Source organism: Zootoca vivipara, chromosome 16, assembly GCF_963506605.1.
Source record: "Zootoca vivipara chromosome 16, rZooViv1.1, whole genome shotgun sequence".
Classification (NCBI taxonomy): Eukaryota; Metazoa; Chordata; class Lepidosauria; order Squamata; family Lacertidae; genus Zootoca; species Zootoca vivipara.
In genome coordinates this window covers 30,600,608-30,743,257 of record NC_083291.1, presented here as the reverse complement: position 1 = coordinate 30,743,257, position 142,650 = coordinate 30,600,608, and the positions used below count along the sequence as shown (strand labels likewise).

The following is a 142,650-nucleotide window of genomic DNA, read 5'->3' as shown; positions in this document are numbered from 1 at the left end:
GGAGCTCCTTTTCAGCTGATAAAAATTAAAAACATAATATATCATTTAAAAAGAAAAATGATTTTTTTAACGAATTCAAAATTAAGACCTGATTGGTCTTAAATTATAGGTCTTCCAGTCCACCTTGTGAGTGTGCACTTGTCCTTAGATGCACAATTAAGAATCTCAGAATATGTCATATTTATATTATTCGTAAAACACTCCTCCTTGGTTATGGAGGATCATAACGTGTATCGAGTTGTATTGTAGCATAACTTATATTAACTTGTACTGAGTACCTCCTCCTCCTCTGTTTCATTTCTTTAAATTAGATGTGAGTTAGCTACTTTAGGAGTATGTCCACAGCAACCACAAAGAGTCTCTCATTTTGTGCCGCCTGCCGCTGAAAATGGTGCAAGATACTATTTGAGTTTTCACCTCACCCTGCGATCTGCCTCTAGTTTCTCAGCTCCCTCTCACCCTTACCTCAGGATTACCCCAGCAAAGGGTTGAAAATTTCCCTGGGTTAATCTGGGCAAATGGGAAAGCTAATAATTCATTAAAGAATTAGAAGACTTTATGAGATTCATCTGGAAAAAAATGTCTCATGGCATGCTTTTCCCTACCCCACTTTGGAGTACTGTAGTTTGTGAACTCCCATTTCCAGAAGAGTGGAAACTTTGGGGGACATGACAGCCAAATATAAGCCCTTTCAAGCCCCCATTTATTATAGCAACTAATACACATGTGCTTAAGTCTTGCCCCTTGGATTCAGACGGGTGTGAAAGTGCTTATTAACCTTGGGCTGCCACAAGTCCCCGGTTTCTGTTCTGGAAATCAGAGGTTGCAATCTACTTCTGTTGAGGCAGTGGGGTGCAGTGGGAAGAGCACTGCTTGGGAATTGAAGCCCATGTTCAAATCTTTTCTTGGCAGTGAGACTCACAGGGTGCACTTGGGCAATTCATTATTTCTTCACCCTAACCTACTTCACAGGGTTGCCATGATGCAAGAAAGGCCGGTGCTGATAAGACAGGATTATAGATGCAAGGAACTCTTGCCTGCCTCTCAAAGCCCCTTTAACCATTTTAACATGCAATCTGCTTTTGAACCGCTACACCAGGATTGGCTTTTCACACATAGCTATTTCTTATTCTGGGACCAGATTTTTTCAATGGGGCACTAGGACTTGGAAGCAGTCCAAGTTCTTCTGCATACTACCAGACTGAGAGATCCAAATTGTTTTTAGGATGTGCACATATATAATGGGTCAACAAATGCAATGGGTGTGCATGTACAGTATTTAAAAAAGAAACTGCGCTCAGCAATTTTTCTTATTCTTAAGTGGGAGCCTGCTTTTCCTCTCTGCTGTGCACAATGTGATTGCCACATGTTCAGCTATCAGCTTTCCATCTCTTCCCCCACCCCATGCTTCAGGGGGACTCTCAGCCATTTTCATTTGTAAAGTTTTTATGCACATTTATTCAATTAAATGTACACTTGCCAATGCTTTAAAATGTTGGAAATCTGCCTAGGGAAGGGGAATGGAGGTTGGTTCATTTGATCATACAAATTGCAGCTTATCTGTGCGATGCACAGCCAATCTCTGTTGCAAATACACAGAAATTCCATCTTGAAGGGAAATTTGTATGTTGGGGGGGCATAGCTGTCAAGTTCTCCCTTTTTAAAAGGGAAATTCCCTTATGCTGGATAGGCTTCCTCGCGAGAAAATGGAAAACTTGATAGCTATTGGGGGAGGGGAGAAGGTGTGTGCTTTGACAGTGGGGACCACTATTCAAATGTTGCACATTCTTATGCACCCTTAGAGTGTTTACAAGTAAGAATTACTCAGAAGAGGAGTCCGTCATAGGAATCCACCCCCCTGTGTTTCTGCATGAGCAAATATTCTGCGCATGCCTTCTGGTGCAAAGAAACAAGCCCAGAACAGTGACTCATACAGAAACATAACAGGAAGCCCCTTCTTAGGGTAGATATTTTATTCTTTGCATCAGAAGTGACTAGATGATTCAATCACACTTGATGTAGCAAGCTTGATGTGCCTGAATCTAATGAAGGTTGTTTGGAAGAAGGCTAGGCCAGAATTAAAGTACATAGAGGTCTCCTCTATGGGAAGCTGCTTTGGTTCCACAGGGACGTTTAATCAGTGAATGAGTTTCTCATGGCAAACTAGCTGTTATGTCAGAGCACTCTAGCCTGCTTTAGCCTGGAGCAGAGGCTTGAGGAGGAAAGTGATGGCACCAATGGAAGTCTGGATGACCCCTGGAAATGGACAGAGCTGAGATGGATGGAGGGATGCAAAGAGGAGCCTTCTGCAAGTGAATGGTTCTAAGCTGTGTAAATGGATGGGGGGAAATGGGGCAGGGGAAGCTGAAATGGACAGAGCAAAGAGGAGTGGGGGGGGGGGGAGGTAAGCAACCCTGAAATATTTCAAAGTCCCTCCAACTTTTGATTTGAGCCCCATCCACCATGGGCTGGCAGATTATTCCCAATAAAATGTGGCCCATGAGAGAAAATAAAGGTTACCCACTCCTGACCTATAATCTGCTGGAAATTACAACTGCAGCAAATAATGGATATAAATTAGCACAGGTGCTGTTTCCTATGGCCCAAACATGTCACTCCATATATGCATCTTCCCACTGTAGCCCTGGGAATATAAGGCCAGATTCAACTACCTGGTTCCAATGTGGACACGGGTGGCGCTGTGGTCTAAACCACTGAGCCTTTCAGGTGTGCCAATTGGAAGGTTGGTGGTTCGAATCTACGTGACGGGGTGAGCTCCCCTTGTTCTGTCCCAGCTTCTGCCAACCTAGCAGTTCAAAAGCACGCCAGTGCAAGTAGATCAATAGGTACCGCTCCGGCGGGAAGGTAAACGGCATTTCCGTGCGCTCTGGTACTCGTCATGGTGTCCTGCTGCACCAGAAGTGGTTTAGTCATGCTGGCCACATGACCCCGAAAGCTGTCTGCGTTCAAGCACCGGCTCCCTCAGCCTGAAGCGAGATGAGTGCCGCACCCCATAGTCGCCTTTGACTGGACGTAACCGTCTAGGGGTCCTTTACCTTTTACCTTACCTTACCCAGTTCCAGTAGTGGAAGCCAACACTTCTGCTAGTGCAACAGGGCTTCACTCACAACTGCCCCCCCCCAACACCTCCGGAGTATTGGGAAACCCCTCAGAACAATGCACGGGCTTGGGGACACAGGAAGAGGGGAGGTCTTCGGAACATTCGCCTTAGTATGACATTGACTCTCACCCATAGAACTGAAACCATCTGAAAGCACCTATAAACTTCATGGGCTTATGAAGTTGTCAATATAGCCCAGGGAGCTTGCCATGCTACAGTAAAAACTAGTTTGCTTTGAAGGTGAGATAGGACCCAGCCTTTCTGTTGGCATCGGGTCATTATATTGGGCTTGTGTGAGTGCTTGAACTGATAAAGCCTGTGTTTCAGTCCACCCTCAGATCATCCATGCGTGGAAACTAAAGTAGCTGGCTGAGCCCATACTGAGAGTGCAGAGAAAGGAGGTGATGGTGCGCTGGGATTATTTTTAACCCATTCGCTTCTGTTTTGCATTGCCTTTGGGGGAGTGAATGTTTCGCTTTGGTGAACAGAGTTTTTCACACTCCTGCTCTGTACTTTGCACACTTGCTCCCACCCTGCTTTACAGACATTATATAGAAAGGAGCCTGTGGCAGACATCATGGCATTTTATGTATTCTTATTCTTAAACTTAGTGGGGAATGATGGTGATAATAGCCTTTGTTCACCCTTAGTCTACCCGAGAAGCTCAGCATGCAAAGAGGTTTCAGCATGGGTTTCACGAGCCACACTTGAGTTCCTATAATAATCTAGAAATTTTTACCACTTTGTAACTGAGCTCGGGTTTACTGCCTGTTCAACTTTTCCAAAGCACATGAACCTGACCTTTGAAGAGTTTGTATGTAAACCATTTGTAACTTGCCAAATGTGTGGTCTTTTTCCTGTGCTGGGAGAACTGGAAAACCTTGGAAGGAACTTTTTAAAGGGCACACATTAAGGTTTTACAGCCTATATTACCACGCTTTAGATTGCTGCAAATTTTGTGACTTTAAATCTCTGCTGGGGTTCTCTCACCAAAGAGAACTTGCCCCAAACTTGAATCCTGGCATCCAGGAATTCTCATTTCTATATATTTTTCCCTGAACCAATGGACTCCACTAAAGTTGCTCTCTGTTCAGATCACAGCTGTCCCCATTCATACTTGAATACACACGACTTCAATGTCTGTTTCCCTCCGCAGTGTCCTTCTGAAACAAAAGAAATTCCTCTACAACTTCAAGAACTTGCGCTGGGCCAAAGGCCGTCACGAAACGTACCTTTGCTATGTGGTCAAACGGCGGAACAGTGCAACATCCTGCTCCCTGGACTTTGGATATCTGCGCAATAAGGTACAAAAAGATGAGTGAAGCTCATATCCATAAATACATCCTTCTGCACTAATGAGCACTGGAATGCTCAGCACCTTATCCATAATTTTAGCAATCCATTTCACTCTCAGGTTAGAATCATTTCACCCAGCAGTGCAATTGCCATTTCTGCATATTCCCACACTGGTTCAGTACTGCTGGATTTTGAGAGATCACATTGGATGGCCTGACAATATGATTGCTTCCTATGCCAATGTTGCCCAGCCTTCAAGAGGAGTGGGTGCGGAATTAGCAGTAACCATGTTGTGGCATCTCAGTTCCAACATGACTAGAGTGACATAGGAACTGATGACACGGAAACAGCAATGGCACCACTAATAGAATACAAGGTCTATAGCTAATCCCCAGACTTTGGCCCTCCAGATGTTTTGGACTACAATTCCCATCTTCCCCGACCACTGGTCCTGTTAGCTAGGGATCATGGGAGTTGTAGGCCAAAACATCTGGAGGGCCGCAGTGTGGGGCTGCCTGGCTAAGACCCTCAGAAATCCATACAGCATTCTATTTGAACCAACATATGGATTTGCCCCCGCCTAAGAGCAAGCACCTCCACTCCCCATTCTTCCATTTCCCCTCCAATCACCCCTATACCTTCTAAACATCTTAATCTAATGGCCAGATAATACAAACAGCAGAACCAAATGGCAAAACTTTACCACCCCCATCGTTCTGCGCGGACACTGAGATCCAGTACCGAGGGCCTTCTGGTGGTTCCCTTGTTGCGAGAAGCCAAGTTGCAGGGAACCAGGCAGAGGGCCTTCTCGGTGGTGGCGCCCGCCCTGTGGAACGCCCTCCCATCAGATGTCAAAGAGAAAAACAGCTACCAGATTTTTAGAAGACATCTGAAGGCAGCCCTGTTTAGGGTGGCTTTTAATGTTTAATAGATTATTTTATTTCATTTTTCTGTTGGAAGCCGCCCAGAGTAGCTGGGGAAACCCAGCCAGATGGGCAGGGTATAAATAATATTTTATTAATGTATTAATTATATTATAAATATTAATATATTATATTATATTATAATATATTATATATTATATAATAATATATTTATATATTATTATTATTATTATTATTATTAGCTATTATTACCTTTGAAGGCGACCTGGAAACTACAACTAATCCAGAATGCGGCAGCTAGACTGGTAACTGGGAGCGGCCGCCGAGACCACATAACACCGGTCTTGAAAGATCTACATTGGCTCCCAGTACATTTCCGAGCACAGTTCAAAGTGTTTGTGCTGACCTTTAAAGCCCTAAATGGCCTCGGTCCAGTATACCTGAAGGAGCGTCTCCACCTCCATCGTTCTGCCCGGACACTGAGGTCCAGCACCGAGGGCCTTCTGGCAGTTCCCTCGTTGCGAGAAGCCAAGTTGCAGGGAACCAGGCAGAGGGCCTTCTCGGTGGTGGCGCCCGCCCTGTGGAACGCCCTCCCAACAGATGTCAAAGAGGAAAACAACTACCAGACTTTTAGAAGACATCTGAAGGCAGCCCTGTTTAGGGTGGCTTTTAATGTTTAATATATTATTTTATTTCATTTTTCTGTTGGAAGCCGCCCAGAGTGGCTGGGGAAACCCAGCCAGATGGGCGGGGTATATATAATAAATTATTTATTATTATTATTATTATTATTATTATTATTATTATTATTATTTATTATTATTATTGCTATGCACTTTGAGACAGAGAGACACTAGAGAGCGGCTTGCTTGCATGCTCCCCACAACCACCCTCCCTTCACATTGTAATCTGGGTCCTTTAGAGGTGTCTGCATGTAAAATAAAGACTTGAGGCTGGAGAACAAACAGGGTGGTGGTGGAGCTCGCGTACTGATCCCCACTGGCTCCCCATGTGTTCATTTTACACACATACAGAACGTCTGACAAGGCAACCCTGTTTAGGGAAGTTTTAATGTTTGATACTTTATCGCTTTATGATGATGATGATGATGTTGGGAGCCGCCCAGAGTGGCAGAAACCCAGCCAGATGGGCGGGGTATAAATAAATACATTATTTATTTATTATTATTATTATACAGTGGTACCTTGGTGTTCGAATGTCTCTGTTGACAAACATTTTGGTTTTCGAATGCTGTAAACCCAGAAGTAAATGCTTCGGTTTTCGAACACGCCTCGGAAGTCGAACATGCCAAGTGGCTTCCGCATGCAATCAATCTGTGTTCAGCTAAAATCTCAGGAGCTCTCTTGCAACCAATTTGTTTTCGTGACTGTCTGCGCCTCGGTTTTTGAATGCTTCAGAACTCAAATGGTCTTCCGGAATGCATTACGCTCGAAAACCGAGGTACCACTATAGGCATAAAGCTCATCTAATCTTCTCTTTGGTGTGCTTTTTACTTGTGTACTTTTGAGTTTCTGGGCAGGGTTTCTGGAAGGTATCACTCAAATACACAGGCAAATTGGTATCCTTGAGGGAAAACGTTGGATTCTGCTAATTGTACAAACTAGTCCAAGCATTTACTTGTAGACTAACCAACTCAGTCCTGGAAACAGGGAACCTTCAGACTTGTCTTATGTTCTCTCACACCTTCACTTCTTGTGCCTCGGCACAAATGCTTTGTTTGGCCATTCATTGTTTATCGGTATTATCTTGGTCCTGCTCCACCCCCACCCCCCAACATCCTTCTGTGTTGCTACTTCAGTCAGGTTGCCATGTTGAAGTTCTCTTCCTGCGTTACATCGCCACCTGGGACCTGGACCCGAGGCACTGCTATCGGATCACCTGGTTCACCTCATGGAGTCCGTGCTATGACTGCGCCCGGCACGTGGCCGACTTCTTGTACGCCTACCCTAACCTAACTCTGCGCATCTTTGCTGCCCGCCTGTACTTCTGTGAGGAACGGAATGCCGAACCCGAGGGGCTGCGTCGCCTCCACCGGGCAGGAGCTCAGATTGCCATCATGACCTTCAAAGGTGAAGCCGGGTGGAGGGATGGGTTTAGGAGGTGGCGAAAGATCTGGAGGGGAAGTCGAGCAATGGAAGGTGAACACCACGTCTCTCTTTTGTCAGATTACTTTTACTGCTGGAACACCTTTGTAGAGAACCGCAAGAAGACCTTCAAAGCTTGGGAAGGGCTTCATGAAAATTCTGTGCGTCTAACCAGGAGGCTCCGCCGTATCCTTTTGGTGAGAAGTATTTCCTTCCACCCTGGAGCAAGGTTTTCTAGCCCTTTTCTTGTACCTCTTCCCCCTCCTTCCTTTGTTTTTTCTCACCTGCCATTCTCTGCTTCCTTTAACTTGATTTTTCAGGATCACTAGCCTCCATCTTTTTCTGCCCCGATCTTTTCTTCAGTTCTCTTAAGCCAGGGGTCCCCAAACTACGGCCCCCGGGCCGGATGCGGCCCAATCGGCCTTCCAATCCGGCCCGCGACGACCCCCGCCGCCGCCGCCCGCTCTCGCGGCGCGCGGCGCAGCGACGATCTAAAAAATCGGCAAAAAATCGCCGAAAATCCTTTGTGCGCATGCGTACGGGCCTCTCCCGACCCGGAAGAGGTCATTTCTGGTGCACTTCCGGGTCGGGGGAGGCCCATACGCATGCGCACAAGCGATTTTCGGCGATTTTTTTCCCGCCCGTGTGCGTGTGCGCATGCGCACGGGCGCGCACTCCCCCGCCCTCCGGCCCGCTGCGCGCGCACTCCCCTACCGTCCGGCCCACCGCGCGGTCGGCGCGGCGGGCACCGGCCCGCCGCTCGGTAAGTCTGGGGACCCCTGTCTTAAGCTTTACCTCTAACCTTTTGTTGTCCTCCTTCTTGTGCCTCCTGCAAACCTGACCATTCTCTTCTTTCTTTCACAGCCACTTTATGAGGTTGATGACTTGCGAGATGCCTTCCGAATCCTTGGACTTTGAAATGCAATGGGGAGGGAAACCGGCAGGTCAGCAACATTCTAGGAAGAATAGTCTTGAAATATTCAACTCCATGTCCCAGCTTTCCCTTCTCTGCTGTCATGAACATCTGCATCCTGAGAAAATGAGGAAGACATTCTGAGGCTCCCGTCATGTGCGCACTGCGGCTGTGCTCTGTTCTTTGTTGGGAGAAGCCAGAGATAGACTCGCCAAGCCACAAGACCCTATTGATTGTTGCTCTTACTGGGGACAGCTAGACAAATGAACATCTTACAGAGGTGGCACTTAGAGCTCGAGAGGCTTCAGCCGAACCACTTAGCAACTTCATCAGTTTGGAGTTCAAAACCTTAGACCCAGCTTAAATTGTGGCATCTACAGAAAGGACTGACGTCATTTGGAACAAAAGATAACATATGAACCATAATGCCTCATACTGAGCAGCACAGAACCTGTTAAGCATCTTGCCACACATGTTTTCAGCAGACACGCACTGGCACAGAATGGACTTGGAAACTATGATGCGGTCACTATACCCCACAAGCACTGTGTCGATATGCAATCAATTCATTATGAGGATAAGTGATATGTAAATATATTTAGTATTTAACAATATTTGATCAGTTGCCTGCTATGGTATTACTATTTAATAATTGATTTTGCTTACCTGTAGTTTCAAGAAGATCAATTCTTCTTTTCTTCCAAAGTGTTCTTCAGTATTTCATTACTGCAGATCCAGAGAAGGAAGTCCAGAATCTTGGCAACTGTGAAATTTATTTGCTAAGCATTAATTCCTTTCAATGTAGCAGAGTAGCATGCTTATTCATGGATGTAAATAAAGACATTTTTATGTACACAAACCAGCCTTTTTTTTTTGCTATGGTAATTGTGCGAGAGAACAGGACAGGAGTTAAAATATTGGAACCAAATCTAGATCTTATGAGAGAACAATCTTCAGCTCCTGGAAAGGGTGTTTGAGGAGCTGTTGGATTCTCTATCTCCCTCTCCACGCAGGTCCACCACCAGAGATGCTTCACTGTGGCAGTGAAGCTATTTTGAGGACAGAAACATGGTCTATGGTGACGGCCAAAAAGGGTGTTCCAAAAAGGGGTGGGGGAGAGGTTATAGATTGAGTGACAGCTGGTGACTGCATTGGGGCCAAGGAAGACCTGTTTCCTCACCATCCTCTTCCCTTGAAGCAGTAGTCATCTAAGCACTGAAGTTGTAGAAATGCTTTTTAATTTTTTTGTCAACAGTATGAATGAGAGGTAACTTAATCTGTTATACTATAAGCACCTACCTATAAGCACCCACTTCTGAATAGACCCGTATGTAGGATTGCACTGTCAGATAGATGAAAACACACATAATAAAAGCAAACCACCATAATAGTTTACCCTCTCTCCTTCAACTTGAAATAGAGTCTCTCATTTCTATATGTTGCAAAAAAGGAAAAGAATAAAAATTACTTATGGAACCTTAGAGACTATTAATTTGCAGAATCTTAGATTAACATATAACACCCACATGCCTTTCCATAAGGACGAAGAAAGAGCTTATAATACTGCAATCCTACAATAGTCTCATTGAATTCAGTAGGGCGATAGCAGGCAGGAAAAATGTATTTAGTCAATGATTTTTTAGAAGATATATTTGATTCCCCCCCAAAAGATCCTATTGATTCATTGGCAAGTATCCAATTTCTTCCCTCCCACACATTGGTTGGGGTCAATGCATCTGAATCCCAACCCATAGCCTCCCCTGTACCATTATTTGCCAAGTTTTTATATGCAACAACAAATGCCTCATAATATCCTTTTACAACTGCCTGCAATTGTTGAGATATGCCACCCTGCCCACAATGCTACAGAAATATAAAATTGGTGGCTATATAAATTCTATTAATATTAAATTTAAAACGATACTGCAGCAGCACTGAGCAGCTAAAAACGAATAGAAATGGGTACACAACAAGCAGAAATTTAGCGTAACGTGAACCCTCCCACAAGAAGAGTAAGACTGCAATCCTATACACATTACCTCCTTGAACACAGGACTTCGCTGAGTAAACATGCATTGGACTGGGCTACAGTATTGAGAAATTTGACCTGATCATTTTTTCCTGAAGGCCCAAGAGCTGGGATTTTGGTGGAGGGGGAGAAAAGAGGGAGGCAAAGGAGAAGCCAAATGAGTTAAGACTTCATTACTAGGAACTCTGCAACATAAGCCAGAATTCATTCATTCCTGCTAGATGCGGAGAGTGGACTCAAACCATAATCCTCCAGCAGATGGCAGTGCATTTGATTTGACCTAAACAGAGGGCCACCCCAAACACAAAATAGGAAAGTATTAATTGGAGAAAGTGACTCGCACTACATCTCATCCATCAACAACAAAAAGATAAGTGGAAAATTAAGATCCAAACACCTGCATAAATAGAAATGTTTTTTACCTGGTGCCTAAAGCCAGATAGTGATTGCACCATGCATGCCTCCCCTTGGGAACAGCATTCCATAAATGGGGAGCCACCACTGAAAAGGTCTCTTTCTGTGCCACCACCCTCAGTCTACACCTCCCTCGGATGCAGTGTGTGGAGCAGGGCCCCAGGTGAAAAATGCAGAGCCTCCGTTTGTTGTGTTTGGTTTTATGATGCGTTAAAAAAAAATTGTCTTATTTTCTACAGATTATTTTTATCTGCACCACCTAGAAATGCGAAGAATTAAGCAGCACAGAAATGCTGTAAATAGAAACAGTAAATAGGTGTGTGACTATGGACATAGCAAGCTCCTACAAAGTCTTTTTTATTATTATTTATTTAAATCACGGACTATTTCGAGCGCCGCGAAAAGGCAAAAAGATTCAACTTTCCCACTAGAGCTTCACCGGCTGAATTCCTGCCTGCGTGCGCTTGGAGCGAACCCTGCAAGCAATGCATCGGCCTCGAGTCCGCGGTGCCCCGCTAGATGCGGCGGAATCTACCACTCTCCGGGCCGAGCTAAGACGAGCCACACCTGCCCAGGTGGCAAAGTACTGGAGGGCCGGCTCGGCCCGCTAAAATAGGCGAGGGCGGGGCTCGCTAGGCCCCTCTAGGCCCTATTTTTCGTCCCCATGGCAACCGCAAAACCTGCGCGAGGCGGAGTCGGAGGCAGGGGCGGTCACGTGGCCCGGAAAAGCGCCTCTTTGGCGCCCCCTCTGGCAGGAAGTGGAGAGGCTGAGGGAGAGGGAGAGAGACAGAGGAGGGGGGAGCCCAGCAGCCAGAGGAATTAAATTCCTCAGAGGCAGCGGCGTCTTCGCGTCTGGGAAGTCGCAGAGCGGCGCTAGTCCTCAGGGAGGTCGGCGCACCCGCCGAAGGGGGCGCGGTTCCTCAGCCCGCCGGCCCCTCCCCCCTGCTCCCCGCTGGGCCCCGGCTCCGCCCCCACTCTGCCTCCCCGCCTCCCGTGAAGGCTGGGGGCCCACTTGGCCCTCTGCCGGCCCCTCATGAGGCGCAGCCGCCCTCCGGGCACGTACCTGGCCTAGGCGGAACCGAAGGTAAGCAAGCGCCGGCGGCCCCCGGTTGTTCCCGCTGCTGCGGCCAGCGCCGCCCTCCCCGCTCCACGCCCCCTTCGCGAGCAGCCGCTGCCCGTTATTAGCTCGTTATCGGGCCTCCCCGGAGCCGCCTTTCCGAGGCCGCTTCGCCCCACTCCCCCCATATCGCCTCCCGTGCTCTTCGTTCCAAAACACCCCACAGGGCTGATTCACACGTTACGGTGACCTGTAGATCTGGGTTGTGCATGCTCTGCAGGCAAGCTACAGGTAACCCCGGTACCTGTGTCCGCAAACACGTGTTTGTCCTGGTCCTGCTCTAGGCTGTGGAGCATCTTCAGGGTTTTAGTCAGTTGGGAGGCTTTGCAAAAGAAAAAAGAGGCTTTTATCTCTAGAGTGCTTTCCTCTTGCTCTGGGATCTCCCATCATTACTTTGTCTTTCACATGGTTTGCTGCTTCTGCTGTTTGATTTATTATTACTTATTTATCATTGCTTTTTAGATTTGTGTACTGCCCTTACCCGTAGATATCAGGGTGGTTCGGAGCATTAAAAAATACAATATAAAAACAATGCTTCCACCGTGCATGCAAGTGGCTTTGATAATAATACTTTATGATCAAGGTTTCCTTCATGCCCCACCCCCACCTTTTGCAATAGGAGGACAATAATATAAACCTGCCTTGCATTTTGTGAGATTATGTGTGTTAGTTTGAGCACTTGAGAAATGTGTTAAATAATAGGTTTCTAGACACCAAGAGTTTGGAAAGTTATTCAGCCCAAGGGCTGCAGTTGCTTCTGGGCATTTTTTAAATAAAAACATATGAACAAAACAATCTCAGCATGTCCTTTGTGCACTGATATACAGTATACAGTAAGATGCATCAGTGTTACTTTAATAGCGTCTCTTCATAGGTCTCTGTCTGCTGATGGCAGTCTCGTTTAGTAGACTGATACGTTAACATGCATAATGAAGCAATGCCAGACTGTATTCAAGTTCTCTTGTCTGATTATTTTCTTTCACTTACAGTATTTGTAAGTTTTTTGGCCAAGGCTATTTGCTGTACATTTGTATACCATTTGGCTACAATCTTCTAGGACCCGCAAGCCAGTGGTGGGTAGGGGCAGAGGCAAAAGTGGGTGGAGTAGTTAGTGTATTTTTCTACCCTTCTACATGGGTGGCGCTGTGGGTTAAACCACAGAGCCTAGGGCTTGCCAATCAGAAGGTCGGCGGTTCGAATCCCCGCGATGGGGTGAGCTTCCGTTCCTTGGTCCCAGCTCCTGCCAACCTAGCAGTTTGAAAGCACGTCAAAGTGCAAGTAGATAAATAGGTACTGCTCCAAGCAGGAAGGTAAACGTGTGCTGATCTGGTTTGCCAGAAGTGGCTTTGTCATGCTGGCCACATGACCTGGAAGCTGTACGCCAGCTCCCTCGGCCAATAACGCGAGATGAGCGCCGCAACCCCAGAGTCGGTCACGACTCGACCAAATGGTCAGGGGTCCCTTTACCTTTACCTTACACTAGGCTAGTTTCTACACACATTTGTGTATCTCTCTTTATCCTCCATTCAGGGGAATGAGAGTTCAAAAACATCCAAGGAGGGTGTGTGGCCTGGAAGAGAGTCCTGGGGGCCAGAAAGGGATGCATTGAGGGCTGCACTTGACCCCCAGGCTTTACTATATGCTTTTATATGGTAACTGTGTTTGCTGTGGGTAAATGTAACTTAGAAATATTTGATGCTTATATGTAAACATGGAGTGGATTTGCACCAGGAGCTGCTGCTATTTGGGAAGAGTTGTGCAAGACTGATTAACGTCTCCATTAATCAGGGTGCTATGAACACATTAGCTTTAAGGTATGAAGCAGCCTTTGCACAACATATTTCACATGTGGAAAGGTCTTCAGTAACCTTAACAGCAGCTGTGAAAAGTGGACTAGTATTTATTATTACTGTATATGTTAAGGCTGGTAGAACAGTGCCTTGTGGAGACCACTTAGTACATGCCTAGTTGAGGCAAGATTTGAAACAGGCCTGATACTCGTAGCAACTCGTTACACCAAATCTAACATGAATAAATTACGTTGTTTGTTTCAACTGCTGGCCAGGAGGGAACTGGTTATCATGGCTGCTTATATGGCCTTTCCCCACTCACATTTTCATCCCATGTGGCTTGTAATCCTTTGAGTGGGCGTCAGGTGAACCATGAGAGCTGGCCACAAAGTTTGTAAGAAGTCTCCAAAGCGATTTGCTCATATGGTTTAACTGAGCCCAGGGATAAGCAGAGCTCTTATGTAGATTCAAGTGGAATATGTCTAATCCAGGACATCTGGGAATCAACTAACAGCCCCTTCTGTAGCATGGACAGAAGTAAACAATGAGCAACCTAACACATCAGAAGCTTATGTTTGTGGTTATTTGTGACTAAATGCTGCCTTTTTCTATACAGATGAAGGAATGTATATTGACAGCATATAATAGTGTGGAAACTAAATGAGAGATGAGTTTTTTGTGGCGATACATACTGGGAAGCACTCTGCATTGAAATATGTATAATTAGGATAAAAGAGATAATGTGTGGTTTCTTTGCTTGCAACAGTGTAGTTGCTTTTTAAACGAAAATATTTGGAAGTTTTCTCTGGTGATGGAAAATGGTTGGGCAGAGCAGTCTTGATGTTTGAAGATTAGGAGAATTCTAGAAGGGCAATCATTACTTTTTTTCTCTGGTGAGAAGTCAATAATACAAATACTTCCTATTTCAGATGGGATTGACTTGTGAGAGGACCAGCCGTGTCCATCTTAGTGTCTTCAGTTTGAGGGTTGATTTTCACATTTGAAACTTAGATCAGATTTTCATTTTACTCCAAAATTATGCTCCTTATTTATGTATTATTAATGGGAAATGCCTGGCACTGTCCAGGAACTTGAAGAAACCTCAAAATATTTTTAAGTGGCTAGTGCATTATTTTTTTTAGTTTTAGGACTGTGCATACAAACACACACACTAACCCTTGGGTCTGCCTGGCCCCAAATCAATTTCTCTCTCTGTGAACTAAAGTTTAATTAGGGCTAATTTGACCTGCAATGTTGATTAAAAACTGCCTCTGGTGTCCAAATGTAGATGAATATCCGTTCATCCACCTCAGGCCCTCTCATGTCAAGTTAGGTGACAGTATCACCAGAAGCATCTAAATTGGCACAGGTTGGAACCATCGTGACAGATTTGACAAAGACCTGCCAAATAGCTTCCAAATGGCTGTAGTTTGGACCCTTCATGCCCCAAAATGTGCGATCACACAAAAATCATGTTTGGGCTCACAATCTTGATTCAGAATGGTGACCAGGAGTCCAGCATTGATGAAAACTAACACCCTCACCTTGGGAAACCTTGTGCCGAGTTATATTGCCAACGGCAATATAACAAGAAGCATCCAAACTCACAGAGAACAGAAGGAAAGACAAACCACTTCCTCAAAAATATACTAAATCAAGGTAGAATTTAGCGTGCAGATCTTTTGTGTCCCCGTAGAATTTAGCGTGCAGATCTTTTGTGTCTACTCTCTAGTGTGCCCTTTTGTATTTACTTTCACTATGCAAAATTCAGCCTGTCCTAAATTGTAAAAAATCCAGGCTTAGTAAATATCTTTTTAAAAATAAATAATGTAAGTAAATATGTTATAGTACCTTTCAATCAACTGATTCAAGGCACAGGTGTAGCTAAAGTGTCTTAGTTTTTCTGCTGTATACCAGTATAAGACGAAATGTGTTGATCAGTATGAAAAATGGCATTGATAATCTACCTTGTGTATTGCAATAATCTGGCCAACTTTCAGAAATGGGCACTGAAAAGTGACTGTTACGGTAATTACTTATTTTTGCAATGAGGTAAGAGGGTTACACACTCAACAATGTTTGTGGCCTTCCAAACATATCTTCAGCCCAAATTTTGGGTATGTTGTTTTTGCTGCTTTGGTGAAAATGTATTTATTCCTAAGAATGATGTTTGGAAGTTCCTATTTTCAATCAATGGGACATTAAGTCGGTGCCAGTTATGCAGGAGCTGCATTTGTGGAGCTTCCCTTCCAAGAGATAAAATATAGGTGGTGGCAGAAGCAAAAATCCATCCTGTAAACCTCATAGGTTATGCCTGCTGCTGTTATATGTTTATATGTAGGAAATTTAATCATCCAGAAAATCATCTGTCTTTACCTTCCCATAAAATGTATCAAATGTTTTCCACATGCTTACAGTGAGGGGGAAAAGTATTTGAGCCCCTGCTAAATTTGCCCATTTGCCCTCTGATGAAGAAATGACCAGTCCATAATTTGAATGTCTTCTGGGTTTCTGGGGTTTTTCCTGTTGTTATTCTGTCTCTCACAGCTACAATAAACCTGCCATTAAAAAACCCACCATTAAAATTATGGACTGGTCATTTCTTCGTCAGAGGGCAAACAGGCAAATTTAGCAGGGGATCAAATACTCCCCCCCCCTCACTGTAACTCTTTGACTGTACAGTATTATCTGTATTATGACTTCAGTTTAGAGATTTAATGGCTTCACTTGATCTCAGTCTGTGACAGTAGTTAACGTTCCAGGATTGTCATTCTATACCATTTTTACTTTCCTGGATCTTGGAGCAATATGAGCATAACAACAGTGGGCTGTATTTTATGCCTTGTAGAGTTATTAAACTATTGACCAAATGAAGAAGAAGATGGCTTAGACTGAAAGGTAGGAGAAACTTCCTTAACAGTAAGAGGAGTTTTGACAGTGGAACAGACTTCCTTGGTAGGTGGTGGGCTCTCTTTTGCTGGAGGTACCGTGTTTCCCCGAAAATAAGACACTGTCTTATATGTATTTTTCCTTAAGAAGACACACTATGGCTTATTTTCAGGGGATGTCTTATTTTTTATTACACGTCCAGCCTCTCCTCTTCCTTGGCACCCTCCAGAACTGCACCTATCACTATGTCTTATTTTCGGGGTATGGCTTATATTGCACAAATGCTTAGAAATCCTGCTATGGCTTATTTTATGGCTATGTCTTATTTTCGGGGAAACGGTAACAGAAAGTGGTTGGCCATTAGTCAGGGTCACTGTATTTACATCCTACATTGCAGATCCCTCATGAGTAGGAGAACTACTGTAGATAGATTAAATGACCTAGTTGTGGTCCAACTTTATCCTTATATTATGACGGAATAATAATTTACTACTTTACAGAGTTAACATAAAGATTACTTAGGTAGTATAAAGTCATGGGGAAAAGGAAGTACACACTCTGTGGTTTTACATATGAGGTCTTAAAATTAGGTAAATACAACCCCAGATGAACAGCAACACATTGCATACTACACTGTGTCATTATTTATTTAGCAGAAATAAAGTCAAAGTGGAAAAGCTATGTGTGAAAAACTAAGTACACCTCATGAATAAGTCACCTCAGCAATAAGTCATCATTTTCTGTATGACTTCATCAGTCTCCAGGGGCATCTTACCCATAGAGGCTAGTGGTGCGGGGAACCACGGCGCCAAGTTCTGGAGGGCGCCACGGAAGAGGTGGAGGCCGGACGTGTCGCCTCCCCACATCAGCTCGCTGCCCTCGCTCGCCTCCGCCATGCCGAGCGGCGCCTGGAGCCTCCGTCCCATTGGAGCGCTGCCCACCCGGAGGGCTGCCTCTTGCCTTTCCTATCTCCCCCTTGGCGAAGGGGCCCTCAGGGCATGGCGGCGGGAGCTGCCGAAGCGCCATAGCCCACCACGACGCGCGCTTCGCCAAACCCTTGCAGACCGTGAGGGCTGCCAGGAGGCGGCCGAGGGCGAGCCCCGGAGCCTCCGCCTCTTCCCCGTTGTAAAAAGGTGAAATGGGGTGGTGGTGCTGGAGGAATTTTTGAATGTGGGGGAGGGGGGCGGGCGCCGGAGGGATCTTTGAACCACGGCGCCAGATATCCTTGAGACGACCCTGTCAGTCTCTCCCATCCTTGTGGAGGAATTTTGGCCCACTCTTCTTTACAAGGTTGCTTCAGTTCATTGAGGTTTGCTAGCATTTGTTTATGCACTGCTCCCTTAAAGTCCCGTCATCAGAGGATGTAAAACAAGTACAGATCACACAGCTGGTTCAGTGGAGGATCCTGGTGAAATACTGGATCCTAGAGCTACTGATGGCTTACTGTCAGGGTGGATAAAAATCAATGATTTTTTTAAATGGATTTTTAAAATTCAAATCATTTTTTTTATTTGAATTGAATTTTTAAAATAAAATGCTTTTGGAGGAAAAAAATATTTCTAAAGATAGTTTTCTATTTAATTTACATTATAGTCCAAAGGCTATAATCAGGAAATAAGGATTTGGGTTTTTTTTTTTTTTGAAGAATAAGGATTTGTTTTAAATTTTTCATGAGTGCTGAAACTCAGTCTAAGTTGGTTTTTTTTTTAACTTAAACTTAAACCATGTTTGTTAACAAACATGGATACATATGCTATAATGTTACTGTTTTAGTTAAATAAATTGTTTAAATTGTTATTAAGGAAATGATTCTTTTTCTTCTTCCAGTAAAGTACAGTCATACCTCGGGTTACGGCCACCTCGGGTTACGAACAACTTGGGTTACGAACTCCGCAAACCCGGAAGTATTTTCGCCGCACGCACGTTCTGTGCATGCGCAGAAGCGGTGCACATGGTTTGCGACCATTTTGGGTTACAAACTGCGACCCGGAACGGATCATGTTCGTAACCCGAGGTACCACTGTACAGCAGATTTATGGGCCACATTTGGACCAATCATACCTTGGATTATAAAGTTGTGATATACCCAAGCCTTTTGCCTGCATAGGTTGTCTCTGTGTTTTTCCCTTTGCTGTAAGCTTTGATTAAATCAGGAAACTTCTAATTAACCATACTGGGCTAATATGCTGGCTTCAAACTTTGGTGTAATATCCTGGCTTGTTCCAAAGATGATAACATTTCCTAGTTTGGATGAAGTGGGAAAGTATGGTTAATTGGAAGCTTCCTGGTTTAATTGCAGCATGTACAATAGAGCTTTGTGTGTGACAAAAGCTCATGCATATTGTCTTAATAGTCTGAGATAGGATTGTCTGAACAAGCTTAAAGCATATGTAATACTTAACCTCAAAACAGAGATTTCCCTCCCTTTGTTTTTTTCTGTTGAAGCTGAAAAACAACTTTATTTCAGTGTGTCTGATATAGTCATGATTCGGTTTCAAGTGGGGTAGATTTTAACATATCTGTTTGCATTAACTTAAGATTTCCTTTAAAACAAAAAAGTAGTGATTACTGTAATTTCTACTAAAAATAATTGAATTAAAATTTGGTTTAATTTAAATTTATTTTTAATCACTCTCTGCTGCAACCAGTGTAGTCCTCTAATGATATTTATTTGGCACATTTATATCCCACCTTTATCCCACTATGGATCTCATAGCACTCTTGAATATACAGTTTTGTATCTATTATTTCAGGCAACAAATAATTACATTAAATGTGTACTCCACAACTGGGGAGACAAAGTTCACAGCTTTGAAAATCAGGATATTAATGAACCTGTATTTGAAGCTGCAGTGACGATGCATGTGCTATCTTGGGAAATTATTTGGTTTTCTGATAAATACAGCATAGCTAGTTCTAGGAAATTGCAATATCCCTGCAATAGAATGTCTGTAAGAAACAAGTTGCAACTACAATTTGATAATCTTGAAAGAGCCACTGCTGTATGGATAGATATCAGCTTAAATAATGCTCCATGCTTTGGGCACATCTTCTGAATTTAGAGAGGATGTGCATTGGCACTTAATACCGTGTTTCTCATATTTTAAGTCATCCCTACAAAATAAGCCATGGCAGGATTTTCCTGAGTTGAAGAAATATAAGACATACCCCAAAAATAAGCCGTAGTGGTGGGAGCAGGTCTGGATGGCGCCATGGAAGAGGAAGATGCCTGTCAGCGCCTGGAACCGGCTGCTGCTGCCCCTCCAAAATGTCCAGCAGCATGCACCGCGCCAAGCGCTGACCCGGCGGCGGGACTGGCAAGAGCCGCAGCGCGCGCTGCTCCAAGCCCCGACCCGGCGGCGGGACGCAGCAAGAGCCGCAGCGCGCGCTGCTCCGAGCCCCGACCCGGCGGCAAGACCCGGCAAGAGCCTCAGCGCGCGCCGCGTGGAGCTCCGACCCGGCGGGACCCAGCAGCGTGCCCTGCTGAAGCGCCGACAACGCGCGCAGCAGCAGCCAGTTCCGGGCGCCGAGCCGCGACAGGAAGAGGAGGGACGCAGCGGGACGCAGCTACAACGACAAAAACCACCCGGCCGAGCCTTCATTGGCCGCCGCGGCTGCCACTCGCTGGTCCCTCCTCTTCCTGTCGCGCGCGCTGCAGGTCCCGCCGGTCCCGCTGCTGGGTTGGCGCTTGGCGCTGGCGCTGCTCCAAGCCCCAACCCGGCGGCGGGACGCAGCAAGAGCCGCAGCGCGCGCTGCTCCGAGCCGGGATCCGGCAAGAGCCTCAGCGCGCGCCGCGTGAAGCCCCGACCCGGCGGGACCCAGCAGCGTGCCCTGCTGAAGCGCCGACAATGCGCCCAGCAGCGCAGCAGCCGCCAGTTCCGGGCGCCGGACAGGGGAGGTACCATACTGTAATTTTTTTTAAAAAATAATAAGACACCCCCCGAAAATAAGCCACAGGCTTATTTTCTTGAGGAAAAAAAGATTATAAGACATGACTTATAATATGAGAAACACGGTATTGAGCTATAAAAGCCAGAGGTGCTGAGGTTTTCAGTCAGATCTGTACAGGTAGACTTATTAACAAAAGCTGGTGACAGCAGTCATGAAATTAAAAGACGCCTGCTTCTTGGGAGAAAAGCAATGACAAACCTAGACAGCATCTTAAAAAGCAGAGACATCACCTTGCCGACAAAGGTCCGTATAGTTAAAGCTATGGTTTTCCCAGGAGTGATGTATGGGAGTGAGAGCTGGACCATAAAGAAGGCTGATCGCCGAAGAATTGATGCTTTTGAATTATGGTGCTGGAGGAGACTCTTGAGAGTCCCATGGACTGCAAGAAGATCAAACCCAGAGGTCCCCAAACTAAGGCCCCGGGGCCGGATGCGGCCCGCACGAGCCAATTGTGCGGCCCCCGCCAACCCCCCCACCCGCTCTTACCGGCGTGCCACAGTGCGGATGCCCATCTCTGGGTCAGCACGGCGCAGAAGCTATTTCCGGTGCCGTGCCGAACCGGAAGTGCACCAGAAATTATGTCTGCACATGCGCAGAAGCCATTTCCGGCACCACCCCGCACCAGAAAAAGCGAGTGCGTGTGTGTATGGGAGCATGTTCCCCTGCCCTCCGGCCCGTCGTGTGGCTGGCGCCGGAGGAACCGGCCCGAAGCCGGGTAAGTTTGGGGACCCCTGATCAAACCTATCCATTCTGAAGGAAATCAGCCCTAAGTGCTCACTGGAAGGACAGATCCTGAAGCTGAGGCTCCAATACTTTGGCCACCTCATGAGAAGAGAAGACTCCCTGGAAAAGACCCTGATGTTGGGAAAGATTGAGGGCACTAGGAGAAGGGGACGTCAGAGGACGAGATGGTTGGACAGTGTTCTCGAAGCTACGAACATGAGTTTGACCAAACTGTGGGAGACAGTGCAAGACAGGAGTGCCTGGCGTGCTCTGGTCCATGGGGTCACGAAGAGTCGCACACGACTAAACGACTAAACAACAACAAGTGGCTGTATGATTTGGTAAAATTACGGAAGGAATTTGAGAGTTGCACAGGCTGATGTCTCATCAGTTACTCATACCCTGCTTTCTGCCACAATCAGGGTGGATAAAAATCAATGATTTTTTTTAAAAAATATTTTAAAAAATCGAATTTTTTTATTTAAATCGGATTAAGATTAGTTTTTTAATTATGTAGAATAAGGTTGTATATGTTTAATTTTTTTGGTAAATAAATTACATTAATCCATTCACAATGTCATGCTCTTCCAGAGGTTTTTGTAAGATTATTGGGCAGTTTCTCTGCCTGCAAGATATTATCACAGATGCTTGGTTTACTTTTGCATTTCTCAAAACTGAATTTGACTCAGCAGAGATCACATGCCTCTTCTTCACAGCAAAAATGTTATAACATGAACAGAGTTGAGAAAAAGACCTTAATCCTATTGTTCTACAAACCTATGAATACAGAATCAACCCCTTCAGTGCTAAGTTTCAAGAAGTTCAGTGAATAGAATAGAAACAATATTTTTCTGATTGTTTGGAGTGGACAGTATTTAAGTTTTTCATGTGTAGGCTGGGCTGACAGTCTAAGTTTCTTAAAATATATATATATTGTTTTTGTTTAGCCAAATTACTTAACAAACATGGATGTTTGTTTAAGCAAATAACATATGCTGTAATGTTATTGTTTCAGTTGAATGAATCTACTTAAATTGTTATTATTAAGGTAATGATTATTTTTCTCCTTCCTAAGTACATAAGAAAAGTTGTCCAGATACAGTATGAATGATTAACCTATTAAACTGGGGATAAAAAAAACTAATATGAAAAGTTGTTATTCTAAAAATCTTCATCTACCAGCATATTAAAGTTATACCAGCAAGAATTAGTCTTTATGTAGAAAACTATGATTTAAATCAAGCCTTACTGACTAGTGATTTAAATCGTGATTTAAATCAGTTTGATTTAAATCAAATCCACCCTGGCCACAATGCTCGTAATTAAAAACAAGTTATAAAAACAAATATTCCACCCTCAGATATGGTAAGTGTATAAATAGGACCTGCAAATGTGTAAATGAGTTATATAATGAATGCAATACTGGGAAGGTAACATTTGAATTCATTTGGTGGAGTATGTTGCTTTTCTTCCAACATTCCATGCTTCCTCACACAAATAATGAATCTTACTTGTGATGCAGGTCTCTTTGCAATGCTATGTATTAAGGCTGTAATGCTGTTAATAAGAAGATTTAATGTAATGCCAAGCTGGAAAAATCATAGCTGTTAAAACATTTGATCTTTATACTTAAGAAGGTGAATCACTTTGCAAGCCCAGTTGTAGTGACTGCCTTAAATATTTGTATCTCCTCTTTGTTCTACATCCTCTTTTATTTTAAATTTTCTTTTTTAAATAGCTAAGCACAGTTCAGAATGATGTACAATTAGCAAAATGACTAATATATGTATTACTTGGTTATACATATTGTATAAACGGTGACCATTTTGCACAGGGGTTCCATTCCTGGGCCCCCTGCACATGTTGGCGGAACGCGCATAAGGATGCCCTGCCCTGTTCCGCCCCTGTTCTGCCCTCTTCCAGGTCTAAAAGGACCCATGTGTTGTGCATCAATTGGGCACACCTAAAACGGTCACCAGGGACCCAGGTGGCGCTGTGGGTTAAACCACAGAGTCTAGGGCTTGCTGATCAGAAGGTCGGCAGTTCGAATCCCTGCAACGGGGTGAGCTCCCGTTGCTCGGTCCCAGCTCCTGCCCACCTAGCAGTTTGAAAGCATATCAAAGTGCAAGTAGATAAATAGGGACCGCTCCGGCGGGAAGGTAAACGGCATTTCCGTGTGCTGCTATGGTTCGCCAGAAGCAGCTTTGTCATGCTGGCCACATGACCTGGAAGCTGTCTGCGTACAAACGCCAGCTCCCTCGGCCTATAGAACGAGATGAGTGCCGCAACCCCAGAGTCGGACACGACTGGACCTGATGGTCAGGGGCCCCTTTACCCTTTAAAACGGTCACCAACTTTATGTGGTTTGAGACTATTCGGATCCTGGTAGTTTGAGCTGCTACAGAGAATGGGCCAAAAATACTTTTGGTATGTTTTCCTTAAAATCCAAACAATGCAAGTAAAGTGTATGCCCTTGAGTTATTCTGCCTTAAAATATTTTAAAGTATTGCAATAAACACATTTTCCATGTAAAGCTTTGAATTGTTTGGACATAGCGTTACAAGTAACTCACAATTTATGCACATTTAACTTGTGCACATTCAGCTTAACATGCTTGGCAAATCTTTTTTAAAAAAAAATATTGGAAAGGGGGTGGGTGTCTGGCGAAAAAAAGACTTTGACAATCCCACTTGCCATTGAACCAAATGTATTTTCACCATTCACAATTTTGGCTTTAAGCGCTATCGCCAGAACGAAACCCCCACGTAAGTTGAGAGTCATCTCTATACTAGGGTGGAATCTTGCAGTCCCAAGGACAGCATCCCAGGGCCATTGGATAACTATATATTTCTCACAGGGCTTCAGTGTGGGACAGTCATTCTCTCTCTGATTCCACCCTTTCCCAATCAACATCTCCAAGGGATGTGTGTTGGGGGGATTCTAGGAAGTTTATTGCATCTAAATGATACAAAACCATTCCAGTGCCCTGATACATCCCCAAAGAAGTTGAGGCATATTTCTGAGCGTGGTGCTAGAGAAAACTTCTTGGTACTTAATCCATTAGGCGGTTTTTTATGAAACTTCCTATTTGTTACATGCATAAGCCCGTATGTTGTATAAGCCCCTCAGATATTCCTAGCCCACCTTATGCTCCCTGGTGAAAAACAAAACTATGATGAACCCGTGATGAATCTGCATTGTTCTTGACTTCCATGTCTTTAAACCTTCACAGGTAACCTAAGCTGTGTGACGATGAGCTTAGGAAGGAAACGTTCCATAAGTTTATAAAGCAGGGGGAGATAAATGTTGTAATTTCTGTGACATGAGCTAACCTCCAGTTTTCTTCATCTAGGGCTTGAGACAAAGCTTCAGGCAAGGCTCTTGGGGACCTGACACTATGGAGACAGAAAGCGAGCAAAACTCAAATTCTGCTAGTGGCAGCTCAAGCTCTGGAGGAAGCACTCGCCCTCAGATCTCTCAGATGACTCTATATGAGCGGCAGGCGGTGCAGGTGGGGTACCATCTTTGTTCTTGGGATGGTTGTTTTTGGTGAAAAACTGCCCTGGAAGGTATCACCATCAGACTAGCAGTACATCGCTTTAAACTGCCGCTTAGCCAGTAGGTGCCCCGTTTATGAGCACAGGGGAAATGCTTCAGAGGCTTATCCAATGCAGTGAACCTGTAGGAGACTAGCACTGAATTGGTTATGTTCCTCACATAGAAGAGGCTAATGTGGAGAAGTGAATACCTCTCCTTATCCCAAGGGTGGTGAACCTCCAAATCACAGGCCTTATTATTTATTCAATTTCTGTTTTGCTCTTCTTCTTGAAGAAGCCCAGAACAGGAAGCAGCAAAGCAGTTGTTAAGTTCAGCATAGCTCCCAGATCAGTCTGCAAGGCGGTACCCTCCTAAGTAATCCCACCATACCTGATGTCAGGTTTGGGGCAGGTAAGTAGGTAGCTCCAAAGGAGCTATTGGGAGCTTCCAAGTGAGGGTTTGCTTGATTGGCACTGATAGCAAGCCCCACTGGATCAGCTGCACTAAGGTGTGTATGTGTTGTGGTCAGTGGCTATCTGCGTGTCCCTTTGAAGGTATGCTTTCAGCATCAGTGATGCGATTGAAACTGGCAGTGTGCCTTCACGAAGGCTCATTGCAAGCCCCACTTTGTCCAATTGCACCTGAAAATGGATATTGTCCCTCTGCAGACAGCTGAAAAGTTTGTACGTACAGTTTGAATCCAATCTGCCAGCAAATGTACTTCAAAGGGGCTCATTGTAACTGTCAGTCAGCTGATCAGTCCCTTTGAAGTTGTCAAAGTTTGTCCCCAGGAGTGGGGTGGTAAGGATCAAATCCTTTGACCAATTCCAGTTCTCCACTCCTTCCTTATCCAGTGGCCCAGGAAAATCAGTGTGGGGCATCAAACACGCCCCATGCATTGCTAGGTCCTGCTTAATATCTAATAAACCTAAGGATTATTGTGTTCCTGGCCATTCTAATTAAGTTGGAGGAACCTTTTTTAGTGTAATGTTCTGCTGTTCTACTGTTAATAAATATGTGGTGGTCCAGATCTGCTGCGATTCTACAGTGGTGCCTCGCTAGATGAATTTAATTCGTTCCACGGGTCTATTCTTATAACGAAAAATTCGTCTAGCGAATCCCATAGGAATGCATTGAAATTTTTTTTTTGCCCATAGGAACGCATTACAGTGGTGCCTCGCTTAACGAATGCCCTGCTTAACGAAATTTCCGCTTAACGAAAGCTTTTTTCTAGCGGTTGCCTCGCTAGACGAATTCATTTTACGAAAAATTCGTCTAGCGAATCGCGGTTTCCCATAGGAATGCATTGAAATTCAATTAATGCGTTCCTATGGGCAAAAAAAAAATTCAAAAAAAATCCAATGCATTCCTATGGGATTCGCTAGACGAATTTTTCGTTATAAGAAAAGACCCATGGAACGAATTAAATTCGTCTAGCGAGGCACCACTGTAATTGAATTTCAATGCATTCCTATGGGAAACCGTGATTCGCTAGACGAATTTTTTGTAAAACGAATTAGTCTAGCGAGGCAACCTCCGCTAGAAAAATCATTTCTTTAAGCGATAATTTCGTCTTTCAGGGCGTTCGTTAAGCGAGGCACCACTGTATATGCTTTCACTTATTTTGTCCTGGGAGACCTTGGGCATGTTAGGTTGTGTTCTGCTTTGTATTCTGAATTTTTTTTTTTTAATTGCAGGCGCTTCAAGCACTACAGAGGCAGCCCAATGCAGCCCAGTATTTCCACCAGTTTATGCTCCAACAGCAGCTCAACAGTGCTCAGTTACACAGTCTGGCTGCAGTCCAGCAGGTGAGACAGACTGTTCAAAAAGACAGGCGTTACCTAAAACTGGGAAGAGTGAAACAACTAGTTTGGAACAAACAAATGAGGTTTTGGATGGATAGTGCCCAAGGAGGGGATATCAAAGGACGGGAAAAGAACGTTGTACTTTCACAGTAATGGGTTTAGTGGACACTGATTATTCTGCTCTGGGAGAAAAAATGCTTATTAACTCTTGCCTCTTTAAGAGCTTATTGATGCAAGTTTTCCAATACAGGCAACTCCCCATTTGCGTGGGGATTGCATTCTGGGTCATCACATGTGTTGGCGGCGTGCATGTAAGCGTGCCCCGCCCACTTCTGGGGCTGAAAATGATGTGTGTGTGTGTGTGTGTGCAGTCATGTGTGCCTTGGTCATGCACAGAATGGTCATTGCCTGTATACGATTTTACATGCATTTTGAACTTTTCTATCTACCAGCTAGTTCACTACAAGCTGTAGCACTCCAGGTTAGTTCTGGGACACAGTTGCAGTTAAAGACAAAACTTCGCTTTTACCCCTAACATTTGGTGGCATGGCTCTTGCCGGCAGAGATCCTGCAGGAAGGTGCAGTGTGGAAAGGGATGTACCCAGTGGCTGCAGACCTTCCTTATAATTTACAAACTACCTTTCCATTCATACTCTACACATGAGTCACGAAGCAGGGCATCCCCCGCTTAAAAACAAACTTGAATTTAAAACAGTCCTCCTTTAGATTCTCATTTTCCTTTCCCTCCCTTTTATATTGTAAACGGTTCTGTTCCTGACAGGTAAGAGTTGGGGAAGGTGATAATAATTTAAATTACATGTGTTGAAAATGATCTTAAGTCTGTTCAGCATTTCCCTGAGAGGTTTTGAAACAACTTGACTCAGTGTTGTAGATATGAGCCTGAGTAGGTGTTACTTCTATGACTGATAAATGCCTATTCTGACAGAGCAGGTGTAGCTGTCAGTTGTAGCTTCTGATTAAAATACTTCCCTTCTGCTACGGGCCCATGTAACAGGTCTTGCCCAGCGCCTGCCATTGTCTTAGCAATGGCTACATTGCTTTCAAAATGCTTTTATAACAAAGTAAAGGTCTTGTCTTGCACATCACAAACTGTACTCCCAACTCCCTCACTTCGAGAAATACCAACGATTTGCTCAAACTATCTAAATAAATGGTAGCTTCAGCCTACACTGATGAAACAGAATTAGGATCTCTGGTTATTTGTCTGATTGAAGAGAGAGTATGTATTGATGGTAGGTTAATTCCTCACTACTTTTGCTCTTTGTTAAGGGTGCATTGTGGAGGGGCAAGTTTAATTACATTAATTGAAGGGTCGAGGTGGCTTACCATTGGCCCTGCGGATGCAGTACAATTCCCATAAGCTCCAAGCAATATGAGCAATAACCAGAGATGATGGGAATTGTAGTCCAGCAACATGGCGAGGCAAAGGTTAGCCACCCGTGGTATAGAGGCTGCATGTCAACTAAGCTGGAGAAATAAACATGAGGAAGATGTTAATGACCATTTTGTTGTGCTTTACCTTTTGAGGACCAGAAAACATGGGAATAATGGGGCCCTTGGCTAAATCTTGGTTTTGGAAGAATATATAATGTTTCTTACAGGCTACAATTGCAGCGAGCCGTCAGGCAAGCTCTCCAAACACAAGCACTTCTCAACAGACAGCTACTACACAGGCTTCGGTAAGCAACTAACCTGCCCTCAAATGAGTGGCCATTCCATGTCTGTGTTCTTGGAGAATTAGTTGGCTATGGATGGGTAACTTCAGTGTTGAGTTTGGCAATTTGGAACCAAGAGAGAATGTTTGCTAGTATTGGTGGAGGAGAGTAGATAGTATTGTAAGGGGGGGGGGGGGGGAGAGAACGGGAGTTCCTTATTTGCAAGTGAGAAGACTGAGCAGCATCCCTAGAGGGGATATTCCTTCCTAATGATAAGGCAACTGAATGAAAGGGGAACATTAGCATCTGCAGAAGAGGGCTGTGTCTAGCACTTGTCACCTGTTGATAATAAAACTGCATATGCTGCTTTTATTTAGTGCATAAATCATAATTGAATGGTCATTGTTTGCAAGTCCATTGTTATGTTCTTCCAGTTGCTGAGGTTTTGAGAATAATTTGAGCAAAGAGGTTTTGGAGAGCAGCTGCTACACTCCCCTCCCCTGCTCCTTTTCACATAGCCTGGTAGGGCTGCTGAAAAGGGTGGGTTGTGTTCCCCACACACTTTTCTTTCAGATAATTTCTGGGCTCTTAACAAGGTGGGTTTGGGAGGGGAGCATGAAATCAGGAGTTAAAAGTGGCTGGTGGGCCTTGTTCCAGTCGTATTGCTGGAGTTCAGCCACACTTTCTTTGAAATTGTTTCTAGCTTAGATTCTGTTAATATTACTTTTCATCTACTCCCCCCCCCACAACCTTTCACTTTACAGATTAATTTGGCTACCACATCAGCTGCACAGTTAATCAGCCGTTCGCAGAGTGTGAGTTCACCTAGTGCCACAACCTTGACACAATCGGTGCTCCTTGGTAACACCACATCACCACCTCTTAACCAGTCACAAGCTCAGATGTACCTTCGGGTAAGAGTTGTACACGTGTTGCTTTCACACATCATAAATATCTCGCAGCCCCTTGATGAATCTCCAGCTTTCATACACTCTGCTATTTTGTGCTCAGACAAAAGTTAGCAATCTCTGTTCCCTTGAACAGTTGGTTGATTCTCAATTAAGCAGATGTACTACAGGGACAGAGGCTATTTAGTGTCATTTGCAGTTTTATTTTCCATGAATCTTAAAGACCTCATGGCACTTGGTACGGTTTTATGTAATGCATTACAAAACAGATCTCTTTTAAACCAGCCTTGATAAAGTGCTCATCTGAAATACGACTCCATTTCATCCGTTTAAAATACCCTGACTTTTAATGCTTTCTCTTCTGTTCTTTAAAGAGTTTCTGGAAAGCCATCTTCTTAATTAGGCTAAATGAGAAACACACTTCTTGTTTGTACTCTCCCCTCCTCACATTTCCATCCTTGACTTGGTTGCATATCTGTGAAATAGCAAACTCCTTTTGATCTGTTTGGCCTCAGATTATATTTAGTTATCTTGGTTACAACTTTTCAGTATGGAAAAAAATAAGTTTTGCAGTTGATCTAAGCTAGCAGGGGTCCCTCATTCATTCCACGCTTAACATCTGCCACACAAACCTATAGGTAACCTATGCTGCTGGCCCAGTATGGAGAAGTGGAGGTGATTTGGCTTTTGGAAATAATTAACCTGCTTTCCATTGCCTGCAAAGTGGCCATGATGGAGGAAAATGCTAAGACAGAATGACTGTCTTATCGGAGACCCTAGGCCCCATGCACCATGATAACCTATTTGCTTGTGGTTCGCTTTCTTTCCTCCTTTTTCTCCCTTCTGCTGTTCCCATCTCCACACCACCTAACCCTCCCTCAACAGCCGCAGCTGGGGAACCTGTTGCAGGTGAACCGGACCTTGGGCCGCAATGTACCTCTTACCTCCCAGCTCATCCTGATGCCTAACGGGGCCGTGGCTGCTGTTCAGCAGGAGGCACCACCCACTCATTCTCCTGGGGTCCACACAGACACAGACCAGGTCAGTGACACCCTCTTCTGGGGTTCCCATGACCAGCCTGGCCTGCCCCAGTCTCGGGTGTGTCCCTCTGGCTCAAACATCCCATGAGAAGAACATCCCCATTCCATTCAGTCCCTGCACACTTCAGCCAGTGGCCTTCCGGTTCTTAAAACCTGGGTTCATGCTTGCAGCTGACTGAAGCTAGCTAGTCAGCTGCACTTTTTGCATTGATTGGTTATCCCCCATTGATTGGTTATGCCCTTGTATTCTCGTCCGGATGTGAAGAACACGTGCTGTTTGCCGCTTGACAAGTACTCCAGACTTAACAATCAGACTTGATGGGGCTCCAGAAACTTGAGGTGCCTGTTTCTGCATGATGAGGGTTTTTCCATGTAAAGCCGGGGTGTGCGTGTGTGTAATTTGACAAGACAGGGGAAATGCCCTCTGTGGACCTTCAGTGTTGCTTGAGCTTTGACTGTGGCTTGCCGCTTGTTACAAATCTTGCCTTCTCCTCCTCCTCTTCCTCCCCAGCATTTCTTGGAGCCTTTAGAGACATTTTGGAACTAACTTTTCTGCATCTATTTTCTATCTCAATTAGAGGCTTTTAGGTAAAAGTAATCTTTTATCCCAAAAGTACAGTAGGAGAAAGTGTATCCAAACACAGGCAATAATATACGTTAGGCCCTAGTGTGCACCAAGGGGTTGCAGAGAGAAAAGGTTCAGTTTCTTTTCTTTTCTTTTAATTTTTATTTATTTGAAAATGTGTATTTAAATCTAGATTTTTCAAGATAGCTTACAAAAGAGAACCATAAAACAAATATAAAAGGTTCAGTTTGAGGGAGCAGCCTTTCAACACAATGAGGGTGACTGCACAGGGTTGAGTTAAATGGGTATTCTTTAAGCTCCTTACAGAAAGTGCCATGAGATCTTTAATTTTTACTGAAAATGAGGAAGAAAGGAGCTGCGATTTTAAAGGACTGATCCCTTTAAAATACTAAAAAGGCTTGATTCCTCACTCCCTGTAGTACCTTGTGACACTTATTTTTGGGTGCAAGACAAAGGGTGCAGCACCAAAATAAAAGTGAACAGAGCTTTCTAACTGCTGTTCAGCATGCTCAGTTTTTTTACTGCTGGTTAAGCCAGAGTAGATACCATGGGTCTCTGCCTCTTGTAACCTGAAGCTAATGAGTCATTTATTTCTCTCTCTCTCTCCCTCTTTTTTTCTTTCTGTCTCTCTGCATTTTTTCCCAGGTGCAGAATTTGGCTGTCAGAAGTCAGCAGACCTCAGCAGCTAATGCACAGCTCCAGGCTTCTGCGCCAAAGGCTGTTTTATCCGGGAATTCCCAGTCTTCAGTACTACCCCAGGCCACCCATGCTGGCCAGACCTTGACAGTGACTCAAGCCACTTCTGGCAATGTTGGCCAGTCACTTAATCTCAGTCAAGGGGCAGCAGGAAGCAATGGCATCTCTGGGGTTGTGGCATCCTCAGTGGGGAGCCACGCTACTTCCGGGCTGAGCCAAGCAGCCTCATCCAGCCCAGGGGGCAGTTGCCAGAGGAAGGGTACTGGTGTAGTTCAGCCTTTACCGGTGGCTTCTGCTGCCCAGGCAGTGACTGTGAGCCAGGGAAGTCAGACGGAAGGAGAAAATGCAGCAGCAAAGAAGGCTGAAGCAGATGGCAATGGTCAACAGACTGTAGGCATGAACTTGACCAGGACAGCAACACCAGCCCCAAGCCAGACCTTGATCAGTTCTGGTAGGTGACGGTTCATGCTTTCCTTACTGGTGACCCTTCCAGTGACTTGACTGAAAGCTTCATCTATGTACCCCTTAACCAGGCTCACTATCTCCACAATTATACAGCCCTGTGCTGGAGGCCACAGGGCAGATTGGCTGTAATTTATTTTAGCCCATTGGTTACTTCTCGTTGGGCAGTTGGCTGTGCTCTGGAGAGGAGAAATGTACTCTCATTCACTTCCTTCATTTTGCGCTGGTGGCTTATTACTGAGATGTGAAGCATATAAAGCTGCCTTCTGCTTGTCCTTCTAGTCTGTATTGATGGGGATGCCAGCCCTTTTGGGCTTCTGGGCATATTTCCAGAGAAACTGTCATGGGCACCACACATGCCTCACAACTGTGTGCTTCCTCCCAAACCCCTAGGCCAGGCATCCCCAAACTGCGGCCCTCCAGATGTTTTGGCCTACAACTCCCATGATCCCTAGCTAAGAGGACCAGTGGTCAGGGATGATGGGAATTGTAGTCCAAAACATCTGGAGGGCCGAAGTTTGGGGGCGCCTGCCCTAGGCACCAGTTGGCTTTGGAAAAAAATGTTTTGTTTTGTTTTCTTCTTCTTCCTTTCCCCATCAAGCCTAATTGTGGGGGCAGGAGGGGCAGTTGTCTTCCTTGAGAGTGCATCTGGGGATGCAAGAATTAACCTTCCCAACTGCAATTTCCAGAAAGATCAGCCCCCCCTCCCTTTGCAACAATTAGGCTTGGAAAAAGACTCCTCTGTTCGCTACATCATACGTTTTCCTTCAAATCCAGTTGCAGAGGGATTTGTGATGCATGCGGTAGCTCTGCAAGGTCTTGGGCAGAGGTCCTGTTCAACTCTACTACATTAGTTCCTTTCCTGGAAATGCCAGAGTTTGGGCCAGGGACTTTCTGCATGCCCTCTGCCCCTAAGCAACCATCCCTCCCCACTCTGAAGTGTATGCAGCTGCTTTTGCTCGCCTGCTACCCTTGTGCTCCTGGCCTTGCCCAAGATTGCAGTTTTCTTGGGGGTTGGTAGGTACCTGACCTCTTTTGCCTAAATTACTTTATAAAGCGGCGTGCACCCCGATGGCGTGTCATAATACTGTCTTTTTAAATATGTTACAGCCACATATACCCAAATCCAGCCTCACTCGCTGATCCAGCAGCAGCAACAGATTCACCTCCAGAAGCAAGTAGTGATCCAGCAGCAAATCGCCATCCATCACCAGCAGCAGTTCCAGCACCGCCAGTCCCAGCTCTTGCACACTGCCACACACCTCCAGCTGGCGCAGCAGCAGCAACAGCAAGCTCCGCCCCTGGCCCAGCAGCAGCAGGGGCCAGCGCAGGCTCAGCAGCAGGCCCCGTCCCTCCAGGGCCAACAGCAAGCCCAGACCCTTGTCGTCCAGCCCATGCTGCAGTCGCAACCTCAGCCGGTGCAGCTCCAGCAGGAGAACCTCTGCCAGGCAGCTACTAAGACGCCTGTCCCCATTCAGTCGAAGCCGCCCATAGCCCCCCTCAAGCCTCAGCAGCTCGGGGCCGCCAAAATGTCGGCGTCCCAGCAGCCCCCGCCTCATATCCCAGTGCAGGTTGTTGGCAGCCGCCAGCAAGGTTCAGCCCAGGCTCAGGCACTGGGTCTTCCACAGATGAACACAGCAGTGCAGGCCCCCCGGGGTCTGCCAGCCGTAGTCCAGCCGGTGTCCCAGGCCCACACGGCATCCTCATTGTCCCAGACCTCTTCTGCCTCCTTTTCTTCTTGTTCTCCTCCTCCTCTACAAGAAGCCCCTCCACTGCTCACTTCGGGAGTCAATGTGGCCCAAGTGCAGGGCACGACCCAGGTGAAGAATACGGTTTCCTCTCCCGTCATGGCTCAGGCACAAACATCCGCCTACTATGTGCAGCCTGTCCAGTTACCTGTAAGTTGCCTCGCAAGTACAGGGTCAGGAATGTTGTTGGGGGAGGGGGGGGCAAAATCCGCACTTGCTCACACATGTGGCTTTGGGGTATGACATAGCCTAGCTAGCCAGTATCAGAGTCATTCCCTTTACCATGTACGGTCAGGCCTGCAAAGCGTATGATCTATCTGCCATGTTTGGTGGGTGGTCTTTTTGCTTGCTGTTTTACAGTCCTCTCGTATTTGGAGACCTAGGCAAGCAGCTAAGCAGGAAGGTTATTTAGCTTTTTGTGTGCTGTTTTATGTGACTGGTGGACTGCATTTGTCTTAGTATGTTGCCTATTTCACAGACTCCCTAGTAGCCTTCGTTACCAGGAATGGACTGTAGACCCTGGTGTCCAGGTAGCATTTCCCAATCTTTTTTACAAGACAAAGGGTGAGCTGTGAAATGCCATCATCTGGATAGGGATCTTTCAAAGGTGGTAAAGCAATTGGGAAGGTTTTCTTATGGCACTTCTTGGGAGATCATAATTTGCAGCTCACCCAGTGGTTCCATCTATTATCAGGCCTTTCTCCCCAAATGACTGCATCACCTGTCTCCCCTTGGACCTTTCCCTTGGTGTTTGCAATGCCCTTTCTTTCCTGACATTGTTCAGGGTAATGGCCATTTCAGGAAGCAGATTTGGGACTGAGATAATGATGGATAGGAGCCATTATGGGCACAATTCACTAAGTTACTGCACTCGAACAACACTGCAGCTCTTGTTTAATTTAATGAAGGCACCGTAGGAAAATTTCCTGGCAGATTGTACTCACTGTAGTGCAGTTCCATTTCATATTTTCTGCCTTCAGTCACTTGAATTCTCAAAACTATTACCATGCTGTTCTAGGCCTTCAGGAATGGCTTTTGGGGGTGGGGGTGCAAGGAAATGCAGCATGAAGAAGCAGCAGATCCCTGTGGTGTGATGTCCACTTGCACCTGTTTGCATGCAGCCTATGGAGGTTAGCAGCATTTCTCTGCTTATTTAGTGTCTTGGATAGAATTCTTTCCTTCCATCTCTTGGATCTGCGTGTCCCTTCCCATCTTCCCACACAGAGCAAACCACAGACTTTGGCAGTCAAGCGCAAAGCAGAATCTGAAGAGGAGAGGGATGACTCCAGTGCACCACCTTCTCTCCTGCCTGCTAAGTCGTCTCCTGTGGCAGAGAGTCCCAAAGGCACAGAAGATAAGGGGGGCCTTGGAGGTGAAGGGAACAGGGGTAAGTTCTGTCTGCTCCCTGTAGAGTAGATGAGTAGTTAGGCCTGGTGGCAGATTCAGGGTGGAATGTATAAATGGACAAGGATGTCCCTGTACACAGAGCAGAATCTGGGTGATGGTGTATAACTTTAAAAGACACACATAAACCAGAGGTGAAGCTTCTGAATCTTGGGGGGAAAGATTTGGACCAGGACTTGTTTTATGGCTTAACTTTCTTCCTTACACGGCTCACAAATGCAGTCCTGTGAATGCCTTTGTTCAACATGTGATCATCTCATGTGTTTGGCATCTGTGACTCAAAGTTGACAATGAGCAGGAGCTATCCTGCCATAGTGGACACCTGCAGCTTTCTCTGCCCAGCTCTGCATGCCCTATGCAAGCCATACTGATACAGTAATGCTTGCAGTCCACAGATGTCGCAAACCAAACCAATTCCGCCTATTTTTTTAATGTATGCAAATACATAATTTGCATAGTTGCATACAGAATTCAGATGGGTCCAATTTGTTAATGCTGATTCTGTTATTTCAGATAAATCTGAGTCCCTCCCCAGTGCCTCCCCCAATGCACCTCCAAGTGGCTCCAGCTCTGTCACTCCTACAACTGCTCCTATGCCTACCTTAGCCATGTTGTCACGCCAAACGGGAGATTCCAAACCTCCGCAAGCCATTGTCAAGCCTCAGATTCTTACGCACGTCATAGAGGGCTTTGTTATCCAGGAAGGGGCAGAACCTTTTCCGGTAAGAGGGTTCAGCCTGGGGTATTTAGGGCAGGGATTGCTCTCTTGCTTCTTTCTCTCTTTGTTCTGCCAGCATGATCCGTTTGCTAACTTGGCTTATGTTAGCTAAAGCCAGGAACGAAATTCTACTAGTCCTGTAGTTGAAGCATGCTTAGCATCAGACAATGAATACTGTTGCCCAAAGTTGCTTTCTGACTCGGGTTTTCCCCTTCCACTGTCTTGAATGCAGGTGGGCTGCTCTCAGCTCCTAAAAGAATTTGAAAAGCCCCTTCAGGGAGGTGTTCCCTCTAGACAAACTGAGAACCAGCCTAGCAACTCCCCAGGAGGGGAAAGTATTGCTGCAGGTGAGTCCCCTCTAGGGACTGTAGTCAATGAGAAGGAAAAGGGTGGGGTTAGGGTTTTTCAAGTTTTTTGTTCACATTTTTCACCTTTGTCAAACATGTAGGTTACTGAGAGCCAAGCCAAATATTACTCTTTCTTGAAAGGGTGCCCAGGGGAAAGGGGAAGGAGTGGAGGTGCTGTATTGGATCACATGGTTTATACTGAAGTACTACCCATTTTATCTGTGGAATAAGGAAGAGCACCACTTCACACACTCAAAATAAGCATAGGTGAACAAGGGATGTGCTTTTGTTACACACAGCTTTGCAGAGCGAGCGGCTATTGGGGTTTCCAGTTCTTTCTCTCCGGGGAGTCTCCCATACTTGGCTTTCAACAGAGAGTTGAAACGGCTTGCTATCAAACAGACAATCTTAAACTTGCATTCTGATGTTGCTGGTTAATGAAGCTAGTTGTTTTACTAACTATTAAGTGTCTGCTTCTCTTGCTTCCTCAGAGCAAGACAAGAAAGGGAATCTGCTGAAATGCGAGTTCTGTGGAAAATATGGCCCAGCCAATCAATTCCGTGGTTCCAAAAGGTTCTGTTCTGTAACATGTGCCAAGAGGTAATGGTGCTTGGAAACTCCTCCTTGAGACTTGCTAATGAAGCAGCCATGTGTGTTTCCCTGGGGATGCCATTCCACAGATGGGAGCCACCCCTGTAAAGTCATTTTATTGCTGTCAGTGACCAGTATCAGGATAAAATCACAGAAAGGGCCTGTTGTCGCGTAGTTACATCCTGCACCTCCTTTGAGTGTGAGCACTTGTAGAAGGGCCCCAATGGACTGCAGAGGCCAGGCTGGTAGAGGCACTTGTTGAGCTACTCTGGTCTTGAAGCTTTATAGGTCAAAACCAGCACTTTGAATAGAGACTGGAAACTAATCAGTAGCCATTGCAGTTGGGCCAGAACCGATGTAATATTTTCAGATCTTCTGGTCCCGGTCTCACCACCGAATTCTGCACCAGAAGTATTTTCCAAAGCATCTTCAGAGTCAGCTGCGCTTGCAAAGCATTGAAGTATCCTAAACTAGAGCCTACCAGAGCATAAACAACTGAAGGTTATCCCTGTCCAGATAGGGTTACAGTTGGGCCACCAGCCAAAGCTGATGGAAGGCACTTTGTGCCACCAAGGCCACCATATATCGCTCTTAATTCTTCTCCTCTGTTAGAAGGAAGTCTTTATCTCCTAGGATCACTCCACTAATTGGACAGGACAGGGACATTATACAAAAGTAGTCATGTGGTTCCTTGCCTCTCCCAGCCCCCTTGGGACTTATCCCATTAGTGGACGGATGCCTCCTTCCACCCTCTTGAGAGGAAGTACCTTTTCAATAAGTACCCATTCTGAATAGCACCTAGAATGTTTCAGGCACCTTTATAATGAATTGTTTCCCTGGAAAGCAAGTCTGAAAGTTGAGGTTAAACCTGTACAGACAGTGTTACCTGGGTATTACAGTTGCCTTTCCCATTGGATTCCTCAAGCCCAGATTTAGATGGTAATATTTTAGAGGCTGTATGTTGCTTCTACCTCCTGATGGAAAGATCTCAATAAGCCTGGTTTGATGGCTGATGCAGGAACGCCTCTTCATGTAGGGCTTGAGCACCCCCATACTCAAAACGGTTTTGCTGGAAAAGGACTAGCACGTTAGAATTTTCAGCTTGCAGAGGAATTCTCAGATGAGCCTTGCTTCATTTATTCTTCCTTCTTTCTCGTGCCAGGTATAATGTGGGCTGCAGTCACCAACTTCGGCTGCAAAGGAAAAAAATGAAGGAGCTCCAGGAAGCGAACTATGCCCGACGGCGACGGGGGCCTCGGCGCAGCAGCTCAGAGATTGCCCGAGCCAAGATACAGGGCAAGCGTCACCGGGTAAGGGTATACTTCCATCCCTCATTCCTCCCTGCCTAGGACAGCAGAGTTTCACCTGCTCTGGTGCTGTGAGGGGCTTATCTGGCAGGGACTGGAAGTCTTTTAAGTCTCTTGCTTAAAATATTTATGGCCTGCCGGTCTTATATAAATAACAGCATACAGCACTGTAAAAACGAGAATAAAAGAAACCTCAGTTGAAGCCATCAATAAAATATTTCAAAAGGAGATCAGGGCAATATTTGCTAAGTAGTACTGGAATTGTACTTTAAGACCCCACAGAACCTGTCTAAAGCCTAGTGAAAACAGGGAAATCTTTCCAAAAGATAAAGATTAGATTATTGCCTTCTTTGAAGCTTTTGAGACTCCTTTGAGAGAACAGTGGCCTAATTTTTGACCCTCCAGAACTGTAGTTGTTGAGTAAAAACACACCTTTAACTTGCTGAAGGAATGTATGGTCCTCTATAAGCTCCTATACTAGATGCCCAAGTGGCTCTGGTGTGGCTATGTTTGTTGAATGGGGATTAATTATTAGGGAATGCATGACAGAAAGTTAGCTACCGACCCACAAATTACACATGACTTGTCTCCAGTCGTGTTGACCACAGACTCCCAACTCAAATAAGGGCTAGAAAATATTGCCTTTACAGCATATGCCATCCTGACTGTTATACAGTTGTCCATCAGTGAAGTAAGTTCCAAGCAAAATCTTATATTTAAAAACCCGGAACTGGAGACTTAAAACCCAGATTAAATCTGGACAGTTTTGCCTTATGGCACACTTGGGTTTATATGCACTCCACCATGAGAAAAAATTCCCAGACAGGTGGAAACTCCAAGTTACTGGACTTTGGTGAAGAGAATCTTGTACTTCAGTGGAGGAGAGTGCACATTTGTTACTTAATTCATAATAAGTACAGTGGTCCCTCGACTTACGAATTACTCAACATCCGATGTTTTCGACTTACGAACGGGACAAATGGCCGCATGCTTACGAATTTTTCTACATCCGAATGGAAACCGTTGGCGGTTTTAAATGCGGTTTCCTCGACTTACGAATTTTAAATGCGGTTTCCTCAACTTATGAATTTTTCCGAATATTTTTTTCCCTATGGGAAACCACTTTTCGACTCATGAACTTTTTGACCTATGAATGTGCATTTGGAACGTATTAAGTCCGTAAGTCGAGGGACCACTGTAAACTGCTGTTCTCTAATGCCACCACTAGAGGTCAGGTGGGATCTTCTGGATAAGCCCCTCTGATGCCCAGTATTTCTTACTTAGAGACTACTGGCTTCTACCTTACACACATCCTTGGGTCAGAGTTAAAGGCCAGGTGTTTTTGTTTCTATTCCTTAGTAAATGAGGAACACGGACATGTTTTTATTCTGGCCTATGGGACCCAGGTGGCGCTGTGGTTAAACCACTGAGCCTAGGGCTTGCTGATCAGAAGGTCGGTGGTTCGAATCCCTGTGATGGAGTGAGCTCCCGTTGCTTGGTCCCAGCTCCTGCCAACCTAGCAGTTCGAAAGCACATCAAAAATGCAAGTAGATAAATAGGAACCGCTACAGCGGGAAGGTAAACAGCGTTTCCATGTGCTGCTCTGGTTTGCCAGAAGCGGCTTTGTCATGCTGGCCACATGACCTGGAAGCTATACGCCGGCTCCCTCGGCCAATAATGCGAGATGAGCGCGCAACCCCAGAGTCGGTCACGACTGGACCTAATGGTCAGGGGTCCCTTTACCTTTTTATGGCCATAATAGAGATTCTTTTTCATGTTAGGAATCCTTTTTTTTCCTTTTAAGACATACGCTTTGAGGTGGATTGTGTGCTTATGAAGAATTCTTACTCCAGTGAAAGATCCAAGGAAGTTACATAGCAACAACTATCTCCTTGCAAAACAAAGGGGATGGTCCCCTCCTTATATCTTTGCATATCTTTCTCTGTGCTTACTAGGAGGATGGCAATTTTCTGTGGACTCTTAAAATGTTACTGGACTTGGTCTCTGCTCCCTCAGTACATACATAATCTCAGCACTTCTTTCTTCTACATAACTACTAAATAAGCAAAAAGAATCTACCTATCAGCAGGTGCCTGAACTCCCCCTCCTTGTAAACTAGGACTGTACCGTTCGTTCATGGGAATATGGGTAGGGGTTGTATAAGAATAAGTACCGTAGGTTGAGCTGATTTTAGAACAGTAGTCCAACCTAGAGAGGCTGGCCTGAGTTAACCCAGATTTGTGCTGTTCTGTCCCTTGTGTTTTGTTTCTAATCAATCATCTCTGAGAGTATCCAAACAATATGTCACATCTGATTAAAGGTGTGATCTGACGTAAGAAAAAATTAATATCCTATGTCTGGTGTATGCCTATGCTCAGACATAGGATATTGCATTTTCCGTACATCAGATGAGACCTTTAATCCCGGGTGATATACTATTTGGATACTCTCAAAGATGTCTAATTAGAAACAATTCCATCCTTATGTAAAAGGAAGGACAGAAGAGCACCAAGCCAGGTAAATGGTCAGTATTGCCAAATCTTGTTCACTGTTCCAGAACTGTACTTCTTTTTTCAATCTCTGAGATGAAGCTACACAGTTAAAAGGTCTTGAGCTCTAGAATATTTAGTAGCTTGGGCCCAGTAAGTACATGATGACTTCATTCTCCCCACATTCATTACCATGATCAATTAAAGAGTGTCCAACCAGACAATGTATCTCTGACAGTTTAATTGCAGTGCAATTGCTCCCAAGATACTTGCTAGGCAACAACTAAAGCAGTAAAGGGGACTGTGTAGGAACCCGGGTCTTGTGCATCATCTTGTGTTTTTTCATTGACTTCCCCCCACCTAAGGATTTCCCCCTCTTCTATTATTTCTGGTGCTTGCATCTTTCAGGGCCAAGAAGACTCTAGTAGAGGATCTGATAACTCCAGTTATGATGAAGCATTGTCCCCAACATCTCCAGGGCCCCTTTCAGTGAGGGCTAGTCATGGAGAGCGAGACCTTGCCAGCTCCAACATGTCTCAGCCTACCCCTGACCTCCATGGCATCAACCCGGTCTTCCTCTCCAGCAACCCCAGCCGCTGGAGTGTAGAGGAAGTGTATGAGTTCATTGCATCTCTGCAAGGTGAGTCTGACACCACCAGAAGAGGAGGAGATTAGACGACAAGGTGCTTGGGTATAACTGAGGTTTCAGTCTGTGGAACGGTAATATACAGTCATACCTTGGATCCTGAACGCCTTGGCTCCTGAACGATCAAAACCCGGAAGTGAGTGTTTAGGTTTTCGAACGATTTTCGGAAGCCAAACCGATTGGCTGCAGGAGCTTCCTGCAGCCAATCAGAAGCCGTGCTTTGGTTTCTGAACATTTTGGAAGTTGAATGAACTTCCTGAATGGATTCCATGGTACCACTGTACTACGAACACTATTTTGTGTGCTCCAGGAATTATGAAGTGCGATGTAGCAGCTAAAAAAGCCAATGCAATTCTGGGCTGCATCAATAGGAGTATAGCATCTAGATCAAGGGAAGTAATAGTACCATTGTATTCTGCTCTGGTCAGACCTCACCTGGAGTCCAGTTCTGGGTACCACAGTTCAAGGAGGATACTGACAAGCTGGAATGTGTCCAGAGGAGGGCAACCAAAATGGTCAAAGGCCTGGAAATGATGCCTTATGAGGAACGATTTAGGGAGCTGGGCATGTTTAGCCTGGAGAAGAGGTTAAGGGGTGATATGATAGCCCTGTTCAAATATATTAAAGGATGTCATATAGAGGAGGGAGAAAGGTTGTTTTCTGCTGCTCCAGAGAAGCGGACACGGAGCAGTGGATTCAAACTACAAGAAAGAAGATTCCACCTAAACATTAGGAAGAACTTCCTGAAAATAAGAGCCTTTATTATTTCGGTCACTCACCTCAGACCTGTTGTGAAAATTATTACGATTGCTAAAAGTGACACCAGCTGCTTGCCTCTTTGACATCTCACAAGGTGGTTTTTTTTGCTTCTTGAATCCTATAGGCTGCCAGGAGATTGCGGAGGAGTTTCGGTCGCAGGAGATTGACGGTCAGGCTTTGCTCCTACTGAAGGAAGAGCACCTCATGAGTGCCATGAATATCAAGCTGGGTCCTGCCCTCAAGATCTGTGCCAAGATCAACATCCTCAAAGAGACCTAGTAAAGCAAGAAGCCAGAGGTCTCCCCCTCTTCGCGCTGGAACCGTTTCAAGCTCTCAACACTGAATTGAGGGAAACTGACCTCTCTTAAAAGCCAGTCTTGGTGCTACGTGGAGGAAGTATATCTCCCCAGGAGGCCTTGAAAAACCTCTTCAAGAATATCTCGTGTTGCCTGAAAATTAGCCCCTGAATTGTTCTGGTGGCAATACAGCAAGGATGATGAGAGTTCTCTGGTGAGGCTTCCCAGAGGAAGGGCTGAGAAGGACCTTCCCTCTTCTCAGAATTAGAGTTGCTTTTGTTTTCTCATTTTCCTTTCCATGCGGTCTTTCCTCCTCCTACAGAGATTCATTTTTCCAAGGGAACCAGTTAGTGCTGAAGTTTGGGAATGGGTTCTCTTGATGAGGGGAAGTTGGAAGATCCTTTAAATGACGCCTTTCTCAGTTCGTAGCGTCACGTGGAAGTAAGTAGCAAACTGACCCCGTACAGAACACTGGAAAGTGTTCTGGATCACTTAAGGATTGGAGCTTGTTCATACCTAAATATGACCCTTGCCAAGACAACACGAGCACTTCTGTGATATCAAGGGATTTTTTTAAAAAAAGAAAAAACTTTAATTCCCCATGTCTTGTGGAGGTGGAAGATGCCATTCAATATCCAAAGGAGAATCCAATTGTACTGAAGCATCATTTGTTTCCATCTTGCTTTTGAATTTTTTCTTTTACTAGTTTTGTATCTTGCCCTCCCCCCCGAGAGCATATGGGACAAAGCTTCTTCTAGCAGGTTTGTATCTCCTGTCAGAAGCCTGTTTATTTTTGTTTATTATACAAATATTCTCTTCAGTAAAAAGAATGCTTCAAAAATTAAGTTGCTGGTCCTCTCGTGGCCTGATTTTTTTTCTCCCCAACTTTCCTGATACACACCAGTGCAATAAGTTTCACTTGGAGATGTATGGCAGGTTAAAATGAAGGCAAGCTTTGTTGCTGTTCATGTTAAATCATTCAAAAGTAGGGTACAGCTTTGCTTTTAACTTCAAAAGGGATTTGTTACAATTCATACAGAGCATGTTCAAAATCTTAAGTTTTGATGTAACCTGTATGTCTGTCTCAAAGTCTGTACCTTTCAAATTTTATGTTGTGTCTGACAGTTTATACTAGGGCAGGTGTTTCCACTGTTCTGTGCTTGCATATTTCAGGCTTGTTCCAATCAGTGGTGATATCTAGTACTAATCATTACCCCTTTTGAAGTATGACTCTTCCAGTAATAGGTTTAGGGCAGTTTACATTATCTGCTGGATGATAGCCATGGCTTTTGGTCAAGGATGTGTTTTTCCATCCCTTTTTCCAACAACTGTTTTTAACAGTTTTTTAAAGCAGTGTAATTGGAGGAGGGGGACATATACTGAGCAGGGGAGCTATGGAGAAAGCTTTACTTGTACTTATAAAGCTAGGTGTAATATTTGTCACTGTAGATTGCAGTTAAGGATACTGACATTTGTTAACTGTGTTAACTTCAAATCTGAGATTGAAACTGTATGTCCTCTGCTACAGTTCTGGAACACTGAACAAAATTTAGCAATATTTCTTGGAGTATAGTAGTTTAAAACAATTAAACCTACCTTGCAATCATTTGTAGAGATTTCCATATATTTCTATAGTTTACTCATTTCTGTTGCAAACCTAAGTGTGCTTAATATCTTAGCATAAAGCTCAGCTTAAGTATATTTACTTCTGCTCAGTAGAAATAGTGTTTAATAAGTTCTATCTGCCAAAATGTCGTTTTTAAACTTTTTGAATGCTAGGATATGTAGTATTTTCGCAACTCAAATGGCCTTTTAAAGCCCACTAGAGGGAACCAGAGTTTTGGCAGTATTACTTCATGCCTACCAGCTGGGATTCATGCCTTAACTTTCTAGGCTGTTGGCTCAACCAAGTTTCCTTCCATTGTACCAGACTATCTTATCCACCTCCTGCCCCAAGTTTGACATGGATTGTCCACCTGTTATTTGATGTCACAGTGACATCAAGCAAGCAGTTTTTGCCCACAAGGTTTGAAATCAACCTGGAAATCACTGATGGGCAGCTGATTGTTGGGTCTTGTAAAGTACTGTGCTTGGGTTTTAAGACTCCATGATGTTAGATACAGGCTGGTGTGTGGGGCTTGGTGGTCTGACTAGGGGTCCCAATACGGCCAAGTGCATGTTTTCTAATATCACTAACAAATGAGAGGTTTTAACCACAAGGAGTATAGAATATCTCGGATACTCTGGAGAGTCAAATGTGCTCGGCTTTCCTGTGCCATTAGTTAATAGTGTGAATTGAAGAGATTATAATAATTATAGGGAGGGAGGGCGGGGGAAGCAGCAACCATCTCATTGTGTGTACTGGTTCATACTTAACTGCAAGATTAGCTTAAATAATGCTATGACACTAAGCAAAAAGGTGTGGCTGAGGCGGCCTTTGACAGCATGTTTATGTGAAGCACCGTATTGGCCTAAATATAAGCCATACCTTTTCCTCCAAATTCCAACAGCGAAAAGTGCCGCTTTTATTCACGATCTTATGCCGCCAGCATAGTGGCGCAGCTCCCCCAACCCCAGAAGCAGCTCGGGCATTGTCATTTTTCTTTCCCCCCCCCTTCAATTTTAAAGGTGCAGCTTATATTTGGGCCAATACAGTAGAATTCAAGGGCAAGGAATATCAACTAAACTAGATACAGGTAACTGAAATTTAAGCACTCTCCAGACAAGTTCTGTGTTTCATTACTGAGCTATATTCCCTCTCCTTGTGTGGCTGGGAGAGCAGGAAAGTAGTATTTAACGAGGTTAATTTGCTGCAGCTTTCTTTAAGAGACAAAAATGGTGGGGGAACCCCCAGCCCTTCCATGTTGTTAAATTCCAACTCCCATAAGCATGATCCTAGCTGCAGTCTCTGATTAACTCACAAACACACAGTTCAGGGCTTCAAGCCATTTTAATTTTAAAGTTGTGTCTTTGTACAAAGTTTATTTTAAACACCATGAAAAAGTGACCATTGCAGTGACCTTATCCCTGTTGGAGGGAACTTGAGACACTTGATGCAGCTTTGTTTATCTAATTTCCTTCCAGCAGGAGAGCTGATCATTTTTCGAGTCAGAAAAGAGATTCTGCCCTGCTGTGTACCCCACATATCGCTGCCCAGTTTGAACCACCAGCTCTCCCTACGAACTAAATATATTATTCCTCACAAGAGATAGCTGGTGTTACTAGTGAATTCGGGAGACTTTGAACTGTAAATGGCTTATCTTCAAAAGTTTAAGAATAATTTTGAACTGCAGCTCTGATCTCTTCAGTAGGCGATAGCATAGCATGCACCAAGTAAAGAAAGCAATCTCTTAGGTCTGTTGCTTTATCATGTCCCAATCCCTCCAAGAAGCAGATGAAGGTGCGATTTAGATTAGAATCCCTACTGAGAACAGACCAGCAGTGATGTTTACACTAGTCTGGAAGGATAAGTTTATTCCATTGGTTTTTGTGGCTATGTCAAAAAAACCCTAAGGTTTTGACTAACCACCCAGACATTCATTCCTTATTCCCCTGTTGAAATACTAAGAGGACTGGTCTTGCTTACATTTTTCAACCTCTGCCATAAGCACATATACAACTAAAGCTAGATAATTCCTCTTTCTCGTAAAGCATTTAAAGGGAGTGATAATGCAGGGACTGCACTCAGGTGCACCTGCTGTTTTGAGAAACTTACTTTTCTCTTTGCCTCTGAAGTCTCCACCTCTATTTGAATAATAGCAAAATATACATATTATTGCCATCATCATGCACCAGCGACTGGAAAAAGAAGACCTCATATCTACTTTTAATTCATACTTTAAGATGGAAGAGTCTCCAGACTGTCTGTCTACTGCAGGTGAATCTGAAAATGCAAGGAGCGCTCCCTCACCTTTCAAGAAAAATGTACAAATGAATCATTGAAAATAGAAATCCAGTGTTTTATAGAATAAAGCCCATACAAAATATGTAAAAGCACTCAATCCCAGCCACTCTCCTCGCCCACCCCCCATACCCAAGGCTTCTAGTATTTCCCTGCACCTTCAGGTTCTTCCCTTTAACTTCACATACTGAAGTCCCCCTTGCTGCTCCACTCCAAACATACAAGCACTTCTTCATAAGTTGAGGAAAATCAGCCCTTCAGGGCTATTTCAAAGTTTGTTACCACAGATTCATAAAAGCCCCAAACCCCAGTCCCAGTACTCATTCATAGCAGGAGAGGAAAAACGGGGCAGCCATGGTAAAAAGCAAGCAGCTTAAGGGGTGATCACAAGAAAGATGAGGGGGAAGTGGCCAGGCGACACCCGCTTATGTGAACAAACAGGGAAGGAAAAGAAAAGATCACATTGGTAGCAAATGGTCATCTCGCTCTTCGGATTCTTCCCCTAGTTGGTCATCACCAACACCACGATACGCAGCTGGTACATTCCTTGGTTTCGACCGGAACACAAAATCACAGCCATCCTGTAAACACACACAGGTTAATGTACTAATGCCAGACCACAAATAAGCGACTGCAGTATTGACCCCTGTCTCCATCCAGATTTCACCTCTTAGCATGATTTGAGGACTTCAATGCTGAAGGGACTATAGAAAGACGTGGCAGCCAAATAAGCACAACTGCCGTACCTAAAGCACATCAAAGGCTTTGCATAGGCAACTAGTAAGTAAAAACTTAGCATGAGAGTGTAGGCTCAGAAGTTCCCACAAGAAAACAAGCCTAGGCTGTGACAACTGCCTCCCAGACAACTCTGAAGGGAAGCCCGTTATTAGCTGCAATCTCTAACAATCTCCGGAGCCCATAGGAACGCATTGATTAAGTTTCAATGCATTCCTATGGGAAACCGCAACTCGCAAGACGAATTTTTCGTAGGACGAATTGACTCCTGGAACGAATTAAATTCGTCTTGTGAGGTACCACTGTAGCTATATTTGGACAACACAATAAATCCGTTTATTTAGCCGGAACAAACTTTCAATTCACGCACCCCCTCTCATTCATTGCAGCTGCAAGGAATTGAAAGGCTCTGCTTCCATCTGATTAAACAGTATATCATTTTGTCCGAATGCAAACTGGGTAATCTCAAACTTTAGTTGACACAATGCAACTTCAAACCATGGCTATGAGAGTGGCTGTACAAGGGGTATTAGTACAGATTAACCACAGTTCAGCATTAGACATCATACTAAATGACACTTAATAGCGGCTTCTTTACACAGGGGTGGGGGCACCTTTTCTGTCTTATCTCCTTCCCCTGGAGGGCTGGAATACGACAGGTGGGCATCACTATGGTGTCAGGTGATGCTGTGCTATGAAGCCCAAATTGTCAGGACTTCAAAGAACAGCACTGGGCTGTTTGAAAGTCCTTTGTTTTAAGTAAGATTCTGATGCAAACCAGCTCCTGAATCAGGACGGCATTTGTCAGGATTCAAACCCATCCTCCCACACATCAGCTGATGTCATGAGGAAAATGGCTTTGCGGGCTCTGATTGGTCCACAGGTTGGAGGTTACCCAGGCCTGCTTAAAACAAGATCTTAAAACAAGATTCATCAAAATGCCGGAATGCACACACACCTTTCCTGTGGCACAGCCAGACCCAGCTTGCGTGCATGATATCTGATGCAAACTCTATCACAGGTTGCCCCTTCTACTGTACGGATTTGACTGTTTTGCTACTTACTGCCACTAGGTTGCCTAGATCTTGCCAGAAGGCCAAGTGGGGGAACTGCTCCATGCCTTTTGCTCCCACCAACAGGCGCTGGTAAAGAAATCCCCCAATGAGGTACACTGTAACCAATGGAGCAAGCCTGAAAGAGAAAGTTAAAATACAAACAAACCAGGAAGGCAAAAGCTATAATGATTTCTAATAAAACTCAGAACATGTTGATGTTCTCTTACAACTGCTTAAGAACTTACGATGAGGCTCACCGGCATAGGAGATTCCAACCTTTATGATATAATATGTGTTACTCCTAAAGCGTCTAGTCAAATTCTAATTTTGAGCAACCAGAGGAGAGCCCAATATGCACAACTTTAGGCTTAAATGGTTGTTAGGTATCACACTGAGTATACACAGCGGCATAAAATATGGGAAGGGAATGGGGAATAGGGATCAATACGGCAGGCAAATTATTTGCCCAGAAATGGGGAGGAAAATGGGTACACTTTAGGGAAGCTAAATTGCAGGCTACACTTGATGACATTTGTGCAAGTTTATTTCCCTGTACAGTAGTACCTTGGGTTACAAACGCTTTGGGTTACAAACTCCACTAACCTGGAAGTAGTTGCTCCGGGTTGCGAACTTTGCAACTTCGGATAGGAACAGAAATCGTGCGACAGCGGGAGGCCCCATTAGCGAAAGCGCGCCTCAGGTTAAGAACAGTTTCGGGTGAAGAACGGACCTCCGGAATGAATTAAGTTTGCAACCCAAGGTACCACTGTATCCGTTTGTAACATCGAAATATTCTACCATCTTGTGAGATTTGCTGAAGCCCAACCAGAAGCTGTGCTTATAATTCGTGTCTAAATAGTGAACAATAATTTAGGCTCTCCTGTGCATCTATTAAATTCCAAGACCCAGGGCATTGCCACATGTATAATATAAACCAAAGCTTTCTAAACTGTGCACCACAACAAGTTAGTGTGTCGGTTGCAGTGTGTAGGTGTGTCACGCAAATGCTCCCTGCACTCCTCCCGGGGCTGGAAAGGGGTTAGTTTAACCTCTGGTTTGCTAGCAAAACTGAATTACTGTGTCATGAAATGATGCATGTCTAAAAAGTGTGTCACCAACATGAAAAATTTGGAAAGCTCTGATATAAACATATCATGCCTGACTAAATATTTACCAGGAAGCCAGTGCCCCTAACTACATATGTATTCTTTTGTCTTAAAGCTACTGCCTTGGGATAAACCTTCCATTCCCCATGGCCAAAGACCTTTACTTCATCCACCCTATGCTCAATACAAAACCTGCTAATTCTGTGGAATCGCATTTACAGAAATGTGTCTTGTGGATAAACTTCCAGCAGATTACTTTTCTAGACCCTTTCTAACAAGGCACTGAAAGTAGGGAAGAGGACCATGGTACCCTTCTGTAATGGAGGACAATGTGTTCCACCGTTTCATTTCTACCCTGTACGCTCAGTTGACAAGGGCGATAACTGGGAATACTAATGTCCGATACCACTTGTACTCTTCAGAGCCCCACTTTTGTCCCCAATTCTGTTTAAAATCTGTACTCAACTGCCAGGTGAGTTCCTCTGAAAATCTGGAATACTTTCTCGTGAAGTCCTGAGAAAGTGAAGATACCTGTTGGCAGGGTGTGTGCCTGTTTTGAGAGGTAGTTCCCAGCCTATTTTAGATGGGGCTGCACTTTGCATCTTTGAATGCTTTTAAGACCTAGCCTTTAAGTGGCATCTATGGTGTGAAGTGCCGTCTACGTGCAAAGTCTGGTGCCCAACCATCCCCACCCGAACAGAAACAACCACTGTTCATGAACTGGTAACATACAACTTACACTGCCGTGATGCACTGAATGGGGGGACGCATTTGAAATTTCAACTAGTCCAAAGTACAGGTCTTAAGATTGTTCACTGGTAATGATACACATATACACCAGGCTGTTGGTACCAAATCTCATGTCTTCCTGGCACCAAGTAAAGAACTTATTGTTGAAACCAGGCACTATTAAATTGTATTATCAGAATGGCTTTTATCACTCCAGTTGCTCTGATGCTGCTCAGTTTTAACTGTTACTTTTCATTTTTAATCCCGTTCTATTTGTTTAAAAAGAATGCGCATGTAAGCTACCCTGGAAATTGCTAAACCGAAGATGGAGTATTAAAACTTTTAGGCAAACTTACGTAAGGAGCAATATAGAGCCAATACTTAAGTGAGAGTCTTCTGGAGGGCAGGCCAAGCTGCTCTCTAACTCAAAGAGGTAGAAACATTCGTTCTTCTTTTCTCGCTCTTCTGACACCATGGTGAAACCACTCTGTTTATGGGAAGATAGCAGACTCATGGAAGCCCAGTAAAATACATCTATCACCTTAAATATATACAGGGACAAAGTTCCGTCCTTCCCCAGTGTCCTTCATCTTCCTCAAGAAGCATCTAACAGTGCCACCTCCCACTTATGAGTGAGTGAGATATACATGTTCAGATAAATATATGCTGTAGGCCTCCTGGGCTGTACTTTAAAATGCTGGTAGGAGGCTCTGTGTTTGACTCTTTCTTTACAACAGGAACTTCCCAGCCCTCCCAATGGCCCTGGACTATCCTTCTTCAAAATGTGTTCATTTTCTAAGTGAGCAGACTTTCCCCTCCCACCAACATACAAGTTCAAGCATGGTGGTATCCCTGCCAAGCTGAATAATCTCCTTTTCCAAGCATGTAATTAAGCTCTTAAATTATATTCAGTGTGATTAATACTGGAGGTAGTGTAATGAGAGGTGACTCCTAACCATTGGCCAATATACCCTGGAAATTATTTTAAAAAAATAACCCTTTCCAGTAGCTACTCACTGCTAGTGTCTTCTTGTTGCATGTGATCATTACTATGGCTTTTCTCTGCTCCTTCCCACAGCGGGAACTATAGGGGTCTCCCCCCTTATAGGTCAGTAAAATCCACGAACCTGCCAAGACAGAAAACCAAGACACCCTGTGAGGCATATGTGGTATTGGAAGAACAATGGATAAGAGTTGTTGAGGGATAAAGGTATCTTACTTCCACTGGCAAGATGGGTCTCATTGATTCGTCCCAACACTTTTGTCTCATGCTTATCGTTGATCTGCACCACGCCAGAATTGGTCTTATTGCTAGCATCTCGACACACCCGGAACTTGTAGGTGTATTTCTCATGTTCTTCATTCTCACCTTCAATTTCAAAACTGCAGAGGGAGATGCCACAGAGAGAAGCCTTACAAACGTTGGTGCTCACACATTTGCGGGGGTGGGAGGGATCCTAACGATAGTCCTTCCCACTCAAATTAAGGAGCATCTATACCAGCCAGAATCCTCTTTCATTCCAAATTCCATTAGGAGAGGTTTTCACAAAAAAAAAAAAAATTCCAAAAAAATCACGTTCTACAAATTCTGCTCTAAAGTGAATGAGAAACACCTCAGATCCTGAGGCATGAAAAAAGGGAGTTCAGCATGTATCTCCTTCATTTTTTAAAAAAATATTTGTTACCTGCTCTTTACAAGAAATCCCAGGGTGGGGAATACAAATTAAAATACAACTGTATTTAAAATCCGAAAGCTGAAAACACTGATCTAAGTAAAACAATACAGCTTCGGATACAGAAAACTCACATTCAGCCATCCCCCAAATGCCTGAGTGAAAATGTGTGCACGGCACCAAAATGTATAACACGTAGACACAAAGCATACACATGCTGGTTGTGTGTGTGTGTGTGTGTGTGTGTGTGTGTGTGTGTGTGTTTAGTGGCCATCACAAAGAAGGTTTTCCCAGATACTGTTGATCCGTAGCATGGATCACAGGTGCCAAGCATTCTCTGCAAATCAGCCAGAGCTAGAAATAAGCACTCCTTGCTCTGAAGTCACCAGGGACTCGAGTGACAGAGCTGGATCAAAGAGCACCCCCCCTTTCCATGGCAGTGTGACATCCCACCCCCATTCCAAGAAACAGTCTTGTCTTGATTCAGTTTCAATTTAAGAGTCTTAATTCAGCCTATTACCACTTGCAAGCACTGGTCAGGAACCTGAACAGCCTCTTCCAATTCTGACATAACAAGAGATAGAGCTGAGCATCATTGGCATGCTGATGACACCTCGTTATGAGTTCCTGGCAACTTCATATAGTGTCTCCGGGCCTGAAGCCAGTTTGAAATCAGTTCAGATAATTTACTTCCTCCAATAAAGCCTGCAGGTGGCTTGCCGCCAGCCTCTTAAGAATCTTGCCAAAGATTGTGAATAGGCAATTGTTATGTAACACTTCTGGTCCTCTGAAGGAGACAGCGGTGTACTTCAAGGCAGGCAGCACATCCCCCTTCTGCAGTAAGGCACTGATCAATCCTTGAGCTCACTCCATCAAACCCCTCTGGATAGCTGTGTAAGTCATGATGGGCAAGGGTCAGCCAGCCAAACTCCTATAACCAGCTTCTCCACTGAGCCAACAAATCTTGAGTTAGATGGTCATCTGGTATTGCTATAACTCTGGTGCCCAGAACTTCAGAGATACCCTATGTTGGGCAGATGTAACCAGCTTGTTCACCACTTGAAGCAGCCCTGCTGGACTGAAGAGGCAGTGGTGGCAGAGAGGCACACTTTATTTGCCGTCACCGCTGCCACATGGTATGCATGACCAAGTACTCTTGCCTGTGTCTGGTTAGTGTTGCATCAGGATTTGCACTACTGTATTTACAATCTAGCCATTGCCGCTCTTGTTTAATCATGCAGTTCCCTGGTATACCATGGAACCCTGGCATGCTCACCGGTTGTAGTAATGACCCCTGAAGCAACTGCGTTTATGGCCCAGTGCATCTTGCTGTTCTACAACAAGAGTAGAGCCTCAACAGGAGTGCCAGCCATCTCAGCTGGAAAATCCCCCAAAATATTCAGGAACCTTTATGAGTCTATTAGTCTCCAGGGTGGACCATCTCAATAGGCCCCTCCACCTCTATGGGTGATACCATCAGAGGGAATCCAAACCATATCAGAAAATGGTCTATCCAGGACAACGGCCTCCATTACAAACCCCACTATCAACTGAACCAAGCTATCTCACTGTGTTGCAAAGACCAGGTCCAGAGTAGGTTTGTTTGGACACATGGGTTGCACCACTGATTGATCAGGACAAATCTATGGTTGTCCAGGTGGCCATGAGGTCCCAAGCTAGTTCACTGGAGGCTGAATTGGAGTGGGTGTTGAAGGTACGTGGCACCACTCTGGAAGGATTCTCCAACACCATGCTCAAGATAACCTTCAGGTTAGCAGAGGAAGTGCCATGCAATGTGGTGGACAAGAGACCAGCAGCACCCCCAGTCTGTTCCAATGACTCAATACCACGAAACCCCTCAAATCTAGTCAGTAGGGTTTGGCCTCCTTAGGGATTACAGGTGTGACTCTCCCCAACCCAGTTGGGATTGGTGCCACACCAAGTAGCTGGAGACCAAAAGCTGAGTTAACGCGTAATCTTCCCAGCCTGCTCACCCAGGTGTCAATAATGAATATTTGCATATTTCCTTTTGCAGATTTTGTAATGCGGATTGGTGGGGAAAGTATTCAAGTAGTGCAAGAACAGAGGGGTGCTGTTTCAGGCATGGCCAAACTCGGCCCTCCAGATGTTTTGGGACTACAACTCCCATTATCCCTACCTAACAGGACCAGTGGTCACGGATGATGGGAATTTTAGTCCCAAAACATCTGGAGCAGGCACCCCCAAACTGCGGCCCTCCAGATGTTTTGGCCTACAACTCCCATGATCCCTAGCTAACAGGACCAGTGGTCAGGAATGATGGGAATTGTAGTCCAAAACATCTGGAGGGCCGAAGTTTGGGGATGCCTGATCTGGAGATTATATCTGAGACTTACTCAGTAAGGTCATTAAGTATCTATATCAGGTGCCCACAAGGCCTCATGAAGAACAGAATATTGCCAATGAGCTGTTAATTTTATTGGGGGGGGGGAGATAAAAGCTTTCAGCAGCCATCTTTTCACAACAGAAACACAATCGCTATGAGCAAGTAGAATTTTTATGAGAATCACTTGTTGACACTAGCCAGGCCTGACAAGCAGCTAAGGTGGTTGGATATTCCCCAAGGGCAGTGACTCAAAAATCCCTCTTGAGCAATTGCTCCTGCACTGGCTACATTGAAGCCACCCCAACAAGTCAATCAGCTACAGGCACTGTACCTTTTGCCGAAAATAGGCTCCAACCTCTCCAGCACCTTCTTTTCTTTTGTGGATTCACTGCCTTCCTCCCCAAGTAGATCACATTCATTGTCCTTTGCCATCACAGTGGTTATGAGGGCTAGCAGCACAGCATGGAAGCAAGAATGAGTCAGGAACATTCTACAAGCAGTTGTCTAGAGTAAGGGCAGGTGATGAAGAAGAGATGTAGACAAGGTGTTAATATGGCAGCCTGACATATGAAACCTGAGTTGCAGAGATCAATTGAACAATCAACGTCTACTTTTTCATTATGGCTTTTACATGGAAAGGTGGACATTCTATAAGCAATCTCACAGTCCTGAATTAAGAGACAACTGGGATATTAGTCTCACATAAATGACAACCTGAAATAATTTGGCACTGAGAGGAAATTCACTACTTAAGGCAGGAGCAGCCAGCTGGATCCACTCAGTAGGTTGAATCCTTATTTCCCCCAACACAGATATGTTTCACATCCTCTCTTTGAAATGTATGAAGTAAATCTTCTGTTCAGTGTTTCTTACTATCATTATGTCTCATCTCAAACCACTCTCAGAAACTGTTGTTAATTCTGCATTGTCATATGCTATTTTTGTTGTTAATCATTAAACCAAGTGAGCATCTCATAAACAATGATTCACTCAGACCACACATGGAAGCTTTTAGAAATCAGTCAGTACTGATTTGCATTTTGCTTTTTTGTTTTGCATTTCAAGCCATCCAAATGTAGGTGGGGCTGCATGATAATTTCTGTGAATGTATTTGCAAGGCTGGCCTAATGTCTTTGATGCATGGATAGTCACCTTCTTTCTAACTATGGGTACAGCACAGCCAAATTTAAGCAGCTCATAAGGTGCCATCAACTTGGTTGATAAATTTTAATACGTATTTATTAGCACACTGGAAAGAGCCATTTTGGCAAAATTGCCAGTTGCAGCAATGGAAAATGAGAGTTATCTTGCTCAGGTCCTGAGCGTGGCCTGTCATATTGGAAACGTTCACCTTGGAGGAGGACTCTCACGGCTCTAACTCTGGGTGTGAGCTCTGAAATATTAAGTCCAGGCAAAGTCAACATCTCAGTAACTGAGAATCCACCCTTACCCTTGATAGCCCGAAATGGGTGTTTCGGGGATGCAGCGTTTGAAGCATTAAATCCTAAGGATTTAGGTTTAGGAGGGGAGGAGGCAGCCCTTGTGTTCAGAATTGCAAAGAATCTGTGCCAGAGATGGGTGGAGAGCGCTTTGGAAGGAGCAGCATACAGGTGGTGGCGGGGGTGGGACGAAACTGCTGAGGGAGGAAAGCGCCACGCGGAACGCGCCACAGGGCACCCACGTGCCTTCGGTTCACGTGTCCGCCCCGCTTCGCATACAGACGTAACGAAGCGCGCGCGTGTCCCCGCGACGGGTTCGCCCTTCCGCACTGCAGGCCCCGGGCGCCGAGGCCCTCTCTACCTCACTCCTGCATAGCCCTTCCCTGACCCACCCCCTTACCCCCCCAAGTGCCTGCAAAGTCCCGCCATTTCTATAACTCGACTGCCGCCAGGCTTCTTCCAAGGGGATGGGGGACCGAGGAAGTCCGCGCGACGCCGGAGCTTTCGGAGGAGGTGGTGGAGGTCCCACATGCCCTCCGCCCCCTCACCTCTCGCTCCGCTCCGCCTCCCGGAGCCTGCAGTAAGCGAGGTGCGGTTGTGGGGAGAGGGGGAAGGGGAAGGGACGAAGGGTCGGGGAGCGGCGCCGTCACCTTGGGGCTGCCACTGCCCAGTGCGGCGCTCGACGTCGCGTCACGGCCTTCCTCCCCGCGCCTGTCGCCGGCCCCCGAAGCCGTTACCGGAGCCCGGAGGAGGAGGAAGAGGAGGGCGGCTCGTGACCAGTCATGCTACACAAGCGGAAGAGGAAGCAGCAGCCCGTGCCGTACAGCCCAACGCTCATCCTCTCGTCGACCGGAAGGAGGAAGCGGGGTAAGGGGCGGTTTTGGTCCAATCGGGTTGAAGGAGCTTGCCAAGTCGTTTCGCCTTCACCTACCTCCGGCCCCGCCTTCCCGTGCCTGCATCCTGACCAATAAGCGGCGGAGGAGCGGTTTCGGGGGCGGGGGTTCGGCGTGACAGGCGGCTCGGGGCCCAACCCGCTGGCGAGAAGCCTCCGTTCTTTAAGTAGATCTCGACGACGACTACGAGGAGGAGGCGGGTGAAGGCGAGGGCGGCTCTCATTGGCTCTTCAGCGGCTGTCACGGGATTGTCACGAGGCCCCCTCCCTCCGCTTCACACTTGGAATATCTGACCGTTTATTATATGAATGGGATAAACAAAATAAAATGCTGTTGTGCCGTGTGTGTATGTGTTGCTGTGATGTTCGCTATTATGCTACGAGCTTTTGGTGTTTAAATGCAAGCCGCCTCGGTGACCCTTGGATGAAGGGCGGTGTATACAAATTTAATAAACAAGAATAAAATGAATAACATATTGGCGTTTTTATATCGCACTTTTTTTTCACCCCAATGAGCTCAAAGGTTTAGCACGGGGTTCTCCTTCCCCCTCCTCTTCACAGCAATTGCTTTTCTCCTACATAATTGTAGCTTCTTTTTTCCTCAAATCAGCATTTCCCCTAAAGAACGCGCACAGATTATATCCATTAACTAGAAACAATTGTTAGCTTATGTTTTATGAAGTTGTTGCCGTTCTCATGATGGGAAACGCAGCTGTTGCTTATTTGCACATACTAGTACAGGAAATGATGCAAATTAAAAATGCTCGAACCACAACTGAGATTGGAGGGAGATTTAAAAAAAATATCTGTCTGCAGAGGAACGGCAAAATCTGTAGCTGCCGTAGTGAGTGTGGCAAGGTGAGACTATAATGGAGAGAAGCTGTAATAAGTAGAAAAAAGCATGGACCACAACACAAAATGCCCTGTCCTTTATATTATTATGGTGGTTCAATGGTTCCGTCAAATCATCCTCGGCAGCAAGGAGAATCATGCTTCTATTTTTAAAGCAGAAGTTCCTCATTTCCTTAGTCAGTTGCTGCCCTTGCTTCTTCGTGGAGGTCAACTGTTGTCAGAGCAAATGGGGAAGCTCTGCTTTTCGAAGGCAGCTGTGGCAATTCACTCCTCCCGTTGCAAGTGTTAATGGAGAAATCTGGAGAAAAATCTTGAAGAAAAAACAAGGACACATGGGCGTAGGCAGGGGGGGCAGGAGGGGGCAATTGCCCCCCCCTAGAAGCAGGGCCACTGGCCAGCCTGCCCCACTGCCCGCCCGGTGCCGTCTCCCTTCTCCCTGGCTGGCTGTGGGGCGGGCGGCGGGAAAGCACCAGAGCCGCGCAAAGCGTTTGGCTGGCTTTCCCTCCCTCCGCCCCACAGCCAGCAAGGGAGAAGGGAGACGTCCCTTCTAGCCGGCTGGCTGTGGGGCGGGCGGAGGGAAAGCCAGGCAACCGCTTTGCGCGGCTCTGGGGCTTTCCCTCCACCTGCCCCAGCGATTGCAGAGGGGGAGGAGGGGATCGGAGCAGCCCGATTTCGGGCTGATCCTGGCTCCCCCTCGTCCCTTCCGATCGTGGAGGGGGAGGAGGGAGTCGTAGCAGCCCGATTTCGGGCTGATCCTGGCTCCCACTCGTCCCTTCCTATTGCGGAGGGGGAGGAGGGAGTCGGAGCAGCCCGATTTCGGGCTGATCCTGGCTCCCCCTCGTCCCTTCCTATCGCGGAGGGGGAGGAGGGAGTCGGAGCAGCCCGATTTCGGGCTGATCCTGGCTCCCCCTCGTCCCTTCCTATCGCGGAGGGGGAGGAGGGAGTCGGAGCAGCCCGATTTCGGGCTGCTCCGATGTGGCCCCGCCCCCGCCCCTTGGCCCCGCCCCTTGCTCCCCGCCCCTTGCCCCCCCCTGATTTTCATCCTGGCTACGCCCCTGCAAGGACACCAGCCGGGAATACCAGAGCAAAACAGCAGACAGGTGAAACAAGATGGAAGCCCTGTACTAAAGAGAACCCAAACTTTTATTAGCTGCTAATCCCCATGTTAGGGACCCAGGTGGCACTGTGGGTTAAACCAGTGGTCCTCAACCCCCGGGCCACGGACCGGTACCGGTCCGTGGATCAATTGGTACCGGGCCGCCCAAGGAACATTTAAATACAATTAAGTTAAAATTATTAAATCAAAACAATCTAAATAAAATATAAACAATCAACGTTCCCCCCTCAGCGGGCCGTGGTAAAATTATCAAACGTTGACTGGTCCGCGGCGATTAAATGGTTGGGGAGCACTGGGTTAAATCACTGAGCCTAGGGCTTGCTGATCAGAAGGTCGGTGGTTCGAATCCCTGTGACGGGGTGAGCTCCCGTTGCTTGGTCCCAGCTCCTGCCAACCTAGCAGTTCGAAAGCATGTCAAAATGCAAGTAGATAAATAGGAACCGCTACAGCGGGAAGGTAAATGGCGTTTCCATGTGCTGCTCTGGTTTGCCAGAAGCGGCTTTGTCATGCTGGCCACATGACCTGGAAGCTATACGCCGGCTCCCTCGGCCAATATTGCGAGATGAGCGCCGCAACCCCAGAGTCGGTCACGACTGGACCTAATGGTCAGGGGTCACTTTACCTTTACCTTTAATCCCCATGTTACACCCCCCAAAAAAACTACATCACTAATACATCATGGTTACTTCATGAAAGGTGCGGTCTGGTGGCAGTAATCTGAGCATCCTGGACCCTGCCCCATGCCTCCCCTTGCCCTCCACCAAACACCCATCAAGTGCAACAAAAGAGATATTTACATTTCCCTGTTTTCCAGCCAAGTTAACCACACCCTTTTGTCTTCATCTGGGTTTGTTATTTCTGGAATGGCTACCTTTCTGGCACTCAGGTACTGTATCAGGATTCCAGGGATTATCACTTAGGCAGAGGGGCTGCTGAGTAGCTGAGCTCACATGTCTATATGAATTTCTGAAGTTTTTCCAGTCAGCCAGTACATAGATACATTTATCAGTGAATTGTTACATTTGGTATTGTGTAGCAGAGGCCCTTTGAATAGACAGGAATAAACTGTGATGAAGTGTTTTGTGGGGACAAATCACAAGAGTCACAAAAGTGACTGTGCTGATTTTGGTAGTGGGCTGCATGTGCATGATATCTGCTGGAGGGGCAACCCCCCCAAAAAAACCCCTATTCATAAATTCCTGCAACACAAGGACCACCTGATTCTTGTTTACATTCTGTTCCACGAGAAAGAAAGCCAGACTGTGTGACTTCCGTCTCTGGTACTATTGTATTTTTTCTTTCTGCTCTGTCTTGCGACAAGACAGGATGTCTGTATGAATGCTGCTCCTCTCAAACGTGTTTGTTATGTTCTTTAATCTGTAATTAGTAGAAATAAAATAGGTATGCCCAGATACAGTACCTCCTCAACTCCGCCTCTGCTGCTTTTACTCTGCTATACCGGGTGCTCACAAGAAGAAGAAGAGGAGTTCGGATTTGATATCCCGCTTTATCACTACCCAAAGGAGTCTCAAAGCAGCTAACAATCTCCTTTCCCCTCCCGCCCCACAACAGACACCCTGTGAGGTGGGTGGGGCTGAGAGACCCAGCAGCTGCATGTGGAGGAGCGGAGACGCGAACCCGGTTCCCCAGATTAAGAGTCTTAACCACTACTCCACACTGGCTCTCAAGAGAGCAGCTGTGAGTCCCAGAACACCAGGACCCCTTCCTGGGAATGCCGCGTAGCTGTGGGGCCGTGGGGCCTGCAAGAGTGTTCCATTAGTGTGTCTGGTGACGGCAGCTGGCCTCTCGGAGAGCATGGCCTGAAGAGACAGTAGTAGGCCAAACCCCAAAGCCACACCTGTCAGTCAAATGTTCTGGCTCTATCAGAATTTTCTCCATTCAGGACCAAGATGGGAGTCGGGTTTTCGATCAGCTCAGGGGAGGCATGTCCCATTTCGCTGCTTGAGGCCAATCAGGAAGCTCCGCCCTGCCGCTGCCACCTGTGTCCCCTGCCCTGCCACCTTCGAGAAGTGGCACCAGCAATGGGACTGATTTCAGGTGAGATCTCGCTGGTTTCTGATGAGATCTCACCTGAAATTGGAGACATCTTGGCCAAAATCAGTGCCGGCTCTTCCAGTGCTGGCCTCAACCCACATAACGGCTGGGCGGGCTGTGTGTCAGCTGCATTTTTGGGGGGGGGGCTCCAAGTGGTTGCTCCAAGATAGCCCACCATCAGTATTTCCATATTAGGTTGGGAAAGTTTTTTTTTCTGGGGGTACTTGAGGGTACACAGCACTGGCATCTTTTATTCTAGAAGCACTGGGTTGGGGTAACTGAGGCTGAGACAGTGGCTGGCCTAAAGCAATCCAATGAATTTATGGCTGAATTGAGCTTTGAACTGGGAAGTTATAGTCCAAAATGTCTAGAAGGTACCAAATGTTAAGGAAGGTGGGTACTAGGTAAAAAAGTAAAGGTAAAGGGCCCCTGGACAGTTAAGTCCAGTCAAAGGCGACGATGAGGTGTGGTGCTCATCTCGCTTCAGACCGAGGGAGCCAGTGTTTGCCCGCAGACAGCTTTCCGGATCATGTGGCCAGCATGACTAAACCACTTCTGGCACAACAGGACACCGTGATGGAAACCAGAGCGCACGGAAACGCCATTTACCTTCCCACCACAGTGGTACCTATTTATCTACTTGCACTGGTGTGCTTTCAAACTGCTAGGTTGCCAGGAGCTGGGACAGAGCCCATCCTGTCGCAGGGATTCAAACCACCGACCTTCCGATTGGCAAGCCCAAGAGGCTTATACAACTGGGCGTATAAGACGACCCCCAACTTTTCCAGTCAAAATATAGAGTTTGGGATATACTCGCCGTATAAGAAATACGACCCGGCGTATAAGACGACCCCCAACTTTTGAGAAGATTTTCCTGGGTTTAAAAGTAGTCTTATACGCAGGAATATACAGTAGTTGTTTAGAACACAGCGCCACCCGCATCAAACTATCCTATACCAGGTCTTATATCATCCACCCAGTGTAAACAGAGCCTGGACCATCAGCATTGGCGATTAAAATGAGCAGGCAAGGCACTCTTAATAATCACAAGTTTTTATTGCAAAGAACTAATGAAACAGCCTCTCATTGAAATGAGTGGCAAAACTCTCAGCTGAAGGGTGCCTTTTCTGGTGATTTTCTTCTAAGACCTAAATAGTTTAGCAAATGTGATTCTCCCTGAGCACCTCCCTTAGGATGGTTGCAGACTCATGAGATGGCATAACTTTGTCCTGCGGAAACAAACAAAATAAACCATTAATTAACCCAATTTAAAGCAATGAATGGCTCAACTTCCATAGGCTACTCCTTGGTGCCTTAGTTTTAGATACTGAAATATGACACTTAGGAACAATTATCAGAGTAAAACTACAGAAATATCATTTTAGTTTTGAGAAGCAGACACTACAACTAGGAGGAACTAGCCAGGTGGTGTATATATTTAGAGCAAGCTAGTGGGGAGCCTCCTTCATGAGCTACAGCCAGGCATGTCAAACCTGCGGCCCTCCAGATGTTTTGGACTACAATTCCCATCTTCCCCAACCACTGGTCCTGCTAGCTAGGGATCATGGGAGTTGTAGGCCAAAACATCTGGAGGTTCCACTCCAAGGCAAGTTAAGCAGATGTGTGTGAGAAGAGAGAAGAGGCCAAGTCGTGTCATTCTGCTCCTCCCTTCATTGATTTACGGAAAACCCAAACTCTAAATAAAGCAACTTAAACTACAAAAACAACTAGGCAATTAGAATGCCAGCAGGGGCATAAAGGCTTTCCATTGTTTTGCATTGTCTGTCACATGTTTTGCAGTGTTTTGCATTGTCTGTCACATGTACAACTTATCTCCCTGTTTGACAGAAGTCAAGAGTGTGTACAGTACAGGGTGCAATGAGCTCCTGGCTCTCCAGGAACAAATCTGTTACCTCAAGGCCAAGGTGGCAGACCTGGAAGAGCTAAGAGAGGCAAAGAGGTTGGTGGATGAGGCCTTGGGGGGGACATTATAGCTGTGCCCCCACCCCCACGATGATAGATCCCCTGCTATCAGGGGATGAGAATGAGTGTCTCGGAGAAGGAGAACATTGCTTTCAAGAAGAGGGAAACTCCCCTTGCACCTCTCTTCACAACGGAAGATATAGGGCAGATCCCAGTACACCTGAAATAACTTTTGCAAGAAGGTTAGTCTGAGGAACTGAGGGGTGGTGGTGGTGACAAGAGATAAAGTTTTAGGCCTACTAAACAAAATAAAAACTGACAAATTGCCGAGTCCAGATGGCATCCACCCGGGAGTTCTTAAATAACTCAAATGTGAAATTGCTGATCTTCTAACAAATATGTATACAGTGGTACCTCTACTTACGAATTTTATGCGTTCCGAACACACATTTGTAAGTCGGAAAAAATTGTAAGTCGAATCCCATGCATTGGGAGAAAAAATTCGTAAGTCGAAGCAACCCTATCTAAAAATTCGTAAGTAGAAAAAATCCTATCTAAACCACTTCCAAGATGGCGGACGGAGCTCCATTTGTAAGTAGAAAAATTCGTAAGTAGAGTTATTTGTAAGTAGAGGTACCACTGTATATATAATTTGTCCCTCAGTGAGGCAAACAGGGGCATTCATTGCAACCACTATTCCCCTTCCCAGAGAAGGATGCTATGCTATTCTTGACTGAATGCTGAACATACAGAATAATAATATTAAAAAAATTCCTTCCAGTAGCACCACTTCCAATACCCCTCCAATTCCTTCCAGTACCCCTCCCCATCTTCTGACTACCGGTATACATAAGGGTCTGGTGACGTCTGTTTCAGTTTATCTGAAGAAGTGTGCATGCACACGAAAGCTCATACCAATTGACAAACTTAGTTGGTCTCTAAGGTGCTACTGGAAGGATTTTTGTTTGTTTGTTTCGACTACGTCAGACCAACATGGCTACCTACCTGTAACTAATACAGAATCAAACTTCCTAATACATTTTGGTTCAGAATATCATGCAATTCCGAAATCCTTTTGCAAGGATGCCTTTATGAGTGAAAGATGCCTGGAGTGTGAAATCATTCCCACATCTTTTTGCGTTGAAGCTATAATGTGAATGTCTTCTAGCACTTTTAATTTCTGAGGCCAGCAAGTGTCTACTCCTTCCATGACTGTAAATGAAAAAGTACAGACTTTTCCATGGCTTTTAGGGAAGACCAACCGTAACACACAGAAGACCATTGCTTGACCCTTTCTATGAAACCATCTTCTCCACCGCCTTTCTCCCCACCCCCAAACACCAGATATGATAGCCACCGTCTCACTTCTGTTTCCAAGTTTGATGCTCCTGTCTTCCAACTTACTTTCTCCAGATTATCCAAAGGGTTCAAGGCTCATCAGCGTGGCAAGGGAACGTGTATTCAGCAATACCAATTTCATCTGTAGCAGAGAAAGGCAACCCAAAGTGACTTACAACCAAACATCGAAGAAGCAAAAACTCCTACATAAAAACATTAAAATGGGGGGGGGGAGGGCACACATTAAAAACATCCCGCCCACTTCTAACAGGCCACAGGTAGTTAAAGGTCCAAGGCCTAGGTATGTATAGAGGAAATATTTCTCCCAGATTACAACTCCTGTTAGCCGCAGCCAGCATGGTCACTGGTCGGGAATGAAGGCAGTTGGCAATCCAAAAAATCTAGATGGCATCAAATGAGGGGAGGCTGTTCTTCTATGGCATATTATTTTTCTATACCTGTTTCATAGTAGTCATACACCACCACCGAGGGTGGTTTGAGATTCGAAACTGGAAGGTCTTGGACAACTATGAAGCTGAAACTGATTCCCTTGGTTGAGAGCTGGGAATAAAAGCACATGGGGAATCGTTAGTCTTGTAGCCAGTTAATACTCCACAAAACAAGAGGCAGATCTGAGCAGAACGTACGCCGTCCAGATAGAAGATGACATGGTTTTCTTTGCTTTCCACCTTCATCACAATTCTTTCATCACGAAGCTGTGGACAAGGAAGCACAGGAAATATGAGAACCTTCGCTGGCCACCTGAAGACACACTAGACAGGGTACAGCTGGCCAGTGTGGGCATGGACCTTTGGCTGTCTGACACGCAGGCCACATTGTCTGATTGGTAGTCATAGCCAGGTTGGTGGGAGCCAGTAGGCGAAGCTTCCTATCTCTTGTGGCAGGTGATGCATTTGCAAATTTAAATGACCCACAACCCTATCCCCCAAAGCCATTCCACGTTTTACATTTACCTTTTGCAGAGATGCCGGGTCAGGAACAAAGCCTGTAAGCATCTTCACATCAATGATGGCCATGTTGGAGCTATTGCGCTTCCCGGTGTATCTGAAAGGAAAGGATGACGAGGTCAATCTGAATCCCTAGACCAAAGCCATCTTGGGATACAGTGTGGAATACAGGTGAAATTCGGAAAATTAGAATATCGTCGAAAAGTCCATTCATTTCAGTAATGCAACTTAAAAGGTGGAACCAATATATGAGATAGATGCATGACAGGCAAAGCAAGATATGTCAAGCCTTTATTTGTTGTAATTGTAATTATTTGTTGTAATTGTAATTGTAATTGTAATTGTAATTGTAATTGTAATTGTAATTGTTGTAATTGTAATTGTAATTGTAATTGTAATTGTAATTATTTGTCCAATTATAAATGGAATGTAATTAATGAAATGTAATAGTGATGTTTATTTTTGTATTATTGTAACTATTTGTTTTATTACTGTGGAATTTCCAAAAGAAAGCATTTGTAAAAATGAAAATAAAAAACAATAAGTTGCATTACTGAAATAAATGCACTTTTTGACGATATTCTAATTTTCTGAGTTTCACCTGTATATATATTTAATTGTTTAGGCGGTAAAATGTATCTGTAGGATAAGAGTGTAAATGCTGTCGCTTACAAATTGTGTGTTTGTACTCTGTCTATGCTTTGGAGCTCCTTTACCATCTCAGAGCAGTCAGGAGACCTTTTTAGATTCAAACACCTTGGCCACTGTCATTCCGCCCCTACTTGACTGGTAATGACTCCAGTACGTCTAGGTCTAGGAAATGCAATCCCCAGTACTGTGGCACCAGCCGCCCATTGGGTGTGTGGTTTGTGGGAAGCTAGATACCTAACATAGGACAGAGGGACCTGCTGTCTATACGATGGTTGTTGGGCTGAAATCCTAGGGGTACTAAAACATTGTCACAATTGCTAATCACACACACGTTGGAAATCTCAGGTGAGATACCCACACAGTGGAAGTTGCTCCCTGTATACACGGAAGCAGAGAAAGGTTCAGATAGTTTTCTGTTGCAGAAGATAAGGCTCAGTAAAACAGTTATGGACGTAGACATATACAACTAGTAGATACAGATATATACAGATATACTGTATACAAGTACAAAGTATCTCCATTGCTCTAAATCAGGCATCCCCAAACTGCGGCCCTCCAGATGTTTTGGCCTACAACACCCATGATCCCTAGCTAACAGGACCAGTGGTCGGGGAAGATGGGAATTGTAGTCCAAAACATCTGGAGGGCCGAAGTTTGGGGATGCCTGCTCTAAATAATTCCAGCAATTCAAGACGTAACACTGGACAACTCTACTAACAGACGCTGCAAGTGAGCCGACATGCATTAATTCACAGATACAGTTGGGGCACTGGGCCATTACCATAGCAACTGGCCTGGCTGATCTTGCACTTGCTATTAGCTCACCCATGGGGTGATTTATGCTCATGAAGGAAATTCACCCCTTCTCATGTCCAGTTACTCCAGCAACACACTCATATTGTCCATACCCATCCATTTTCATAGTCCCTGCAGTTATCCTTTCTGCGTGCATACCCAGAAATACCTGTTATCAATGGAGATTAGGCCTAAATGCACAGGACTGCAACCATCACCAGCGTATTGTTTACATGCCAGACTACTGTACTGAAAGTCACAGGAGAAAACCCATTTTAAAAGGTTGGCAATAGAAGCACATACAGGGATGTACCCAGCCGCAGGACTATTCTGCTCTGTCTTTCTGGAACTGTGGTTTTAAGTTACACCTCTTTTTCTTTCTCTTCCACACACATGCAATCTACTATGCATACGAGGTTGATAAAAAGGTACCTGGCTGTGATGGCAATGGCAAACTTTGTCTGGAAGGTGTCTCCACAAGAGACATTTGCCGTCTGCACAGAGAGGAAAAACCCAGAAGACTTTTTGGGAAGGTGGATGTTGTATTTCATAACTGCCTAGAAAACATGGAATAAAAAACAGGGGAGTGAAAATGTAAACTCAAGGCAATGTGGCCTTCACAATGTGTGTGAAAGGCATAGTCTTGAAGAGAGTCACTAGCTTATTTAGAGTCTTAAATGATAGTAAATGAGAGAGACATTGTTGCCTGTGGTGGTCATGTGTATCCCGCTATCTCCTACGTCCACATATTTTGCAGATTCTTTTAGTTCCTAGAAGTATTGCTTAGTTCCTGCCAACCACCACCTATCCTCTCATACAAAGCCAAATTAGCTTTGAAAGCAGAATTTGTGTCCATAGAAACATTCTGTTTTATTTTGAATCTTTAAGAAAAGTTTCCTGTTAATGATGTTGCTTTGAATCTATACTTTATATCTGACTTTCTTCAGTAACGTTCTGTTCTGGATGGTTTTATTTGATGCTTTAATGTGTCGTAAACCGCTTTGAGGTTTCTCTCTCTCTTAAAAACATAAAGCGGTAAATAAATTAAACTAATAACAATGACTTGCCTGCTTAGCTTAGTTGGAATGAGACTCTTAATCTCAGGGTTGTGGGTTAGGCAAAATATTCCTGCATTGCAGGGGGTTGGACTAGATTACCCTTGTGGTCATTCCCAACTCTACAATTCTATGATTCTATGAACAACAACAACAATATAATCAACAGATTGTGGGGTGGGCCAGTGAAGCAGGGGCACCAATCCACATAGAGTGTATCGGGCTCAGGAAATCCTGCCACCATCCCTGGCTAGTGCCATAAGGAATAATGTGCACATAGCGAAAGATGGCATTTGAAATCCTTTTCATCTTCGCAAGTGTGCAAGGTGCACAGGGCCATCTTACGCATAGGCGCTAGGGGTGCGGGGCACCCGGGTGCCAGGCTCTCAGGGGCGCCATGCCGAGAGTCTGGGGCCTGAGAGTTGAGTCTGGGGAAGAGCCCGTCTGGCTCTGTGGTGCAGGTTTGGGGGCGACCGAGCCAGCAAGATGCTGAGATGGCTGGGCGGCTCCGGCCTCCTGAGCACCTGGGACTGGGCAACCGGGGGGCGGGGACACCAATGCCGGGCAGATCTTTGCACCTCGGTGCCAAATATGCTTAAGATGCAGCCTTATCAGCTACTAAGGGTCCTTTAAGTTGCGCCCAGGCAGGACAGAGATAGCCAATAATGACACCGGGGGGTTTGAATCCAGAGAAAGAATTTAATTCTTAAATTTAAGAGACTCCTGGTGGTCAAGCTCACGACAGGAGTAGAGAAACACAAATTGCAAAGCTGCTTATACACTTCTTTGGGCTCCTTTCCCCCTCCTCTGTAAATGTGCACACGCAAGGGGGTCACGCACGCAAGGGGGTCACGCACGCATATATGGATCTTCCTGTGTCCGGTTGTTCTCATGCATAACCACATGCTGACTTAGGCAGCCTTGACTATCTTGCTGCTCTTTGCGTCAGGCATAGCAGCTGATAAGCCCTTCTGTGTTCCAGACAGGGCCAGCTCATCCGGCCTTGATATCTTAGTATTCTGCCTGGCTTCCCCTTTGGCACACAGAGGCATAGAGGCAAAGAGGAAAGCATTTTAGGGGGAAAAGCATCCCAGGAATATGGGGCTAAGCCACACAGTCAGAATTATACAATGCAGGCAATGCAAACTTATAAGATCCGATTTGGCTCAATAATACAATTAGCAAATCACTCTCTACAAAGACAGCCCTGAAGGTGCATCAACAATTACCTGTGCAAAGACACACCCAGTGCCATTCACATCCACTGTATACTCTCCTGGAACATCAGGCAGGGACGTCCGCTGCAGCAATAGGCGATTGTCATTGTTCACTTCAAAGACTCTCTCAAAAGGCTTGTTGGAATGGATCCTGACTGAGTTCCGTCCGTCCGTAGAGAAGGTATATCGGCTGAACAGAGCCAAAGCTTGTATAGCCACTACCGTGTCCTGCAAGAGAATAGCGGCAACGAAAGGGTGCTTAAAGCTTTGTTAAAATTCCATGTGGAAAAGGTTTATAAATTTCTTACAGGCCAGAGTTGTTCCTTTATTATCTTTTAATTATCTTTAAATTGAAATTTTCAACTAAAAGCACTCCCTCCCTCCACACCGGGATACAGCACAATACAAAAAGCAATCTACATATCTCTTTCTTATTTTCCTGATTAAAGTTAAAGGGACCCCTGACCATTAGGTCCAGTCGTGACCGACTGGGTTTTGGCGCTCATATCGCGTTATTGGCCGAGGGAGCCGGCGTACAGCTTCCAGGTCATGTGGCCAGCATGACAAAGCTGCTTCTGGTGAACCAGAGCAGCACACGGAAACGCCGTTTACCTTCCCGCTATAGCGGTTCCTATTTATCTACTTGCACTTTGACGTGCTTTCGAACTGTTAGGTTGGCAGGAGCTGGGACCGAGCAACGGGAGCTCACCCCGTTGCGGGGATTCGAACCGCCGACCTTCTGATTGCCAAGCCCTAGGCTCAGTGGTTTAATCCACAGCGCCACCCGCGTCCCCCATTTCCCTGATTATGGAGACATAAATAGAAAAGGATATTACTGTATCTGGTCTAGATCAACAAAAAAATTCTGTAGACTCTTGTTTTGTTCTCCACTCATGTATGCAATAAAACAGAATTGTTCCATGGAAAATTGGGTCTTTGCACCATTTCCAATTTAGCAGTGAGTTGTTCATTCAAAGCAATCTGCCAAACTTTTTGATACCATGTCATCAATTGTATCCCTTGCAGGTCCACCTCCCCCCCCCCCGAATAGAGCAATAAGAAGTATTGCAGCTACTAAAAGATGTCCTATCAAAGTGCAGAGCTCAATTTCCTCCTCTTCCAAGGTGGAGGCCTTAATTTCACAAACTTAATGTGCATCCCCCCCCCCCGATGTCCTTCAGTATTCTATTTAAGCTAGTTAGTGATTTAAATAGCAAAAACTGAAGAAGAACCCATGCTCACTAATAAAACAAAACAGCACGCAGAGGTTTTCATACTAGTTCCCCAGAACCACCCTTTTAAAAGGATCTCATGTAGCAGGTGATATGGAAGAGCCTTGTCTCCCTGAAGCCTGGAGCAATTTCTCCCAGACAATACAAACAACTCTTACATCTGTTTTAAAATACAAATTTGCATTATCTCGAAAAGCTTCTCTTGGTGAATAATTTGTTTTTTTATTCCCCATATTTGCACCCTCCCCTTCCCTCAAAGTACTCAGAGGAGCATAAATGGGACGTATCCTATTTAAAATTTTCTTTTCATTTCGCTTTTAATTTGTATACTGCCTTTAAGTACTGGTATACACAGTGCTTTTTTCCTTAAAAATGTTTAGGGGTACTCTCATTTTGACTTAAGAAAATCAGCATTTTATAGTTCAAATCGGGGGAAATAAGTACAGTAAATGGACAAAAGTACAGTGGTACCTTGGTTTACAGACACTTCAGGTTACAGACGCTTCAGGTTACAGACTCCGCTAACCCAGAAATAGTACCTCGGGTTAAGAACTTTGCTTCAGGATGAGAACAGAAATCGCGCCACGGCGGCAGCAGGAGGCCCCATTAGCTAAAGTGGTACCTCAGGTTACGAACAGTTTCAGGTTAAGAACGGACCTCCAGAACGAATTAAGTTCTTAACCAGAGGTACCACTGTACAAAGATTCACAAAATGTTTAGGGGTATGCGTCCCCCAAGAAAAAAAGCAATGGGTATACACAAGGCAGTTGACAAGCTGAAGAAGCAACAAAATATACAATATAAACCATATCACATTTTATAACAATCTGATCCAATACACAAAAAGTTATACAGTGGTGCCTCGCTAGACAAATTTAATTCGTTCCACGGGTCTTTTCTTATAATGAAAAATTCGTCTAGCGAATCCCATAGGAATGCATTGAAATTTTTTTTGCCCATAGGAACGCATTAATTAAATTTCAATGCATTCCTATGGGAAACCGCGATTTGCTAGACGAATTTTTCGTAAAACGAATTCGTCTAGCGAGGCAACCTCCGCTAGAAAAAACCTTTCGTTAAGCGGAAATTTCGTTAAGCAGGGCATTCGTTAAGCGAGGCACCACTGTAATAAAAAATAACTTGCATAACTTATAACAAATAAAACAATATTTTATTATTTTATTAATATTTTATTTTCTCTTTACAACGTTTTCTTAGATCGGTGAGGCTGAGAGGGTTGTAAATCATTGCACACAGGGAATGTGAGCACAATGGAACACCCTTTCCCTCTCCTGCCCCTCCAGAAGCCTGAGGGACCCCCCAGATCAGCATTAGGGGGTGGATTGGGAGAAGAATGGAAGTTGTGCTCACAGAAGACATTTTGCACACACAGTGATTTAGGTGGGTGCAACTGAGGGCACCCAACTCCACGCAGTGAGCTTCATGGCCAAGCAGGAGGTAGAACCCAGGCCTCTCCACTCCCAGTTGTTATACCACACAGACTTTTAGTTCCCTTGCCCACCAACTTGATCTGGTTGATTTTATTGCCATGTATGTACGTTTTATCATATGTGGTGGACTTAGAAAGGTAAAAGAGTATTGGGAAATGATATATAATGAACTGAAAAAAAAATGTTCAGAAGTACCGTTCCAAAAATCCCCCCAAACCAGTCCTTTTTGTTGGGGATACTTCAGAGGGAAATTCCCAGGTGTCAAAAAAGACTATTTATGTATGCTACTACGGAGGCCCATGTTTGGTTAGCCCCAAAATGGAAAACGATCAAGGTCCCAACCAGCGGCGTAGCTAGCCGCACGGGCACCCACAGGAGCGATCGGCAAGGATATCTCCGCCCAGGGGGGAATATTGTCACCCCCCCTCAGAGATGACACCTGAGGCGGACCTCACCCACCGCACCCCCCTTCCTACGCCCCTGGTCCCAACCGAAGAAAAATTGCAACTTAAACTGATGGAATATGCGCAGCTAACAGATTTAACATATAGCATAAGAGAACAAGAAGAATGCACGTTTAAAGAAGACTGGAAAATGTTTACTGAGTATATGGGTGAAACCTGTGTTCATTTAAAAATTCTGGTAGCATTAAGATACATTCAACAGTGTAAATAAGATTTGATGCATGTAACATTGGATTACTGAATGGTTTAGTTCATGGGTAGGCAAACTAAGGCCTGGGGGCCGGATCCGGCCCAATAATCTTCTAAATCCGGCCCACGGACAGTACGGGAATCAGCATGTTTTTACATGAGTAGAATATGTCCTTTTATTTAAAATGCATCTCTGGATTATTTGTGGGGCATAGGAATTCGTTCACCCCCCTCAAAATATAGTCTGGTCCCCCACAAGGTCTGAGGGATAGTGGACCAGCCCCCTGCTGAAAAACTTTGCTGACCCCTTGTTTAGTTCATGTAAAATATGCAGGGATGGGTGGTATGCAAAATGAACCACGGAAAGAGGAAAAGGGAAGTAATTAAGGTTGTCTAAATGAGTATTCTGAAATTGTCTAAATGAATATCTGAAATATTCAGAATATTCATTTAGACAACCTTAATTACTTCCCTTCTCCTCTTTCCATATATATATTCAAAATTACATTTCAGAATGAATAATTTTATTGCCAAGTATGCAGAGCCCTGCAGGGCCAGTACTAGGGTTTTTTGCGCCCTAGGCAAGATCACCTTCTGGCGCCCCCCCGCCTTCCTGCTCGGCAATTGGCCAAGGAGGCGCGTGAGGGGAGTGTGGAGCGTGTCCTCCACCGCCCCGCCCCAAAGGCCGCGTGCTCTTTTTTCCTTTCCTTTTTAAAAAATCCATCTGCCTAACAAGTGGGCATGCGCGCGCTCAGGTTCCCCCGCCTCCCCGCCTGCTTCGATTGATTGATTTGAGTGCACCCCCGATTTCTGGCTCCGTCGTGTGGCGTGGCCCTGCGCCCCCTGCAGGGCATTGCAGGGAAGCGCCTCTGCAGCAGCAAGCAGCAGCAGGAGCGAAAGCGGAGGCGGCAGAGAGAGCGTTGTGAGCGGGGAGACACACCAGCGCCCCCTCCATTTTTGCGCCCTAGGCAAGTGCCTAGTTTGCCTTAATGGACGCGCCAGCCCTGGAGCCCTGGCTGTAGCCCATGTGATGGAGGACACAGCACAGGAGTTACTCTACCTGGGTACTGCTGAAGCCTCCATAAGGATTCTGCTGCTTGGTAAGCCAAAGCACAATCTGCGAAGCTGTTGTCAGTTGTGCTGGAGTCGGTGTGGTTCCAGTGAGCAGTGCGAGGAGTACATAAGCAGCTATCTCGACCTCAAATGATGAGGCACGAGGGTAGAAAGAAGGAGACTCTTCTGCAGGTGGCTTATCTTCACGCTCCCAATATAATGAGCCACCTAACAATTGAAAGACAAGCTAATGAAACAGTCCAGAGGCAGGTCAAACCAATATTTCCTTGCAGGAATCTGATGCTCTTCCTCCAGATCCAGGCGGGAAACGTCACAGAAACAGATCTGCCTCATTAAGCTACTGTATAGAGACCACCAGACTTTATGGAGAGCCAGTGTGGTGTAGTGGTTAAGAGCGGTAGACTCCTAACCTGGGGAACCGGGTTCGCATCTCCGCTCCTCCACATGCAGCTGCTGGGTGACCTCGGGCTAGTCACACTTCTCTGAAGTCTCTCAGCCCCACTCACCTCACAGAGGAGGAGGGGGGAGGAAGGGAAAGGAGAATGTTAGCCACTTTGAGACTCCTTCGGGTAGTGATAAAGCGGGATATCAAATCCAAACTCTTCTTCTCTTCTCTTCTCTTCTTATTCAGCTTTGATTTCTAGTCTCATTACCTCTTTTTGTCTCTCCCCCCCTCCCCGCCCAATATACAGTTACACAAGTTAATTTTAAACATATATTGAGCGGCCCAAACATCTTGTTGCTGTTTTTAATAGCGTGGAATGGAGAGAAATGTTCACTATGTGCTTTACAATTGAAATAGTTATATTATCTCTTGATGTGTTGTTTTCTTCCTTAAGGAAATGCAACAGTGGGATGTGTGTGGGGGGGGGAGAGGTTGGTTAATATAGCAGCAATATTCAGGGAAGGGTGAATGCCCCCCATTAACCCCTTCTCTGGTTACAGAGGTTCTTGGAATTGGTGTGTGTGTGTGTGTGTGTGTGTGTGTGTGTGTGTGTGTGTGTGTATCCTTCTTTAGCTATATGTTCTGCAAGTTAAAGCTTTTGAATATTTTAACAAGTATTTGGACATTGTTTTAATTTCAAGAAAAGAGGACAGTGGTGCCTCACTTAACGAATGCCCTGCTTAACGAAATTTCCGCTTAACGAAAGGATTTTTCGAGTGGAGGTTGCCTCGCTAGACAAATTCATTTTATGAAAAATTCATCTAGCGAATCGCGGTTTCCCATAGGAATGCATTGAAATTCAATTAATGCGTTCCTATGGGGAAAAAATTTTCAATTTTTTTTTCAATGCATTCCTATGGGATTCGCTAGACAAATTTTCCGTTATAAGAAAAGACCCATGGAACGAATTAAATTCGTCTAGTGAGGCACCACTGTATTGCACATGATGTTGCCTTCCTAGCTGCAATTTAGCTACTCTGCTAGCAGTTCCTTCCCTTTCCATTTTATTTTCAAAAGAAGCCCATGAGGCAAGTTAGCTGAAGAGACAGTGCCTGACTCATGGGCAGCAATTGAGCCTTATGGCTGAGCGGGGATCCCAAATCCCTTTTGTTCAAAAATGAAGGGCGGGGGGAATGCTGTAGCTCAGGCTTCCCCAAACTCGGCCCTCCAGATGTTTTTGGCCTACAACTCCCATGATCCCTAACTAGCAAGACCAGTGGTCAGGGATGATGGGAACTGCAGTCTCAAAACATCTGGAGGGCAGAGTTTGAGGAAGCCTGCTGTAGCTCAGCAAATGAACACACTGTTTTCTTTTAAACTATTTAAATCTTGAATTTATCCAAGCGTGAGCATCAGAGCAGAACTGCTGTAAATCTTAAGTCACTTTTGACCCCCTCCATCTGAAATGCCACTTCTGGTCACTCAACGAATCCAGTATTGTCCACCTAAAAGCTCCATAAAAGATTTACAGTAGCATAGGCTCGTTTACAAGTTACAACTCATTAAACCCGAGTTCTTTGCATGGTTTAGGGTTGGCACTAGAGGGGAGCAGAGCTCTCATGCCTTTATCAACTATGTGGCAACTATGAGTAAGCCTTTCATAGTATGTATGGGACTACAGTTTGGGGGACTTGCTTCACCTGTTGATATTCTGTTTGCTGGACAGCTTATTACTTGTGACTCCTGATTCATTTTTGTGTGCTCTACCCCTGCCTGAAAAAAAGGGTGCAAATTTGTATGTGACAAAGTGTATGCAGATTTTATGCAAATTTGGGTCTTATTTGGTGAGTGTAATGGAGGATCCAGCCTATGTGCAAAGAAAATCAATAATAATAATAATAATAATAATAATAATAATAATAATAATATTTACCGTATTACTTATATCCCGCCCATCTGGCCAGGCCTCCTCAGCCACTCTGGGCAGGTCAGAACAGAATATTAAAAATAGGGCTGCCTTCAGATGCTTTCTAAAAGTCAGGTTCAGTGGTACCTCGGTTTAAGTACACAATTGGTTCTGGAAGTCTGTACTTAACCTGAAGCGAACTTTCCCATTGAAAGTAATGGAAAGTGGATTAATCCATTCCAGACGTGTCCACGGTGTACTTAAACTGAAAGTACTCAAACCGAAGTGTACTTAAACCGAGGTATGACTGTAGTGCTTCTAAAAGTCAGATAGTTGTTTATTTCCTTGACATCTGATGGGAGGGTGTTCCACAGGGCGGGTGCCACTACCGAGAAGGCCCTCTGCCTGGTTGGCACTCCTGAATGTCCGCAACATTATATAATTTTGCTCACGTGACTGCTCATTCTTGTTTCAACACGTCATTCATTCTGTCAAATAAGTCAATGTTCTGGGAAATGCAACTCACCTACTTTCGTAGCCGATTTAATCAGCTCATCCAATAAGAGATCTGCTTTGGGCTTATTACCAGCTAGGCGAAAGGCATAAGCCAGAAGTGCTTGGTCATAGACTGTGAGATTTCCCTTTTCTAATCCGGCCTCCAAGCAATACAAGGCATTTCGGACCACTGGATGCTGGGTTGGAGGGAGAGAAAAGCTCTGTCAGAGTTTGCAGATGCCACAAAAAACATCAAACAGATTTAAAACATCAAGCAAACATCCAATGCTGTTCTTCCAGCCACACTGCATCCAATCTAGATATTCAAAACAGAAACACATGTGTCTGTCCATGTATGGCCTCCTTTCTCCAGCATTTCTATATGCCTAAACTATTTCTTCCCAGTCTACTATTACATGCACTTTCTTTGATCCTGAACTAAATCAACTGGACAATACTGGAAAATATATACCGAGCTGAGGAATCCAGACTCAAGGAGAGCTGCAGTGATGTAGGCCGCCAGTGAAAGATAATCTTCTACTCCTCCCTTGAAATGCACAACAGAAAAAGAGAGAACAAGTTTTTAAAAAATGAAAACGGAAGGAAGGAAGGAAGGAAGGAAGGAAGGAAGGAAGGAAGGAAGGAAGGAAGGAAGGAAGGGGACAACATGGAGGCAAATAGCAGGCTTGGTGAGGTTCCCAAAAGCATTTTGGAACATGAAGGCCTTTACGTGCTGTTGAAAGGCCCATTATGATTGTTATTAAAATCACATTGGTTCTCCACTTTTTATCCGAGTGTCTCAAGGTGGCATGTTGTTGTTGTTTATTCGTTTAGTCGTGTCCGACTCTTCGTGACCCCATGGACCATAGCACGCCAGGCACTCCTGTCTTGCACCGCCTCCCGCAGTTTGGTCAGACTCATGTTGGTAGCTTCGAGAACAAGGTGCATACCTAGCTTCAAGGTGGCATACCTAGTAGTTATCCCATTTTCTATCCTCATAATAGTCTGTGATGTGCAGTAGCCTAAGAAGTTTAGGCTGAGATTCAGAGGTGATGGCAAGAAACTTCATGGCTCACTTAAATCTAGGTCATGTATAATACTAAAAAGAAGTCTCTTGCTTCCCCAGCTCTCTCTCTTTCTCCTTTTCCCAGCCTACGGTATCTCCAAATAATACAGGTACTTAAGTTAGCTAAGGGTCAGAAATCTTGGGAAGAGGAAGCACTACATTTGCCAGGAAGTACAAAAGCATCACCACCCCAGAAGGAGAGCTTTGCAAGAAACCAACAAGCCCATAGCCATCACCTTCAATGCGTTGTTAAAGAGTTTTCCAACGTTTTGGAAACATCCATCTGATTTTTGCTTGCTGGACAGCCAGATGACGCTTTGAGTTTGGACATTTGGATCAATAAAAATGATATGTGAAGCTCTCGCAAAAGACTTGTACGTGAAGCCAGTGAGCCTGCAAAAGAATGCCATGGAATATATATATTTTTATTCATTTTATATACAAGCACAATACACAACAACTCCAACTAACATATAACCCAAACACCCACAATAAAACATAAAAAACAATAACACACCATAAAAAACAAAAACAAAAACAAATTTACATCTCTAATCTTGATCTTTTCTTAACATTTAAAAGGGGACTTCCTCGGACTCCCCCCATCTGCGGTTCATTTCTGATCCTCTTTAGCAAATCCTATCTCCTAATTTTAAATCATATCCAGTTTAAATTAAAGTTTCCTCTAAAGCAACAACTTATATAACATAATTCTAAAACCTGCAGTTTCTATATGCTTCTAAATCTAATCATAAGCATGCCATGGAATATTAGCAATCACAACCAAACTCGGGTTAAGCTCTCTTGAGCCCAGTGGGAGTGGGTGGCGCTGTGGTCTAAACTACTGAGCCTCTTGGGATTGCTGATCAAAAGTTTGAATCCGCACGGCGGGGTGAGCTCCCGTTGCTCTGTCCCAACTCCTGCCAACCTAGCAGCTCGAAAGCACCCCAGTGCAGGTAGATAAATAGGTACCACTGCTGTGGGAAGGTAAATGGCGGTTCCGTGCACGCTGGCACTCATCAGAGTGTTCCGTTGCACCAGAAGCAGTTTAGTCATGCTGGCCACAGGACCTGGAAAGCTATCTGTGGACAAATGCTGGCTCCTTCAGCCTGAAAGCGAAATGAGTGCCGCACCCCATAGTCGCCTTTAACTGGACTTAACTGTCCAGGGGTTATTTACCTTTTACCTTTACTGATTTCTGAATAGACATGCATATGGTTGCACTGTTACATTTTAAAATGTTCCATTCCTCAGTAAGGTGAATAAAGATACCGTAATACAGTATTTTTTTTGTCCTCTGTAAGTTAAGGCAGTGGTGGGTAGCCTTGCCCACCTGTCAAATTTGACCTCACCAATGGTGAGGAGATCAAAATGTGGCCCACTGCCCACCCCTATCCTAAGGCAAAATTTCCCGCAAACCAAGGCTCGATTCAAAGTGCTGCCTTTATAGTTGAAATTGAATTGAACCTGATTTTGAGGGAAGTCTTATGCGGCTCAAGACCTAAGTACCTCAAGGACCTAAATACCTCCCCCCCCATGAACCAGCCCCCCATGAGACCCTTCATCATATGCCCCCTCCAGGCAAGGTTTGGAGGGTGGCAAGATAAGTTTGGGTCTTTTCAGTAGTGGGCCTCACTTGTGGAATGCTCTTCCAGGGAGGCACGCCTGGGGCTATCTTTATTTAAGACTTTTCTCTTGTCCCGAGCTCTTGCTCTTGATTTGAAGGGTTGCACTGCGACCTCTTTTAGTGGAGTGGAATCTGTAAGAAGTGCCTCTTTAGATTTTTATTGGATGTTCTTAATTGGTTCTTAAATGCTGCTGGAGGAGACTCTTGCGAGTCCCATGGACTGCAAAAAGATCAAACCTATCCATTCTGAAGGAAATCAGCCCTGAGTGCTCACTGGAAGGACAGATCGTGAAGCTGAGGCTCCAATACACCTCATGAGAAGAGAAGACTCCCTGGAAAAGACCCTGATGTTGGGAGAAGGGGACAACAGAGGATGAGAGGGCTGGACAGTATTCTCGAAGCCACCAACATGAATCTGGCCAAACTGCGGGAGGCAGTGGAAGACAGGAGTGCCTGGCGTGTTCTGGTCCATGGGGTCATGAAGAGTCAGACATGACTTGTCACGGTGGCCGGAGTGGGCTACTTCAGAGTAACGACTCTACACAGCTCTGCATTTTATCTTTTATTGGTGCTGAGTATTTACAGTGCTAATGGCAGTGCTATTTACAAAGACACATCTGCTCAGCTTGAATCAGAACCTCCAAGTGGCTTTTGGCGCGTCTTGCGCCAGCATAACAACTTGGGGAGACCCATCCTCTTCCCCCGACGTTTTCTGCGCAATTCCGGAGTTGGGGGGACGGGTCTGCCCCCCTTCCTTCCCCCTTCCTGTCCCACCTGGGACGATGGCTCTTCTACCCTGCCAGAGCCTTGGACACCACTTCCTGTTTCCCCACTTGAGCTGGAGCTTTCCCTCTTTTCAGCCTCGCTCGGGGCTGGGCTGGAACTCAGGAGGGGAGGGGCTTCGCGATACCCCTTGTCCCTCACATGACTAAACGACTGAACAACAACAAATTGGTTTTAACGTATGTTGCTTTGGGTTAGTCCCTGAGAAAAGCCACTAATAATAGTAATACACCAATAATAAGCCACTCAAATCCTTGCTGCAGTCTAACTATTGCCATCAGTGGCAACCCACTGAGACTCCAAGGTACAGACCCATTGTCAATATGAGCTACCTTACTCTAGCCCAGCTGTTGGGCTAGAATCCTCTAGCTCTGTATACCTGAAGGTGCATCTCCACCCCCATCAGCCAGAACACTGAGGTCCAGCTCCAAGGACCTTCTGGCGGTTCCCTGACTGCGAGAAGTGAGATTCAAGGGAACCAGGTAGAGGGCCTTCTCAGTAGTGGTGCCTGCCCTGTGGAACACCCTCCCGTCAGATGTCAAACAGATAAACACATATGACTTTGCAGAAGACATCTGAAGGCATCCCTGTATGAGGAAGCTTTTAATCTTTCTTTCTTTCTTTCTTTCTTTCTTTCTTTCTTTCTTTCTTTCTTTCTTTCTTTCTTTCTTTCTTTCTTTCTTTGCTGTTTTGTGGTGTTTTTATTATGTGGAAGCTGCCCAGAGTGGCTGCCCTCCCCCCAGCCAGTTGGGCGGGATATAAGTAATAAATTATTATTAATGTTGTTGTTGTTGTTGTTGTTGTTGTTGTTGTTGTTGTTGTTGTTGCTGCTGCTGCTGCTGCTGCTAAATTTATATACCACCCTTCATCAAGATATCCCAGGACGTTTCACAGAATTATTATTATTGTTAGTGACCAGAGGAGAAAAAGAAATAGCCTTGGGGCACCGTGAAGACTAACAATACAGCGCAACCTTTCTGTGAAATGTTATCCCACGTAAACAGAGAAGAACTGGCTACCATCTTGCTTAAAGCATCCACTCAATGTGACCAATCACACTATTGCATTTTCCAAGCTCTCTCACCAGGTGTTGCCTTCCTTGTCCGAGCTCCCAAAGGCGCTGTAAGACCCATCTGGGTGCTTATAAGACAGCTGTCTCTGATACCCTGAAAAAAAGAATGCGGAAAAGTCCGTAGTTTTTTTTTAAAAAAACCGAGCACGCATTTTAAAAACAAAACATTAATTTAACATGAAGTGAAAAGCCCCCAATACTTGTGTTTGCAATTTAGTGGTTTAAAAGTGCAGCACAATCCTATGCATGTTTTTGCAAAGCATGTTCATGTGTTGTCGACTAGGGCTTACTTCCAAGTAAATGTGTCCAGGGAAAGAATTCAATGTGGCTTTACAGCAATTGTTTTGTGAGTCCAAACTTTTCAGTTTGTCAGATGTAATGGTTCCCCCCCCCACTCCTCCCCTTGTACACTGGTCTAGGGGTTCTTCTGAACCCCGCAGCCAATTTTGGGGTGTGTACATGGGGGGGGGAGATGTGAGGGTCCCTGTTGCACTACTGGGAGACTTTGTACTGACTTCCACTAGTGGAACTTATTAGTGGACTCCTACCCTAGGATTGCAGCCTTAACCAGCCTGATTAATTGCCTACTCTGGCACTGGTGGCATTATTACAGAAAACAAATTCTGTGCATCTTCTGAGCAAAATGTTGAGCAATTCCAAGGCGGCTTCAAGTGTGTCGAGCCCCTACCCAAGATGTACTATCTTGGCTCTCGACATGTACCTAAGGCGAACCTACACTCATGGTTTTTAATGTTAAGGAAGAGTTAAAAATGCTTTTGATAATGTAGATGGACACATGACACACTTTTTACATTCATAATGTGTTATTGCCTTGCCTTTTTATTGCTTAATTTTTAATCATTTTACGCTGTTATACCGGTGAAAAACTACCTCACATATTCCTATGCAGTGTTTTACTTTTTTTTACTGCATTCAAACTCCGACCCCACCCAATGTCATTCAAGGGGCAGTGTTCAGTTTCTCCTCCTGCCCTTTGCTTCTTCCAAAGGACATGGAGGGAGGGAGGGAGAATTAAAATGTGCAGGAGAATTAAAATGTGTAAGAGAGAGGAGCAGAGCAACCAGCAATCAGCCCCAGGAAAGAAAGAGCATTTCGGAAAATGGTGTGGCCGGGCATTACTTACAAAAACAAGGTGAAAAACATTTTAATTAACAAGCATGTCCTGTAACTTTTTAGAACAAAAATATATATAATACTGTTCCAATAGAGGGGGGGGGGGGACGTTAAACAGGTCAGTGTAGATCCAACCCTTGTTTTCCCTAAAGTGCTCAAGATGATCTACATGGTTGTCACATAAAATTTGACTATATGATTAGAACACCCTTAAGTGTTCTTAGGGATGTGGGTGGTGCTGTGGTGTAAACCACTGAGCCTAGGGCTTGCCGATCAGAAGGTCAGCAGTTCAAATCCCCACGACGGGCTGAGCTCCCGTTGCTCGATCCCGTTGCTCCTGTCAACCTAGCAGTTCAAAAGCACATCAAAGTGCAAGTAGATAAATAGGTAAGGAAGGCAGGAAGGTAAACGGCGTTTCCGTGCGTTGCTCTGGTTTGCCAGAAGCGGCTTTGTCATGCTGGCCACATGACCCAGAAGCTGTACGCCAGCTCCCTCGGCCAATAAAGTGAGATGAGCGTCGCAACCCGAGTCATTCGTGACTCGACCTAATGGTCAGGGGTCCCTTTACCTTTACCTTTAAGTGTTCTTAATTAAATTAAAAGCCTGGGTCCACAAATGCAGATCCACATTGTGTTTCAAAAGTAAAATGGCCTTTCCAGTGGACATTTTCAGAGAAGATGACGGGCACATTTAGTCCCGAGAAAAAAAATGCCAAGGTAAGTGTTAGCCATAAGGATGTAAGGAGAGCACTAATGAATGAGAGGAAAGGTCCATCTAGTCTTGTATTCTGTTCACACTGTGGTAAACACAACGACCATGGAAAGCCCACAAGCCTCCTACCACTGGTTAAGTATCCAATGGACTTGGATTTGGTCGCCTCATCCAGTTGTCCTGTTGCATTTAGATATTCCATGACATAAATGATGGGTGCAAAGAGCGCCATGTTCTGCTCCCCACAGCCATAGGGCATCCGGAGAAGCTGATGAAGGTTCTGCATGGCTGTGCCCATGAGGTCTCCTGTCAAAAATATTGTTTTGTCAGCATTTGCAAACAGTCCCTCCGTCCCCCCCAGCACAATGCATTTGGGTGTATTTCCACCAACACAATTCATTTTTCTGCAGGTTTCCCCCCTTCATTTTTTGCAAACGCATTTTTGTAAGCATTGTTCGCTTGGCAAGCTGTGAACATTTCAAAAGACTGCTGTGTTTCCATTCACACATTGCTTCTGAAAGTGTGAATTTGATAGGTTCGGCTTCAAATGAGACCCAAATCAATTTCCCCTCCCAACCTGCTTATCCTACACTGTAAAGACCGAGCAATAGAGTGGGGGAAAGGCAAATGAAAAGCCCTGCTGTGACAGCCAAATTCAGTTAATAATCAGAGGGAATGATTTTACTGTACCTGGAAAAGAAAATTCCTTTTAGTTCTTCCCAAGCCCAAAAGCAACTTTAAAGATGCTGAGCACAAAAACCCTGGACCTACCGGTATTTTTCTGCAGTTTGACGGGTTTCTTAAGCAGAGGCACCTCTCTTATGTCTACAATATTTTAGACTAATTGTTCAGAAAACACTGGGAGCAATTAAGTGATTCTGACCCTAAAACTGCAATGGCTGCCCTTGTGAGAAAACCACTGAAGCTATCTTTCTGAGATTTGCCAGGATTCATATACTCAGAAGGGGCAACCTTGCCTGCAAATTTCATCCAATTCTGCACCCAAAATAAAAAAAGCTTCTTTTTAAAAAAGAGATCACATTCTATATTTTAGAGGCACTTGGTACAAAAGGCTCTGGACCTTTTTGCCTCTAATTTCTTCAACATTGTTTCATTTCTACACCACTTTATAATTTTAAAGGGGGGGATCCTTAAAGAGGTTTACAACCTACACCCAATAAAACAATCCGGAATAAATGTCAAATATAAAATATACATTCAAGGCAGGAATGCATTAACAGGAAACTAAAATATTATCTTAAAGATTTCAAAATAAATACATTACCAAGGAGGTCAACGGCAGAATGCACATTTAACGCAGTAAAATTCACAACAACAAAAATCATCTTAAACATTTCAGAATAAAACATTATTAATTTGGCTGGCTTTATTCACTCTGGAGGGACTGGGTTTTTTTTCCAGTAATAGGGGCATAGCTGCCAAGTCTCCCATTTTCCCCGGGAAAACCCCGTTTTTCCAGCTGTCCCCAGCTGGAAAAACGGATTTTTTTGTTTCCCCCCGGTTTATTCTAAACTAAAATGGAAGGGAATGGGCGAATTCAGTTCGGATGACTTATCATATCTACTACTGTGGGCAAGAATCCCATAGAAGAAATGGAGTGGCCCTCATAGTCAACAAAAGAGTGGCAAAAGCTGTAAAGGGATGCAATCTCAAAAATGACAGAATGATCTCGATACGAATCCAAGGCAGACCTTTTAACATCACAGTAATCCAAGTTTATGCACCAACTACCGGTGCTGAAGAAACTGAAATTGACCAGTTCTATGAAGACTTACAACACCTTCTAGAAATGACACCAAAGAAGGATGTTCTTCTCATTACAGGGGATTGGAATGCTAAAGTAGGGAATCAAGAGATAAAAGGAACAACTTGGCAAGTTTGGCCTTGGAGTTCAAAATGAAGCAGGGCAAAGGCTAATAGAGTTCTGTCAAGAGAACAAGCTGGTCATCACAAACACTCATTTCCAACAACACAAGAGACGACTCTACACATGGATATCACCAAATGGGCAGCATCGAAATCAGATTGATTATATTCTCTGCAGCCAAAGATGGAGAAGCTCTATACAGTCAGCAAAAACAAGACCTGGAGCGTCTTTACTCAAGAGTAGCCGCAACAATCCCCTGACAGAGATTGAACCACAACCGTGTCCTTGCAAGAAACCTATAAACTGACCTATGCAAGAGAAGTAAGCTCTGGCTGATCCTTCCACCAGATTTTCAGGGAGTTTCAGAGACACTGCCTCAGAGACGACAGCACCTGCAGTTAAAATATTACACTTATAATGTATTTATATGCATTTTAAAATAACAATTTATTAAATTTCCAAATATAACAACAAGAAAAAAATCTTCAACAAATTTTTGAACCATAATTTTGATTGACTTCCCTCCCCTCCCCCTCTTGGTTTCATTATTTAATACTCTTTCACGCACGTTCTTGAAAAACCTTATGCTCTTACTGTTTCAATTTTAAACCTTCTTCATCGTGTTAGAAGTGACATATAAAAGTTCTCCTAATGTAAAAATCTAAACAAAAAGCTTAACAGATATGCATTAAACATTTATCCCTTATTTTAAAGTTTAGAGTCCTCTTTCTTTCTTGAGTTTCAAATTAACTAATCTGTCCTGCATAGTTCAATAGTTTATTTTACCAATCTTCTTTGTTTATTTATGTATTTAAATGCAAAGGAGTATATAAACCAAGTACTACATGCAGAAAACAAGCATTAATAGGTGCACAACACTCAACTTCAAGAGATTGATCTTGCTACCTATTAAAAAAGGTGGGAGAGCCCTCTTCTGTTTGTTCACACACATTTCAAAAGCTTGCTGTGAGTGTCACTGCTATGGGAGGCAGGTTTTTTCTAGGTCTCCAGGTTTTGAAGGGCCCCTTGGCAACATAGCCTCAAAGGGCACTCCTGGCTTCCTTCCGTGACTCTGACCCCTATCTTAGTTCTTCCGCTGCGATACCATGACGCCATTCCTGGTTCATCTCTGACAGCAGCTCAGCCCTGACGCCATCCCATTCACAAAAGATATTGTCCAGAGAAAATTGTCTGGCCATTGCACAAAGATTGGCCAGGCATATTCTTTTCTGGACAAGGAATTCCATAACTGGGACATAAGAACTGAAGCCCTAGATCTCACAACAACCCACTCACAGTCGAGCAGGCTTGATGGTACCATACAAGGCTTTTTGTATATTTTCTTACCGATGTTCCTGCACATTAGTGAAACACTGTGCAAAAAGAATAGTCAACTAGTCATAAATACTGTAACAAAAATGCTTTTTTTGCACACTAGGTATGTAGAGGGACAGAGGACAAAATGAACTGAACTAAGAACCACAGCAAACTGCCTGTGTTTGTGCTCTGTACAACATTCATATATATGTATATAAAAACTAGAACAAAAGAGCCCAGTTCCACTTCAGAAATAATCCCAGGTAATTTGGAACGCCAAAAATCAACAGAAATTCAGCTGAGGAGAATGTTGGAAGCATTCCTCTTCTGACTTGGTCGAAACAAAATAAAAAAATTCCTTCCAGTAGCACCTTAGAGACCAACTAAGTTTGTCATTGGTATGAGCTTTCATGTGCGTGCACACTTCTTCAGATACACTGAAACACAAGTCACCAGATCCTTATATATAGTGCGAGGGTGGGGAGGGGTATTACTCAGAAGGGTGGTGGGAATCGGTGATAGACTGATAGGTGTGGTAAACCTGTTGACGACTTCTGACTTGGTACATCCTAATGATTTGACAAGAGCTCAAAAACAAACCCCTAAACCCTGGTTTAATCATTTTCCCCATATAAGTCGAGCATAGAAAATTTGCAGCAGAAGTGATGCAAGGCTCTTCTTTATTTTTATTTTATTTGCAGGTAGCAGGAAAAAAGCAGCATCTCCAGTACAGTTCATCCTATGAACTTTTTGACAGGTTCCTCCAGTTCCCATGCTCATAGTAGTCCACCAGAAGAGAGCAACCCTCTTACCTTTTGCACAGATAAGGCTGCTCTGGGTTACTTCTCTTTCAATGCCTTCAGCCTATGAGAACAAAGAGGGAGAAAGAGGACATATAAATGAATGAATGAATGAATGAATGAATGAATGAATGAATGAAACAAAGAAATAGCAAAACAGGGAAATCCTAGATCTTTATAAACGATAAATAGGGTCCTCCCTAGCCAGAGGACACGCGTTGCGGTGTGACCTGGCAACCAAACCCTGTGTTGTGGGTGGGAAAGTTTGGATGGCCACAACACCCTATTGGAGGTCCCTCTATGCTGGGTGCAATCAGACCAATGGGATGCCAGCAAATTTGTATCGAGGGACCTCTATTTAAGCCCATGCATGTGTCCCTGAGCTTCCTGTTTTGGGCCAGTGCATCGGAACACCCGCCCACCTCTCCCTATATTTAGGGCTTGCACGCATGACCTTGCTATGCCGTCATGTGTCGTCTGCCGTTGGGAGAGGGGCACGGCAGCAATTTCCCCCACTTGGCTGATTGGCTGGTGCCATTTGGGTTTCGCCTGCCACTTAGCAAATCGTCACAACGTGTAAGGTTGTGGATAGGCTCTGGTTCAGGTGATAGGGGTGGCAGAGCAGTCTGGCCATCCCTATGTGATGGCTATTCCGTTAAAAGAATCCTGGGACTCTTGGTTGGTCTTCCATGAGAGGGGTTGTGCCCAGAGCCAGAGTTCAGGGGGGGGGGCATCTGGCTGGTGGACTGGTTGAACCTTCCACTATGCTGGGTGTCTACCCAAGGTTGACCTATGGTGTGCCCTGGGTCAGCGCTGCCTGCAAAGGTGCAGGGAGCTAGTGGAACCAGAGCCTATGCAGCCACTCACTTGATTGTAATCCATAAAGTTGTAGCCTAAATTCTGCCAAAAACCAAACCTAAAATTTGAGTCTTGTCTGAATTTATTTGGGGAAGGTTAAAGGGTCTGACTCTCACTTTGAGAAGCAGTATTATATTGTAGTGTAACACGATGCTAGGCTTACTATGGGGAATCTAACTCTCTGAACTCCCTTGCTTATTGTCAATCAGATTTTTATTGTTTGTAGATGCTGGATATGACAATATAATTCACGAAAAAAAACAAGACAGTCGAAGAGCAAGTTAAACATATACACCCGAAACCCCATGCAAGTTGTCAAAACTTAAAACTGCCAAGTTCCGCCTTTCATTTAAACTGTTGCATATATAAACAGTGGGCACCAGTGAACTAAAATGGAAGGGAATGGGCGAATTCAGTTCGGATGACTTATCATATCTACTACTGTGGGCAAGAATCCCGTAGAAAAAATGGAGTGGCCCTCATAGTCAACAAAAGATTGGCAAAAGCTGTAAAGGGGATGCAATCTCAAAAATGACAGAATGATCTCGATACGAATCCAAGGCAGACCTTTTAACATCACAGTAATCCAAGTTTATGCACCAACTACCGGTGCTGAAGAAACTGAAATTGACCAGTTCTATGAAGACTTACAACACCTTCTAGAAATGACACCACAGAAGGATGTTCTTCTCATTACAGGGGATTGGAATGCTAAAGTAGGGAATTAAGAGATAAAAGGAACAACTGGCAAGTTTGGCCTTGGAGTTCAAAACGAAGCAGGGCAAAGGCTAATAGAGTTCTGTCAAGAGAACAAGCTGGTCATCACAAACACTCTTTTCCAACAACACAAGAGACGACTCTACACATGGATATCACCAAATGGGCAGCATCGAAATCAGATTGATTATATTCTCTGCAGCCAAAGATGGAGAAGCTCTATACAGTCAGCAAAAACAAGACCTGGAGCTGACTGTAACTCAGATCATCAGCTTCTTATAGCAAAATTCCAGCTTAAACTGAAGAAAGTAGGAAAAACCACTGGGCCAGTAAGATACAATCTAAATCAAATCCCTTATGAATACACAGTGGAAGTGAGGAACAGGTTTAAGGATTTAGATTTGGTGGACAGAGTGCCTGAAGAACTATGGATGGAGGCTCGTAACATTATACAGGAGGCAGCAACGAAAACCATCCCAAGGGGGACTTCCGGTCTGGTAGCCATTGGGATCGGCGGGGGATTCTCGATCTCCGAGATCCCCGAGCGTTGCAGAGGGGGGGGAAGGTCATCCGAGCGAGGTGGCCCCCCAGAGGACCCCTGGACTGGGCTGTCCAGGGACATGGCACCCGGCAGAGCTCCTTGAAGTCGCGGCCGCTGCGAGTAACCCCTCTTTTTTAGGGGGCGAAGTCAGCAGGCGGCGCGCGACGGAGCCTCGGGACAATACGCTCACTCTGCAGCGCAAAGCTCCGAGCCGACACCAACTGAGCACCAGATGCCTCCAGAATCAAAATTGGACGTTCAAGTAAGATTTTACATTTAAATTGAAAATAATTTGGACTTGGGGGAGGAATTTAAAGATGACGGAGGTCGTTCCCCCCCTTCACTGAGACTCTCTAGATGCAATTACAGAGCCTGCAGCTACTAAGCTGGAACGGGACTTGGAATCTCCCTAAAAATAGCAAGCAGGAGCTCTCCCCTGTGGTTAGCAGAGCCAAGGGGAGACGATTTTAGGTTACAAGACTGGATTTCTGCAAAATTGGGTTTATTTTTCTAATTGACGACCCCTTTGGAAACCGGGGGCGGGAATCTGGAGCCCCGGCTGGCGAAGTTTAAGATACGTCTCCGACACTTCTGCCTGATCGCCATATTGAAATTGGAGAGGACAAAGGAAATCCCTAGACAAAACAACATCACAAGATGGGAGAGAATGGGATACAAAGAGTCTGGGAAAAAATCTACGAAAGGAGTAAAAGAATACAAAAGGATTACAAAGTCATGTCTTGAGACACAGCAACGACTTCTCTCCATTGACAAGGAAGAAAAACAAGAGGACGAACTAGAAGATGATAAGAATACTGATACAAAGTTGACAGAACAAGAAGAGGAAAAGTTTGAGATCGAAGTGCAAGCGGTGAGAGAGCTTGCACAGGACCTAGATTGCTACCAAGGAGCTCCAATGCCTAAAAAAATCCAGGAGCTGTCTCTCCTAGTGAGAGGAGGAGAGTTGGCTCCAGGAAAAAAGAAGCAAGCGATGGCCCGGATTCGAACCTCCTCAGTGAGAGAGGGGAGGGTAGGTCCGGGAGAAGGACATGAACAATGGGGGCGACAGAAGGGTTGCTGGGAAGAAGAGAGGGGGTTGGAGTGGGTGAGAGACGGAATAGGTTGATTGCCAGAGGACATTACAAATAAGAGACGGATAATACGGTTTAAAATCGGACTGTTTAAAGATGCTGGTCGGGTCATCCAGAGAAGGGCACCCGGATGAAGGAGGGTGATCTTTTGTAAAATAATAAATGTTCTTTTTTGTTAGAAACTGTTAAAAATAGAGATTTGAGGAGATTTTTAGGGAAAACATGAGGCTGAAGGGAATTATTATAGAATTAAAGTGTGGGGAATATAATTGAAGGGATTGTATGTAAGTGGATATTATAAAGATTTAATTGAGATATGTGGATAAATGTAAAGAATCAGGAAAATTGCCAAAATGGGATATTAACAAGACTCGGGAAGGACGGAACGGGGAAGTCTAAGTTTATTACAGTGGTTTACATATTGAATGTTTAACTCTTTTTTCTTTATTTTTTTTTCAGTGTGCTTCTTTTTTTCTTTTTTGTATTTTCTTTTTTTTCTTCTTTTTCTTATTTTTGTTGTTTTTTCTTTTCTTTGTTGAAGATATAAAATTGACGTGAAGGTATTCTGATTTGTATTGTTGGAAAATTCAATAAATATTATTATATAAAAAAAAACCCATCCCAAGGAAAAGGAAATGCAAGAAAGCAAAATGGCTGTCCAACGAGGCCTTACAAATAGCGGAGGAGAGGAGGCAAGCAAAATGCAAGGGAGATAGGGAAAGATACAGGAAGCTGAATGCAGATTTCCAAAAAATAGCAAGGAGGGACAAGAGGGCCTTCTTAAACGAGCAATGCAAAGAAATAGAGGAAAACAATAGAATGGGGAAAACCAGAGATCTGTTCAAGAAAATTGGAGATATGAAAGGAACATTTTGTACAAAGATTACCATAATAAAGGACAAAAGTGGTAAGGACCTAAAAGAAGCAGAAGACATCAAGAAGAGGTGGCAAGAATACACAGAGGAATTATACCAGAAAGATATGGAGGTCTCGTACACCCCAGGTAGTGTGGTTGCTGACCTTGAGCCAGACATCTTGGAGAGTGAAGTCAAATGGGCCTTAGAAAGCACTGCTAATAACAAGGCCAGTGAAAGTGATGATATTCCATCTGAACTATTTAAAATTTTAAAAGATGATGCTGTTAAGGTGCTACACCCAATATGCCAGCAAGTTTGGAAAACTCAGCAATGGCCAGAGGATTGGAGAAGATCAGTCTACATCCCAATCCCAAAGAAGGGCAGTGCCAAAGAATGCTCCAACTACCGCACAATTGCGCTCATTTCACACGCTAGCAAGGTTATGCTTAAAATTCTACAAGGCAGGCTTAGGCAGTATGTGAACCGAGAACTCCCAGAAGTGCAAGCTGGATTTTGAAAGGGCAGAGGAACCAGAGACCAAATAGCAAACATGTGCTGGATTATGGAGAAAGCTAGAGAGTTCCAGAAAAACGTCTACTTCTGCTTCATTGACTATGCAAAAGCCTTTGACTGTGTCGACCACAGCAAACTATGGCAAGTTCTTAAAGAAATGGGAGTGCCTGATCACCTCATCTGTCTCCTAAAAAATCTCTATGTGGGACAAGAAGCTACAGTTAGAACTGGATATGGAACAACTGATTGGTTCAAAATTGGGAAAGGAGTACGACAAGGTTGTATATTGTCTCCCTGCTTATTTAACTTATATGCAGAATTCATCATGCGAAAGGCTGGATTAGATGAATCCCAAGACGGAATTAAGATTGCTGGAAGAAATATCAACAACCTCAGGTATGCAGATGACACAACCTTGAAGGCAGAAAGTGAGGAGGAATTAAAGAACCTTTTAATGAGGGTGAAAGAGGAGAGCGCAAAATATGGTCTGAAGCTCAACATCAAAAAAACCAAGATCATAGCCACTGGCCCCATCACCTCCTGGCAAATAGAAGGGGAAGAAATGGAGGCAGTGAGAGATTTTACTTTCTTGGGCTCCTTGATCACTGCAGATGGTGACAGCAGTCACAAAATTAAAAGACGCCTGCCTTTTGGGAGAAAAGCAATGACAAACCTAGACAGCATCTTAAAAAGCAGAGACATCACCTTGCCGACAAAGGTTCGTATAGTTAAAGCTATAGTTTTCCCAGTAGTGATGTATGGAAGTGAGAGCTGGACCATAAAGAAGGCTGATCGCTGAAGAATTGATGCTTTTGAATTATGGTGCTGGAGGAGACTCTTGAGAGTCCCATGGACTGCAGGAAGATCAAACCTATCCATTCTGAAGGAAATCAGCCCTGAGTGCTCACTGGAAGGACAGATCCTGAAGCTGAGGCTCCAATACTTTGACCACCTCATGAGAAGAGAAGACTCCCTGGAAAAGCCCCTGATGTTGGGAAAGATTGAGGGCACTAGGAGAAGGGGAAGACAGAGGACGAGATGGTTGGACAGTGTTATCGAAGCTACGAACATGAGTTTGACCAAACTGCGGGAGGCAGTGGAAGACAGGAGTGCCTGGCGTGCTGTGGTCCATGGGGTCACGAAGAGTCGGACACAACTAAACGACTAAACAACAACAACAATATATAAACAATTGTTGAGTTCTCATATCTCCCCACTCTTCTCTGCTTCCGTCTCTTTTTGAGATCAGTAGTCACTGACCATTCTGCTAGTTATAAGACAGAAACTGCAGTTCTGCACATTGGCCATCTATTTTTATTATTAATTTGTTTAAATCTTTAAGACAAAACCTATCAGATAACTCTACGGTATGAGACCCATGGAACTAAACAGGAGCAGAACAAGAGCACATTGGGCCGAGGGAGCCAGCGTACAGCTTCCAGGTCATGTGGCCAGCATGACAAAGCCACTTCTGGCGAACCAGAGCAGCGCATGGAAATGCCGTTTACCTTCCCGCTGTAGCAGTACCTATTTATCTACTTGCACTTTGAGGTGCTTTCGAACTGCTAGATTCTAGTACCCTCTGCCATTTAATCTCCAAAACATACCTATTTTAGAATGCTATGCCAGTGAATTACTAAAAGCCATTTTTTTTTCCTGCAACAAGTACATTTTGAAGACCCACCCAAGGAATCAAGATACTACATTTTTGGATGAAGTTCCAATCCAAAGTCAATGAAGGTTTAGCCACCATTACCGGCTCTGTTTTAATTCTAGTTCATGCAGTGATTCAAGCTAATAGATCCACTTGTAGTAGATCTGTTGGACCTCTGTCTATGAATGACACTTAGCTTTATGAGGGCCAATAAATTGTAAACTGGATCCTGACCAAAGAAAGAGATCCTGTTGCTTGGTGGTTTTTCTGTCTTGGATAGTGGTATTCAGTTGTTCTGAAGGGTGGCTGTACTCCCTGCTAAAGGATTAGGCCCACAGTTTGGGGGATGTTTTTGACCCGGCTTTGCTACTGGAATTTCACAATGCAGAGTGCCTCATTGTTCAGCCTGGACACTGAGGTCCAGCTTTGAGGGCCTTCTGGTAGTCCCCTCACTGCGAGAAGTAAGGTTACAGGGAACCAGGCAGAGGGCCTTCTCGGTAGTGGCGCCCACCCTGTGGAACGCCCTCCTCAGATTTCAAGGAAATAAACAACTAATTGACTTTTAGAAGACATCTGAAGGAAGCCCGGCTTAGGGAAGTATTTAAAGTTTGATGTTCTATTGTTTTGTTATAAAATAAAATAAAATAATAATAATAATAATATTCTGTTGGAAGCCGCCCAGAGTGGCTGGGGAAACCCTGCCAGATGGGTGAGGTATAAATAAATCATCATCATCATTTAACTTATTTTTCTTTCCTGCCTTTCAACTCATAAAGGCTACTTACATTTTCAAAATGGCAATAACATGAAGTACTTCGGATGTTATACTGTATTTGCACAGTAACGAATGTCTAGTCCACTGGGTGTAAAATGCAGTGTGTAGCAAGCATGAGATACCCTTGCAGGGGGGAAAAAGGAATTGTTCCACATTTGATCCTGACCGAATTAACTAATTAGCTGCTGAGAAGAATGCATTCTTTGAAGCTCAGCTTTTCCCACTGTACCTCGACTATCAAGACTCTGATCAAGGTGTCCTTCCGTCCCACATCCAAGCCCCCAGATGTTCCATTTCCACAGTCCCCGCTGTTTTGGGGAGCTTCAGCAGTAACAGACAAGGTCACATCACCTGAAAGCAAACATTGGAAAACGAATATCAGCTCTCCTTCCTCATGCGACAGGTGAGAGAACTTCAGAGAAGCCTTAATCCTGAAAAGACAGGAGAAGTTATCTGCCAAGTCCAGCCTGACTGAGGGTAGTGTGCATGTGCAAACCTTGGCCTGGAGAGAGCAATGGGATGTGTGATCTCAAGGCCCTGATATTTTTAAGGCGATTCGTCACCTTCTGCACCTACACTCTCAGGGTTCAACCAGACTTCCTTTGGCACAGGTCCAGGCTTTCAAGGTCCATATCAGAACATTTTCAATTTTTATTTTTGTTCTGGCGCTTTCCCTGGGAAAACCTTCATTTTACTGCTGAATCAGAGCAAGCAGTAATAGTTTGTGTGGGGTGGGGTGGGTTGCCATTTGCTCCAATTCAGTGATAAAACATGGATTTTCCAGCTGAAAGAGCCTGGGGGGGGGGGGGGGAAAACAACAGAAAACAAAACCAACTTGGATGCTTTAAAGCGCAACGCGAAAGGAAATCTGGATGAGCCCTTAGAAAGAAGGTTACAAATAGAAAACCAATTAATTTAGATTTTTTTGCCTTCTCTATGCACAAGGAGCTTGCTCTCATTGTCCCAGTTTCTCTCTGGAACTTGCATGTAAATTGTGTGGACAGGCGGAGTCCCCCAAAGCCCAGGCGACCCCTGAGCGGAATAAGGACTCAAGATAACTTGCTATGGGATTAAAATTGGCCACAACTTTATTAAGTTTCAGGTGTAGGGAGTCCTTGGCTCAGGCATTGGACGTCTATCCTTCCTAGTCCCCAGCTGGGGATCTGGGAGACTTCGGGGTTATCCAGAATGTGTGGGGAATGGGCTGGCTCTGAAGAACATATGTTCAAGCAGAGAGCCCGCTCCCCGTTTCGCCGGCATTGGAGGGGAGAGCAATGACAACCTCTCGGCGTATGGCCAATGCCTCCCCTCAAGACCCCTTTAATGGGGAACCCTGGTATCACCGCCGCAAAGGGGGGCGTGGGTCACCGCTTCACACATACACCATTTAGGAAGATAGACTAAAGGATTCCGCCCAAGGCCTGAAACCGCCAAAGTTGTGACGTTTTGCTACGGGAAATGCGAAACCTGCCAATTCCTTTCGGGCCCTTCCACAGCGACCTTGACGTAGCAGCGCCTGCATACCTGTGGAGAAGAGGTTAACCTGCAAAAGAAGACTTAATTGAGGGAGTGAAGGGTGGGAGAAGCAATACATGGCTGGTGATATGGCAATACATGGCTGGTGAACTGTGTTAGACTTGGTTGGTCAGATGTATAGGCATTCTGCATTTACATTTGGTGAACTGTGTTTCTTATGCAAGTTTAAAACAGACAAAACTCCCAGTTTACAAAGCAGAGAGGAAGAAAGAAGCTCACTCACCAAGTTTTTTGGCGCTAATATTCCAAATGTAGGTTTTCCTCTCACCGCCACACACACACCCTTTATCATTCAAAGGTGAGAGAAGATGGGCTTGGAAATCCTGGGATTGGGCCATTGATACATTGACCTGCCATAAGGGGGGGAAACGACAGTTAATTAACACAGTTAGCTTGGCTTCCTAGGACTAAGGGAGGATGCTTTAACTTCAGACAGGGCAGAGAAAACCAAGACAAAAAGGTATTTCATTCAGTCTCCTCTACTATAGCAGGGATCTATAGTAATAGAAAACTTACCTAAAAACTAGAGCCAAAATTTGGAGATAAACTTAAAATAAAATAAGGACAGTTCTGGGATGGATTGGGAAAGGATAGAGGATGAACACAAGCTGAATAAATGCCACTCAACTCCACTAAATACTTTCTAAGGGACAGTACTGTACTTGGAAAGTGTTGGGTTGGGTATTAGCATTATAGGCTACCTTGGAAGCTCTCATTAAGCAAAATCTAGCTTCTCTCTCCAAACACCATCATTGGTGAGGTTGGGTGAGATCATTCTAGCCCTCTTTCAGTTCCCTTCCTCCCCTTCTCCTTCCTTATATGGTGCTGTAATTATTTATAACAGTTTGGAGACAGTCTGTCTGGCTTTCTGAGAAACTGTAGTGATCTACAGATTTGGGACAACTCAATCCATTCTTCAGTTATTTGTAGCTACTTCAACTTGATCCAGACAGGGCACAAAGGGCCCTGAATTGGCCCAATTGGGTTCAGGATTTATCTGAATCTGGTGCACAGCACTAATGTAAACAATATCTCTGCCAGATCAAGAAATCCAATGTAGTTCAACATTTATTATGTAGGCCATCAGAAGGCACTGTAAATGTTCCAAGTATATCCTTTGCACATAACTGCATCTAATTGTTTAAATACAAATGCAAAAACAATAAATGGGAATATGTTATAAATTAAGCCAGCTAATTAAAAAGACAAGTTGTTTATATAGGCCAGGGGTGGCCACCTCCCAAGAGACTCTGATCTACTCAGAGTTAAAAACTGGGAGTGATCTACCCCCTTTTGGGGGGGTTCAGGTCAAAGCTGTTGAGTTTTTTTAAGGAAGGGAAGCCCTGTTTTGGGGGCTTTAGGTCAAACTTGTTGAGCTTCTTTTAGGAGAGAGGGAGGCCCATTTTTGTTTAGGGCTTCAGGTCATAGTTGAGCTTTTTTTAGGGAGGAGGAAAATTTTGGGTGAGCTTTTTTTAGGGGTGCCAGTGATCTAGCAGTGATCTACCACAGACATCCAGTGATCTACTGGTAGATCACAATCTACCTGTTGGACGTGCCTGATATAGGCCAATAAAGGCCTGACAGAGTGCAACTGGTTTAGCCATCAGTCTCACTTCCCAAGGAATTGTAGTGAGAAGGGAGCTAGAGATTTCTGAAAGGAAATTCTCAGCACCTTAACTAACTACAGTCCCCACGATTCCTAAGAAAAGGCACCATATCTAAACTGGTACAAACTCAGTAGGAATCTATGTGTTTGTAAGTGTAACGTGCTTTAGCCTAACCTTTTCCTGTTTATCTCACTTATGTGGATGGTTTGCACCCCAGCCCTGCCCCACAAAAAACAATATGCAAGGGTCTTTTCTAGACATGAAAGAGAGCAAAGTAGGAGTGAGAGGATGAACCTGAATGCATCCCTCCAGGTAGTTGAAGACATTGACTCTACAATGGAAATCTTCCCCTCTAACTATGGAGTAAGGCAGCGTCATATCAACAAAGACTGGCTGGAAGACAATCAGGGTGGCAGGCTTTGAGATGCCAAACCCAGCCTGCTTCTCCAAACAGAAGGCACTGGCTTTCCACTCTGTGATGGTATCAGGGACGGTGTAGGTGAGTTTTGCATGTCCATCTGAACTAATAAGGAGAGAAAAACAAAAAGGTATATGTCAGAGATGGCTGCGGCTACTCTTGAGTAAAGACGCTCCACTCCGTCTTGTCTTTCAGAGTTTTATTGTGCATGCTATTTACAGTGCAAGAACATCAGCAAACCTAATAATAATAATAATAATAATAATAATAATAATAAATTATTTATACCCCGCCCATCTGGCCGGGTTCCCCCAGCCACTCTGGGCGGCTTCCAACAAAATATTAAAATACAGAAATCCATCAAACATTAAAAGCTTCCCTAAACAGGGCTGCCTTGAGATGCCTTCTAAAGGTCTGGTAATTGTTGTTCTCTTTGATATCTGGTGGGAGGGCGTTCCACAGGGTGGGTGCCACTACCGAGAAGGCCCTCTGCCTGGTTCCCTGTAACTTGGCTTCTCGCAGGGAGGGAACCGCCAGAAGGCCCTCAGCACTGGACCTCAATGTCTGGGCAGAACGATGGGGTGGAGACGCTCCTTCAGGTATACTTGACCGAGGCCGTTTAGGACTGCTTAGTCCGTGTCAGAACCCCGCAATGGCTTCTTGCGGGTTTTCGCCCAGCATAAAAGCCTGGGCCCCCCAAAGCGCCGCCCCCTGGCCCTACGGGTGGGCGCCCGCCTTCCTGACTGCCCTGTGTCTGAAAGCCCTCCGTGCTCCTCCTCCCCTATCCCTCTCTCAGAGCGGAACTGGGGCTCTGGTACATGACATAGCCCTCTCTCCACTCTGCCAACTTCCTCATTCCTTTCTCCTGACTCGCTGCTAGTGCTGACGCTGGGCGAGGAGCTGGTGAGGATGATTGGTGGGGGCTCTCTGTAGAGAGACCCCCTGACAGTATATTTAGAACCACAGGCATGACTATTTATATCCACATTACTGAGATGAAAAGCCTCACCATGTTCTTATGGTGTTGGGTTAAGTTGAAATCCACATCACTTGGGTTAAGTTGAAATCACTCTCCCTACTGCAGCAGGCTACATTTTATGTACTGTTCTTGCTAACCCTCTTCTGATAATTGGAGAAAGACAGGACCCTCATTGTTTTGGGATAGCAGTAGGGGTGGGACTGAGGACCCAGGTGGCACTGTGGGTTAAACCACAGAGTCTAGGGCTTGCTGATCAGAAGGTCGGCGGTTCGAATCCCTGCAATGGAGTGAGCTCCCGTTGCTCGGTCCCAGCTCCTGCCTACCTAGCAGTTCAAAAGCACATCAAAGTGCAAGTAGATAAATAGGCGGGAACGTAAACGGCGTTTCCGTGCGCTGCTCTGGTTCGCCAGAAGCAGCTTTGTCATGCTGGCCACATGCAGCTGCTGGGTGACTTTGGGCTAGTCCAGGCATCCCCAAACTTCGGCCCTCCAGATGTTTTAGCCTACAATTCCCATCATCCCTGACCACTGGTCCTGTTAGCTAGGGATCATGGGAGTTGTAGGCCAAAACATCTGGAGGGCCGCAGTTTGGGGATGCCTGGGCTAGTCACACTTCTTCGAAGTCTCTCAGCCCCACTCACCTCACAGAGTGTTTGTTGTGGGGGAGGAAGGGAAAGGAGAACGTTAGCTGCTTTGAGACTCCTTAGGGTAGTGATAAAGCGGGATATCAAATCCAAACTCTTCTTCTTGCCCAATATATAATTTTTTTGCAAAGCATATTTTCCCTAATCTTACACATTTTTCTAAGATACATTTACTGATACATACATTTTTATACATGGGTGGAGAACTTCACTGCAAAATTTGGAGACGTGCAAATTCTGAAGGATGACTGTGTTTTAATTTGCATATGGCTTCAGAAAGTGAGAATTAGCTATATTCACCTTTAAAAGTAAAACAGTATCCTCCCACATCCCCAGATAGAACAAACAGGGTGCCGACCAACTCTGGATACTCCATTGTTCTTTGCAAAATCTTTGCCCAATGCCAATAACAGCCAATATCAACTCACCCAATACCAAACAGTTCCCATATCCAAGTATCAGGGAAGAACTTCCGAACAGTCTCAATAACTTTATCTCGAGATACGTCTCCTGGAGGAGGAGCAGGAGGTGGTGGCGCAGATTCTAAAACAATAAGAAAGTGGCTGAATTCAGGAGCAGCTACGCTATTCCCTATGCAAAAAAATCTGTAGACATTAATCTTCCTTGGTCTGAGAAGGAATTGTGCCTGTTTTGGACCATGCTCCTGCTTCTGGCTTACTTGGATGACTAGCCAGCTCCCCCGGGTCCCAAAAACAAACATCCTGGAGCCTGACCCTTCCTGTGGAATGACATCAATTATATGGAGCAAGTGCTGAAAAATGCTCAGCAAAATGGCAGGTGTGACATGGGGCATTGTGTAAGTTCTGGAAATAGAAGAGAGAATGACGCAGGGCTAACATTACCAGCAGTATCTCCGTGTTTTTGATAACATGTAGGTTGATCTTCATGTACACACAATGCATCATTTGATGTTGAAATTACTGAGCAATGGGCAGGCACTGCTGGCCACTCCAATCACCTGGATATCCAGGTTCAGGTCTGGATCCAAGAGAGTATTCCCCAAACGATAAACCTGCTGCTCCAGGAGGAATGCAGTACTATCCCGGATAGGCTAAACATATAATCCAGGACTACCAGAACTCCAGGCAACTTGTCTGGAATAAACTTTGGCTGCTTCACTTTCATCCAGTCCAAAACTGCTGCCACATACAGATTCAGAACTTCCACTACCTCCATCTACATATGGTTGCCACCAAACTCTAGGTGCATAGGTGCCAACTCCCAGAGTGAAAAATCTGGGATCGGCGTGGCGTGGCATCGGAAGTCGTGCTGCTGCCATTTTGGAACTGGGCAGAGCAGCACCGGAAGTCGCTTCTACGCATGCTCTGCCCATTTCCAAAATGGCCGCAGCTCCAGAAATCGCTTCTGTGCATGTCCAGAGACTCCAGACATGCACAGAAGGAGCCTCCCCGGGCCAATAAGAATCTGGGGGATTTACGGGTTGTTGTTTTTTAAAAAAAATCCGGGCTGCCAGCGGGAAACGGCTGGAAAAACAGGGGTTTCCCGGGGAATACGGGAGACTTGGCAGTTATGTCTAGGTGACATCTCCCAGCAACTTCATGTAGATGTGAAAAAGCCTGTGAGATGCAACAGGCGTCTGGCACAGGGCAGAACAGCAGTTCCCCATTGCTACCTTCTGGAACCTACTCACTAGGTGACCCCCTCCCATCTCTAAAAGGCACTACAGAAGGAGACCATGCTCAATGGTAGCAAAAGGTGAGGAAAAGTCCAGGATATTCTGCAGTGCTACACTTCATTCTCCATCTAACCTTACAGGTGTGCACCATCCCCAAGCCCAAATTACCTGCAAAGATAGGACCAGATGTGGTTGTGGCAAAACGAGCAGATGTCTCATCAAAAGCAAGTGGAGGCCGAAAAGGGCCACGACCACCAGAACATAGAACCGGTTGCCGAAGCCGGGAGTTGGTTACAAACTTTACACCTGTAGCCTGAATTTGAAAATAATAATAAATAGCTCAAGAGTTTGCACAAATTCCTCTTTTCCTTAATATTACTATCATCTCCATTATTTCTTTATTTAGACCATTTCTTCCAAGGGATAGATTTCAATTTCAGATTCTCTCTCTTTCTCATATTTCTAATCTTAAATTCTCCACATTTCTACATGATTGCAACTTTAGAAAAAAAAATTCTCATGAAAATTAACCAACATCTTGGTGTGAATTTCTCCTTATTTAAGATTCGGTTTTTGCCCAATATAAACATATTTGCAAAACAGTTTGCAGCAGTTCTCCTCCTCGACCACATTCCAGCTCTACCCCACTTGATGCCGTTATATGTCAGCTGATTGAGTCATATGGGTCTCCTGCTGAGTCACCTGACACTTTGCCCACTTTGGAATGTATAGCCTTTAATATTCCAAACTCCATTTCATTGACTGCTTTGTAATTTGAAAGCTAGTTAGGAATATTCAAATCATATTTTTTAGTCATGTACCAGTGGAATGTTGCTGAGAATCACTAAAAAAATAACCTCCGAAAGACTATTGAGAATGGAGATGGTTAGACATTACAGTGGTACCTCTACTTACGAATTTAATGCGTTCCGAACACACATTTGTAAGTCGAAAAAATTTGTAAGTCGAATCCCATAGGAATGCATTGGGAGAAAAAATTCGGAAGTCGAAGCAACCTTATCTAAAAATTCGTAAGTAGAAAAAATCCTATCTAAACTGCATCCAAGATGGCGAACGGAGCTCCATTTGTAAGTAGAAAAAATTGTAAGTACGGTAGAGTTATTTGTAAGTAGAGGTACCACTGTACTTTTCCCTTAACTGCTCACAAAAGAACTATGTGCAAGTCTTACTCTTATTTGTCCATAGATATCTGGTCCATAGTTGAAATCAACAGGAGAATAATAGAAGCCATTATGAAATATGTTGTCCGGTGGAATGCAAGGCTCGTGGGGGTCATCCTCTAGGTTGAGGCTATTGAAGTAGTAACCAAACATTTCACGGCCAAGGAGACTGTAGACCTAAGGAGGAGAAACCAGTGCAGAAGTCCGTTATAAACAGGGCTAAAAATAAAATGAAATTCTGGACACAGAAACTGAAATTTTGTGTCACAAATGACTGAAATGTTCAGCCTGCACAGGGTGGGTCTCATGCTTGCCTTGGAAGATTCCATATTATACAACCTTGGCTTTTAGTAGGGCTGCCATACGTCCAGGAATCGGGCTGCAAAAGTGGATTTTTGAGTGGATTTTTGCTGAATCAGCAAAATATCTGGAAAACCTATCCAGAAAACCTGGCTATATTTTGGGGTGGGGGGTGGGATTTTTACTTTGGGGAATATGACAACCCTAACTTTTAGTGTATCCCTTACAGAAGAGGCACATCAGCAAAGCAGAAGTTTCTGTTATAAACATCTCTGCTGCCCTTGCAACCTCTCAGCGACTCAGCCAATCCTTTGCCATCCTGGTTAGCACTTAGGGTGGCAGGATGGGAGCAAGCAAAGACTCATACTCAGAGCAGGACAAAACATGTCTCTCGAATAGGGCATGAAAGCCGAAAAATAGCAAGATGGTGAGAAAAGGCTAGAAAGGCCAGAGCTGATGAATTCATAGTGACTCTTACTGTGGGCTGAAGGCCACGGCAGGGGCAGAGTTTGGTCTTTCAAATTTCAGTGGCACCCTGTACAAGCCCCTAATTTGGTGCCCTCTCATATTCTGTTCTGCGTGTGCACTGCGTCCTACTTGCAAGTGCCCTACGGCGTCCCCTTCAACTCGGAGGCCAGCACAGCGAAACTGGTCTCGCTGCTCTAAATCCACCTCTGGCCATGATTGGAAAGGTGGCAGCATTCTTTACTGCGTCACTCAGTGTCAGGGACATGGCTGAATCGAACACCTGGGAAGAGTCTGGCAGTGCAGGAGTGGATTAGTTCAGCCCCCCTTCATCAAGAGTTCTCAGACTTGGAAAGCTCACAGGCAGAGGGAGGGGAGGAGATAGATGACATTGAGGGGGTTGCCAGGCAACAGGGAGGTAGACAGCGTTTAGAGGGATCTTCATTTGATAGCGGGGGAGGAGGGGAGTTCACTCACCTTCTCCCCGAACCAGAAGAGCTGAAAGGGTTAAAATGCGATGGAAGTACAAAAGAGGACGGACTGGACTTTGGCGCCCTTTGTGCTGTGACAGGGACAGAGACTCAGAGTGACCAAGTCGTAGCTAAGAGCAGCAGGCTCAGAGCCGTGCTCTGGATGTAAATTGTAAATAAACGTGGCATAAAACTGCAGAGACATCACCTTGCCGACAAAGGTCCGTATAGTTAAAGCTATGATTTTCCCAGTAGTGATGTATGGAAGTGAGAGCTGGACCATAAAGAAGGCTGATCGCCGAAGAATTGATGCTTTTGAATTATGGTGCTGGAGGAGACTCTTGACTGCAAGAAGATCAAATCTATCCATTCTTAAGGAAATCAGCCCTGAGTGCTTACTGGAAGGACAGATCGTGAAGCTGAGGCTACAATACTTTGGCCACCTCATGAGAAGACAAGAATCCTTGGAAAAGCCCCTGATGTTGGGAAAGATTGAGGGCACTAGGAGAAGGGGACGACAGAGGACGAGATGGTTGGACAGTGTTCTCGAAGCTACGAACATGAGTTTGACCAAACTGCGGGAGGCAGTGGAAGACAGGAGTGCCTGGCGTGCTCTGGTCCATGGGGTCACGAAGAGTCGGACACGACTAAACGACTAAACAACAACAACAACAAAAACTGCCAGAGACTAATTCTTATCAAGGTTTGTTTGCTTGTCTGCCTGAGATCATTACACTCAGCATACACTCAGCATGGTGTGGGCAGAAACAGGCAGGTGGCTAGTGCTCTTACACTTTCAGCTGACAATTCTCTCTCTGGCTTCAAGAGAAGGACGCTCTGATCCACAGCTCGCAGAGCACAGTGGGAATTGGCAGCAGCTTGGATATGGAGGCTGACATTTGAAGCTGGAAGAGCTTGCTTCACGGAGAACTGGAGGCTGACCTGAAATCAAGTATAAAACATTTAAAGGATTAATTGGGAAGGTCAGCTGATTTCTAGATGACCTAAATATAAAACCTGCTATCCATCTTAGACTCTTAGAAAGCCACAATACTTAGATTTAAACACCTGTACACTGGGTTTGTTTCATCAGTAGGGGCTTCCTGTATAGCTGAATAAGAAAATGAATTATGGAGTGGGGCACATTTAGTTCATCTTCTAGTGGAACATGTCTTATGCTTGTTGGAACTGATGGCTAGTCCATAGGTGCCAAGTTCCAGATTGAAAAATCCGGGATCAGCAGCGCCGCAGCACTGGAAGTCGCTTCTACGCACTTCCGGACATGCCTAGAAGCGACTTCTGGCGCTGCGGACATTTTGGAAATGGGGACAGCGGCATCGGAAGTCACTTCTACACATGTCTGGAAGTGCGTAGAAGCGACTTCTGGTGCCGGCGTGGCACCAGAAGAACATGGCCGCCGGCAGGAGCTCCGTAATCGGGGGGAATATGGGGTATTTTGCCATTCAGGACACCTGCAGGAAACGGTAAGAAAATACGGGGGTTTCCCGGGGAAAACGGGGTACTTGGCAGCTATGGGCTAGTCCCCAGGCGATGAAACATCATCAGGGAGGGAGGCAAGCTGATGCTGAAGGAGATTGTTAGAGAACCAGTAAACACTTATCCCCACAATTTGAAATTCCAGGGGACCAAAAAGAGACTTAAGCTTAACCCATCCAGCTTTTCAAGGAGCTTTCCTAAGAACAAATTGCCATGTTCCACACAATTAATGTCAGTGCGCAACCCCAGAGATGTCCGCAATTGGACCTAATGGTTAGGGGTACCTTTACCTTTAGCTGCGTATGAAGTGTTTTGCAGTTCTTACCTCATTGTGTTGTCTTACCTTATTGTGAAAGCACTTTTCTATCTCGAATCTGGCAGTATCAGCAACCACCTCCCTCTCAGGATGTAGAGTATAGACCAGCAGCGTGGCAACGGGAGCCATGTTTGGATCGACAGAAAGTGAGATGTAAAAGTGGCCTTTGGCAGCTCCCAAATGATCTGCATGGAGAACAATGAGAGACAAGCTGGGATCATCGGCTGGCATCTGCCTGAAACACAAGGCTCCTGGCAGAGGGCTTTGAGAGAAGACGATAAAGAGGCTTGTACACTTAACAAAATTTACACTGGCTCAACAGACTCAACCACCATTCAGGATCATCTGAAGGGTGGTATACAAATATAATAAATAACCAATGGAGCTTTTTTTAAAAAAGAATGTATGTGGTGGGGCAAGAATTTGACACATGAGCACATTTTGCAAGCAAAATCAAGGCAGACATTTCACCTTCATTCTTCCTATACCCAGAGCTACAGTGGCCCATCCAGTTTTTCCACCTGAGGCAAAATGGGAATGTGCTGTCCTTGCTGCCTCCCCCCTGCCACCCTCTACCAAAGCCTCACTTACCAGGGTCATGTGGCGGTGGATTCCAGTGAGGTCTCAGGAGACCTCGCAAGAAGCCACTGCCATTTCTGTTGGGCACCTGTGGGTGCGGTGCCCTGGGGGGCTCCACCTGAGGCAGCTATCTCAGTCCGCCCCATGGGTGGGCTTGCCCTGACCCAGAGCCTCTAACACAGTGATGGTGAACCTATGACACGCGTGTCAGACGTGACATGCAGTGCCCTCACTGCTGGCATGCGCCCCATCAGCCCATTCGCGCTGTTGTTGTTTCCCCTCCCCCATTTGTTCTCCCGCTCCTCCTCACGCTACAGCTTGTCTCCGCTGTTAAAACCCGGATCCTTTGTTGTTGTTGCTGCTGCTGGTAGCAAGAGATTGGTTTTTTAACCCATTCTGTGCTGTTTTTTTCTGGCGCTTTGGCAGACGATGATTGGGTGTAACAGCATTCATTTTTTTACCCATTCTCTGCTGGGTTTTTTTGCGCTTTGGCAGACTATGTCGGTGCTGCGTGTTAGTTCCAGCGAAGGTACTATTCGTCATTTATTTCTGTTCTCCCCCCCCCCAAAAAGTGCAGCAGCTTTGGGGCATCCCCCCCAAAAGCAAAGCAACTTTTGCACCCCCCAAAAAAACCTCCAAAACTTTGATCAGCAGCTCCCCCCAAAAAGCTCAACAACTCTGGGCACTTTGTGATAAATAAGGGGTTTTTGGTTTGGTTTGGTTAAATAATTAGTTTTTGATTTATTAAATACAGTTATATATTACAATTATACATTTTTGTTATTTAAACTATAAATATTGCGAAATTGTAGTTTTTTTCCTTGAAGTGATACACCACCCAAGTTATGCTCGGTTTTTTGGCGAATTTTGACACACCAAGCTCAAAAGGTTGCCCATCACTGCTCTAACATCTGGTACCTCCCTCCAAGAAAACAAATCACCTTGGGGAAGAGAGATGGAGTAGCAGCCAGATCAGGTTTCAAAGGCTGGAGAGTCCCAGATTATTCCCAAGCAGGGGGAAACAAACAAACTGCTGTTGTGGGGGCAATGTGGTACCTCCTGAAGAGGAGTCTAATACCCTAAGGGTTTACTGTGGAATGAGGCAGGGAAGATGCACTCCAGGAACAGTTTTTCCAAGATCAGCCATACAGTGTAGTCGAATTTGGAAACCAACAAAGAAAAGTTATGGGCATATTGGAACTGAATGCTTGCCAACAACAGCTAAGAGCAGAATGAGGGGCAACAATAGCTGTGAACGGGTACAAGAAAACACACACAACAGTAGGGGGGGGGTTACAGACCCTTTCATACCCTTCAAAATGGCCGTTTTCATGAGGAAATCAAAACACCACTAAATTTGGTCACAGCACTACTTACCACGTCTGAGGCTCACAAGGTTTCTGCCTGAGTTTATAATTTTGTTCTTCACCAGTACCTGTGTACACCAAGTGGGAAATAAGCAATAGGCAGTGTAACTCAAGGGCGTGGGAGAAGTATGGTTCAAAAAAATGGCCTCACAGCAGAATCTCAAATTATGACTACCAATTTGGAAGCCCTTTCACATTCTGAAATGTATCAAAACTAATTTTTCTCTTTCCTGTTCAGTGAATCCTTATAAATACAAAATATATTAATAATCCTGCACACACAAAAAGATGCAAGATTTTTACTGTGCAATAGTTGTCATCTGTCCTCATGTCACTCAGTAAATATGGCCCATAGTAGCAGTGGTGGAATTCCTGATAATTCTTATCCTTTTGAGCAAGTGAATCTCAATTGTTTTTTAGTGTTTTATCAACCTGGCTGGGGGTGGGGGCTGATTTATTTTAAGAGATATGAGGAAAAATTAGGAAAACTTCAAAATTCAATCCAGCTTTGGAGCATGTAGCATTAAACCTCCATTCAGAATGAATTTCACCATTTTCCTAGTTTCTTAATGTCTTTTTTATATAAAAAAGGAAATGTTAACCATACACAATCATCTCCTAGTTAAATTAGAATTCAGGAAGAGTGCAGAGAAAAACCATTCAACAACAAATGGCATAGAATGGGGGGAATCCGCTCATCCAGCTTTGCCACAGCTGAACCCAAACAAAATAAAATTGGCACACTTCGATTTTTGGCTGAATGACCAAATTTACTTCAAATGTAGTTTTAGACCAAACACAGCAGTAATGCTATGTCTACTTTACTTTGCAATCTACTTTGCAACCCCCAAACTTCGACCCTCCAGATGTTTTGGACTACAATTCCCATCTTCCCCGACCACTGGTCCTGTTAGCTAGGGATCATGGGAGTTGTAGGCCAAAACATCTGGAGGGCCGCAGTTTGGGGATGCCTGGATTAGAGGATTTCCACACACTGACCTTATTCGGACATAATGCTAAAGTTGAAAACATGGTTTAGCACAGAGCTGGCCCACCTGTGAGGTGAGATGAAACAGCCGCCTCAGGCGGCAGAAACACAAGAGCACTCCCTGCCACCGAAGAAACAACCCAGGTAAGGGAGGCTTGGGTGACGGCAGAATGGTACAACATTCTGTCGCTCACCTTTGCTGCCAGTCTGCCCCGACCCCACAGACAGAAAAGGATTGGTGGCAAAGATGTGCAGAATGTTTCTCCGCTGGGCGGGAAGGGAGAGTCTGCAAGGACTTCTCCCAGCTGGGTGGCGAGGCTTTGCAAGGGCTTTTTCTTGAGGGGAATCCCTTGCAGAGCCTCATGACCCCCCCCCCCCTATCTCAGGGGCTTTTTCGCCTCAGGAGCCCAAATGTCTCAGGCCACCCTTGGTTTAGTGTTATGTGACCGAGCCACAATGAGCCTTGAGCATGCATCCCTCCCACCCTCCTCCTTTAGAGGGGCTGCAAGGAGCAGTTTGAAAGACTTGGCTTCCATTTCAGATTAACCATGCCATATTGTGATGTCCAAACCTGGATGAACTGTGGTTTCTTGAAAAGACATCACCTCAAACCCTACTGTATAAAGGAACCTTCTTTTAACTAACCATCATTTAAATTGACTAGTGTCTATGTTTGAGATGGCATGCTAAACTGTAACTGCTCTAAAACAGAAATGGAAGCGTAGAATGTCCTGTTTGCAGTTTCATCAGAAGAGGAAGTGGGAGTATGTGAACCCAAAGTGCATGCAGGCTCATTCATTCTCCATAACACTAAGCCATGATTCAGCATTACAGCCATTCTCTTCCTCTGTGGTTTGTTCTGGTCTGCTTTATCCTGCTGCTCTGCACAGGGGCGAAGGAAGGGGGTGTGGTAGGTGAGGGCAGCCCCAGGGTGACAAAATGCTGGGCGGCACTCACCATGGGGCCTGGGAGTGACTCAGTGGCTTGGGTGCCCGCAGGCTCTGCGCTGCCCCAAACCGTCCTCCCGCCGCCTCTCCCTCAGCTGTAGGGCGGCTGAGTGGGAGGAGGCAGGCAGACTCCTTGGAGGCCCCGTGGAGCGTCCTGCCCTGGCTCGCCCCACCCCATGGGCAAATGGCCCTGCCCCTGAGCGCAGGGCACGCGCACCGCCCCAGGCACCCGATCATACCTGCCAAGTTGCTGTCAGAGAAATAAGGGACCGGGCCAGAAATAGCAGACCGGAAGTAGCACTGCCACCATTTTGGAACTGGGCGGAGCAGCATCCAAAGTCGCTTCTGAGCATGCTCCGCCCAGTTCCAAAATGGCCGCTGCGCCAGAATAAACTGGGGAAAAACAAAAAAAATCCATTTTTTCAGCTAGGAACAGCTGGAAAAAACGGGGATTTCCCGGGGAAAACAGGAGACTTGGCAGCTATGCACCCGATCGGCTTGCTCCACCACTGGCTCTGCATTGGCTCAGATGCTTTGGGAACACATTTTTGCCACAGAATGGTTTACAATCATCATTCCTCGAAAAGATTTCATTGAAACAAGTCAGGCAGCTTAATAAAAATGCCTTCTCGACAGCTGATTGAGCATCACATACCTCCTTTCCGCATTTTGGTGGGTGGCCCTCTGTTTGTTTGATCTTTCTTTATTTTTTTGCAAGCATATGTCCCCCACCCCCACCCTCCCGGCAATAAATACTTCCAAGCCAAATAAAGAAAACTGAGCAGCCCTTTGATACTTACAAAGAAATAGCAGATTGCAGTGTTCCGTCCTTTTATATTCAGGTTGTAGGAGACTTTGATTCTCCTGACCTGGTGGCATGGCAACTGTTCAGGCACTTGGTGTATCTTCACATAACTATCTGTTCTGGAGTAGAAGCGCTGGACTGAATGATAGGCCTCTGGATAGTAGGGTAATAACCAGCCATCACTGTTGCAATTTTCATTGGGTTTATATATTAGCTGTAGGCAATGGGGAAGGGAGGGCAGAGAGGAAGAAGACGTAGAAATCAGCACATCACATTATTTCTCTAAAGGAAATTGGACAAGTCAGGGTCATTGGAAGCCTTCGGATTACAACAGGCATAGGCAAACTCGGACCTCCAGATGTTTTTTTTTAAAAAAATAAATTTTATTAGTTTCCATTTAAAAAAATCACACTGAACAACAACAACGTTACAAAGGTAATATTCACAACATATATCTGTAAAGAAAAGAAAAAGGAAAAGAGGGAAAAAGTATAAGATAAACAGAAAGGGGAAAAAACAGGGGGGGGGGAAGGGAGATTTGACTTCCAGTTACCTCTCTGTAACTCATTTTGTTTCATGGCACGATTCTTAATTTATTTACATCATTTCCTTCGAATATTCCATTTTGGGCTCAGGTACGATCTGCTGGTTGGCTTAATTGTTTAATTTGTTTCTAAATATTCGTAAAATATCCTCCATTCCTTTTTTATTTTTTGTTTCATCTGTCCTCTAATTCTTCCTGTGAGTTTTGCTAGCTGTGCATATTCTTTCATTAATGATTGCCACTCAAGTTTGCTGGGTATGTTATCGCTTTTCCAATTTCTCGCTAACAGAATTCTTGCCGCTACTATTCCGTACATCATCAACGTTCTGTTAGCGTTTTTAACATTTTCAGGAATTATATTCAACAGGAAAACCTCTGGTTTCTTTTTAAATGTTGTTTTTGTCATTTTCTTAAGTTCCTCATAGAACCCATTATCCCTAGCTAACAAGACCGGTGGTCATGGATGATGGGAGTTGTAGTCCCAAAACATCTGGAGGGCCAAGTTTGCCTATGCCTGGATTGCTGTGTTTCTCCGAAAATAAGACACCGTCTTATATTTATTTTACCTTTTAAAAAAACAAAACCCACTATGGCTTATTTTCAGGGGATGTCTTATTTTTTAATTAAGTATGGTACAGTTTAACCCTACAAGGTTAAACTGCCTATCACTATGGCTTATTTTCGGGGTATGGCTTATATTCCTTGAATGCTTAAAAATCCTGCTATGGCTTATTTTATGGCTACGTCTTATTTTCGGAGAAACAGGGTACAAGCTGCAAATAGGGACATACAGCTTTAGTGACTGGTTTGTTCTTTTTTTGTTTTTTAATTGAATTTATATACAGTGGTACCTCTACTTATGAATTTAATGTGTTCCGAACGCACATTTGTAAGTCGAAAAAATTTGTAAGTTGAATCCCATTGGGAGAAAAAATTGGGAGAAAAAATTGTAAGTCGAATCCCATTGGGAGAAAAAATTCGTAAGTAGAAGCAACCCTATCTAAAAATTCGTAAGTAGAAAAAAATCCTATCTAAACCGCATCCAAGATGGCGGACGGGGCTCCATTCGTAAGTAGAAACATTCGTAAGTAGTTATTCGTAAGTAGAGGTACTACTGTACTGCCCTATAGCCTGGGGGCTCAGGGCGGTTCACAGAATAAAATCAAGATATAAAACCACAAAATATATAAGAAAAGCAAAAGCAACAACCCAATACCCCCCCAAACCCCCACATTTTAAAGGGCATGGGATGTAAATCAGATCAACCAAAGGCCTGGTTAAAAAGCAATGTTTTTGCCTGGTGCCTAAAGCTGTACAGTGGAGGCACCAGGCAAACTTCCCCCGGGGAGAGCATTCCACAAGCAAGGGGCCACTACAGAAAAGGCCCGTTCTCGTGTTGCCACCCCCCCCAGACCTCTCGAGGAGGAGGCACGTGAAGAAGAGCCTCAGAAGATGATCTCAGGGTCCAGGTAGGTTCATATGGAAAGAGGCGGTCCTTGAGGTATTGCAGTCCTGAGCCATTTATAGGTCAAAACCAGCACTTGGAATTGGGCCTGGAAACCAGTTGGTAGCCAGTGTCTGACCAGGATCGGTGTAATATGCTCAAACTGTCTTGCTCTGGTGAGCAACCTGGCCGCTGAATTCTGCACTAGCTGAAGTTTCCCAATTGTCTTCAGAGGCAGCCCTTCCTATAACGCATTGCAGTAATCTAAACGGAGCATAGACAACAGTAGTTAGGCTATCCCTGTCCAGAGAGGGGCGTAGCCGGGCCACCAGTCAAAGCTGAAGGAAGGCACTCCGAGGTTACTGAGCCCACCTGAGCCTCAAGCGACAGCAAAGGATCCAGGAGTACCCCCAGCTATTATTGGAGATGCCGTATTTTTCTGTGTATAAGACAATGCCTTTTGCTTTAAAAAAAAGGCAAAAATTGGGTGTCGTCTTATACACGGATAGTGAATGCAGAGAGGGGATGTGTGATTAATGGCAGCAGCAAGCAGGAGATTGGCAGCGGCGATTGGGCGGGTGATTGGTGGCTGCAACAAGGCCTGCTGGCGATTGACTGTGGCTGCGGCAACTGGGCAGGCAATCGGTGGCTGCAACAACTGGGTGGGTGGGCTGTTGGTGGCAGCTAGCAGGCAATTGGCGGCTGTGGTGAGGTGTGCAATCGGCAGTGGCTGTGGCAAGCGATCGGCAGGCGGGTGAGCGATTGGCAGAAGTGTCCACCCACCAGAAAAGCTGAACAACTTAATTTCTTAATTTTGGGTTAAAAAAATAGGGGTCGTCTTATACATGCGGGCGTCTTATACACGGAAAAATACGGTAGTTACTTAAAGGGGACAGTTCCCTATTCCTGGGCTTGGGTACATGCGCAACACAGCACTGGCACCTTTAAGAAAAGAGAAAGGCGGAGAGGTGTTTGGAGAAGTGAGAAAAAGTGAGCAATGCTTCTGTCGGTCACTTACTCTGAGAGAGATATCTGTGTTAAAGAACGTTGAGGTATCGATGCAAAACTCAGCGGTGCCGTTTCCACTGGTGCTGTAGTTGCCCACATTTTTGTTGTTGACTTGAAGTTGGACAATCTCATCGCCAAGGGGAGAGTCATCAACACCAACCAGTTTTATCTGAAGGAGAAGGAAAACCCCAGAAAAGGTAAGTGGCTGATCTCTGACTCAGCAATGCTCTCCAAACCCAAGGCTTTATCTTGCAGAGCGATCCTGAACCCTAGCTAAGGAGCAGCGGTGTGCAGCGGGATCACCGCACCTGAAGGCCTGTCACCTTGCAGAAGTCGGGTGGCATTTAAAATTGGGCCCCCTTGAGAAATCAGAGGGACTTTTGATCCAGCGAATCCAAAGCCAATGGCAGCCTGTCTCCAAACACAATATTTTGGAAGGAGAACTGCTGGGCACAGCAGGGGTCTCTACAGAAGTGGACATTTCACTGCTGACCAAGGAGCGTCTCCACCAAATCCTATCCACCCACCCATCAAGCAGCAACGATCAGGGAATTAGGACTGCACTGTTTATTTTGGTTTCCCCAACATTTCTCATGGGGTTCACATGAGGAAGAACCTTCAGGTTAATGTTGATAATTACAGAGTAAACGTCAAATATTCAGAGTGCTCCACATACTAAGATGGGACTTGAACTGGAGATTTTCCAGCTTGCTGCTCATACTCCTAGTATTCTACAAGAGCTCTCGGTTTCACAGTTTGCTTAGGAAAAAACAACAAATCCTTATTCCCTCTCTGTTGAAGGGGATGCGGGAATCTCGAAACCTATTCCCATGCTTGGTGGGCATGTAAAAATCGTTCATACATTCTGGACCGGGGTCTTTGGTATTATTTTTATAATTGTTAAACAACCTCTCTCGCCAAATCCAGATTTAGCCCTGCTTTCGTTAAGCATAGATTCTAGCCTCACTATTTGACATAAAGATTTGTGGGGGTTTTTTTCCTATTGGCGGCCACACATTTGGCGATAGCATACTTTTGGAAATCTCAGGCTGAGCTACCCCTTGAGGTTCAACAACATTCGGGATGTGGCTATCTCAGAGGGACGAACAAGGCTTAGAAGGGTAGTAAAAATACCTCAGTTGAATTCTGGTCTTTCTTTTCATATGTAAGGGAAGAAGATAACAATTGCCTCCCAACAACTTCTCAAATTTGTCTGTGGATTATGTCTTATGAATAGGCTTGAAATGACACCACATACTCAAATTAATGTTTTTTGTGGAAATTGTATTGCATAACTAGACTTGTACCCAGTTATTGATTTCAATAGTTTTATTATTTCATAATAAAAAAGCTCTCAGATTCACTTCAGATTTCATGAAATCTAGGGACAACCTGTAGGACAGTTGTAATGTTTGTTACTAGTACAACTGGCTTTCCTCAAACTATCAGATATTTCGCCAGCTCAAATCTGTTGATGTCCCACCCTGCATTTACTTAAAACTTCCCTTCAGCTGAAATTTCAGTGAAAAATGTGGTTTTGTTTCTCAGTTAGAAAGGCATTCCTTCAGTTTCGCTGTTCCACTCCTAAAGGAGATGAAATTTAGCCACTCATCTCTAGATACAGGCATTTAGGCTGGATCATACTCAGCTTCTCATTTTACCTGACCACAATAGGGGATCCCCCTTCTATAGTCCCGGTCCATATTCTGAAATGTCACAGTCCCCAGTATCCGAGAAACTGAAATGTAGGCTGAACGTTCACTCTGTATCCCTGTGCGAGAGTCCAAGAGCAAACATTATCATTAGCTTACTAATACGAAATAAACCAGGGTCCCCAAACTTACCCAGCTTTGGGCCGGTTCCTCTGGCACCGATCGCGCGGTGGGCTGGAGGGCAAGGGAACGCACTCCCATACGCGAGCGCACTCGCTTTTTCTGGCGCGACGCGGTGCCGGAAATGGCTTCTGCACATGCACAGATGTCATTTCCGGTGCACTTCCGGGTCAGCGCAGCACCAGAAATAGCTTGTGCACATGAATATGGGAGCGCGTTCCCCTGCCCTCCGGCCCGCGCATGCGCACAAGCTATTTCTGGTGCCGCACCGACCCGGAGATGGGCAATCGCACCATGGCGCGCCAGTAAGAGCGGGGGGCGGGGGCGGCGGGGGCTGCACAATTGGCTTGCGCAGGCCGCATCCAGCCCACGGGCCGTAGTATGGGGACCCCTGAAATAAACTATCCAAAATAGTTTCATGCCTGCTGTTTATTTATCTTCCCAGCAGTCTCTTTTTGATTACGTGGAAGGGGTTACCTGTTCCTTTCTCAGTGACGATGGCTTTCACATCTAGGTTCATCCAGTACCCTGAACGATTAAGCTCAAAAGTCTTAGAATTGAAGACATGGGCAAGGCAGCCATCTTTGCCCAGCTGAAAAAGAGGAGGGGGAAGGAATCCAACACGAGAAGGAAAATTAATTGGTGTTGCTTAAATTGGGCCCAGTGCCATTGATTACAACAGAAACAGCTTCCAAGAAGCCACAGTGTTTTAATGCATGCCAGATGTCTGAATATGGTTCAGAGTGTCCACCTGCTTAGATTGATATCCACTATTGCTCTCATGGAGCCATGCCCAGTCCTTGCAGCATCCCTAAGAGAGCTGAGTTTGAAGGCAACATGCTGCCCCTCAATTTCCCGTGGACCAGCTCCAATATCCATTCGGAAGATTTTGGCAGGAGTGTTCACACAGCTATAGCCCTGCTAGAACTGCTCCCACCGCGACTTCCACACCTTCAGCGGAAGATCTGAAAGGTGCCCTTATACTGCATAGAAGGTATTTAACACCTGTAAAATTAGCAAAAATGCATCATGCAACTGATAATAAATGTTGGACGTATAAGGAGAAGGAAGGTACCTTTTACCACATGTGGTGAACTTGCCCCAAGATAAAGGACTTCTGGGGAAAAATATATAGTGAATTTAAGAACACCTTCCTTAAAAAACCAGAAGCCTTCTTGCTTGGAATTATAAGGGATGAAATCCCAAAGAAAGACTATACAGTGGTACCTCGCTAGACGAATGCCTCACAAGATGAATTTTTCGCAAGATGAATGCGTTTTGCGATTTCAATGGAGACTCGCAAGACGAAGTTTCCTATGGTGCGCTTCACAAGATGAATTTTTTCGTCCCATAGGGTGCCTCGCAAGACAATTTTTTTTTATTTGTCTTGCGAGGCACCCTATGGGAAACCACACTTCAATGCATTCCTATTGGAGCCGCTTCGCAAAACGAATTTTTCGCTATACGAAGCGACTCACAGGACGAATTAAATTCGTCTTGCGAGGCACCACTGTACGTTCTTTTTGTATGCTACAATAGCAGCTAGACTGTTAATAGCCAAATTTTGGAAATCACAAGAGATGCCTACAATAAATTACTGGCAGATGAAGATGTTTGACTATATGGAACTCACAGAGATGACTGGCAGGATCCACGACCAGGAGGAGGAGAAGGTGGAAGAATGTTTTAAGATGTTTTAAGATTTAATTTTATGATTGTGATGAGTATTTAGAGAGAAAAATAGTTTAGTTTAGTTTGGTATTTCGGAAGCTGAACCTGCTAAAAATGATATTGGATAATGAAGCTTAGAAGGGGGGGACTGAGGGAAGTCCTCACACAATGGAAAGTAGTAATGAGATGGAATACGATCTTTTTGTGTTTTGTTTGTATGTTTTTGTTTTTTCTGTTTGTTATTATTTCATAAAATAGAATAAAAAATGTTTTTTTTAAAAAAAATGAAAGGATTCAAAGGCCCTGCAGACATGATTCAATTCCCTCACCCATGTTCAGTTGGCTCATTGAGAAAATTTGAATGCATGCCCTATCCTTTGCTCCTAAGTTCCTCAAGCCAAGGCAGTCCTAAGAAAAGCAACATTTTCCTCTTCATGCAGTATCCAATTTATGCTGGAAATTGCTTCTGGAAGCCCACCGTTTATAAATTTGAGAAATATCAGAGGTCTTTAAATGAATACAAGCCAACTTTCCTTATCTTTGCAGCTTTCTCTCCCAGATTTCTTTCCGTTCTGAGATTCCTCTGGGCTGCTCCTTCCCACAGCTTCCTTTGGCCTCCTGCCATCTCAGACATGTTTTCTCATAGGTCCCTACTTCTTCTGTCCCAGCATCTCTTGATCCTACTGTCTGCCCTTATCTCCTCTCTGGGATTCCGGGGAAGCTCAGCCAATAGCAGCTTTTGTGCCATTAGGGTGTTTTAACCAATTACTGCCACTGCCATGTGAATAAGAAGTCTATACCCAATAAGATGGAACTTTTTGACTTATGACACCGTTACTCTACAAGGAAGAGTACAGTGGGGAAATGATCCCACTCCACAAATCCCAAATCTACTGGTTTCCATGGCCCTGGCTTTCTGCTGTGACCCAGATTCTTATTCAGACAGGAAGGAACTCAAAATTCCTGGGGCTCTGTAGTCCAATGAAGTGAGCTGTAGTCAATTCTAGGATGCAGCAGTAAATGAAAAGCAAAAATGGGCACCAAGCAATAGCTCCTTATCCTTATGTCCCCGCCATACCTGCCAAGTTCCTGTGGAAGAAATAAGGGACTGGACCAGAAGTAGCAGGCCGGAAGTAGCGCTGCCGCCATTTTGGAACTGGGCAGAGCATGCTCAAAAGCGACTTTTGATGCTGCTTTGCCCAGTTCCAAAATGGCCGTCGCGCCAGAAGTCGCACTGCAGCCATTTTGGAACTGGGCAGAGCTGCATCAAAAGTCGCTTCTGAGCATGCTCCGCCCAGTTCCAAAATGGCCGCCGTGCCAGAATAAACCGGGGAAAAACAAAAAAATCCATTTTTTTCCAGCTGGGAACAGCTGGAAAAACGGGGTTTTTCCGGGGAATACGGGAGACTTGGCAGCTATGGTCCCCGCATGCCCCCAGTTTTGTGGATAATTTTTGTTTTATTCAGATTTGTGGAGGCAGTGTTAGAGCTCACATCTAACAGACTGGAAAAAAAGGGGAGGCTAGCTCAGTTGTTTAGTGTGGTGCTGATAATGCCAAGGTTTCAGGCTTGATCTCTCCATGGGACAGGTGTATATTCCTGGGGTTGGACTAGATGACCCTTGTGGTCCCTTTCAACTCTACAATTCTGTGATTCTCTATGATCTGTCTCCTGGCAGCAAGTCTGTACACCCCCCCCCCCGCCCACACAGCTCCATCCCTATACATTACAGGAGGGCAGGATAATTATTGTGGATATTACACTGGGCTGAGGTCTGCGGAGTATAATTCAAAGGATTGGACGATGCAGCAATTTTGACTTCATTGAAAACTGGACTGGATACACCCATCATTATTTGTGGAATAATTTTTCTGACTGTGCAAAAAGGCCTAACGGGAAAGGAAAACAGGAGAAGACAATGCAGGCAAGAAGAAGCACAGAAAATGATAAGGAACTATGTCTCTTACTTCTTCATTAACAGATTCACAGACAGGGTCTCTCCTGCAAGTTCCATAAAAATTGAGATTTCTGCACACGCTGAGCAGAGCTTTCCCCTCAACTGGCTGCCCGTAGGTATACCTAGAAGGGAAAGAAGCCTACAGGATTTGAGAATAGATGGCCTAGTAAGAGCTAGAAATACAGAGAGGACTGCAGATTCACAGATGCATTTGAAATGTGTTTCCTATGATAAATGCACTTGATGAGTTTTGCATTTAGCCTCAGCAAATATCAGCTGCCTTTGCATGCTGACATAAATTTTGTAGGCATCCATTGATTCTTTACATACCTTCCTTAAAGTGGCGGATGGTAACCTTTTGACTTGGTGGGGCTGCCATTTTTAACCTTGTCGTTTTCATCACAATATAACCTGTGCATCATTTATTTATGAAAGGGTGCCATTGCACATGTGCAGAGTACTATTGTCTCCTCCTCGCTGAAAAAAACATCAATTATTCTCTGCAGATCTATGGACACGGGGAGACTTTCCATGTAAAGGGGAGGGGGCAAAGTATGATTTTCAGAAAAGGTTGACTCCAAACTGCATATTTAGAAATCAAGCCATACCATGACGTAAGTTTTTGAATTCACGCACTGCTTATACCTACACATCCATCACTAAAAAACTAAGGCCTCGGTCCTGTATACCTGAAGGAGCGTCTCCACCCCCATCATTCAGCCTGCACACTGAGATCCAGCACCGAGGGCCTTCTGGCGGTTCCCTCATTGCGAGAGGTGAGGTTACAGGGAACCAGACAGAGGGCCTTCTCGATAGTGGCACCCGCCCTGTGGAACGCCCTCCCAGCAGATGTCAAGACAATAAGCAATTATTTTACTTTTAGAAGACAACTGAAGGCGGCCCTGTTTAGGGAAGTTTTTAATGTTTGATGCTGTACTGTTCTTAATATTCGGTTGGAAGCCGCCCAGAGTGGCTGGGAAATTTATTATTATTATTAGGCAAATACTTTTAGAATGTGAAGGAAAAGGGCTTCCTTTTGCACGTGTTTCCTCTCCACCACTAAATTTATTTAACTATTCAGTACCCAAAACATCTTTTTCTCTAAATGGAGAGAACAATGGAGGGGGAACGTGGGATACTGAGTTTTGCACATTCGCCTTAAATATAAATATAAATATAAATAATATAAATAATATAATTATAATTATAATATTTATACCCTGCCCATCTGGCTAGGTTTCCCCAGCCTCTCTGGGCGGCTCCCAACAGAATATTAAAAACATGATAAAACATAAAACATTAAAAACTTTTCTAAATAAAGCATTCCACCAACAGACAAATAAATAAATGTTTCATTTGAGTACATCAGAGCACAGCAGAATATATTTGCCATGCATATCTCAGTCTTAAAAATGTGAATAATCATTATCAGCTGCCTGTATGTCTGAGCTTTGGGAGAATATCTCCCAGGTTTGGGGGAAGGATGTGGAGTCATATCCAGATAGGTACAGAGACCAGGCTTTTCGTTTTGAAAATTCACTGATAAGCTCACAAAAAGCAAGCTATAAATAATAGTAACAGCATTTTCTTCCATCCTTCTACATTCAAGATATTCTGAACTCAAGCTAGGGAAGGGGTCTGTTGGGAGCAGAGCCATAGATACCGTCTGAAAAAATGCTCTGGATTTGCATGTGGCTCAGACTTTATTTACTTACCTGGCTCCACCCCACAGTTGCTGCAGCTTTTAATGAGTGATTGGAGGGAACTATGAGTGGGACAGGAAAGAGCACATGGCTTTGAGACTGTAAGTAGGGGATTTTAAAATAATTGTCTGGTATTTTCAAAGGTAGTGTTGTGCCCTTTTAGCCCCAGTAGATCAGCCTCCACCACTAAACACTTCTACTTCAGCCGTTGGGTCTGATACTTACAAGCCACACACCTTCACAAAGAAATCTGGATTCTCCACAGAGACTGTTTTCGGTGCACTGATAGCGATGTCATACTTTGGTAATACTGAAGAGTGAAAAAGACACATTCAAACATATATTCCAGAGAAACAGTTTGTGATTTTGAACACTTTGGCTCATTGGTGTAGCGTGAGGGGGGGGCGTGAGGGGGCTGTGGCCCTGGGCACAGTTTTTTTTGAGGGGCACGACTAGGCGCCCCCATGACAGGCTCTCTCATTGGAGCTTTGCTCTGGCACGCAAAGGAGCTGCGGAGACAACTTCCTCTCATGATGGCCCAAGGCCGCAGCTCCACTCCTGGGTCAGGTCAGACCTGGGGGCAGAGAGGAGGAGAGTTGAGGGCTGCTTCCCTGCCCCCCTCCTCGGCTGCACTGTTGCGCATGAGTGTGCCCGTCCCCCTTTGCAAGGTGGGCTGTGGCAGGCTCCCTCCATGTGCTGTTCCTCATGCACACACACACACCCGGGAGGCACTGTTAGTATATGCTCCGCCAGTGATTTGGCATGCATAGCTGCCAAGTTATCCCTTTTTTAAAGGGATTTTCCCTTATGCTGAATAGGCTTCCTCGCGAGAAAAGGGAAAACTTGGCAGCTATGGGCATGTGTGTGAGGCAAAGTTCGAAGCTTGTCTGGTCAGCCTTTTGCGTGGACAGGCGGAGTCCCCTCAGCCCCAGGCGACCCCCGAGCAGAATAATGACTCAAGACAACATGCCACGGGATTAAAATTGGCCATAATAATAATAATAATAATAATTTATTATTTATACCCTGCCCAACTTTATTAAGGTTCAGATGTAGGGAGACCTTGGCTCAGGCATTGGGCGTTTATCAATCTGGGAGACTTCAGGGTTATCCAGAATGTGTGGGGATTGAGCTGGCTCTGAAGAACATATGTTCAAGCAGAGAGCCCGCGCCCCCGTTTTGCCGCCATTTGAGGGGAGAGCAATGACAACCTCTCGGCATATGGCCAATGCCTCCCCCTTGACCCCTTTAACGGGGAACCCTGGTATCACCGCCACAAAGGGGGCGTGGGTCATCGCTTCAACCCCCCCCCCCAATTTAGGAAGATAGACTAAAGGATTCCGCCCAAGGCTTGTAACCGCCAAAGTTGTGACGTTTTGCTACGGGAAAGGCGAAACCTGCCAATGCAGAGAAATTCCTTTCCGGCCCTTCAACAGCAACCTGTGGAAAAGAGGTTAACCTGCAAAAAAGGACTGAACTGAGGGAGGGGAGGGGAGGAGAAGCTCTGGAGCCGACTGCCGCTTCACAGGTAAGCTTCACCTTCAGTTGTGTGGGCTGGGCGGTCCCTCCCATTACCTGGCCAATCCCCTGGCAACGCCTCCCCAGGCGGGATTGGGTGATTGGCTGAGATAGGCGGAGACCTCAGGTATCCAGCCTGGGGAGGATGAAGCCAGCCCGAAGTACTGGGAGCCACACTGGGATCCAGGGTGTGTGTGTGTGTGTGTGTGTGTGTGTGCGACCACACAAAAGTCGCCCCCCTTTGATGTGGGGAGCGGTCATTCCTCAACTGACTCACCTTCTGAGACAGACCATCCTCACACTTCCCAGATGATTATCAGCACTGAGAATTATTATTATTTAAAATATATTTTATACTGCTTTTAAAGGGAAAAACCTTCTAAAGGTAATTTATGTCATTTGCACTGAGAATCGTCTAAGACAGGCACCCCCAAACTGCGGCCCTCCAGATGTTTTGGCCTACAACTCCCATGATCCCTAGCTAACAGGACCAGTGGCCGGGGAAGATGGGAATTGTAGTCCAAAACATCTGGAGGGCCGAAGTTTGGGGATGCCTGGTCTAAGAGAATTGTGATACTATTATAAGGAAACAGCAAAATAAAGAAACGATTGACTCTCACTGAACAATTTGTTTTACCGTTTCATTTTGTAATTGCATTTTAGGTGGTTTACTAAAATGTCAGGTTGCTGTCGGGTTGATTTAATAGGTTTGTTTACCAGCAAATACATACAACTCCAGCCTTGATAAGTATGTTTTTGCCTTTGGACATTTTGTGCATTGTATGTTGCTTTCCTGAAAATCCAAGTAGCTGCATTTTTATACCAGGCCCTTCATTTATAATTGCCAGAAAATTAAGGACCTTCATCTTCCGGCAAGTTCTAACTGTTTTCTGAACCTTAGAAAATAACAGATACATATGTTTACCATATTTCTCGACAGAGAAAGAATGAGAGGTCTTAGCTCCCGATTGACTCTGCACGATGATTGCATAGTCTCCCAGTATTGGCTCCGAAATTATTGGGAATGAGAGCTGAACAATAGAGATCTCAGATGTTACATTTCTCCACTGAAATATCTGGTTCCCCTGGGGATCCTAGAAGTGCAGAATAAAGGCACATTAAGGCAAGAAGCCAAAGATCAGGAGAAACTAGATTAACAGTCAGCAGGTAGCACTCAACCCCAGCACAAATCTGAAGGCCACTTATCAACATAAAGGCAAAAAAAAAATGCTTGTGAGGAAGCCAACAGTTGACAGGACTGACTGTCCCTGCCTTCTACAGGTTGAATCCTGACAAGACAGAAGTACTGTTTTGGGGGGACAGGGGGCGGACGGGTGTGGGGGACTCCCTGGTCCTGAATGGGATAACTGTGCCCTTGAAGGACCAGGTGCGCAGCCTGGAAGTCATTTTGGACTCACAGCTGTCCATGGAGGCGCAGGTCAGTTCTGTGTCCAGGGCAGCTGTTTATCAGCTCCATCTGGTACGCAGGCTGAGACCCTACCTGCCCGCAGACTGTTTCGCCCTGGACAGTGCTGCATGCTCTAGTTATCTCCCGCTTGGACTACTGCAATGTGCTCTACGTGGGGCTACCTTTGAAGGTGCCCCGGAAACTGCAATTAATCCAGAATGCGGCACCTAGACTGGTGACTGGGAGCGGCCGCCGAGACCACATAACACCAGTCCTAAGAGACCTACATTGGCTCCCAGTACGTTTCCGAGCACAATTCAAAGTGTTGGTGCTGACCTTTAAAGCCCTAAACAGCCTCAGTCCTATATACCTGAAGGAGCGTCTCCACCCCTATTGTTCAGCCTGGACACTGAGGTCCAGCTCCGAGGGTCTTCTGGCGGTTCCCTCACTGTGAGAAGCAAAGCTACAGGGAACCAAGCAGAGGGCCTTCTCGGTAGTGGCGCCAGCCCTGTGGAACGCCTAAAGGCAGCCCTGTTTAGGGAAGTTTTTAATCTGTGATATTTTAATGTATTTTTGTATTTGTTGGAAGCCACCCAGAGTGGTGGGGGAAACCCAGCCAGATGGGTGGGAAATAAATAAATAAATAAATAAATAATAACTAGGTCAGGGGTCAGCAAACTTTTTCAGCAAGGGGCCGGTCCACTGTCCCTCAGACCTTGTGGGGGGCCCAGACTATATTTTGAGAAAAATAATGAACGAATTCCTATGCCCCACAAATAACCCAGAGATGCATTTTAAATAAAAGCACACATTCTACTCATGTAAAAACATGCTGATTCCCAGACAGTCGGCAGGCCGGATTTAGAAGGCGATTGGGCCGGATTCGGACTCCGGGCCTTAGTTTGCCTACCCATGCTCTAGGTTTCCTTCTCTATTGGATGTTTCCCAAGCACATTACATCGGGGCACCTGTAATCTCTGTTCCATCCACCTTACACATTGCCATGCGTGTTCTTGGAGCTGCTCTCTGTCACAGGCTCTCCTTGCTCACTAAAGCATGTTGCTTCTTCAGCATTCAACCCTCCCTCCCTCCATTCTTCCTCTGACCCACCTCAGTGCCCCACCACCAATCCTAGGGCTCTGTGTGTTCCTCCTCTGCAGCTTCCCTTGGGGGTTCCCCAGCTGGCACCCCCACCACTCCTCATCATCTAGCCAGTCCCTGACAGGCGATGCTAGCCTGGGGCATTGCACAGGAGCCAGCCCTGGCACCAAGTACCTTCTCTTCCTTCCCTCCTAGATCCTCATCCCAGGCCTTCGCCTCTCACACAAAGATGGATGTGGACTGTGCCTTAAGCCCAGCCAAACCGCACTTTTCCTTTTCCTCACAGAAGTTGTTTGCCAATTGCTTTGTTCCCTGGTGTGGCTGAATATTACAAATAATCACATCAACTTAATCAGTTTCAAGCACAATAGAGTTATGAGTTCATAGCTGCCAAGTCTCCCGTTTCCCCTGGGAAATCCCCGTTTCTCCAGCTGTTCCTAGCTGAAAAAAACGGATATTTTTTTGTTTTCCCCCGGTTTATTCTGGCGCGGCAGCCATTTTGGAACTGGGCGGAGCATGCTCAGAAGCGACTTTTGATGCTGCTCTGCCCAGTTCCAAAATGGCTGCAGTGTGACTTCTGGCGCAGTGGCCATTTTGGAACTGGGCAAAGCAGCATCAAAAGTCACTTCTGAGCATGCTCCGCCCAGTTCCAAAATGGTGGCAGCGCTACTTCCGGTCTGCTATTTCCGGCCCGGTCCCTTATTTCTCTAACAGCAACTTGGCAGGTATGTGAGTTTGGGAAGTGAGGAGTTGGGACTCATCCATCTCCTGGAGCCAGAAAGTGTTAAATATAAGCTACCCATCACCTGGATAAGAAAAGGACGCTCTGTGCTAGAGAAAAGGACGCTCTGTGCTAGACAACAAATGAGTGGCACCTTTCTCCACCTCTTAGATAGAACAAAGCCTGAGTTTCTGAGCAGAGTTTGCTGTGATGATGCAAAGTAGCAAGCAGAGGGTCAGAGAGCAATGTCTGAGTTCTGTTTGAATCCAAGCCTGTGGCTAAGGGAGAAGCAAGACCCTTTGGGAGTGTTGAAGCTGTGAACCCCTTGTATAAAGGTAAAGGGACCCCTGACCATTAGGTCCAGTCGTGACCGACTCTGGGGTTGCAGCGCTCATCTCGCATTATTGGCCGAGGGAGCCGGCGTATAGCTTATAGCGTATAGCTTCCAGGTCATGTGGCCAGCATGACAAAGCCGCTTCTGGAGAACCAGAGCAGCACACGGAAACGGCGTTTACCTTCCCGATTGGAACGGTACCTATTTATCTATAGTGGTCCCTTGACTTACGAAATTTTGAGTTACGAATGAAAAAAATGGCCGCACGCTTACGGTTTTTTCGACATCTGAAAGGAAAACCGTTGCGATTTAGATGGGGTTTTTTCGACTTACGAATTTTAGATGCGGTTTACTCGACTTACGAATTTTTCCGTTTCCAATGCATTCCTATGGGGAACTGCTTTTTTCGACTTACAAACTTTTCGACCTACGAACGTGCATTCGGAACGGATTGAATTCGTACGTCGAGGGACCACTGTACTTGCACTTTGACATGCTTTCGAACTGCTAGGTTGGCAGGAGCTGGGACCAAGCAACGGGAGCTCACCCCGTCGTAGGGATTTGAACCGCTGACCTTCTGATCAGAAAGCCCTAGGCTCTGTGGTTTAACCCACAGCGCCATGCCACCTGCGTCCCCTTGTATACATGTGTAAATAAGCCATCTATCATAAAGACACCACAATCGCTACCGTGTCTCATTTCCAAAAGGAAACATGAATCCTGGGTAAGCAAGCCTGGAGCCCCTTGAATCTCATACTGCTCAGAGATTGGGCTGCAACAACTGGGCTTGCAACAATACAATACAATACAATACAATACAATACAATACCAGATAAGCATCTTTTAAAAACAAAGGCTCTTACCTGAACAGTGACCAAAGGATACTGAAAGAGATGAATGTGAAGGAAATGTTAGTGTTTGAAAAATATTTTAAATGTCAACAGCTTTTCAGAGCTGAGCATCAAAACTCCTAATCAACAAGTGTTTAAAAGGATGGTTTGAACCCTGATTGAAGCGCAGTTTCACTCTGTTAAATATATGAGGCAGCATAGCTTATATCTCAGTGATGGTGGAACAAAATAAGGGAATATGTTTCAGGCAATGAGCAAGATTAGAAACAAGCCTTCTTTTAGTATTTGCAGCCAAAACGCTGCAATATTGTGCATTTTGTGCATATGGATGAACAAAAATATATCAGGTGAATATGCTTGCTAGCAGACAGCCATAGATAATTCTCCTGTCCTTCAAGGCAGACTGCCTTTCCCCCAATAAATGGCCAAACTTGAGGACATCATTAATCAGAACACAGGTAAAAGAAATTCTAGATTTTCACAAATTAGCCTGCCTGCATTGGTAACATGTACTAAACTATTGTTGTCTGAGTATGTTGTAGATTTGCTGCTTTGATAAGTTTGCAAAGAACGCAGATCATTGCTGTTAAAAGAGCTGCTAAGGCTGCTATACATTTTAAATGGATAACTAAAATGTCATCGTATCCCTTTGTTCCATGGCTAAACTTTCCATTCCATCTATCATACGTTTATTTTATTTACTGACTTTCCAACAATGACCAGAGTTGCTTCATTTCCTAGAAACAGTATTCAAAATCATTCACAGACACAATAGATATATGTTCATCCCATTTGCAGGAACCTTAGTGGAGAATATTAGCTTTTAACTTCAAAGGAAAAATGCTGCATGCGTGCTAAGCACTTATTAGTAGGCCAAATTGCATAGACAGCTTCTTTGAAACAGTTTACTTTGGTCTGATTCGATCTCATTTGGAGTTACGTGCATAGACTACTATTTAGGAGCAGACCAAGCAAACACTGGACCAAAAAGTTTTTGCCTCAGACTCTGTGTGCTTATCTGGGTGTTAAGCTACGGTTATGGGTTGTGCATCTGCTTTTTTTAAAGTGGATGAGACGGTTCACAAAGACTTAAATATAAACCAGGAGCTTTCTGGAAATTCTTCCTCCTGACCATATACTTACAGTTTGAGGATCAGGTTGGAAATGCGTATTTAGAGAAACAATTCGGAAGAGCACTGTGGAAGGGGAAAGGATAAGACTGAGAGAAATTCACTTGCTTTCCCGCTAGCTAACAGCAAGGTTTTATCGTTCTGGGAAACTGCAATCCAGGAAAAAAGTGGGTCAAATTGGACATGAAAAACCTGCATTCAAATCCCACCTCGGCCGTACAGTAAAGGTTGACTCACATTACAAAGTTCTGTTTGTCATTGGTATGAGCTTTCGTGTGCATGCACACTTCTTCAGATCTGAAGAAGTGTGCATGCACACGAAAGCTCATACCAATGACAAACTTAGTTGGTCTCTAAGGTGCTGATGGAAGGGGAAATTTTTTAAAAAATATATTTTGTTTCAACTACGTCAGACCAACACGGCTACCTACCTGTAACTATTACCAGTTCTATTCACCATGGTTTGTGAAGTGGGTTGAGTTTGAAATGTGGGTTATTATACCTAATACCTAAGTAGTTTAGCCTTTCTAAGTTTCCTTCTTGCATTCTCAGCCCAGGATACAGCCTGTACTAATCTGTTGCAGCAGTGGCAGACTTTGGGCTCTAAAATTTCAGCGGCACCCTGTGCGATGCTAAAATTCAGTGTTCCTTCCTCTGCCTCTTGCCCTCTGTTCTATAGCATTGTGATGGTGCCCAGTGGTGCCACATGGGTTACACTACCCTAACACTGCCTCTGGTAGCAGAATGATGGACATGTCAGCAGTCAGACCACGTTTCAGTACATTTCCAAGCACAATTAAAAGTGTTGGTGCTGACCTTTAAAGCCCTAAACGGCCTCAGCCCAGTATACCCTGAAGGAGCGTCTCCAACCCCATGGTTCAGCCCGGACAAGGAGATCCAGCTCCGGGGGCCTTCTGGTGGTTCCCTCCCTGCGAGAAGTGAGGTTTCAGGGAACCAGGCACAGGGCCTTCTCTGTGGTGGCACCCGCCCTGTGGAATGCCCTTCCATCAGATGTCAAGGAAATAAACAACTCTCAGACTTTTAGAAGACATCTGAAGGCAGCCATGTTTAGGGAAGTTTTTAATGTTTGATGTTTTATTGTGTTTTTAATACGTTGGGAGCCACCTAGAGTGGCTGGGGAGGCAAAGCCAGATAGGCGGGGTATAAGTAAATTAGATGATGATGATGTGGTATCCATAATTCCCCCCTCCACACATTTGTCCTAGAAAAAGTAGTGTCTTGGCTTTTCAGACCAGGGTCTGCTGCTGAGCATGCAGTTCTTGCCATAATTCCCCATATTTAGACTATTCATGATGAGTGTGAGAAGGGCTGCAAAACACTTTTTTCACACTGCTGGAGAAGAGAAAAAGCAGTGACCATCACTTACCTTCCTGTCCAGGTTTGTAGATGGGTTTGTCAGTCTGAACAAAAACAACGCTGCCTTTGTTCTGAATGGCAAAAACCCTCCTCTCTGTCCCATTGACCGTGGCGCCTTTGAGAGAGATGGTGATGTAAGCCACAGGGTTGGAAGTGGCCACAGGGACCTGTGAGGGAAGAAACCAAGCGACACTCCATCAGAGCTGTAAGTATGTGCAGGTTTGCCACCATTTTTACCTGTAGTTGCCTCCCTTGTGTCTCATAGCTACATGGCTTACCTGCCTGGTAAACATAAGTGATAGAACAGATAATGCACTTGATGTTAGCCAAAGTAAGTTCTTATCAGTTTATAATATCTGATATGCTATCTGTTTGGGGGACTTAATTCCCCCCCCCCCCGCTGCCTTGTGGAACAGATGGGATTCATCAACCTGGAAAGTTAGCTCATCTAGGAGAAGGAAAACTGATCCTTAACATCCCCTGCCTTGCAGGATATCTTTGGTAGAAGAAAAGGCTGGAGAGTAAACTCTTTACAAATCCAGAGTGGAGTCTCTAAGATGGTTGGTTGTTGCCCTTGTACATCACCTTTTGCAGCCAGGCTGGTGCCAAACGTATTACTCTGCTTTCCTTTGGACCTTATCAGCAAAGTTCAACGTTCAAAGTTATAATAATAATAATAATAATAATAATAATAATAATAATAATAATAATAATTTATTATTTATACCCCGCCCATCTGGCTGGGTTTCCCCAGCCACTCTGGGCGGCTTCCAACAGAAAAATGAAATAAAACAATCTATTAAACATTAAAAGCCTCCCTAAACAGGGCTGCCTTTATATGAGAGGATAGGTGGTGGTTGGCAGGAACTAAGCAATACTTCTAGGAACTAAAAGTATTTGCAAAATATGTGGACGTAGGAATAACAGGATACACATGACCACCACAGGCAACAATGTCTCTCTCATTTACTATCATTTAAGACTCTAAATAAGCTAGTGACTCTCTTCAAGACTACGCCTTTCACACACATTGTGAAGGCCACATTGCCTTGAGATAATAATAATAATAATAATAATAATAATAATAATAATAATAATAATAATTTATTATTTATACCCCAGCCACTCGGTTTCCCCAGCCACTCGGGGCAGCTTCCAACAGAAAAATGAAATAAAATAATCTATTAAGCATTAAAAGCCTCCCTAAACAGGGCTGCCTTCAGATGTCTTCTTAAAGTCTGGTAGCTGTTTTTCTCTTTGACATCTGATGGGAGGGTGTTCCACAGAGCGGGCACCACCACCGAGAAGGCCCTCTGCCTGGTTCCCTGCAACTTGGCTTCTCGCAACAAGGGAACCGCCAGAAGGCCCTCGGCACTGGACCTCAGTGTCTGGGCAGAATGATGGGGGTGGAGACGCTCCTTCAGGTATACTGGACCGAGGCCATTTAGGGCTTTAAAGGTCAGCACCAACACTTTGAACTGTTCAGCAAAGTCTTTTTGTCTGGGCAGCCCAGGACCTCCATAGACACTGTCCAGGTTTGTGCCCCAGAGAGATCACTGCAGTTCTGCTAACGCAGCAAAAACAATGCAGGAGGCATCAGTTGTTATGTGTCACTGGTCTCTGCAACCACAGCAGGTGCCATGATTCTTCAGCAGTTTGACTTCACCTCCAGAGACGCAGTCCATTGTCTCTCGAGTCAGACAAATGCCAACAAAAAAACATGAGTGTGAGCATGTAACAAGGCAAATTGTTACGATTCTCTTTTCTCTGAACACATGTTGAAAGCCGAATGAAAAATGTCTACAGGGATGCACGAGTTGTTCCAATTAAAAGCACAATTCTATTTGCACCATATTTTGAGCTACAAGATAGATAATGCTCCAAAAGAGGCAGGCTGACCAACCTCACTGGCTGCCCTGTTTCTGATGGTAGGGAGATGTAGCACCATGGCAAAGTAACAGCTGTGAGTTGGGGAATTCTCAGTTAAGCAGTTCCTGATAGGGGCCCTTATTTAGTAGTGTGAGGACCTCCCGCCTCTGCACTATGTCTGCCATAGGAAGATCAGATTATTTGAATAATGACCAATTCCAAAGGACAGCATTTAAAATGTTTCGCATGCATTATCTCAGCTAATAATTATTTTATTGTTATAAGACTCCCCTTCTCATCCCAGATCCTCTCTTCTAATTCCCGTGTGCCAGATGCCAAACTTAGCAAAGGGCTTAAAATACAGGCCAAGACATTCAGCAAATCACCTGGAGAGATGGGCCATTAAAAGAGGTGGGAAAGAGGTGGTGAAGGACCAATTATTTATGTTATTTATTTATTATATTTATATACCACCCCTCATCAAAAGATCTCAGGATAGTTCAGAGAATAAAAATAAGGCAAGAAGGTAAAGGATATGCCAGCCAGCAGGTGGGTGGAGCCCTACCCTGGGCTCTGGGTAGTTAGCAGAAGATAATGCCAGAGATTTTAGGACAGAGTTTCAGAACTGCAGTTTGCCCAATGTGTGTGTGTGTGGGGGGGAGGTGCCAGTGTAAAAACACTGCAAACTGAAGAGGGGGTGGGGATCAGAGCATGATGTCGGCTAGCAACTTGACTCCAAAGCGGCTGGAATGGGAGAAACAGAATTTGCTTGAAAGTCATCGCTTGGAACCCCTCCATCATAAGCTGAGGTTGTATATATGTGTAAATAAACCATATATCTTCATGACACCCCAGTTTCTGCTGCGCCTCATTTCCAAAAGGGAATGCGAACCCTGAGTAAGCATCTGGGACACCTGGAATCTCGCATCGCTTGGAAATTGGAGGGGGGGCAGGTAACCATATTTTCTTCTCTTTCCCTCCTATCCCTTATTGCTCCTCTTCCCAATCCTATTTTGTAATTTCAACATCCTTACAGGGTTGGGCTAGATAACCCTTGGTGTCCCTTCCACCTCTACAAGTCTATGGTCCCCTTTCCCTTCCCCCCCTCTCCATTTATGTTTCTTTCTAATTGTCGTGGAGGCAAGAAATACTTACCCTAAAGTAGCTGCATTTGTAGAAGGTTCTCCTTCGCACAGTTTCTTGGAAAACAGTGATCTTATGTCTTTCATATTCCAGAAAGACAGTCAGGTTTACAGTCTCATTGAGGTTGAGAAGTTGCACACAGGCTGTATTTGTGGAGTCACTCTGCAGTACTGAAGGCACTACTAGGAGATACTGCCTGCGAAATCCCAAAAGAGCAGCTGTATTAGTTCGTACCAGCAAAAGCAACTCACAGCACATGAAAAACTCATCATTTAGCTATTAGGCAGAAAGCCTGCTTTCAGATACATGAGGAAAGTTGCTTTGCCGTTAGGCAATACTGACCAAGTAGAACTATGAGTTAATTATAAAATTCAATACTTTATTATTCATCGACAATTAAGAACAAATGCAATCTGATTCATTCAGGCTACTGCACCTTTAATACCTGTACAGGTAAGGGAATTTTGTCCGGTGAAACTTGTCAAGCAGGAGAGAGAGGAGACATTCTGTACAACGGCTGGCCATTTGACACCAGCAAAAGCTTGAGAACACTTTGACATAAAACCGTGCTGTTCTTATTGTAATCATTGGTATGTTCTACATGTACTGTATATCTATAATGTATATAGTTTTATCAGAGCTTCATTGTATTCTATCTTTTTAGCAGTTCTTGTTTTAAATCTGTAAACCATCTTTCCATTGGGGGGAAAGGCAGGGCATAAATCAATAATATATATATTTTAAAATCCCTACTGTTCGATGTTCACACCTTGCTCTTATTAACCCTACCCTGTTAATAATACCTGGAGAAAAATTACGGTGACTCTCTATTCATCTTAGCTGGAAATGTCAGCCTGACCAAAGGCTTGGAAGTTCATAAACATCTCATAACAGCAGCATTGTGCTAAACAAAGGAGCTAATCACAGTAAACTAATAAATATTAAAATAAGATGCTGGTTATAACTTACAATGTTTCCTCCTGTGCAGCAGCAAAATGGAATATAAGAATACCGAGAAAAAATTGCAGCCCCAACATGGCCCTGAATGATTTGAGAGCTGGAGCTCTGTTGGGAATGAGCACAATGTTGCAATCTCCACCCTGTTACAATCTCCACAATGGAAAAGCGAGTTCTGCCTTTGTCTCCCCGGCTGCGATTGGAGGCCAGAACTTTATAACCCCAGCAAGACATGAAAGAGCCACATGTCCACCCTTTGAACGCTCCTCAGAACCTATCAGAAAACAGGTGAACTTTCTGCCACCCAGCTGTATCTGGTTGTGGCTATCTAAATACCTTCTGTGACCTAGTACAGGAAAATTGGGCCATCCTCCTCAATCTGATGCAAGGAAGTAAAAAATAACAAAGCCAGAAAAAGCCTGTTGTGGTTACTTGAATTTGCATTGTCAATCCCTAGCCTCCAGTTCTGAAGACGTTTGTGGAATCTTAAAAGCTACTTGTTGGAGGTTGAGCTGAAGTGGGAATGAAAGAGTTTATCTCGTTTGGTGTTCATTTTTGTTGGACAGTCATACCTCGGGTTGTGTCTGCTGTGGGTTGCATTTTTCCAGGGTGTGAACGCAGCGGACCTGGAATTGTTTACTTCCTGGTTCCGCCGCGTGCACATGTGCAGAAGCATTCTGTGTGCTTCGCGCATGTGCAGAAGCGCTCTATCACACTTTTGTGCATGTGCTCTATCGCCACTCGGGTTCCTGACTTTTCGGGGTGTGAACGGCACCCCGGAATGGATTGGGTCCACAACCCGAGTACCAATGTATCGAAAATCTTGGCACACTGCCATTTCATAGCAGGGCCATTTTGCGATGTCCATGTGATGTGAGCAGCGCCAGATTTACGTATAAGCTATACAAGCCATAGCTTAGGGCCCCACTCACCTGGCTACCCCCCCCAAAAAAGAAAAAAAACCTGGATACACATTTCAAAAATATAAGATAACAAACAAATAAAATAAAACCTACATACAGCAACAGTGTTTTGTGTTGTGTAGGCTCCTATGATGTAATTCATGGGCCACTCCACATCCTGGGATTAAATGGCAGCATGTGCAAAGGTAGCTGAAGAACATGATTTTTATCTTTATGTGAAACATGTACATTCACAACAGACACAAGATACGTTTATGTGTTATATGCAGTCAAATAATAAAGGTATTGTTGTATATTACTGTCACAACAGGTATCATAAAACCATATTTCAGTGAAATAATGTGTGTATGATGTCTCATTTGAATCTGAATGTTTCAGCACTCTTAAGTTCTTTGGAGATTGGTAGATAACTTCCCTGCTATGCAGCTCTGAAGCAGAATGGTGTTTCTAAACAGGGCCAGTACTAGGGTTTTTTGCACCCTAGGCAAGATCACCCTCTGGCGCCCCCCGCCTTCTCACTCGGCGATTGGCCAAGGAGGCGCGTGAGGGGAGTGTGGAGCGTGTCCTCCGCCGCCCCGCCCCGCGTGCTCTTTTTTCCTTTTCTTTTTTTTAAACCCATCTGCCTAACAACTGGGCATGCACGCGCTCAGGTTCCCCTGCCTCCCTGCCTGCTTCGATTGATTGATTTAAGTGCACCCCCCGATTTCTGGCTCCGTTGTGTGGCGTGGCCCTGCGCCCCCTGCAGGGCATTGCAGGTAAGCGCCTCTGCAGCAGCAAGCAGCAGCAGGAGCGAAAGCGGAGGTGGCAGAGAGAGCGTTTGCGAGCGGGGAGACACACCAGCGCCCCCTCCATTTTGGTGCCCTAGGCAAGTGCCTAGTTTGCCTCAATGGACGCACCGGCCCTGTTTCTAAATGTTGCTCAGCGTAAACCCATTGGAATTAAAGAACACGACTAACTTAGGTTCATTAATTTCAATGGGTCTACATGCTGCATAAAACTTAGGGCTTGTCCATATTCCCTCTTTTCCTGCTGATTTCACACCTGGCGAAAACTGCTATTTAACGCTCAGTCAGAGCAAACAGCAATTTGGATTTTCTGCAGATTGCCATTTGTTCCAAATTAGAGCTGAAAAGTGGGTTTTCTCCTGGGAAATGTGCAGAACAGGGGAGAAACTGCTCGGACCCTATCTTTTTTTAGGCACAGGACAAGCAGAAATGTGGCTGAGCCCATAATCTATTGTTTATCTGCAGGGACAGTTTCCCAGAAAAAAAATATTGTTCAACTGGTTCAGCTGAGCAAATATAAACCCACTTTATTGTCAGTTAAATGTGTGGGAGGGGATTTTCCCCATTCCACCCTGACAAATATCCTAGCAAATATCACCCTCTCTGAGTTTCCTTCTTAGCAATATCCACCATTTAAGAACGAGAAAGTTATTCCTCCTAACCATTTTGTTTGCTCAACAAGCAATTGACATGTACTTTTAGTAATGTTATTGGCCTGAATTATTAGCATCAAATTGTCTTACACCCGGAGGGTAGTCTGAATGAACTACAACAACGAATTAAGAAAATTGGCTGCGCTGTGAGCCAAGTTTCCTCCACTTGTTCTTGGCAAGATGTGCTAGTGGGAGAGGAGGCTTGGAAAGCAGATTAGAAAGGAGGTCCCCCTGCCACATTGCTGAGCCAAAAAGGTGAGCTTTCATAATCAGGAACCCGTGGCATTTCAATTCAAATGAGGGAGGGGAGAGAACAAGTTTCTGCACCTCTCCTGCTACTTGACAATTTCAGAAGCGGGTGTTCTCACGTTCAGGGCTGGCCCACCCATGAGGCGAGGTGAGGGGACCCCCTGAGGTGACAGGATCCACAGGGTGGGCACACCCAGCCTGAAAGGAATGCATTGCCTGCCGCCGCCACTGCTGCCACCACAGTCAGCGGCGGAGCAAGCCGATCGGGGTGGTGTGTGTGCCCTGTGCCCAGGGGTGGGGCCAGCTGGGGCAGGATGCTCCGTGGGGCCTCCAAGAAGTCTGCCTGCCTCCTACCACTCAGCTGCCCTACAGCTGAGGGGGAGGCGGTGGGTGGACCATTTGGGGAGAGACTTGTAGCTTGGGCACGCTGCAGACCCCGCAATGAGTGCCGCCCAGCATTTTGTCACCATCCTCAGTGGTGACACCTGGGGCAAACCACCCCCACCTTGCTCCGCTACTGACCACAGTAACCGCAACAGCTATGGTGCACTCATTGGAGCCCAGATCTGGAACCTCCTTGGCAGTCCCTGTGCCATCTCTACAGTGGCATCTCAGAGAATAGGAGGTGCTGCTGGTCTCCTCCCGCCTCTAGGAAGGAAATGGCAGGGGCTGCCTGGTGTGATACAGAGCATGCCCCTTCCCTGCCCACCCCCTATATGGCGTTAGACCTGCAGTGTAGAACATCTATGGCTCCACTTTCCCTGCCCTGCTGCCATCGCTAAAACTCTCTCCAGCCATTCAGCTGAACACGGGCATTACAATGGGGGGGCGATGGGGGCGCTATGCCCCGGGTTCCACTCTGCGGAGGGTGCCACTTGGCGCCCCCACCCCACGACTTCCAAGCCGAGCCTCCAGCCTCCCGGTAAAAAGTCCGCACCAAGCTGGAGGCTCGGCTTGGGAGTCGTGGGGGTGGGGGCACCAAGTGGCACCCCCCGCTGCACCATGCGAATTGGAGTCACCAGGGGGCGGTGATACCCTGCTATGTAACACGCATGTGCAGCGGGATGCTGCACATGCGTCGTTACGTGGCGGGGTATTGCCGCCCCTGCGCCTCCAAAGCCGCACGCCTCCAGCTACAAACTCCACACTGAGCGGGTTTTCTACCTGGAGTTTATTAGCTGGAGGCACGCTGCTTTGGAGGCACAGGGGTGTGTGTGATGCGATGTTACATACCGTGTTTCCCCTTTTTTAATACGTAGTCAGAAAGTAAGCCATGACAGGGTTTTTAACCATTTGAGAGCTATTAGACATACCCCAAAAATAAGCCATACTTCCGCACCAGCTAGCAGGACCCAGCATGCCGGCCGCGACAGGAGGAGGAAGCCTGCCGGGTCGGGTCAGTGCCCGGAAGCGGTGGCAGCTGCAGCGCTGACAAAGCGTGAAGTAGCACTGCACGGAGCACCAAGGGCACGAGCGGCAGGAGGAAAGAGAGAGAGGCTCGTTGCTTACGCACTTTAAGAGAAGCAGCCAGAACCGATCTCCACATTACGAGCCTCCCTTTTGCGCCTCCCCTTTTGAGCCTCCCTTTTGCATCCCTCCCTTTCACACGTTGCCTCGACCCCGCAGCCCCCCTCCCTGGCCATTGTCCCCTAAGTGCAGCGCTGCTTCGTGCTTTGTCAGTGCTGCAGCCGCACTCTCTCTGTGTGTGCGCGCGTCTCTTTCTTTCTCTCCCTGTGCATCCGTCTCTCTGTGTGTGTGTGCGCGCGCGTCTCTTTCTCTCTCTCTCCCCCATGCGTCTCTCTCTCTCTCTCGGTGTGTCGGTGTGTGTGTGTGTGCGCGCGCGTCTCTCTCTCGGGGTGTGGGTGTGTGTGTGTGCGTCTCTGTGTGTTTGCGCGCGCGTCTCTCCCCCCCCCCGGACAGAGAAAAGGTTCCGCTTCGGCTCGTCATTCAGCCGCCCCGGCCTCCTCACTGAGGGCCGAAGCTGCTCCCCTCCCCCTCCTCCCCTTTCATCCCTCCCTTCCCTCAGTTGGTCCGTCAGTCGGGGTTGCGCGCGCGCGCCAGGGGCATGGCCCAAGCCTCGTCCCCCTCGCGCTTCCCTCACAAGCGTCTCGGAGTGGGACGGGTCACGGCCTCCCTCACAAAGTCCCCCCCCTGTGTGCACATCTGTCTCCGAGGCAGGTGGCCATCCAGCCTCTGCTTAAAAGCCTCCAAGGAAGGGGAAAGGGAAAAAATAGAAGAGGCAGAAAATGGAAAAGACCATAACAGAGTGGCAGAGCACCCTGTGCTCTGTATGCAGAAGGATCCCAGGTTTAACCCCCAGGTACCCCCAAGTTTGAAATCCTGGAGAGCTGCTGCCAGCCTGGTTGACAGTAAAACCTGGAGAGCTCAGTTGGCTAGAGTGTGGTGTTTAAATGTGCCCGGAAGAGAGCGCCGAGTGTCCTGAGCCAGTGGGACCCAGTTGTACCAGCACTTAAAAAAAAAAAGACACCCCCTGAAAATAAGCCACCGTGTGTTTTTTTGAGGAAAAAAATGTTATAAGACGGTGTCTTAAAAAGGGGGAAACACGGTAACACGCACACGTCATTACGTAGCCACGCCCCCCCCCAGGTGCATGGCAATTTGCTGCCCCGGGTGTCGCGGCACCTCGCTACGCCCCTGCAGCTGAATGTGTAATGGGGGCAAGTGGGCATTCTTGCAAGGAACCTTGGCTCTTGATGGTACCACATGTGCCAGGCACACAACCCCCACAAATTCCCACAGGCACTTTTGTATGTTAGGAGGTCAACACCTGAGGGTATTTGATATACCTGACACTATATCAAAATGAACTTGGATGGCTATTTTGAGCTTCTGTTCGAATTGTGCTTAAATCAGAACCTTACAGGGATGCCAGAGCATTCTGACAAAAACAGAAACAGCAGTGGGAATTGCTGGCGCTCACTTACTTGCCCCATGTCTAGAATGGATATTGCTTTTTTTTCGGTCTGCAAATGATATGTGATAGACTGCTCCCCCCTGTCTCATTGCAATTGCATTTCCGTTGCATTGTCTGTTGAAAGGGGTCTTTGCATTGGCCCGAATGGTGTAGAAATAATTGCATTGTTATGTTAAGTCAGTATTCATGTAAATAATTGTGTAAATCATGTTGTACAACTCATAGCTACGTAGTGCACAGTGAGATGAAGAATGTAACATTGGCAGAAGTTGAACTCTACAACTATATAATTTTGTAGTTTCTATGAAAGGTCACCTCTTAAAAAACGAAAAACACAATGGATTCAATCTTTGTTCCCAGGGTTCTTTAACCTTTCTTTCATTTTCCTACAGGAAATGTTCTCTGTAGCAGTTACAGCCCTGTGGGGTCAATGAGTTTCAACCCTTTGTCTTCCCCCCCCTTGGCACATACATTTTGCAATCTCATCCTCCAGGGGTTGTCCCCCTTCACTCAGGTACTGAAGTGTTTCCTGTGTTACACAGTCACTCCCTTCAAGAACTGCCTGAAGCAGCCAATCAAAGAGGAGGGTACACATGAGAATGGCCATGGTGGGTCACAGCAACAATTCATCTAATCCAGAGCTCTTGTTTAAACAGAGACCCTGGGAAGCTCTGCAAACAGAGCAGAGTGAAGACAATTATCCCTTAACCCCTTTCAGACATTAAGGTAAAACAGGTAAAGCCCCCCTGGATGATTAAGTCCAGTCAAAGGCAACTATGGGGTTGCGGCGTTCATCTTGCTTTCAGGCCAAGGGAGCCGGCGTTTGTCCACAGATGGCTTTCTGGGTCATGTTGCCAGCATGATTAGACCGCTTCTGGTGCAAGGAACACCGTGACGGAAACCAGAGCGCAAGGAAACGCTGTTTACCTTCCTGCCGCAGTGGTACCTATTTATCTACTTGCACTGGTGTGCTTTCGAACCTCTAGGTTGGCAGGAGCTGGGACAGAGCAACGGGAGCTCACCCCGTTGCAGGGATTCGAACTGCTGACCTTCCGATCAGCAAGCCCAAGAGGCTCAGTGGTTTAGACCCTCCGCCACCCGCATTCCTTTTCAGACATTACAGTAGGCCCGTAACTGATGTGGGGGCTGTTGGCATCCATCTGTCTCAAGAGACAATGGAGTGCACTAAAGTGACCTCCTTGGGGTGCAAGCCTGGGCAGGTCGATGAGCCCCATCTGCCCCTCACTTCCCTCCACAGCACGTACAGAAACCCCTTCTTGACTGGTGGACCCACTATTATTAAACTTATTATATGAATAGCTCAGTCGATAGGGCATGAACCTCTTATTCTCAGGGTTGTAGGTTTGAGCCCTACGCTGGGCAAAAGATTCTTGCATTGCATGGGGCAGACTAATCCTTGGGACCCCTTCCAGTTCTACAATTCTATGATGCTGAATCCATTTCTCCAAGCAGCTGGGAATTTCTGGGTGTGCAGGCAGCCCTTACCTGGTTTTCGTTTTTATTTTAGTAAGTAGGTCACTGGAGGATGACTGGTATTTTGTAACATATGAGTTTGATTATAAAGATACAGTTTGAGCATAGGTGGAATATTTAATGTTCCATATATTATTTTTTCATAATTTTATTCAAGCGCACCTATGTTGCCACGGTTCATTTTAAAGTGATATTGACATATCACATTTGACATAGGGATAAAATGTCGCCACCCTCCTCCAGATTCACCTCTCCCATTTCCAGGCAGTGAATTTGTGAAGTATTTATTTCAATTGTTTTTTGTGTTGCAGGGGTGAAACTTGCTTGGTGCAAGATACCCATGTTTCCTCCTCAAGAATGTCTCTGGAATGACATTAGCCAGTGTGCGATGGTTTGTCCCTGTTGTCGTTGTGTGTTAAGGTGATTTTTTAAATTTTTTTAAATAAAAGTAGGAAAGAGGAAGGTGCGAGGGAGGGAGCCCCCACAGCTACTACGGTAGCAAGAAACTAAGTGCTCTTTTCTTCAAAAGCATTCCAAATGCTTTGATCTCAACCTCAAAATCTGGGTTTCTCAGTGGACTGTTTTTCCCACCATGTCCAGCAACAAGACATTTATTGAGGTCAGACATATACTTCATAATGGTGTAAATCAATCACTGCTGGGCTTGTTTACACTTGTTGAAGCCTATGGTTCAACCAATGGACATGGCTTAACCATGTCTCTGTATTGGATCCAGCCCATTACTCTTTTAAAACAAATCATAATCATACTCAATATTTACAAGAGACACAAGTTTTTCCTTTCTAAAATTCAGCAACAGGCTTTCAGTTCTCCACAAAGGTATTATAGTTTTCCCTCCAGTCTTTCGTTCACGCAGAACTGTTTGATTTGGCCCAGGCAGCAAAGTTATGAATCATATTGTAATGAAGCAAAACGGGGTACTTCTGAGATGTTGAAACATCCGATTAGAAATGTTTCCTTTTTTAGCTAACTTCATTGAGAAAGAACCTGAGAGTTGTGGCATCTTCTCAACAAAGTGTGCGCTGTCCAAGCAGAGGGCGAAGGAATGTCCACAATGGTGTATGGAGAAACAAGAACAAAGAATCTCTCCACATCCGGAGAAGATTGCAACAGATAGGAAAAATAGAGAAGTGAAAAGTTGATAACCAGAGGTTCATAGTGTTAGCGTTAAGCAATTTCCCAGTGGCAAAGAAATCCTGCAATAACTGGTTGTGCTGGACATACAAGAACAACAGATTGTGTGGGATTTGCACCAGAACTGATTTTGCACCAATTCTGGTACTCCTTCTTGCGCAATGTCTTCCCCTTCTTTGAAGGACATCTTGCAATAAGCTGAATTAACAGAGGGATGACCCCCCTGGAGGCTCAAAGGCCACATTTTCTTCTCACACAGATATTTGCCCCCTGGGCCTATCTCTTCTCCCCATGTCAGACTGGGATGCCATAGCTTACCTGACAGGGCTGTTCCCTTTGGGAAACGAGAAATTGCCCGCGAGGCATCTGTGATGACCCGGGGATAAACTTTAGTTCCCAATGAGAAGAGCACCCACTGCATTTTTTTAGCTTGATGGCCCACAATGCTGAGGAGGTGGGGGGAATTATAGGCAGATTTAACTAAGCTGTTCTGCTAGCAGAAGCCAGCTCAAAGACTTCTCTGCCAGGAGAACCCCCAGCTTAATCCATGGAATCTCTTTAGCGGTGGAGTTGCAATAAAGAACCACTTGGGATTTAAACAGGCTATAACTTTATGGATTACAGATGTTGGCAAGTTTTGGCACAGGCGCTGGGTGTGCATCCTGAATCAATTAACCCCAGGTGAAGGATTGCCCTATGTCCTACATCAGATCAGGGTGACCCCCCAATATCCCCATTTTGGGGTTGCTATGGCCCACCAATCTCCATCTGGGTATCCAGACAGAAGCACCTCCTGGGTCCCTTTAACCTTGATTAAATGAACCAGTGGTTGGGGTGGGGGGTGCTCCTGACTACCCCCTCCCCATCCACCCAGCCTTATCCCCCATGGGTTTATAACTGGTATTTATAACTGCATGTCTGTCAAGGCTCTGTCAAGGCCTCAGGAAATCTATTCCTCCCCTGGTTGCAGCAAGAGCAGAGAAAACAAGGCAGAGTCCTTTTCAATGAGTTTTATTCAATCCTAATAGCGAGAGACAAAAGAACGCAACAATGGCGTTGCTTCAAACTGGGCTCCTCCTCCCTTCCTTCCATACCTGCCAAGTCTCTCGTGGAGAAATCCGGAATCGGCAGCTGCGCAACACCGGAAGTTGCGTAGACAACTTCGTACCCATAGAGGGTGATGTGTACAGTGGAACCTCAGTTTAGGAACACCTCGGTTTACAAATTTTCGGTTTACGAACGCCGTGGACCCATCTGGAATGGATTAATTCACTTTCCATTACTTTCAATGGGAAAGTTCGCTTCAGTTTATGAACGCTTCAGTTTATGAACAGACTTCTGGAACCAATTACACCCATGCTTCGGGTTAAGTACGCTTCAGGTTGAGTACTCAGCGGACCCGTCTGGAATGGATTAATCTACTTTCCATTACTTTCAATGGGAAAGTTCGCTTCAGTTTATGAACACTTCAGTTTAAGTACTCCACAGACCGTCTGGAACAGATTAATCCACTTTCCATTACTTTCAATGGGAAAGTTCACTTCAGTTTATGAACGCTTCAGTTTATGAACAGACTTCCGGAACCACTGTATTTGAAACTACACATGCTTCATGTAATGGAATGTGGAAAGTAATGTAATGGAAAGTAATGGAAAGTGGATTAATCCGTTCCAGACGGGTCCGCGGAGTACTTAAACTGAAAGTACTTAAACCGAGGTATGACTGTAAAGCATTTTTCTTTCCTCCCTCCCTGCACTCCCCATTACCCCATTTCCTCAATTTATTCTATCTCTATTTTTATAATTGTAACCTAGCAGTTCGAAAGCACGTCAAAATGCAAGTAGATAAATAGGAACCGCTATAGCGGGAAGGTAAACGGCGTTTCCATGTGCTGCTCTGGTTTGCCAGAAGTGGCTTTGTCATGCTGGCCACATGACCTGGAAGCTATACGCCGGCTCCCACGACCAATAATGCGAGATGAGCGCGCAACCCCAGAGTCGGTCACGACTGGACCTATTGGTCAGGGGTCCCTTTACCTTTACTTTATTATTCTGTAACTGTAACCAAGTGTTTTTGTGGTGGTTTTTTTTTTTTGCTGTGGATGTGTGTATAATATGTGTGTAGAAGCCTTTTTCTCTGCCAGCGTTCAGTCCCACAGTCCAGCTATAAGGAACAAGCAGTTTATTTTCCATTTTTGCTTTGTGTTTTTGGTTATAGATTGCCTCAATAAGAACCTTGTGGATCGTATTGAAGGAAAAGATGTGCTTCTGTCACCGGTAATTAAAGGGACATTAGCTGAGTTTTGTTTGAAGAAGAAGAAAAGGAGCAAATATAGTGGCTGAAAGCAAAGATGAAGGCCGCAGATACTATTCACCTTTGAAGGACAGAGCAATTATTGACATGGAATCTGGCAATTTGACCATTAGAAAGGTACTGTATCTCAGAATGATAACGGAACGTACACTGCAGAAGTCTTAGTTGGTCGTGAATACCAGTTCACACATTTCTGTCTGCAAATAATAAGTAAGTAGCAACATGCAAGGATAAGAGTAACTTCAAGTTATTTTAATTGTTCAAGGATACAGATTTCAGAAGAGAAACAGTAGGGAGGAATATTTGTAACAGCTTCCAAAGGGACAGCTCCATCAGCTTCCTGTTGCAAAAGCAAACGAACAAGCAAAAATCAAGCAAAAAAACAACAACCCCAAAAGCTTCCCCCCGTAACTCCAGTTATTTTGCCTGATGGAAGTATGCAGGGTGATTTTCATGTCATTACTCCCCTCTTGGTTTTTAATGTACCTCTGTGGGGTTTAATGTATGGGTTTTTTTGTTCATCGGTTTGTTTGTAAGCTGCTTTGGGTTGCCCTAGCCAGGATTAAGCGACTAACAAATGTAATAAATAATAATAATCATGTTAATCAATCACTGATTTTGTTTCTCTTCCTTGCATGCCTCCACTTACAACCTCTCCAGCCTTGCTCTCGCCAAATAATACTTGAAAGGGAATACTGCCCAGGACCTTGGACAGGGTCCCCAAACTAAGGCCCGGGGGCTGGATGCGGCCCAATTGCCTTCTAAATTCGGCCCGCGGACGGTCTGGGAATCAGCATGTTTTTACATGAGTAGAATGTGTCCTTTTATTTAAATTGCATCTCTGGGTTATTTGTGGGGCATAGGAATTCGTTGATTTTTTTTCAAAATATAGTCTGGCCCCCCCCACAAGGTCTGAGGGACAGTGAACCAGCCCCCTGCTGAAAAAGTTTGCTGACCCCTGACCTTGGAGCTTCCCAGTGGAGCTCCTAAAAGTACAGTTCCCCTTGGCATCTCTCCCTCAGTTACTTGTTTCTAGATGCAAATTAAGATGGTGGCTCAACCTTGAGACAGCCTTCTTTTGCAAGAGCCCCCACAGACACTCTTTTCT

General features: G+C 45.2%; 4 protein-coding genes and 1 long non-coding RNA gene across 10 annotated transcripts in view; 2 read left to right on the top strand and 3 right to left on the bottom strand.

The window, feature by feature from the left end:
* Positions 1-10,209, bottom strand: part of LOC118097953 (uncharacterized) — a 13,000-nt gene extending 2,791 nt beyond the window's left edge. The window contains exons 1-2 of the long non-coding RNA XR_004694101.2: positions 8,986-10,209; positions 4,354-4,413 (exon numbers count right to left, since the gene is read on the bottom strand). This is a non-coding gene — a long non-coding RNA (uncharacterized LOC118097953). The remainder of the gene's footprint in view (positions 1-4,353; positions 4,414-8,985) is intronic.
* On the top strand, positions 4,225-8,324 carry AICDA (activation induced cytidine deaminase). Of its 2 annotated transcripts, none has more exons than XM_035141274.2 (4): positions 4,225-4,425; positions 7,121-7,391; positions 7,518-7,603; positions 8,271-8,324. In XM_035141274.2, the coding sequence occupies exons 1-4, from the start codon at positions 4,258-4,260 to the stop codon at positions 8,322-8,324; spliced, it is 579 nt and encodes a 192-aa protein (XP_034997165.1). In that variant the 5' UTR covers positions 4,225-4,257. The 2 variants fall into 2 exon arrangements, with proteins under 2 accessions (XP_034997165.1, XP_034997163.1); XM_035141272.2 differs by having other exon boundaries at positions 7,488-7,603.
* Positions 10,210-11,527: 1,318 nt separating the features above from the next.
* PHC1 (polyhomeotic homolog 1) lies at positions 11,528-43,853 on the top strand. 5 transcript variants are annotated; one of them, XM_035140631.2, is made up of 15 exons: positions 11,528-11,846; positions 24,585-24,743; positions 26,467-26,577; positions 28,197-28,274; positions 29,015-29,164; positions 30,044-30,199; positions 31,436-31,931; positions 33,053-33,840; positions 34,915-35,077; positions 35,608-35,816; positions 36,045-36,159; positions 36,651-36,759; positions 37,913-38,060; positions 40,955-41,186; positions 42,076-43,853. In XM_035140631.2, the coding sequence occupies exons 2-15, from the start codon at positions 24,630-24,632 to the stop codon at positions 42,228-42,230; spliced, it is 3,024 nt and encodes a 1,007-aa protein (XP_034996522.2). In that variant the 5' UTR covers positions 11,528-11,846; positions 24,585-24,629; the 3' UTR covers positions 42,231-43,853. The 5 variants fall into 5 exon arrangements, with proteins under 5 accessions (XP_034996522.2, XP_034996520.2, XP_034996525.2 ...); XM_035140629.2 differs by having other exon boundaries at positions 31,430-31,931; XM_035140634.2 differs by lacking the exon at positions 30,044-30,199.
* A 1,325-nt stretch (positions 43,854-45,178) lies between these two features.
* On the bottom strand, positions 45,179-56,097 carry M6PR (mannose-6-phosphate receptor, cation dependent). The gene is made up of 7 exons (XM_035140635.2): positions 55,901-56,097; positions 54,143-54,315; positions 50,993-51,156; positions 50,791-50,900; positions 50,130-50,260; positions 47,948-48,074; positions 45,179-46,729 (listed from the first exon to the last, which is right to left on the bottom strand). Exons 2-7 carry the CDS (start codon positions 54,298-54,300, stop codon positions 46,607-46,609), a joined length of 813 nt encoding a protein of 270 aa, XP_034996526.2. The 5' UTR covers positions 54,301-54,315; positions 55,901-56,097; the 3' UTR covers positions 45,179-46,606.
* A 5,104-nt stretch (positions 56,098-61,201) lies between these two features.
* Positions 61,202-131,317, bottom strand: LOC118075317 (ovostatin-like). Its single transcript, XM_060268707.1, has 36 exons — positions 131,048-131,317; positions 130,091-130,274; positions 127,077-127,233; positions 125,703-125,755; positions 124,572-124,592; positions 121,070-121,238; positions 118,852-118,936; positions 116,934-117,045; positions 113,774-113,888; positions 113,126-113,235; positions 111,475-111,633; positions 108,464-108,682; positions 105,739-105,796; positions 103,810-103,967; positions 102,762-102,911; positions 100,744-100,911; positions 99,722-99,866; positions 98,325-98,439; positions 96,151-96,379; positions 94,473-94,599; positions 92,943-93,064; positions 85,720-85,771; positions 83,899-83,982; positions 81,832-82,008; positions 79,870-79,951; positions 76,612-76,768; positions 75,782-75,856; positions 75,341-75,506; positions 72,510-72,730; positions 68,126-68,341; positions 66,274-66,398; positions 64,402-64,492; positions 64,075-64,143; positions 63,886-63,988; positions 63,494-63,569; positions 61,202-61,395 (listed from the first exon to the last, which is right to left on the bottom strand). Exons 1-35 carry the CDS (start codon positions 131,113-131,115, stop codon positions 63,517-63,519), a joined length of 4,395 nt encoding a protein of 1,464 aa, XP_060124690.1. The 5' UTR covers positions 131,116-131,317; the 3' UTR covers positions 61,202-61,395; positions 63,494-63,516.
* Positions 131,318-142,650: the final 11,333 nt, after the last annotated feature.

What these genes read in the sequence shown, in the direction of transcription:
- AICDA (XM_035141272.2), top strand. Translation starts at nt 4,258, where the DNA reads ATGTCTGTTTCCCTCCGCAGTGTCCTTCTGAAACAAAAGAAATTCCTC. An exon ending in TTGGATATCTGCGCAATAAG is followed by an intron (nt 4,426 to 7,120) that starts GTACAAAAAGAT and finishes TTGCTACTTCAG; the next exon opens with TCAGGTTGCCATGTTGAAGT. An exon ending in GGCTCCGCCGTATCCTTTTG is followed by an intron (nt 7,604 to 8,270) that starts GTGAGAAGTATT and finishes TTTCTTTCACAG; the next exon opens with CCACTTTATGAGGTTGATGA.
- PHC1 (XM_035140629.2), top strand. Translation starts at nt 24,630, where the DNA reads ATGGAGACAGAAAGCGAGCAAAACTCAAATTCTGCTAGTGGCAGCTCA. An exon ending in TCTGTAACATGTGCCAAGAG is followed by an intron (nt 36,760 to 37,912) that starts GTAATGGTGCTT and finishes TTCTCGTGCCAG; the next exon opens with GTATAATGTGGGCTGCAGTC. An exon ending in TACAGGGCAAGCGTCACCGG is followed by an intron (nt 38,061 to 40,954) that starts GTAAGGGTATAC and finishes TGCATCTTTCAG; the next exon opens with GGCCAAGAAGACTCTAGTAG.
- M6PR (XM_035140635.2), bottom strand. Translation starts at nt 54,300, where the DNA reads ATGTTCCTGACTCATTCTTGCTTCCATGCTGTGCTGCTAGCCCTCATA. An exon ending in GACCCATCTTGCCAGTGGAA is followed by an intron (nt 50,901 to 50,992) that starts GTAAGATACCTT and finishes CTGTCTTGGCAG; the next exon opens with GTTCGTGGATTTTACTGACC. An exon ending in ATCTAGGCAACCTAGTGGCA is followed by an intron (nt 46,730 to 47,947) that starts GTAAGTAGCAAA and finishes GTGTGTTTACAG; the next exon opens with GATGGCTGTGATTTTGTGTT.
- LOC118075317 (XM_060268707.1), bottom strand. Translation starts at nt 131,115, where the DNA reads ATGTTGGGGCTGCAATTTTTTCTCGGTATTCTTATATTCCATTTTGCT. An exon ending in CTACAAACCTGGACAGGAAG is followed by an intron (nt 125,756 to 127,076) that starts GTAAGTGATGGT and finishes CCCCTTCCACAG; the next exon opens with TGCTCTTCCGAATTGTTTCT. An exon ending in ATATCTATGGACAAATAAGA is followed by an intron (nt 99,867 to 100,743) that starts GTAAGACTTGCA and finishes TTTCAAATTCAG; the next exon opens with GCTACAGGTGTAAAGTTTGT.